Below are 141,099 nucleotides of genomic sequence, written 5' to 3'. Positions count from 1 at the left end.
ACGTACAGACAAGTGCGTGGTCTCGTTGGAAAGCCCCAATTCTGCTCTGTCATGCAACTAAGGTCTCATCTCGCTGCGATGAACAGTTGCGGAGCAATGTAACAGAAAAGAAAGGGTGTGTTTTTTGACGCACTTTGCTGCAATCGGGTTCTAAGGGTTAAAATCTCACGTACCCTCTGGAGTGCCTTCACGTACCCCCATTTGAGAACCACTGCTTTAAAAACAGCAGGCCGAGATTAATTTAGTCATTCAAGCTGTATTAGTGACCTATAACGGACATATGTACTCAGAAATAGAGGTCAGTGGATGACCTCCTTCCTCACCATCTTTGCTTCGGTGTTGCTCTGGCACCTCTGCTATTATTCCATGGAAAAATGGATTTTTGGAGAACCCATCTTGCTCCAGGTCTGGTACAGAAGGGAAAAAAACATAGTATATATAAGTATATATACTCTTTTGATCCCGTGAGGGAAATTTAGTCTCTGCATTTATCCCAATCCGTGAATTAGTGATACACACACAGCACACAGGGTGAAGCACACACTAATCCCGGCGCAGTGAGCTGCCTGCATCAACAGCGGCGCTCGGGGAGCAGTGAGGGGTTAGGTGCCTTGCTCAAGGGCACTTCAGCCGTGCCTATTGGTCGGGGTTCGAACCGGCAACCCTCCGGTTACAGGTCTGAAGTGCTAACCAGTAGGCCACGGCTGCCCCCATATACATTTCAGACATATTGCATACATATACATATACCCCCATACATATAAATTTCAAACATATTGCATGTATCAGACAGCTCTCTATACTGTTTGACATGAGTGGAATGAATACTTATAGCAGAAATGAACCCCAATTAATACACAGTTTACCTCTCTGTGTAATTTTCACGTGATCTGAGACCTTCTCATATTCGGCCAATTCCTGTGGATGCACACAACAACAAAATACACCGATAATTGTAATAGCACGTGGCTTATCTAAGAAGACACGTCACTCTTTCTCTTCCTCTGATAACATTACGTGCTAACGTCTTTGAGGGTTACATCCAGGTTACATCTCAATTACACTTTAACTATAGCCTGGCCCTGACGAGCCAGACCCACATTAAAATGTAGGGTCTGGGCACTCACCGTTCGCAGTGCTCAGTCCGAGGGGCGGGATAATCAGTTGTCTTTCAAATTCCCTCTGCACGCAATAGAGCATCACAGTCCCGCCCCTCCTCTTAGTTTCCGGAAGTAAATTTCCCATTCATTTCTCCCATTGACGTTTTGGAAAAATCCGTATCAAAAGAGTTTTAGAGCATGTCTTAGGCTAATCAGCTACGGCGTAACTCATAAGCATACAACATATCATTTCGAGTGAAAAAACGAAGAGAAAGTCCAAAAAAAGTCTGTGTACATATTTTCATTTCCGAGCGAAGGAACTACTCATCCCATAAACCACCGCGACTCACTGAATAATATATAAGCGATGCACGAACCAGCGCGAAATCATTTCCAGCCGGCGACAGCACGTGAACCCTTTTCTCCAAACAGTGATTTTTATATTGCGAATGTGCAGTTAATAGCAGTTATCTCAAGAGTAATCGTGTAAATAATAGTGTTTTGGTATTCAATGTTATATTTACCATCGTGTATTTTATATCGTGTGTGTGAAAGCGGTTAACGTTAACGTTAGCAACATTGTGCAGTGCTTCGTATCTGACTGCCATCCTGATGCATGGACCGGTGCATGGTCTGCACTTGGACCACTATATTCAGTTTATTAACTTGCAGTGAATTATTACACAAAATGTTCATTAAATGTACAAAGAAGTATTTCTAGGTTAATGACTGATGATATGACTCGTACAGTATGAAGGCTACAGCAGCCTAGCTAATGTTAACTAGCATTGCCAACCTCCCTGGCCCTTACAAAACGCACAAGCTAACCCTCGGACACACAACAGTCAATAATGTGACCCGATTTAAAGTGGTTTTCACCCCTTTCGGCACTCTTGATTTCGTCCTTGAAACAGTGAAATATTCACGGGGGCATGGACGGTTTGCTAACCATTTTACTGCAGTGTCTAGCAGCTACCTGCTAGCCGGTGGTAGCATCCAGCTTGTAGTAGCTAGCTAGTTCAAAAGTTTAAGTACTTAATGAGGATATACAGGGCTTTTTGTGCCTCGACTAAGTTGATGTTTCCTATAAACAACAATTCATGTTCATAGAAACAACAAGGTCACTAAAACATAATATATTTCATAAAAAAATGTCTGTCTAGGAGCGCTTCCTGGACTCAAATTTGTTTGTTTGAGGTGCTCTTTGGATGGGAAAATGTAGATGAGAGAAAAACAGGGGATTCCAAGGCACTCTCAATTGTCAAAGGTTAAAAAGCCTTTATTTTGTTGGCTTGGTTACATTTAAACCTTTAAAAAACTCTGACGTGTTTCGGCAAACAAGCCTTCATCAGGGAGTCAAACAGTGACAATAATATATTTCATACCTGTGTTGCAGCATGTAGGCTAATGTTAGCAGCATTATGTAAGGGATAATGTATTGTCCGCCGGTAATTATCAGAAAATTAAGTCCTGACAGGGAGAACAGAACCCCGACGCGCAGCGGCACACCACCTACTTACAATGGCCCTGTTGCCACATACTTTGACTTATAATCAAGTGCCTGACCTCTTTAGAAAGCTAAGGCCTTGTAGAATTTTTTGGTACCAATAGATTGACTGTGTGATGAACTATCAGAGAGTGGCAAAGGGTAGAATGATTTTTCATTTTTCTTATAGGCGGTTATGTACATCTCTAGAAATTACCACATTCTGCCCTCTTGGTCACTTGTATTGTCTTGAAAACACCACTGAGGCCAACTATCAGGTCTTGTGAATCTGTATCTCAAAGTAGATCCCCATAGGATGAAGTATGACTGTGTGGGACCCTTATTTGTGTGGGCATACACATGCGTTTTGAGACTCCAAAAGGACCTTTGGTTACCCAAAACACATACTGACAAAAAAACTTCCTATACAAGAACCCCTTTATGTAGAACCATGATCTTGGTGTCAAATGAAAGGTTACACTCTGTCATGTTGCTTGTACCTGGAGTGCTTTGCAGTGGCTGTGCCATGAATCCAGAGAAGCATTATCTGACCTGAAACTCTTACTTTTGCTCCTACGGCTTTGAGATTTCCATGAAAAAAGGACAAACAAGGTAATGCAGTGAACATTTGTATTATAAAATGAAACAAAGGTAAAAAAAATAGTAAATATTATAAATATAAAAAGGTAAAAAATGAAATGCAGTGCAAAAATTCAAAAAATAACAAATACCCTGGCAAACGAAACATCAAATGATTCACATTCAATACAATACAAATTTATTTGTGTTGGCAACCACGGTCAACCAAATGGAGCGTGTTATGAACAACTGAAATAGTTCTAATATTGTGTACTGTGCAGAGATACGCTGGGAGCCAGGAGTCCTCATAGGGCGAAACGTGGGCTGTGGTGGTATGGTGTCCTGGATGTCCGTCCTAAGCCATGGTTCTGCATCTCCGCTCTCCTGTCTGCTGCGGGAGCACCCTCTTCCCCTGCCTTGGCCTCTCCCTCTTCCTCTGCCTCTCCCCCTGCTTCTTGCAGCACCCTTTCCTCTTCTTGTCCCACTGGTCTCGGCCACCGGCTCCTCTTCCTCAGACACAGGATCCTCAGCTCTTGTTTTTTTGCTTGGCGGGGCCCAGTCTTAATCGGTGTCACTGAAACAATTGTACAGGTGGAAGTTAGACTCAGACCCACTAAAGTATATGAAAACCCTTCCCAACAACTTATAAAAATGATATAAATGTGTGTACTCAGGTCACACCTCCCGCTGCACTCTCTTTTACACACACACACACACAAACACACACTGCATTCTCACCTAACTCCCCTCCCCCCAAGGTACCAGAACACTGTTCACACCTCCCCCAGGTCACACTATCTAAGGGCCTGTCCACACAGAGACGCTTTTTAGGTTAAACGCAGAGGTTTTGCTTCGTCTTGGCCGAGCGTCCAAACGAATCCTGTAAACGCACTGCCCGAAACCGCACTTTTCTGAAACCTGGTCCCAGAGTGGAGAAATCTGAAACCGTAGCCCGTTTGAGTTCGTTTAGACAGCGAAACCGCACATCCTGCTTGCGTATCGATAATGTCATCGCCACACCTCAGCTGCCCTGGACTTGCACTTATAGTATTGCGCCGATAGCTTATGACTTGGTGGACTGAACACTGTTTTTCCCGGTGTTTTTTATGCATTCTAGCTACTGTCAGTGACGCGAGAGAACTTAAGTTATTAGGAAAGTGCGGTGTAAGTTTAGGCTACATTAATTTGTGCGTAGTGGCAGTGTTATTCATTTATTTTACATGTCTTACAACATATATACATGCATTCACAGTCGAGTGAAATCAGATATAAGCATACAAAGACGCTTAGAACTCACGTTAAGCCGATGGTAGCACACTGAATGCGAATGCACGATTTGATGCAGGCAAAAGTATTGACTGTTACTAACGAAGGTTTTATAGCAATATTATAAATGTGGCGACAGAATAGCCTAGAACTTGGGTAAGCCTTGCGTTTAGTAGCCTAATTGCGGTGATAGCCAAAACTAATGTGAATCACGGACTATCCTACAACCAAAGAAAGTAAAGGGGATTAGTAGGCCTACCTGCGTTAGCCAAATAAAGGACGGGACTGCACCCTTCACAAACCGTAAAATAAAGTTTATTAGTTTTACAGTTGGCTACAGTTGACAGTTCACCATCAGTCCACACAAACAATTCTAGTTTCCTTGCACTAGCCATTTCGCCGTAGCCTATTCTGTCTGTTTTTAAAGCGCAAGTTTTGCAAGTTTTGGTGAATTTCTGTAAAGACACAGTGCCACCTATAGGCCTGGGGTATGAAATAACGTGTTGAGTCGTGTTGAGATGGATCCGTTTGGACGCAAATATTCTTGATACGGTTCCAGGGAAGACGGAGGAAAAAAAGATCGGTTTGGTACGTGTGGACTAGGCCTAAGGGTGTCACCCTCCCCTATGCACACTGAAGATCCACAGACATGTTTATGCACACACTAGAACTGCCTAAGAAATAACTGAACAAAATTGTTTAGGACAAAAAACAGAACCCATGTCCATGTAGTGTTACAGGAGAAAAACGAAATCTCTCTCTCTCTCTCTCTCTCTCTCTCTCACACACACACACATGGCACATTATGTTCAGCTAAATGAAAAACTATGCACTAAACATTACAAAAGCAAACTAAACTGTATCTGTAACTGTATATGGATATAAGTAGTCTACTCACAGCTCAAAATCAGGGTCCTTCCCAGCTAAAAAGTTCTGCTCTTCCTCAGAGTCGCATTCCGAGAAATTGCTTTCTTCTCCTTCATCGATGTCCTCCAGATCATCAATGTCCTCGGGTTCTTCGACATGTGTCGTCTTTTTTGTCTCTTTGGCATGTTACGAACAAAAACCTTAAAAAAAATGTCTCTTGCTTGTTTAGTAACAAACTTCCAAACCACTGCTTCGGCGACAGGTTACGCATGACCATTGCGCATTGAGTTTAGCCGGCAAGGAAGTAGAATGTGACGATGTGTCACGTGTCTAAAGAAAGCTCCTTGGCTACACGGACATCTAGGTCCCATCTCATTGGCTCGTTCAGACGCAGCGCTATGGCCATTCAAAGACTGGTTGTCAGATTCATCGCTTACGTGACTCATTGGCTTTGATGGCATCTATCTCGACTCTCATTGGTCCTACAGACATGTAATTGGTATTGATGGAATCAGAAGAGCCTCGTGAATCCAGCGACAATAATGGAAGTCAAACCGAAATACCTGGATTTCCGCGGAAAATAAGTTTTCACTTCGCTTCTTTCCTTATGTATCTGTTTTGTTTGCGCTGGCGTGTACAACTACTCAATATATTGGCAATAAAACAATGTAAATATTTCACATCTATGGATTCCTACGAAAAATTCAAGACCAAGCATGCTGGGCTAACTTATTGGTACGGCCATACAGACAAGTGACAAAGTATCAACGCAGCAACTTTGGGGGTGGTGGAGGGGGGCATTTGATATGTTATATATCGGGATAAACTTATATTTTACACACAAAATATATGTTAATTCATGGAAAGCTTTACATATATCGATTCTTGAGATTCTCAGCTTAAAAATGGTATATAGCATGACTATGGTAGTTCACGATAAGGTGCAAAAAAATGCATGGGGGTTGTTGGGGGGAGGTGGGGGGCACTGTATTTGCCCGAACTCGGGTCACCCTTAGTGTACTGGGCTAGCATTTACAGTGTTCTATTTGATGGTGTATTGGCCCTGACTAAGTTCGTGTGATATATAAGCCACAATCCTTCCTTGTTGATACAAGTACCAATGTTCGTCTAGAACATTTTTATTCACATTAAGATCTTTGTCAATAATTTTCGCAGAGAAAGTTTCAAACTATGATCATAACGGCCTTTCCACCAATCAGAGGCATCACTGTGGGATTGTTCAGGATTGTGGGTAATGAAGTACTTATCCAAGACATCGCGATTAAAAGGCATTTATCTCAAAACAAGGTTAGTGCCCCTTGAATTTTCGCCCTCTATATGAGCATATACAATCGCTTAGTACAGCCGTAGCTGGTTTTAAGTCTACCATGTATGGTTACGTTTTTATGGCTTATACCCCAATTGTTAATGGAGAAATTGCATTGAATTCTTACTTCCGGAAACTTCTGTGGGCGGGACTGTGATGCTCTTGAGTCCCATGCGTTTCCCACCAGCGGAGTTAGTTGGCTAGTTCAAATGTTTCCCAACTTAATAAAAGCTTAACTCGTGTCACACTGTTCGCCAACAGCAACATACATGTTATTTGTTTTCAAGTAGCAGGGAATTCATAACCTGACTCTCGCCAGATGAATTTCGTTCTTCACTCACATGCTAGGCGGAACGAAATTCATCTGGCAAGAGTCAGGTACGCCTCCTGTCATGACTACATTCTACAGAGGGACCATCGAGAGCATCGTCTCCAGCAGCATCACAGTGTGGGGCGGAAGCTGCACAGATCAGAACAGGAAGACCCTCCAGCGCACTGTTAACACAGCTAAGAGGATCATTGGAGCACCACTCCCCTCCCTGCAGGACATTTACACCACCCGCCTCACCCGCAAAGCACTAATGATTGTCAAGGATACAACCCACCCTGCACACGAACTGTTCAGCCTCCTGCCCTCTGGAAAGCGGTACAGGAGCCTCCGCTCCCGCACCACCAGACTGGCAAGTAGCTTCATCCACCAAGCAATCAGGATGCTGAACACTCTACCCACTCTCCCATCACTGACAGCCCCCCCCCCCACCCACCACTAGGATCCTGTCTACCCTAACCCCCCCCCCCCCCAACACCGCCCTGTGGAACTGCACTGTGACTGCGCAGCCTAACGTGTTGCTGCTTCACATCAAGCCTGATATACTTGAAATTACTGCATACTGCATATCAATGTAAATATACAGGTCACACAAGCACAAGTTTAAACTTCATGTAACTGTTAAGACTATATAAATATACAACACAACTACCTCTATTTTTTTTATACATATGTCCTATATTTCTATTTTGATACATACATGTTCTATATTTCAGTCTTGCACTTTAATTTAATGTTTATTGTCTATGGCTATGTCTATAGTATGTCTATGTCTGTATTTAAAGCATGTCTATGTCTGCATGGGAAAGTAAGAAACGAAATTTCAATTCTTTGTATGACCAGTGCATGTAAAGAAATTGACAATAAAAAGCCGACTTGACTTGACTTGTTAGGGAATTCAAGCCAAACCGTTGCAACTCTGACATCAATCATTATGTTAAGCCCACCTAACGACTCTATACACGATTTCATTGGCCTGATTGAGTTTCGATTTCTGGAGCTCACAAGCCAACGGAGAGTTGCTAGCCCAGGGGCGCGTCTAGATTTCTAGTCTACTTTAACTAACCAACATGATACAAAGTTGCAGTGTTCCCAGAGCTTAGGCATAGATGACCCAGCCTATGTCCTGTAGTTGTCTCAAATTTTGACAGCGAGGATGCGACCAAAGTATACAATTCGGGAGACAGAAATAACACATAGTTGAAAACGGACATGTATTTCAGCATAATCACTGTCTGGCTGTAATACCGACGATTTTAGCGCGCGGGTGTCGGTGACGCAGCCTCCCTATGCAATTACAAAATCGGTGCTGTGTCATTCATGCCTCTGGTTCTCAACACGTGCACGAACGAGGGCCGCGTGCTTTTGCCAGCAAGCTGAATCTTACCAAGATCATCCGTGAGATGTCTTTGCAGTCCTCGAGAGTAGCCGCGCGAATGGTGAAGTCCATGATTCCGCCAAACCTTCGCTGCGGTAGGGGAAGAGTAGCCTACAAGCCTCTATTAGCAGGTTATTGTGCTTAGCTATACAGGGCGGATGAGCGAACGAATGAACTCCGGCGTTTACATCACAACGTTAGCTGCACAAGCGATTGTACTCATCCAAATAGCGCCAACCCCGTGTGTTGTGGCAGCCATTGGAAACGCTCAATTCTCCACTCATTATGAACTACGAAATAGGCTACTTTCAAATTCAGAAGGCATAATGAGCCAGGTATTGAGTCTACAAATATATTAGAGGACTAAACAATAGGTGACCAAATGTGGCGACTGAGTGCAGGATTAGGCCTACACTGCTATTTTTTGTCAGCAACACAAGTTTTCTTCTCACGTTGAATTAACTTGGGGTTTTGACTCACAGTGAGCCCACTTTCTGTTTCTCTTGCTTTCTGACACACCACAGACGCCCGGAGGTAGCCTATTCTTCAACGTGTTTCCATGTTCCAACTACAATGACGCACGTCGGCCCACTGCTTGGTGGGCTACCAACTGAGTTGGCGCCAGTAATAACTCGTATACAACCTTGTAAATCATAAAATAATCTTTTAAATCATACCCTCATCGACTTTGTGAAACGTATACAATTTCTTCTGAGTCCTTTATTGTTCAGGTTTGACGATTTATGGGATCATTTGGAATTTGGTTTACACTGTCAGTGTCAATATTCATGTTAGATGTATGTGACACACATCGAGAACCATGGTCTCTGGCACGAATCCAGTCCTGATTCAGCTGATGTAAGAACAGAGTTTGTTGTTGAAACACAAGATGCCTGAGTGGAATTACCCTGTTTTTACACCATGATTAATACAGAAATAGAATGTCGCAGGTCTATATTTAGAATCCTCAATATGCGAGCTTGACTAATACTGGGTGGGGAGGAAGTTGGAGAGAAAATAGTGGAGGGGTGTTCTGCCCCCAAAAATCGTGTTTAAAAATAGCCACTGTTCAGCCAAGGAGACGTCTGACTAACGGACCCTTTCTTTCACACAAGCAAGTAAATGTTGATGCGTTTCCCATCAGCATCCCAAGTCAAGCTGATGACGTTGGTAGGCTAGGTTAACGAATGGGGTTTTATAGCCCTGGGTTTGACTGGCATTTTTGGAAAGATTTTAGTGCACAAACTGAGATCAATATGTTAAGCCCACCAAACGACTCTATACACGATTTCAATGCCAGATTAAGTTTCGATTTCTGGAGCTCACAAGCCAACGGAGAGTTGCTAGACCTGGCAGCAAATGTAATTTGCTGCCGCTAGGGGCGCGTCTAGATTTCTAGGCTAGATATAAACACTATAAGTGCTTACATATAGAGCCCTAAGACTCCATATATTCCATAACCATACTTTTTGCATAATTCAAATGGAAGTAATCAGCATGTGTGAGTTTGTTGTATCATCAGTGACCACCTCCTCTGCTCTCACACCACGTGAGTAGCCCCACTACACTGATAAGGAACCACCCCCGCCCGAAAGCAGTTTTACTGAATAACTCACCAGCCATCATTTAGCCCCAGATTATATAATTTTTGTGGTAGGCTTTGTTGGTTCCAAGCAAGGAGGCGCATCAACCTAGCCCATAACCACTCATTTGTGGTATAGCGCCACCTAGTGAATTACATAAATGCAAAACACTTCAATCACTAAATCAAAGACAAGAAGGTGTGTACTGCACATCATTTGTCATGTAGGGCATACCTCTGGATGCCAGATGCCAAGTTTCATGAAATTCTGCTCATAAGGAGATCTGCAATTGATGAATTTCTTTATCTCAAGAACAAAAGCTAGGGTACGCTATGCTAAGTGATTTCTAACATTTTTAGTAACATTCAACTAATATAATCTGCCAGCTCTTCATTCTCTGACAATACTGTAGAAAGGTCTTCTTACACAGCCCTGGCTCCATGGACTGGAAACTAATAAAGTTGGGGCAGCCTGTCCCCCAAACAATAATAAAACACAGTGTAGAGTTTCTTGGAAAGCACTGAGGGGAGCTGTGAGCTATAGGCTACCACTCTGGTCTTATATGTTTGGTCTTTGGTTCAAATATAATGTAAGTTGCTTTTATGTAACTTTTAAGCTACAGTTTGGAAATTTGGCATGTTTACACTTAACCAAATTTGCTCACATCTCTAAGGGCGTACTCACACTATGCTATCTGTATCGTACCTGAGTACGTTTGACCCCAAAGTCCAGTTCGTTTGACCAGTGTGATCACTCCATACCATACCCAGGCACGGTATGCTTATCCGTGACCGGGTCCACTTGAGGAGGTGGACTCCTGTACTCGGTACGGTTGGACTTATGATTGCGCCTATATAAACATTCTAGAGCACAGCAGCTTAACATAGGTACAGTTTGATAGTATGCAGTGTGAATGCGGACCAAGAACGGGAGAGAACCGTACTCCAGCACGGTACAAGTGAATCGTGCCCAGTGTGAGTACGCCCTAAAGGTTTCCTTTGGCTCATTCAACCACATGGCCACCAATGGCCTATCAGAATTCAGCAGCCAAAACAGATTTTTACCAATGTCTTGTGATTTGAAGGTTCAAGGTTAATGAAATTTAAATACTGCATCGCTACAAAAATATATAGATACACACCACATTTCATGAAACTGCGTCTATAAGGGTTGTTGCAATTGACATATTTCTCTATCTCAAGATTTGCCATGCTGAAACACTGACACAATCTTTGCATGCACACTTAATTTTGTACAATTCTATCCATGGGGAGCACTGCAACTGACACATTTTAACAAACACAGACACACACACACACACAGTCACAATGTCCACACACAGATACACTGACACACACACGCCACACACATACAGGCGCACATGCACACACAGACATACACACATAAACACATGCACATACACTCACACACACATGTTCACACACACACATGCACACTCACACAGGTACACTGACAGGGTACACATGTTTGCACAGACACACATGCATATGTGTATGCACACAGACATGTACACACACACACACACACACATGTGCACACACAAACATACACGGACGGGCACACATGCGCACAAACACGCACACACACACTCACATGCATATTCACACACAGGTACACTGACATGGCACATATATTTGTACAGATACACATGCACATGTGTATGCACACAGACGTGTACACTCACACAAACACACACTAGATGTAGGCCTATAGCATAAAAAAAAAAATCTAGATGTACAGCACGGCGATGCATAATATGACTGCTGCGCAATGGCAGCAGTCTACAGTGTGCAAAGTAGATACAGACAAATATTTGGGAGTTGCTAAAGAATACTTTGTTTGTTGTTGCAGACTAGTCTTAGTTAAGTACTGCATACAAGTCTGTACACAGACATACACCCAGGCACACAAGTCTATACACACACACACACATACACAAAGGCACACACACACACACAGGCATATACATGCTGACACTCTAAGGTAAGAATCTAGACATAGGAGTGTGTAATAATAGCAAATAGCAGAAGTATACTTGTGCAGTGTGGATACAGAAATACATTTGGTGCATGTGGCAAAAGAATACTTTGTCTGTTGTTGCCGATTTGAGTTCTGTTGTTGCCGATTTGAGTGTCTGACCTTGTAGAGAATATGAGGATGATTGTAGCTTCAGAACACATAGTTTGGTACAAATACAACATTTGAACATTTTGTGAAATGTACATGCCAGCACATATTTGAGTGTCAACCATCACTGAGCAGCCAAGGGGACAGCATGTTAGACTCGCTGTTTACAAGGAGTTGTGGAATTATTTTATTAAATTAGTACATGCAGTACCATGTGGCAGTTATATTATGTACCACTATGCGGGACATCTAGTCAACCTCATTATTTCAAATAGTTTTCTTTGATTGGTTATATGTAAGGAGTGCATTAAACAATAAAATAGTCCACAAAAATGCTGAGTGTAAAGGATTTGTAAAACTGTAGAACTGAAGTCACTTCTTCTTCCAACACCACAACCACTGCTGTCGCCATCAACCTCATTGTCACAATCATCATCATCACCATCATAAAAAGCAGACTGTACTTGGTGGCATGGCTAAAGGGACATCATAAAACTCAAGAACCGTTATGTAACTGACCTTATTAACACTTCTCCATAAAACATTTAGGAAAAGCTGTAACAAGCAGTTCGTGGAAAATGTGACGTCGTGAAATGTCAAGAGCTATTTTCAGGCAGGCTTTCATCAAAAGGCAGATCTGGGCCGTCATCCCCCAAACCTATTGCACCAGCTTAGTGGTCCCTGCTGTTATACTGCTTTTATATGTTATATAGAGGCAGTCATACTCCATCAGGTAGGGGTCCAGGGCCTCCATAATCCTGTTAAGAGTATGTTGCCTAGGTATTGGAATCTGTCACTGCTATTTTTAAATGCTTCAAAAGTGAGAGGATGTAAGCTTGAGAGAACAAATGGCCGATGGGAGGTCTACAAGAAAAGAGATTGGGTGTCATTTATATGTGTAGAAAAGTATGTTTCCTGTGGAATTGTTGTGATGATACTCAAATGTATTTTTCTCTTAATTCTGGTCAACATGATTTACAACCTCTCATTGACTGCTTTATAGACAAAGGCAATATAGCTTCCTCGAGCTAAATGAAATGAAAACAAAGGTTATTCATGGAGAATAAAGGCATTTTGTGGATTCAATCTCCAGTTCAAAGACACGTCTTGGATCTAATCATGAGTTTTTTGTTGCTTTTGATATAGCCTCAATAATTCAAGATTCAAGAAGCTTTATTGTCATTCCTATATGTTCATGTAGAAGCGACATTTAGTACTCAGGTGGCATAGGCCTAATCCCCCCTTTAATCATTTCCTAAAGTGCATAATGTGACAGGCATTTAACCAAGATTAAGACATTTGAGCACATTACACACCAGCTTTAGCAGAAACACATTAGCTCCTAGTAAGGTTCAGGGTTGATCTTTAACATGTTGTTTTGTTTAACATTGTTTGTTTTGAAGGCAGTGAATGGATCAGCGCAGGCTACTTGTTCTAGTCTGTTCTAGTCTGACCATTCATTAGTAATTGTAATAGGTTAGTAATGACTTTAAGGTCCTCCAGAGAGCTATAACAGGTTTTTATCTTGGACTAATAATTAACTCAAATGATAGTCAAGGTTTTTTTACTGTCATTGGTCCGAAATTATCTAATAGTCTCCCATTTTGTGCTAGTTATATTCCCTGCTTGGACAGTTTTTTACACTGGCCTTTGCTGAATTTTAACTGGATTTAGCTGAATAGTTTGACCAGGCATTAATTTATGCTTGCAGTCAGTCGCAGGTTTACTCTATGTTTTTTTGTCAAATTCATTTTGTAATTTATTGACCTTAACATCAACTCAGCTGTTTCTTAACTCATTCTGTAACCCAGACTTAGAAGGCTATTGATTTTTGAACTGAACAGCAGTGTCACACAATGATTAAACCTGTGTGGGCGTGAGAAGACCTGGTGAGCAGTGCGGCGCAGGCTCCACGAGTTCCCTCTCTTAAGCTCACCAGAATGACGTGATGTGTTAAAAAAGATATCTGCACTCAGACCCCACAGGAAACATCCTCTTTTTCCTGTTTAGACTGTGACATAATGCTCACCAATGCAAGATGTCTGCACTAACTGATTTCACCCACTAGCACAGAGTAACATCATACATCTCACAGGCTATTCACACCAGAACTTAAACTTACAAAATGGGCATACCGAACTTATTCTTAAAATGTTTAATTTCAGTGGGATATGGCACTATCAATTGTAAGGAAAACAAGGACAATTCCTATATCCGTTTAAATATCAAAGCATTGTCAGATTTACTCTTCTAAAGCAAATTGATGTGAATATTCTGTTCCTCACTGAACAGAGATTGCACGTGTTCAAAGTTAAGTCAAGTTTTCCGTTTCTCCCCTCGGTGTGCTCTCTTCCCAGTTCTTGCTCAGTGTGCTGACTTAGCACTTAGCTCTTGGCTGCCATGCAGTGCAGACATGACTTCCATGTGTGAAGTAAGTCTAGGGCTATACCTCAGCATACAAACATGAAAACTTGCGATTCCAAGTTGCTTCCAAGACTTGGATGACTGCCATATCATCAACATTTAGCGCAAAGAATCTAAGGGGGGGGCTATTTATAGAAGAACTACAGGTCACATGATCATAACTATATGAAAGAGTAGTCTAACCTCTGCTGCTGTATCTGTTAAATGAATCAGGATGGCATTAGTTCATCTTTATAGCTGACGCAATCCGGCCGCAAGACTCTCTTCCCCTCCCTCTTACTGTCTCACTCATTCTCTCTGTCTGTGTTTCCATATTAGGAAGTGAGCGGCCATATGTGACTGTCCTATCAGTGCAAGGAAATCGGCAGCATTTATTTTCACAGTCTTGTCCCAGACACAGAAGGGGCTTAGTCACGTGAACCAGGCTGTGTCTAGGGTCACTCCTCAGTAACTCACTAAGCCAAACTTGTTAAACTTTGACTGGAAAGTGATGTGTTGTGTGGTCCACTGGTTATTTCCCAGAACACAATGAAATATGTCATGTTTTAAAATGTCTTTGGGTGAAAGAAAAGACTTTTCTCGCTACTTGGTAACACGACCTGTTGCGGATGTATTGACTTGACCTACAAAAGCTTGGGCCCTGCAGACGTTTTTTCAGCCCCACTATTTAAGATGACGAGCAACCCACTTATTTACAACAAATAGAGATAAACATTTCTGTTAGTATTGAAAACAAACAAAGTAGTTTGCTAATTCAATATTGAATATATGTGAAACAGAACATGCATAGGCAACCACACAGACTAATTGGCATCCACAAAGTTGTACAGTAGAGGCAGTTTAAATGTTTGTGTTTGTGTGTGTGTGTGTGTGTGTGAGAGAGAGAGAGAGAGTGATATGTGCATGCAGGTAAACATGTATCTAGCACACATTTTTGTTGTATTCATTTGACTTACAAAAAGGTGAATTTAGGTACAAAAGGTGGATCATTCTAGTAAAAAATGAATCAGAAAACCTGGAGGAGGTTATATGATGGGGGTGGGGTCTAGGTGTGAAACACCAATTCATCCCGTTGTTGCCATCAAACCCATCACACACCAATAGCATTCAAAGTGATGGATGCCCATAGAAACTAACTCCGATGACAGTCAGCATTCACACATATTGTATTTGTTATAGTGGTGGTGTAAATGTTTGTTTTGTACTAAATTAACTAGAATCCTAAAATATAAGAAAGTGAATATGACATTATCAATCTGAGTGGTTTTCTTTTAGCACATGATCATTTGTTTCCTTGTTCTCCTCATTTACAGTAATGAGAGGTTGTGATGAGCTACATGTACTCATGACAAAACCTGTTGTTCCAGAACCAAACTTCTGGGATGCTTATGTGTGGGGGGTTTAAGCCTTTGTAATCCTATGAGAGAGAGAGAGAGAGAGAGAGAGAGAGAGAGAGAGAGAGAGAGAGAGAAAGAGAGAGAGACAGAGAGAAAAAGGGAGAGTGAGAGAGAGAGAAAGAGAGAGAGTGAGTGAGAGAGAGAGAGAGAGAGAGAGAGAGAGATTACATGCAGGCCTGCCTATGTATTTAACCTAGTAATGGCAAGACCGGATGATCGTGAGTAGTATTATCTGGGATGCCCGGACAAACTAAATGTCGATATCAGGAAAAAAACCTGCCACTGGTGAACTCTGGGACAAATGGGAAAAGATCTATATCCAGCCCCAGGCTACTCCGGTTTAATACAACTCAACAGGCATATTTTAGGAAGTCATCAATGATCATCACTGAATTATAAATAGCTTGGATAGGTGTCTGTGTTCACTAGGTCAACTTTACTGAAAACAAAATTCTCACGGCATCAGGAAGGGAGAGAAGAATGTGAGAGGGTGACATCAAGAAAGCAGAAAATGAATATATTAATATATTTTCAGACATCACCTGTCTGACATGTATAAAGGGAAACTCCAGTCTTCACAATTTAGGGTCTATTTTTTGGATGAGTGTATTTTCGTTTGGGACCCAAATGACGTTTTTATGTAGTCTTGACCAGAATATGCATTTACTGAATAGCATAGCATAACCTTTGGAGGCAACTTCACAAAGTAAATCATTCTTTAAGCCATTAATTAAGCTCAAAAAATCTATACATGTTTATACTATGAAGAGGGTCTGAATTATATTCAGTGTTGGTTGGTTGAACATGGCTTACCTGACACAAGTGTGTTAGTTGTTGGCTGTTGTACATGGGTTACACATTTAAGTGTGTTAGTTATTGGTTATTCTACATGGGTTAGCTGACACATTTAAGTGTGTTAGTTGTTGGTTGGTTGGTTTTGTTCCCCAACAACCTCTTAGACATGGAAGTCATCATTGCTATTGCTTTTTGTCATCAGCCTACATAACTAGCTTCCTGTTAACAAACATATGCACCAGAGAGTGCACATGGCAGAGACAGCGTGCGTGCGTGCGCATGAGTGAGAGAGAGAGGTTGGTTGAAAGAGAGAGAGAGAGAGAGAGAGAGAGAGAGGTTGGTTGAAAGAGAGAGAGAGAGAGCATTATGTAAGCTTGCAAGCTGCTTGCCCTTTTTGGTGCAGTACAGCCCAGCTGGCATGGTGAATCGATGCCCTTTTAATGAATCCCTCGCACAATATTCAATTTGGTATGAGTGGGGAGGTTGTTGTCCTCTTGTCTTTCAATGTGTTAGGTGATGCATTAATGTTGACAATTACTCATTTTTATCCAAAGCAGTACTTTTTTATCCAAAGCTTACCTTTTATTGGTTTGCTTGGTGAAAATCAACCTCATGCCACTGTGGTGACACTGCCAAGAGAAAAACACTTACATACATGACAAATACAAAGACTAAATTTAACCTCTCATTCCATTAACCGGTTCTTCTTATCTCAAAATCAAGAACACTGATTGAGAACCAATGAACACCGAATACACTAGCATACTGACAACCAGAGGTTAAACTGCTATTTCTTATATGTGTGTGTGTGTGTGTGTGTGTAGGGGGGGGGGGGGGGGGGGTCGAAACAGAGAATGAGACAGGGGTGAAAGTGATTTCAAGATGTCCGAACTTGTCGTGTCACTAAGATTTTGTTCTTGTATTTAGTCCAATGTTGCAAACTATGTTTAGACACTCAATGTTCAAAACAATGCAAAGCCAATGAAAATCTGATGAAGCTGATGAGATGATAAACATCAGGTATGTTGATTGATTCTGTGTCAGTACACCTTGTTCTGATGTGTTTATCTGATGGGACATACAAGGCGGAACAACAAGAACACCCCAGGTGAATGCTATGTTACCTGCTTGGTTTCTTCAAACGTAGGGGTAGAAAAACAAAGCCGTGGAGACGGAAAAACACAAGAACTCATCCTTGTCAAGCACTTTTTTTCTGTAGAGGACACCAGTATACCGTCAAGTCAAAACCACCCCTAACATTTCGATTGCGAGCTTAAACTGCCTATGTGGGTCAGAGAGTCTTTTTTAGAGAGTCTTTTTTACCCCAGCTGGATCTCTTGTCGAGCAAACACCCATGGGTTTTGAAAACTCTGCGATTGCAACAGTCTCTATTTCTCAATGAGGATCCTTGTTGTCCTCTGTTAAGGCCCTCTCTTTGAGCAACGCTGGGTGTGTGTTGTTGCGCACTTAAAGGGTCTGCGCTCACACATCAGTGCTGAGGCCCCCATCCTTCCTTCATGTGGTGAAGTGAAAGGTGGTGTTTGAGGGGTGGAGGATTGCGTCACTGGCGGCTCCATAATGGGGCTACTGTGTGCTCCCCGGTGTTCAGCTGCTCATAGGGTGTGCCTCAATCCCCAGTTACACAGGGGCCCACTGTTTCCAGTGCACACGGCCAGTACTCTTTTACTCACTCAAACACACATGTGTTACTGTTTAGACAGCTACACCAGTCCACTTGCAACCGTCAACGCAGCAGCCCCAGTGTAAAAGCTATTACAGCTAACTAACACAGACAGGAAAGTGCAATGGTGGTGAATCGTGCAGAACTGTCAGGAGAACCTCAGCAACTGCCCGTATTCTCTAGTGGTCTCCATCTTAAATTTTCTTACAAAGACTTGATCTTATCCCAGGTAAGATATGTGTTTACTCAGCAGTCAGGTACACTCTGTACCCTAGCTGGGTTGAGTGACAATGCAAATCCCCAAAAGTAAACTAAATCCTGTCCCAGTAAAGTTCCATTTCAGACTGTGGTGTTTCCTTGAGTCCCTTTCACAAACCGATCTAACCTGATGCTATCTGAAGTTCTGGAGTAGGCTACTTGTATTGCAGACAGTTCGCTGCCGTTGATAGATAGATAGATAGATAGATATAGGCTACTTATTGATCCCCAGGGATCAATCGTCGCTGGGGACACTTTCACCTCCCCTCCCTCTCTGCCTCCGGGCACACTTTGTCCCCTATGATCTCTTTTGAAAACAGATGTGAGGGTTGGATAGCCTGGAGCAACACACGTAGCGTTCACCTCTGCCAGCCCCTGTTCCCATCACAGCACGCTTCTCACAAAGGAGGCGTGCCCCTGGCTGCTAAAAGCGGCGGTTCAGACGCAAGTTTGACTCACACTCAACCAGACCAGTCAGACCATTTGCAAGTCCTATGATAGGAGCCCACGCTATTTCATTGAGCACTTCGCATAGCTCTCTTGATGAACGCAAGATTTGGAAGACCAATGCGCCGTGTGTGGAATCAGTAGAGTGTATAGAGCTGGGGATAATCGAGGCGATTAGCGTGTTCTCTGTTGGGACTTTAACGCTTGATTTGCAAAAGAGAAAGGGGTTCGGTTAACCAAACGGGAGTGAATTGGAACAGCTGAAACTCCATCGATCGAGGCGAACACAGCCAGATAGTCAACCCAGCAGGGTGGACACACATTGGCTTTCGTTTGATTGTAAGGTAAGATCATTTCGAAATATTTGTAAATTCTACAATAACATATGGGTATTACGATATGTTAGGCTTCTTTTAAATCTTTAAATTAGCCTAGATTAGAACATCCAAAAGTATCGAAACAACTTGAACTTTGAACGGTCTTCACCGAAATCGCAGCCTGCTTGAATCCGCTATGCACTGTCTAAAACATGAAATTTTATTTTTCTCCTTCCTCACTGGATCATAATGATGATGAGTAGGAAGCAGCAGTAGGCTAGTAGGAATCTACGTTTTAGATAATTAAGAGCACTTACATTTTTCCAATGAACGTCCCACATCACTTAATTTGGGTAAGCTAGCCTGTGCCTTGAGCGTCACTTCAACAACTCATGCCGACTGGAGCAGATGCTGTGACTTCTCAGTAGAGACAATTATTTTTCACTGCTCAGTGAATCATGACACAGGATAAAATTTGGCCTAGCTAGCATTCATTCATTATGGTTATCAGTCTGGCAGGTCTTGTGCAGCCACCTAACTTGCCACTCTTGTAAACATCCTCATAGGTGTGTAAATGTTGTGCAAGATGTGTAAATGTTGATGTGTAACAGAATGCCAAACAAAATCCACTCCCACAGGTTTTCACCTACAGCTGTAGAGGGCAGTTGTGGTTGTGAATTGTGTCATTGAAAGAAGTCATTCAGGTGTGTGTAACCAATAGAGTGAAAGAAAAGAGAGAGATATGTGTGTGTGGGTGACAGACAGACACTGGATTAAGGAATAGATGGGTCTGGTCAATTGGCTTGAACCTGTGTTATTATGTAGCACAAGAGCACATGCATCATAAACAAAAGCCATTGTGCTCTGCATCTGAAAACTTTGGGGTCGTGGAATGTGTGTGTGTGTGTGTGTGTGTGTGTGTGTGTTGACTAGGCAGAAGGTTGAGGAATGTTTTTGAGCAGGAGGTGGTGGGCCGCAGCGATCCAAAGCTGTTTCCTGCGAATAGAACTCCCTGAACAATGGCAGCTGCTGCAGGGTGCTGGTATCTCCCGTTCGTGGGCAAACTTCTGAAGCTGCGCAGGGGAGGGGGATGTTGAAATAATCGCCAAGAAAGGAGAAAAGAGGAAAAAATAAAATGTAATACAATGGCCACCACTGCTGGGCCCACACAATGCGGGAGAATTTGGTCGGGAAGCTCGAAAGACAAAAGAGAGTGCAGCTGTGCTAGTTGCATAACGCCTTTTTTGGACGCATAGCCCACTTTTACTTCAAGGTGTCTCACATGGACCTACAAACTGACCCTGTCCTGACTCCACTGGGTGTTAAAACCGCAGCATCAGTTTCCTTAATGAGGGCGTAGGGTTGTTGCATAAAGACTCTGCTGGTCTACATGTGCCCTTAAGGCGTTATGGTTACACAGGCACACGTCATGCTGTGTTCCAGACTCATTTGTATTCTGTCACCAAGAACCGACACATTATGTTTAATGTACCTTCCACTCATTTGCATTTTCCCCTCTGTCAGTGGTTGACCATTGGTATCAAATACTTTTTTTTTTAGTTTTTTTTTTATAGTCTTCCCAATGTGGGATTGCAGACAGTTCCCTCTTGGGGTTGGAAAGTTCCACACGACTTGATTCCTCATGTCACATTGGTTCTAGTCATCTCATGGGTTCCTGTTTTTTTTTCCTGTACAGCCAATACAGTTCAGCTCACTTTACAGTCAGTCACTGGAGGTTAGTGTCAGTGAGACCAAAGCACAGGTCTGTCCTGTTAATATTTGATGCACTGTGTGTCACACTGTGCGCAGTGGCAGGCCCTGTGAATGAGTCATGTCTGGATCTCTGCGTCATGAGTGAAACTGATCCTGTCGTGATGTTCCGATTTTCCGCGTCGTCTGGCAGGCCATCAGTGTCCTCCAACAGTGTTTACTGGAATTCATTGGCTCCTTTCTGCTTCTGAATGTTTCTTTTCTGTGTCCTGTGTCTTCTCCAGATTTCAGTGGAGGGAGGTATTGCTGTACTTCAGGAGACAAGAGTGAAAAGGTGGCCCAGGAGTAGGAGAGGGGCAGAAGAGCTCGGCCAACCAAAGAAGTGACCAGCACCGCGACCGAGTTTGGGTCTTCTCTGCCAGTCGAGCCGCCATGTCGTTGACCTCGTTCCACATCATGCAGACGCTGAAGAACTCGCCGGCGGCCATCCGACGCAAGTTCCGGCGTGACCGCATCGAGAGCCTCTCGCATGGTGACCCCATCTTCAAGGCTCACTACCTGGGCACCAAGAAGATCTTCTCGCTGGACCTGGAGCAGGCCGAAGACGCCATCGAGCGCCTTCTGGGCGATGCGCCGGCCCCGGGCAAGCTGGGCAAGGACCACGCCCTGGTGGTGCGCCCGCGCTACGTGGAGGTGAAGGAGCTCAGCACGGGCCGGCAGCTGACCAAGACCTACCTGCAGGACATCGCCTACTGTGCCTCGCACACCACCCGGCCCAACGTCTTCCTCTACATCTGCCGGCAGCCCGGTCAGCAGCTGCAGTGCCGCGTCTTCTGGTGTAGCCGGGCCGAGAGGGCCAAGGACATGACGGCCTGCCTGGCGCGCTCCTTCCAGAGGGCCCTCAACGACTGGCAGGACGGGGGTAGTGCCACACTTCCGCAGCCCGAGACGCGGGCAAAAGAGGACGAGGTGCCGTCGTCACCCAATTCAACCAAAGGCTCGACTCTACCAGCCAGTCTTGGGAAAGGTGAGGGGAATATCCATCCACTGTTAACAATGTCGGTCTGCCTATACATTTGCATGTGGCACATCCGCTTGAAGTAGCATGAATGAAACACAAAGCCAAATCACTACTTCTTAGTTCTGACCTTGATAAGGGTCGGATCAGTTACAGACTGAGCTTCTTTTGAGACACTGTACTGTTGGTATTAGATTAGATCAGTGTGTGTGTGTGCGTGCGGGTTTAGGACTTTTGCTGTGTACCTACTTCTCCTACCACCTTTCAGCATTCCAACATTCTCATTTTCATCTCTCTCTCTCTCTCTCTCTCTCTGTGTTGTGTAACAGTTCGCTGGAAGAGGAGAGGATCAGTGTCGCGCAGCCCCCTCAGAGCCATCACCCGGAGAGGCTCCGCTAGCGACAGCTGGCACTGAGACGTCCAGAAGGCCCAGGGGCAAACTTCCATGACAGACTGCCGACTGGTTCATTTTTCGTCCCCCTCTTTTGTAGGTGGCAGTGTTTTAGGGGGAGGTTGGGGGAGGTGGGGGGGGGATTGGAATGAAGGGTGGAAGGCCACACAGCTGGTCCTGTAAGGACTTTCACTTCCTCCCCTTACATGGTCTTCAAAAGACTGGCTATCAGTATTTCCGGGTACACGCCGTTTCATCTGCGTTGACAGTTGAGGGAAGCACAAAGGCCCTCGTGGCGTCAGTCAGGGAGCTTTGGTTTTATTCCCTTTCAACAGCGAACGGAGGCCCAAATCAGTCGGTTTCCGTGGCAACTGTAGAGGACTTTTATCATTTCTTTTTTCCGAGAGTCAGGAGTGATGTCAGATTCATCTCAAGGACTGTGCAGGCATCCGCACACAACTGAACTGAACTGGACTAAGGATAACGCTTGATGTCACCATCTCCTCAGACTACTCTACTGAACTGACAAATCTACGCACAGAGTATTCCCATTAACAATACTGCTGTTGATGTTAACGCTATTTATTTATATAAATCGTTTTTTTTTTTTATTTAAAAATTGTGCACCTAGGATTATTGGCTTTCTCCTCAATTTGATGGGGATCGAGTTGACTGGAGGGTGAGGGTTTGGGTTTGGGTTTGGGTTTGGGTTTTCAGGGATTTGGGTAAGAACAGGGAAGTGCTGCAGACGCTGAGGTCAAATTTTAAGTTAAGCTTTCAACCACAGTTTGTGAAGGCTGCAATGTGTTGTTTTCCTTGTAGCAGTTTGGCAGTTGGGACATGAGGTCACCATAGAACAATCATTGGGCACTTTTCCAACACTTGGTGCATGTCTCACGTATACAAAATGTGGACGCACAAACAAACATGCATTAATTCGTTATCATACACTCTAACAAATCTGCAGATTATGATAATGGCCAGATTTAAGGATAATAATGAAACGGATTGTAATATTTTGGTGTATGCTTTGTATTATACATCTGTTTGTATTTTAGTCGTTTCCTTGCCATGAAGAGGATTTAGTCTAGCCCAGAACACAGTGTCTGAGCAAATATTAGAAGTGGCCCGTCCTGTCTCTCTCTCTCCCATACCCCGTTGGAACCCAACACCTCCGCGTTGACCAGTTTTAAGTTATTTGCATTTGGGGTGGGAGGCGTTAGGCAGGCAGGATGCCAGATCATGATATTCCCACAGGGCTGGGAGCAATTTATTCCTGTGCGTGTGTGTCTGTGCTGTCCTGGGGAACGCGGTGTACTTACTGCAGCCTGGTAGGGGTACCGTACACTCACCGTGCACCTGCATTTTAATGCACCTACTCTAGTTCAACTGCCCCCCCCCACCCCCTTCCCATCATGCATCATGATTCTGCACGGCGTCCCTGGAACATCAGTACTTCCAAATTGTTACCGACTCTCTCACACATGCTGTGTGGGCTGCTACCGTACCCTGGTGCCAGCGACACCTGGTAATGAAGGGGAAGCATGACTCAGTCCCACGGAGACGGGTACAGTGGCGGGAGCCTCGCACGCTAGCTGCTGCCTAAGTGGCGTTTTGGATTCTCGCCCCCGGGCACTAGCGCGGACTCAGATGGACAAGTTGGGAGGAGAATGGGCAATGCGCCCAGCTGTTCCAGTCGAGATTTATGTCTGTGATCCATAAAAGTCCCCCCCCCCCACCTTCGCAGTTACTCAAGCAACGTGGCATGTTGTTACATAAGCTGACAGAGAAGATGATTGCATGGCTTAAGCTACCTAGAGGTGCCTCATTTTTGTTTGTTTTTTGTGTTATTTTATTTTTGGCCTTTGACTGACATGTGGAGTCAATAAAGTTTCATTTAACTAACGTTACAAAGGCATGGTGCCTATTCAAAGTGAAAAGGAAGTGCCTGCTTTTCATTTTTTTTAAATTGTCTCCATTTCCATGGTCTGTATGTTGTTTTATACTGTGTTGTTTGTGTACAAATTTAAATATATATATGTATATTATGGATTAAAGCTTTTATAATTAAACATTCCTTTGTGGTATGTTATTCTGTTCAGTTCATTTCAGTTTATTGAAGTTGCATCTTATATTTACATACAATGCAAGAGCAAAAATCTTAGGTCTCCCCCCCCTCCTGACCAGCAGCAGCCTAAAGTGCATACATCCACATGTTAAAAAAAACACACACACACACTCACTCCAGCAGCAACCAATATTCCAATAAACATGGGCTTGTATATATGCAACACAAGCTATGTGGTTATTCCTTCTATGCCACAAAGAGAAAACACAATATGGTAAAAATGTCTAGGAATGTATTGCAAACCCCTCTCTGCGTCAGAGGTTGAATATTGAACCTAAAGTAGAGGGAAAACAAAATTCCAATCACCGACTTGACGACAGAGAGAGCCCCCACTGGGCCGCGGCTAACCCTGGACTTACGGGACCCTTTTCTCCCACAGGCCTTTGAGTGTGGTTAGGGTTTGGAGCACAGGGTGCACTGCCACATTCCGACAGGGTTGCGGAGCTCTGCCCTCTGTGCTCAGACTTCAGATCTGGCCCTTTCTCATCGAGTTAGCGTCTAGTGATTTGATGAGTTATATAATTCCACTGTAAGTCATGTGTGCACACACATGGGTATGTCTACATGTGTGGCCCTAGCTCGTCATATAAAGAGAGATATCCATCACCAAAACGAATCACTGATGGGGATCAAGGTTCATGGGCAAGCTGGGTCCTGTACAGTGCCTTGAGGCATATTCTTATTATGGGACTATTTTAATACAACTGAACTGAACTGTATGAAACATTAATGACAACTTGCTGTTCAGTTTTTACACTCCTGTATGGAATGAAAGCTTTATTGCACTGAGACAAAATACTTTTAAATGATGAATACACACAAGTATATAGTAATAATTAGCACCATTTCACCAACACTATCCAACATTTAGAGAGTACAGTACAGAATTGTTTCCTACATTTTCCAGGAAATCATACATATGTAAAGCACACCGACATGCTCAGTCAGGGTGCTGTGTAGTGCCACCCTACAAGACATATTTATGTTTGTAAGAGGCGAAAGAAAGGCAGGGAAGCCTCAGGGTGTCACCGTTACATCTCCTCAGCAGAGTCCTCTGGTGCATGAGGGCTGCGCTTGACATTTCCCCGAAGTTGGAGCACGTCAGACAGGCTGTTTACGTGAAGATGTCTCAGCCACTTCATTTCCTGCACAACTGCAAGGACAAGAGAGACAAATGGGCCTTTGAAGCGCAGTGTATGAAATCTTCAGTCTATCAGAGATTAGGTTTCCTGTCTTTCAATTTTGGCCTACTAAACCCTATCAAACCCTTCTGTGAGTTATTTCCCAGAATTAATAGTGTTAATGCCAAGAGGAAACGGCTGAAGTAGCTCGGGAATCCTCACTCCTCTACAGGGACAAATATAATCTTCCAGAGAACTGGTCTGATTGTTTTGAGAGAGAAGAGCCCCCAACGCACCCATGTCATAGTACACTTCCTCCTGGTTGCCCTGTACCACCAGGCTTTCCAGAAAGCTGATCAGGGCCCCAGTTACGAAGAGGCGGTCAGGAAGGGGGAGGGTTTGGAGGTAGCGTGTGTCCAGGGAGAAAGGATTGTCGGGTGGCGGCATGGTGCACAGGCCCACCAGCTCACTCACCACGTCCCAAACATGGATATCTGAGAAGACAAAACATGTCCGTGGCAGAGATTTCCCAATCTGTTTTGCTCTCTCTTGTTCATGATCTCATAGGATTCTCGACATTGCGACCACCTTCCAGTTTGGGACAAGTAGGTGAAAACAAACGCATGGACAAATGACGTGAATTGAAAACACAAAATATTTAGCCATTTAGTCGGGTCATTTTTCTATGAGCCAGCTCGTAGTTTGTAGGGGCACTCACTGAATCGAGCTGTTGTCAACTTCAGATTGTAATGCTTTTGCCGTTCTATCTAGATCAGAATAGTTCTATACATTTTTAATGAACAAATACAACCATGTGATTTTGTTTTCACTAAGTGCAGCCCATAGACTGCGCTTTATGTCAAGAGGAAATGACGTGGCCGCAATGTCAAGAATTTTGAACAGCATTGCCTAAAGCCTCACACTACAACATGTGCATGCCTTTTGTAAGTGAGTTTGTTTGTCATTGTGTATGAAGAAGTTATCTACACTCAAAGCCTGTGTCAGATGATACTATCCCCATAAAAGGGGGGTGTGGAGCATAGTCAAAACATCTTAACTTGCTGCCTGACTAGTGGCAGCCAACGGTGGCCTCATAAGAAGCAGATGTGGGAGCGATCGATCAAACCTTGTGATGACCAGTCTGTGACTGATTTCAGTTTCATGGGTGTGTCTTTGACCAGCGAGTCGGTTCCCCCGATGTTGACCAGCCGTTCGTGATTAGACCGAATCCAGGCGTATGGACGGCCGTATTTGGCGTAACCAGCCAACAGAAACAGAGTGCAGTTCATTTCCTGCGATAAGTAAGCAGCCAAAGAAACATTTGATGTTTTTTTTTCCCCCCCAAAAAAGTCTATTTTCATATACTTCTCTGATGTCCCTCATGGATGAGTACCAATAAAAACACCCCATATTAGTTTTCCTTTCTTGTCCAGGGCCATTTAAGGTCAGTGCCTAAGAACGGTTATCGAGCCACAAATCAGGAGAAGCAGTGAAGCATTGACTGGGTGCTGAGATATACTCACAGGCACAGCGATCTCTCTCTCACTGGGCGAGGCAGGAAGGAGATGGGACTCGCTGCTCCTATGAAATACCCCCGAAAAAGGTCATTTGGAGCAGGGTCAGAACATCGGCGCTCACTGCCTGACTGGTCCTCCATATGATCCTGATCCAAATGCATGGTGCCCAACACTGCCTACCAATGGTGTGATTTGTAACTGAAGCTTCGACACACAGGCTTGTTTGTATGACACAACTCCAAAGAAAGAATAGAGTGACTGAAGGCCTGAGGTGGATATATGTCAGGGTGACAAATAGTCAGACGTAGACATGTTCATAAAGAGTGTCAATGAGTATAAACCACCTATCAAAAGTTTTGGAAAATGTACCGCATTGATCCTGGGTTTCGGCAGCTCTTTATTCTTAGGGGCAGCCGTGGCCTACTGGTTAGCATTTCGGACTTATAACCGGAGGGTTGCCGGTTCGAACCCCGACCAGTAGGCACGGCTGAAGTGCCCTTGCCCCTCACTGCTCCCCGAGCGCTGCTGTTGATGCAGGCAGCTCACTGCACCGGGATTAGTATGTGCTTCACCTCACTGTGTACACTGTGTGCTGTGTGAGTTTCACTAATTCACGGATTGGGATAAATGCAGACTGAATTTCCCTCACGGTATCAAAAGAGTATATATACTTATACTGATGTTTACATTTGGACTTCTCTTGGAAGAAGAATCAGAATGCTTTGCCCTATCAATCCTCAGGTCAGTCACATATATTTTCTTTTTTTATCTCATGTAGTCTTCTCATACTGACTCAAATCTTGTTTGATGGCAATTGACAAGCCTAACTGTTTGGTTAATGATTCTGGGTGTGAGATCATTGACTTGGATTATGTTTAATACTACTGAAATCTGTCACACGTTATAGAGTTTAAAAACACAGTTAAAAAATATCACTATTTGCTTTGTAACAACATGGATGCTTGTATAGACTATAGACAATTTCAACCAGGTGTCCCCATGCTTTTCACACACATGTAGCTTATACATTATATTTTCAACATTGAGCATGATGTGAACGTGCAAGCCATGTGTGTGCACTGTGCATTATGTGTTAGTGAGCAGCCCTCTCCACCTGCTAGCCTGCTGTAGCTCCTCCTGCAGCTGTGGCTGGTGCTGCGGCTGGTGTTGCTGCTGATGGAGCTGGTGGTGGGGTCTGGCGGCCAGGGGAGGCTTCTCTCCAGGCAGGGGCGAGCTGTCGTAGCCGCTGCCAAAGCTGTAGCTGCTGGAGCTGCAGCTGCTGAGGGAGGAGGAGGCCGCTGACACCAGGAAGCCAGGAGACTGCCAGCCCTGTCAAAGAGCAATGCATCAAATATAACCAGCGTGCTTTGTGCGGGAAAGATTAAAGACAACGGCAGGTCTGAGCTGGATAAAAGGACTGGTTTTGATCCAAATCCTTGGGCTTGGATTTTTGCGATAGGCCCCAGGCCTAGTTGTGCATCAAGCCTGTACATCAAGAACCACCTCTCCCAGAACATATGACACACACACACACACACACACACACACACATGCGCTGCAACCCCAAAATGTTTGAAGCATTTTGTATTCTGTAAGAAGCATTTTGTATTCTGTAAGAAGCATGAGCAGGTTTACTAGTTTACTAGTTCACCAAAAATTCAAGAGTGTTCTAGCAACTCCTCACCTGATCCTCATTAACTATTGTCAGCAGCAGCTCCTCTCTCCCTCTCAGCCAAGGCTGGAAATACCGAAAGCCCTGGTGGAGAAAAAGTGAGACTATGGAAAATATAACAAGCCCATGTTTTCCATATCAGTTTACACTCTTTTAATCACTAATGAATTCAACTTTCCATTGAAATCTTAGACCAACCTGTAAAGATCCCAGAATTGCGAGGTCAGATTGAAAGTGCTGTAATCTCTTCCTCTGTTCGTTGTCTCGTTTCTGCGGAAAAAAGAGAAACGCTATTTAAACCAGGAGCTATTCACTTTGGTCTAGACGCAAAAATGTAATATTACTGCCCATTCTTCCACAGAGACAGATAGCACAGCACACGCCCTTGACTCCTTGTATCCTAGCAACGCCTGTAACACTGATGCTTGCAAACGATGTAGCCTAGGTTATTGGAGTAGCCTACAGAGAAACAGATAAATATTTGTTTGTTTGACCTATAAAGGTTTGATATAATGCATCACATTTGCACGCATTTGTAATAAATGATCAGCGAATATTGCAATCCACAATTTGCAATACGGTATCTGCAATTTCATGTGCGCGTAATTTTGTCATAATAAATGCTTAATCACAGTTACGCACAATATTTGCCTACTTACACAAGAGCTGCTCATTGTGGTCCCTTCGTGGTTAGATTATTTAGTAACAAACCCTCTTCTTCCTTTATTTTGGATCATCATTACTCCCTCGCAGACACACCTCATGTCAAAAGGGGATGCGACTGGGACCGCATCGCACGGCTCGAGGGGATATCCACATCTATTTGGTCTATGCGTCTGGTGGTTGCTCGGCTTTTTTCACATCTCCTTTAACATACACTCATTTTCTGAAATATCCTCATGAGTTTGTGACTGTTCATGATTCACGCCTTAAAGAGCCGCTGTTCATCCTTCAACAGCTCTACCACGCAAGGGGTTATCTGAGTGTTGCATATTATGAGAAAAACGTAGGCTGCAAGGGTAGGCTGTGTTTTTGTATCACCTGTAGCCTACTCTCTGTTTCATTAAACAATGTCCTCTAAATGAACATTTTAAAACACTAATATAGTCTATTCTTAGATTAGACTAGGTATACCATTTTTTGTCTTCAGTAAGGTTGACCACATACCATTTTTTTTAGTAGGCCTAAGGTTGACCAGCGACTGTGGCGACTAAACTACATTACACACCAGGTGCGACGGTCACGTGTATTCAAAACGGAAACATACGAACAGGAAGATAGGGAAGAAAAGTCTGACTTTCTGTCAAAACGATAGAAAAAATAACTCATGATACAAAATACACGTCTACAAAAAATACTGACATTTTGGATTTGTTTAGCGTTAAACATGTGCCCCAATCAATCGATGAGGTAAGTTAGGGGATATGTGTATGTGTGCCTGTTTGGACTTGGTATGGCGTTTGACAATGTAAGGTTATTTAGGATATTCAGTGATTCAATCAATCAAGATCAAGATTTCAAATACCAAATTCAGTTGATTATTTTCATCAACTGTACAATAGTAGTACTAGAATGGGCCTAGGTTTATGATAATGGAATTAGCCAGAATGGGCATTTCTGAGTTGTAGGCGTAGTTCAATTAGAGATTCATTTTATTCTGATTATGAAATGTTTCCCTTTTCATTCCCCAAAACAGGGTTCGTATACTCCTTGGTCTTATGCTGTATGTGAATCATACCCTCTGTTCAGTCATCACCCCTCCTCCATTGGGTAAGCTCGTGAAAGCATACCAGCCCACATTCACAGTGGACTCAAAAACATCCAGTAAAGCCCTGGGGGGTATTCCAAGTATGTGGTTTAGTGATAAACCTGGGTAAGTTAACTCAGAGTAGTAAACTAAGTGGTAAACCTCCTACAACAAGAGCCCTATGACATTGTTTTGTTAGGCGAATGAAGCCATACAGCACTTCTATAAGGGGGTTTACAACTTACTTACCGAATACTTGGAATACCCCCCCTGATGTCTATATTCAGAGACAGGATATTTGTCAGAAAAAAAGAAAAAAGTTGATATGTACTCAAGTCATTATCAAAGATATCTTTACAGAGAAGTTCTTCATAATGTACTGTAAGTAGCCTTCAATACACTGGCGTGTTTACAGGAAGTAAACAAATGAGTTGGCGGTAATTTGGCAGCAGCACCATATTGTTCAAGAGGGGAGAAAAAACAGTAGTTAAAAAACAGTAGAATTGTTCCTCGTGTCTGAGACAGAGTCCTGCTGGATGCATCACTGGGGAATAATCTGGTCTTTTCTGTCGTGGTCAGTGATTCAGCAGAACTCATGATCCTCCCACCTGTTGAGATTTTATAGGTTACTCTTAGCCAGCCAGCCGGTCTTCCACTGAGCGTGAAGGCACTTTGAGGGTCTTGGATGACTCATCGGGTCATGACCAAGTGGACGCATTGTTAATTTGTTATGTTGTGTGTCCTCATTTCATCCTTGTTTGATTCCAAGTTTTTATCAATAAGGGACCTTCGTGATCTCATGCCATGAACGCAATTTTTGGGTGTCTGTGAAGTCCAGCTTTTTGGGTCACAAGGTGCGCTTTGATATTGAAGGTAAAAATTGATAAACTTCCACTTTGCTGTTAACTAAATCTGCCAGGTTTGATGGAATGAGTTGTAGCGATTCAGAGTCATTTGAAGATGATGATGTCAGGAAATGATTTCAGATGGAACTGGCATACACCTCCTATCTAGTCAGAGAGCTGCCGAATGTGGGTACACCATTCTGTTCGATCACCATGGAAACCTGGTTTTCCGTGTGTCATACCTGGCCTGCTATGTGGACAGTAAGGTAACACTGTCTCAATCTCCCTTTCAACTGAAGTGGAGTATAATGTGCGGTATGAAATTAACCCAGTCACCTCAGATATGAATACATTTCTCCTTGTTTTTCATTCTTGGTTGACGTCTGTGCCTCGCGCTGTTTTGTAGGCAGACTCTGAGTTCTGGCTGCAGCTATGGTTTGTGAACTGGCAAGCAGGTGGGCGTGTGAGGGCCTATCCCCTACACCTGCACTGCTTCCTACCCCAGCCTTGGAGCCCCCGTGATGTCATCTGTGAGGAGAACTACATGGAGGTCAGGCAAAGGGAGGAATGGCTATTTCTGTCAGTCTAAAGTACAACGTATATTATTCCCTATACACGTAAAACATGAACTTTGTTCCTTGGTTTATCTTGGTAACACTGAACAGTGTTATGGAGTGCTATTAGAGCTCATTCAAGTGCTACTGTCCTATTGGTCTTCCTTGTGCTTATATAGGCTTGTGTTTGTTGCATCAGGAGTGATATTGCAGATAAAGACTGGTTAGGCAAATTGCTAATTACAATTTTGTTCAGGTAGCTGTTCTGTTTGTATTAAACATAACATATATCTGTATACCATACAAAGGTCAATTTATTTATTATGTGTGTGTAAAGAACTGCAAAGTTTAAGCAATTTGACATTTACATCACCATGTGCTCCTGGACAGAAATAAAACTTTTATCATTGTATTCCAAGGTTTCTATTAAGCCTCAGATCCCAGCTCCTCACAACCATAGCGAGAAGTGGATGGATGCTCCGCCCATGGTTTGTATTAGTAATAATGTTACCATTTGGATTCATTTCAAAATCAAAATGAGTAAATTGAACACACACGAGGCATGGGACATGCTGTTGCAACCCAAGATCTGGTATTTGTTGATGGAACTGAAAACGGTCGTCCTCTGTGAATTTCACTTTCATTTCCGTCTTTGTGTACCTTGACATTTGTCTGATTTCCCTGTTGTCATGATCCTTGGGACATCCACTTCCTCCCCTGCCCCTTGTTGCACTCTTCCCCACTTCTTGTCATTTAACTCTCCATCTCTCATTCAGCGTTGTTATCTGTCTGTCTGTCTGTCTGTTTGTCAGTCATCTGAGGCGAAAGAGCAGCTGAAACAGGATGGCCTGGTAGTGTTCTACATGCCAGGAGTGGTCAAGGAGCCCCCCCGGGCTATGAGGGAGATCCTGTCGTTAGGATACGTCATTAACGTCACAGAAACCCGCATTGTATTCCGCTGCGCTTACTCCTCTCCCCGGTCTCACACACTCACGGTCAGAGTAGTATATGCAGTATAACAACACATACATTAATTACGGTGTTCATCATCTGTGTAATAATATCTGCCATATGTGTCTTGTACTTAGGACAAAGGAGTGTTGGTGGAGGTAGTCAGTGCTTTCATTCAGATCCAGACTCAAGGGCTTGTGACAGTGATGGATGTCTCAGTGGCATGCATAAAGAGTAATGACTTTTGTTTATTTTTTTCCATCTTCAGCCTTTTCATTATTGTAACCCCCAACTATCCCATTCTGTTTGCAACATTCAACATCTTTGAAACCTTTGGATCTATTGTGGTGTTGGTTGCCACCTTGTGGCAGTACATGTAAATGGAAGTATCTCTCTCTCTCTCTGTCTATCTATGTCTCTCTCTCTCTCTCTCTCTGTCTATCTATCTATCTGTCTCTCTCACTTTCTTTCTTTCTTTCTCTCTCTCTCTCAGGTGATGCTGTGGTGGAAGGGGAACAACTGGTGTGGTTGTCTCCCCTAATCCTCAGTCCACTGGTTCACGGGGTGTTCAAAGAGAGGAGTGTGAGGCTCGGGGTTGGTAGACAAGCCCTAAGCGAGTGCACAGTCCGTGACCGTGGCTACAAGATCACGTCAAATGACGGAGTGCTGCAGGTCAGGATCCCATTTGGTGCAGAGGGAACACACACTCGGGTAAGAAGGCCATTACACATTAAACGACATTTATGTTCTTGTGTATTTCCCAAAACTTGCTCCTGAAGTGCCAAAATGTTTAGGTCGTTCACGGTTCCCTGTTGTGTACACTAGAGTGCAAGGCTTTACTACCTTCATATAGTAAAAATAAAGTCTAAAGATGATTTATTTTGGTGCTAAAGGAGCAAATGAACCCATATACCTCTGCGGCTCTTCCATAAAAACACCTTTAAGACGACTTTTTTAACATTTGCCTTTGCACACAATACCTTAAAGAAATAATGAATTTGTGTAAATAATGAATTCGATTTCATAAAACACTGTTGTTGTTGTTGTGCTTCGCTCTGTTAGAGTGCTGGAGTAAAGGGGCAGCTCTCCAAGGTCATTTCTCTCGACCTTTTCTTCATGCATGAGTGGAAGGATGACCTTTGGCCTCTAACCCAACACCGCACCTTCAGATCTCTCCACTCCCTCTACCTCCCCCACACACCAGTACTCATCAACAGTTAGTGCTCATATCTCCCATTATTTACTGTTACAGTATATTTGCCATTGACAGATTCCTCTGTGGTAAGTAACTGAACTAACCTGAGTATGTTTGTTTACTATGTAGATGATGCATGCATTAAACTTTGCTGGTTATGCCTTACTTGTTGCTTATGCCAAACTCACAGACACTGTGTGTTCTGAGAAGACCTTCTCCGTCACGGTGGGGGTGTTCCCATGGGAGATGTCCCTTAAGGATTTATCCATAGGAGGGGAAGCTGTGGCATGGCCAGAAGCCCAAAAACAGGCTCTCCATTTCTCCCAGGTCCACTTCAGGAATGGGAGCTTCATTTATCAACTGAGAGTACCTTTCTCGTATCCAACTATATCCCAGAAGGTGAGATAGGGAGGGAGGGATGTTTGAGGTATAGAAATAGAAATGTATAGAGAAAAAAAATCACAAAGATCTTCATTCATTCATTCATTCATTCTGTGAGACATCCTATAATCACCACTAGTCTACTAACATGTCTAGTAAAATGTAAAATGTAAATCAGGTTTCTAGGCCAATTATACTTGCGTATACAAGGAATTTGGACACACACACACTACACACACACAGTCACTGCTCCACTCCCCTCCCGCCCACACACACATCTTCACTGTTATCACTCACATACATCATACATACAGTACTCTGCTTGCAATAGTAAGTCTTACTTACAGCACACTGCCCCCCCCCCCCCCAATACACAGCACACATATTGCACACTGCCCTCTCCCCACATACACAGCACACTATCCCATCTCCCCTGTCATACCCCCAACACACACACCAAGACCCCTGGCAGTTGGGTTAGCCCCTTGAACCGTGGATCTGCCCAAGGTTTCTTCCCCCCCCCCCCCCCCCATAAATGCACAAATAGGCTGACACCAGACATAATTTCACTGCATTTCTTACTTCCAGTAACTATATGCATGTGACGATAAACTTCCTTGTATCCGGTCTCTGCATGTATCCCATCCATGAATTGGTGAACACACAGAGCACAAAGTGAACACACAGTGAGGTGAAGCACACACTAACGCGAAGCTGTGAGCTGCCTTGCTACAGCGGCGCTCGGGGAGCAGTGAGAGGTTAGGTGCCTTGCTCAAGGGCACTTCAGCCGTTCCTTCTGGTCGGGGATCGAACCGTAAACCCTCCAGTTACAATCCCGAAGCCCTAACCAGTAGGCCACGACTGCCCTTAGTAAAGGTCTCTGCTGGTAAGGGATGTTAACTCACCAATGCTCTTCTGTACCAGCGCATGAGAGGAGGCTATAGGAGGCTGAGCCTGGCTTTCACTCTAACCTTCAGTCTGAATGCTGAACAGTTCGACTACAGCGCCACCGTAGTCTGTGATGAGAAGGAGACAGGTAATTCAGCCATTCTTCTTCATTGTTATCTCTGTACACATGTACCACTTACTTACTTGTTTGTTTGTTTGTCTGTGTTTGCATATGTGTGCGCACACATGATGAACTTTTTTTTTTTTTTACTTTTCTCTCACTGTCAATAATACTTCAATAACTAATAACTATCCCACAGACACTGGTCCATGGCTGGAGGGAAGCTGTAAAGAGAGCAGCGTGCAGGTCCAGCTCCACTACGGCTCCAGAGAGCGGCCGTGGGAGCTGCGTCTGGGTGGCTGGCCGCTGGACTGGGAGCTGATGGAGCTGGGGGACTACCAGGTGGAGCTGGAGGAAGATTACCTCATTGTGGAGCTCCCGCTCTCCGCACCTGGCGTGACCTATGAGGTAGGCCTACGACAGACTCGGATGCTTGAACTTATGTTGATGTTATAGGTGGCTGTCAAAAGCTTCAGTGACTTGAGTGACAAGTGACACAGTCACTTTTTTATTATTATCATTGAGCACTTGTTGTTGGATTTGTGATGACTTCAAAAGGTCTCTTTTCAGAGCCTGACACTCCAGAGTGTAGTAGCGAAGGTAGAGGCGAGCGTAGTTGAGCTGGACTCCATCCATGAGCAGCACACCCTAACGCAGCGCTGCAGCTTCCCTGTCCGAGATCTTCTGGGTAACCCTTGTTTTCGCTCATTCGCTCACATGTGCACACACACACACACACACACATCCTTAAATTGCTTAGAAGACTCTAAAGTGTTAAAGTATTACCTAAAGAACGTCTGTCTATATAGCATGTCTTCCCGAGGGGAGAATGGTGGTTGTTGTAGATACATCTCGGACCCTCCCCCCTACCCCACCGAACAGCACCACCCTAATGGATCCATCCTGTGGCCCCAAGCAAACAGACAGCACCAGAGCTCTGTTCAACTTCACCCTTGACTCATGTGGTACAACTCAGACTGTAAGCTCATCCCACTCACACACACACACACTCTAAATATCTGATTGTTTATTTTATTGAATTCAACCATGCACTCTACAAGACTTTTCAGACATAATGCTGAATAATCACAAATGACATATAAACATATGGTACCCACATGAGTCTAAAAATTACTTGCCCCTAAATTACATCTAGCTCCTGTCCATTGTTCCTGCTACTTGTCCTCAGGTGGATGGAGATTACCTGGTATATGAGAACCAAGTCATTTACACCTATGATCTACAACCAACAGATGAGCCGGTCATCCACAGACACTCCCCTTACAGGTGAGCTCCCCCTGCAGGCCAGTTCTCCTCCAGAAGATTTATTATGGGATATTAATAATATTGATTGAGGAAGGCTGTGTTTTAATCACTTTATACTGAACTTTATACTAAATACTATGTGCACTCCACTGGTCAAGTCAAGTTTATTTATATAGCACATTTCATACACAAGGGTAATTCAATGTGCTTTACACATAAACAAGCAAGAAATAATAGTAAATAAAAGCATTCAAGTGCAATACTTAAAAAGGAAAGTACATAAGAGAAAATAATAAAATTAATAAATAAATTTAAAAAAAAAACATAATTGCGCTGATAGTTACCTTCATCTCTCTTTTTTTATTCCGCATTTTCTTAAGGCTGACCATTCAGTGCCGGTTTCCAGCCAATCACACCAGCATGGTCTCTCTCCGCCATCTGATGAACTCCTCTGCTTCCATGCCACTGCCACCCAAAAATGGCCACAGATCTAAGCGCAGGCTTCAGTGGCATTCCTTTGTTAGAGGTCAGTGTATGCTTCCTTAGAATCATTTTAACCCAGTTTAATTCAATTTAAGAGAAATCATTTTTCACTCAAATTTGCTTCTCGCGCCGGTTAGGTTTAAGAACACCAAGAAGCTTGTTTGGTTGGAAGGACTGACAGAAGCCTAACTGACCACTGCATAAGGTGCTAATTAATCATTGTACATCGATTCTGGAATGGATGATGGGCGTTGTGCTGACCATCCTTTGAGAGAAGATGAAGGTTACAACTACTTGTCACTTATAATCAACACAACAAGGACAAGAAATGACAGAAGAAGAAATGTAACATGATATATGGTGCCATGATATTTTCTGTGCCATATTTTCTGGGTTTTTTGTTTCGTGTTCGAGTTCCTGAGAATGCTAAACACATATTGCTCCTTGAGTCAGTGATGTGATGTGCTTGGAAGGCCTGTCGAATAGGCTGCAACAGAGGCCCAGTTCCTGGTGGTCAATGCCATTTCTGCCACCCAGCATTTCATTTGTGTTTGATAAAATTAACACCAGTAATATAATTGCTATGTTTTCTTATAATTATATTTCTCAACTTTTATGTTAATATGGCTTATCTAATAAATGCCTCACTAAGATACAGTGTCTGAGACATCATTGGTCACTTCATTTTCGAAGTGACACCGTTGAAGTATACAGGTGCATTTCAATCGAGTTGAAGATTTATCTTTTCTCAACAGTGTTACAACATGCCAAACGCGTATTCATAGTAGTTTTCAATGTCGTGGGACGTGGGTATCATGGCATAATTTTCCTGTTCACGCCAATAGGAACATCGCTCAACTAATTTCACTAATGGAACGCCATAGCTGTAAGCCTATGCTAGATGTTTCTACACTCTGGTTCACACGAGGAATGCGTATATCAAGTCTTAATGATCTGCAAGGGCTTGCTCTTACCTGTTATTGGTCTTCAAGGACGCGTAAGCATCGTTTATTTCAGTCATACAGATGTTAATTTCAGTCTTATTTAACCAAGTGTTACAACACGACACGAGTCGTTCGTTTCTGTTGAAGCGATTTAAGACGCATTAGACGAAAACACACGTTGGATTATAAATACACATCGGATACAATGACGATTGGCAGATTGCTAAAGTGAGTTTGTGATTTTGAAAATAACTAAGATAACTTAAAAAAAAAAAAAAAACAAGAATGATAGGTCTATGCAGCTCTATTAACCTTTGTGGAATGCTGTTGTTTTTCCGACAGATATTTTGCCATATTTATATTCCTGAACAAGTCTGATACGAATCAGAGTAAGTAAGCAAGTTTTAGACACTGTTGATATAAGAAATCACATTTGGTAGCTATCATACTTTGTTGCAAACGGTGAAAGTCTACTAATTTTCATTCAAGTTCACTAATCATTTTAATTAGTCCCTCTTAAGGTGACTGCAAGGTGCAAAGAGCCAAGTATATTGTTTTCCATGGAACATTCGGTAATGGACGTTCAGTGGGAAATTGGCAACCTTGCTCTGACTCATCGACTGGCCATGATTCGCGGCTACATCATCCAAAACAACACGCGGCACATGAACCTGGAGGTCCCATTATTTTCTGTTGGTTACAAATACGAGGTAGGCTATTGTGAGTGCCTGTAGTGTACATAATGGAAACTGCTGTAAGTAAATTGGTTATGATTTCCGATATTGTTGACTTCTGCGCCAGGACATCAACCTCAAGCACTTCTATGGGAGTTTTGAAGTGATCTTCAGAGACACAGACACCTGGAATGTGACGGAGACTAAAGTTCAGCGATGCCTCTTCAAAACCCGTGAACTCATAGGTTAGCCTCTATTTAACCTCTCTAATCAGGGTTGATTGAAAAAAATGCATCCAGTTATTGTTTGCCAAATATGTATTGTTGTTTTTTTTCTGCAGAGATGCATAAGATATCTTTTAAAGTTATCAACCAAGCTCAGCCTTTTCTATTGTCCCTACAGTGTGTGACCCTAAGGGAGTGGTCAGTGTAGTGACCACCACAGCCATGGTTTTACCGCCGTTGGACCCAAACAGAACATCCCTCCTGGATAGCAGGTGCCGTCCAGTGGAGACGGACAACAGTCGGATGCTCTTCGTCTTCACGGTGGACACCTGTGGGACAAAGAGTTGGGTGTGTTGCCTATACTTAAATGTGCTAAATAATGACTTACACTGGCATTTACCCCAACTTACATGTCCAGGCTCTAATAGATAACTCACCTCTACAAAGTCTTTTTATTAATAGTATTATTTTCATTTTGGTTTTAATTGATTCTTTCTCTGGTGTTCAGATGGATGCAAACTATTTGACCTATGAAAATGAGATTGTCTTGATAAGAGACATTTTGCCACCGAAACCCACCATAACTAGAGACTCTGACTTCAGGTAAAAAAAAAATCAACAGATGTTACTCAGTTTGGCTGTTCTGGGGAAAAAAACACGAAGAACTTATGTGGCGTTTGTGGTTTTTATCTTCCCTTTGTTCCACAGGTTGACTGTTCGTTGCTATTACCACAGTACTGGCATCTCTGTTCTCTCTGTGGACAGCACACCTCGCAAAAGCTTTCTGACTCCTGGAACAGGCTCCATCCTTGAGCTGAGACAAGACAAGACTCGAAAACGTAAGCTGTGGTATGAGACTATGAGGGACAACATGTTCTGTTGGAAGATGTCCTGTGTGTCAAAACATTGGCTGCCTATTTGTCCCGTCACTTCATGGATCTTTTTTCCCCCCCCATCTCTCTCTCTCTCTCTCTCTCTCTCTCTCTCTCTCTCTCTCTCTCTCTCTCTCTCTCTCTCTCTCTCTCTCTCTCTCTCTCTCTCTCTCTCTCTCTCTCTCTCTCTCTCTCTCACCTGCTCACACATGCACACTCACACTCATGTGAAAATAGGAAGCAGGTTTAAGGCTGTTGGCAGTGATTTCCTTGGCATTGTGCGGGCCAAGGCTGTAGTCCCTCAGGCACAGAGGCTCACGGAAGAAGTCGCCCCAGAGCCAAAAGGTGAGGAGGAAACGGCAAGTTGTGCCAATGAAGTTTGGGCTTGGTCAGGGACTTGGTAAGCTGTTAATCATAACAGGAATATAATCTCACTAAATCATTTGTTGTTTTACTTTTCAGGGGCTTCTGTCTATGTGCCAGTTCTTCTTGTGGTAATTGCTGTTCTGTGCATATTGTTTGTTGCCATAATGATTTTTTTCTTGAAATAAACAAATTCACACAACAATGTCCTTGATTATTTGAAAATAAACTACAATGGATTGGAAATCCATATGAACTTAAATTAGTTCATTCACTACACACCTCTATGGCATTAACCAGAGCAATAGAAAGAGACAATTGCGACGGTCTTTAATGTTGCTGCCACACGATCAATAGTTATTAAAAACCTGAGTCTCTTATGAGAGTGTCACCACTCTGTTTTCTCTACTAAGTATTTGCAGACATAGTACTGTATGCATAGTATAGTTTTAAAGTCACTACATGATCTACTAATTATAACCCTGCAGTATTGGCATCAGATATCTAAAATATTGTGTCGATGATTAAGTGGCTCATTAACATTTCTACAATAATACATGATATCCACTTGAAGAGCATAATCTTTGCTTTAAGATAGAAAGACTTTTGGGGGCAGTTGTGGCCTACTGGTTAGTGCTTCGGACTTGTAACCGGAGGGTTGCCGGTTCAAACCCTGACCAGTAGGAACGGCTGAAGTGCCCTTGAGCAAGGCACCTAACCCCTCACTGCTCCCCAAGCGCCGCTGTAGCAGGCAGCTCACTGCGTCGGGATTAGGGTGTGCTTCACCTCACTGTGTGCTAAGTGTGTTTCACAAATTCACGGATTGGAATAAATGCAGAGACCAAATTTCCCTCACGGGATCAAAAGAGTATATATACTTATACTTTTAGGACTTGTGACACCCAAGCCTTCACCGCCATTATTTCTTTTGTTTTAGGTTCCAGCACACCTGATTTGATTACTCTACATCCATTAGGGTGGTCATCTAATCAGAACCCAAATTAGATAATTACTGACTACCTAATTTAGCTAATCATGGGCATTGGTAGATGATTATACAATGAGACGTCTGAGAACAGGGTTAGACAGATGATTACAAAGAGGATATTGTGAGACAATCATAAAGTAGAACAGTATACGTACAGAGCTATGGTTTATGTATATAATATAAATGGAATATATTTATAACATTACAACATGAGTGCTATCTAGTATTTTAATATGAACTGTAATGATACTTCACAGCTGATTGCAATCAGTTACTCTCAGTTCAGCACAAATGCATTTGTGTTATTTTCATTAATGACAGGTGAAGTAAATCCAACTCATCAAACAGAAGGAAGATAAAAGCAAGGAGAGGGGAAATGTCAGCATGTTCACAGCAGTCAGGATTTCAACTAGAAGCTGTAGTTAGGTATTAGGTGGTTACACTTATGTTAGATACTTCTGATCAGTGACTATGGCTGTTGGACAATATTTGGGGTTAGTGACTGCTTGAATTGTGGAAAAAAATATTTTTAATATCAGTAGTTCACTTGGGTAGTTGACTTGAAATGTTTCTATTTTTAGAGTGGGTATACTCCTTACGGGAATCCTGACCAAATTTGGTTGTTTCTGTGATCAAGATGGTAGGTTCTTTTGTTCTTTTGTCCTCTGTGACATGTTTTAATTAGTGAAAGTTCCATACTCACCTGTTGGATTTGTTTCAGTGCCGTTTTCTGCTCAATGCCTGGACCATCAACTTATGATTGTTGTGTTCCTGCCTGATGAAACAGAACCTCGCATTGAAGCAATAGGTATGTTTTTGTGACTTCGGTTTGCCCAAATAAAAATTACATGCTTCTCGCATGAATTATTTTTGTTCTAGTAGATTCTCGGGGAACGTTTCCAATCCCTGAGGGTGGTTGGGCCAAGTGTGGATACACCTATCATGCCTCGCCAACACTAGGAATTGCTGTTCTCCGAGCTTCTTACTTCTCTTGCTATACTGGCAATGAGGTGGGTTATCCTTTTAAAAGTGTTATCCTCTTTTAAAGATTGGCTTGAATGTGGCGGTCTTATTTTTATTTCTGAAAGTATAGCAGTTGAATGAACCAATCGTCCTTTCACTACTCTAGGGTGATGAGACCTTTACCTTCAACTTCCAACTGCTCATGACCAATCATGATGAGGAGATTGTTCATAGAATCACAAAGACCTGTGTTCCTCATCCGTGGTCTTACCGAGAGGTTTCTTGTGAGGAAAACTATATGGAGGTATGACTTGGCTGACTATCCAGACACTCAATTTAATATGCTTCTTTAGAATCTATTAAGATGGAGGCCTTCTGTTGCAGGTATCTGTGCAGACTTCTTTGCCGTGTCCCTTGATGCAGTCCTACAAAGATGTTGAGCTGGCCTCTGCCCTTTCAATGGTAAACGCATCAATAATCTGTCTATTTGTGTATACCTCTTTAAAATCTCAATGCATGGATCTTTTTATTATTGGCTTCTCAGGCCCAAGAAGCAGCTACGTCCGTCTGGCAGATCATGTTCCTGAGGCAGGGGAAAGGGCCTGTTGTCCTGTCGGTGCATGAGGCCCAGGATCTGGGGTACTTTTTTGATGTTACCGTGGGCCGTATAGTGTTCCGCACTGCATATGGGCAGGAGTACTCTGTAACTGACATGGTAAGATACTCTGTGTTGGGAGTGCATCGTGTAAACCCTGAATGTGTTGGAGGTATATTAACTGACGTTGACCTCAAATCTGTCCAGGTAAGGGGGCTTTGGGTTGAAGAGATCCGTCCAGCTGTGTTTCTGCGACACGGGCTTGCTACCATGGTCGTGGACCTGGCTGCTTCATGCTCAATGGGTGAGCAGGCTATTGGTGGTTGAGTTAATGTTGCATATTTCCCCCAGGTGTTTCCTGAATTGTTTTTTTTTTTTTTTTTTTTTTTAAACTCCCTATCTTAAGATGATGGTTTGTATGACAATGGTGCCCTCATATGGAAGACTCTCACTGTGATGGCTCCCATGGTGTCTGCCCACTCTGGATTTAAAAGCAAAGACATTGGCATTGGTGTGAAGGGTAGGCGCCTTGACCCCGACGTTGCGGCAGAAAGAGGGTTCAAGCTTGATGTTGGCCCAGAAACTGTAGAGATATCCATCCCATATGCTGCTGAGGGTGGCTTCAGAAAGGTAGGCATTTGGCTACATCTAAAAAGGGTGGATATGTACATGACTGCTTTTTTTGTAATCGTTAATTATCTGTACTGTCGCCTGTCCAGAGTTTTGTGATTGATAACACGTATCATGAATTCTATGGTGTATGCCTCTACTATGAGCATATCTTCACGACGGATAATGATACCCTTGAAAGCAGACTCCACTACATCAAACCCATGACTACTCCAGTCATATCCCATACTCCTTACACAACTAATTGTGAGTATAGTTAGGATTTAGTTGTGTTGTATTAGATTTGTCCCTCATTCTCACCTTGCCAGGCTCCTAATTGTTTTTGTTGTCTCCTGCAGTAACTGTTCTTAAGGAGCGTGTCTTCACTGTCTATGTGGGTGACTTTCCCTTTGATGTGGAACTGGTTTCCGTGAGTCTGAATGGGAAGGACATGACCGTATCGGAGGCTACACAGAGTGGTTATCAGATTTCCAAGATTCTACATGATCATGCCCATGCTTATACCATTCGTGTTCCATTTGAAGACCCTGTAGTCTCCAAAGTGGTTAGTTTGTTTTTTCACTGGAAGGCAACAGATTCCGAGTAACAGTTGCAAGATTTGGACTGAATGTTTTTTGTTTTTCAGTATTTCGTGGAAGGAGTCCTAGAATGTACTCTTGACATACACTACGTTCTTCGCATCTTGCTTCAGGAGGATGAGTACTTCCATTTTACCACTGTGGTTGCTCATGTCATGGATGTCTGTAAGTGATCAAACTTTTGATTATTTTTGATAACTTTTGATATGCTCTTAACTTTTTTTTTTTTTTTTTTTTTTTCCCCCCCCCTCTTCAAATAGACCCACCATATTTCAATGGTCTCTGCATGGATAATGGCATCAAGTTCAGGACTGACCACCAGGAGTTTGACCACATATGGGAACCTGGTGTCGGTCCATATCCCCTCACACAGGAGCTGGCTGACACTCGGGGATATATAATGACTAACAACAGTCAGAGTCTGACATTGGAGGTTCCCCTCTTCACAATTGGTTACAAATATGAAGTGAGCTTTCTTTATTCTTTTTTTTTTTTTGTTCGTACTTTGCTTTACCAGGGATCTTGGTGGTGCAATCAATCCTTTCTGTCCTTTCCTGTTTAGAATGTCTCGCTTGAGCAGTTTTTTGCCACGTTTGAAATCCTCATCAGGGATGCCACATCTGTGGAAGTTGTTCAGTCTTCAGGCAAGACCTGTCGCTTCCCCACCACTGAGATGCTAGGTAAATTTACAGACCAAACTTGGGTTTTTTCTTAATAGAATTGTTTGTATTTTTTTTTTTTAAATGTTTTTGTTCCCACCAGTGTGCTCCCCTGAGGGTGTTGTAACCGTGGTGACTGACCTCACTAAAGCCAAGCCTGATGCATTACCTTCCAAAACTACTCTGCTGGACAAGTCCTGCAAGCCCAATGAAGCTGATGAGACGAGAGTTCTGTTTAAATTTATACTCAACAGCTGTGGAACAAGAGTCCAGGTATATTGCAATTTTATAATTTGCATTTTGTGATTATGACTGTCTTGCTCTGGGATTCTTATCAGTAAAATGTACCTACAGATCTCTAATGACTTTGTGACTTATGAGAATGAGATCCTATTTGAAGAGACATTCATGCCTGAGGATCAACCAGTGATTACCAGAGACTCTCCATACAGGTAATGCCTTAATTTATATTGTGCAGATGCAGCACTACTAAATGTGGTAAACTAATGTCTTCCCACCCCTAACAGAGTAATACTGAGGTGTGTCTATCCAGTGCATGGGGTTAACAGACTGTTGATTGATCGGAGGTTTCAACCTGCCACCCCTGGCAAGGGAGCAATGACTATCCAGAAGCCGCTGAAAAGTCTGGTCACTGGTAAAGGGCATATTGCCTAATCAATATTGACATTGTATTCATGCTGATTTGTTTCTCACTATAGCCTTGTTTTACAGTGCCACCTAAAGTGAAGACCACTAAAGCGCCCACAATAGTCACAATGGCTCTAACGGTCTCCACTCTGACCAGAAAGACCCCCAGCACCAAGAGGCCACTGAAAAGTCCAGTCACTGGTAAAGTATAAGTATATACACTCTTCTGGTACCCTGGAAATCCAGAGTTCTCACGAGAGCACAATGGAATTGTCTCTGCGACACACTCTGGCAAAGAGCAATGACTCGCGTTACTTTTTCCCCTTGCATTCCGGGGAACTAGCTAAACTGATAGACAGCGCTGCAATGTTGGAGGACGGTACACATTGGTAGTGGTGTTATCCGATTGCATCAAATTCCGAAATCATTCAGAGTAAACATGGTCTAGTGTTACCAATTGCGTGCAGTGAGATTTTTAAATGCATGCTTGTTGCTGCCCCTCGTTGGGCCATTACATTGCTCTTTGCCAGACCCTTATCTTTCTAGATTATCAGGGTCTGGATTTTCCAGGCTACTCTTTTGAACCAGTGAGGGGAAATTTGGTCTCTGCATTTATCCCAATCTGTGAATTAGTGGAACACACACTGCACACAGTGAAGTGAACTAATCCCTCAAGCCTTGTTTTACCACTACAGCAGTTACAACAGCTCCAATGGCCACTTTGACCAGCACCCAGAAGCCAGCCAAATTTGTACTAGTCAAATGGAATAGAACATGATGCTGCCATCTTGACGTGGGTGGGAGATTCTTGTGTACTAACATGATTACATAGTAAGTATATCTACTCTTTTGATCCTATGAGGGGAAATTTGGTCTCTGCATTTATCCCAATTAGTGAAACAGACACAGCACAGTGTACACACAGTGAGGTGAAGCGCACACTAATCCTGGCACAGTGAGCTGCCTGCATCAACAGTGGCACTTGGGGAGCAGTGAGGGGTTACTCTCAGCCGTGCCTACTGGTCAGGGTTTCGAACCGGCAACCCTCCGGTTACAGGTCCGAAGTGCTAACCAGTAGGCCATGGCTGCTGTCCCCAAATGTGATGTCATTTGTGTGTACTAACGAGTTATATTTCTTTTTACAGGGGTTGAAAGGATTACAAATGTAAAGAAGTGACTGGATGAATAAATATGGATTTTTATAATATTTCAGCGTATTTCTTTTGGAGTTCAAATAATTGTTAACAGAAGACTTAAGATGGGATTATTTTAATTTGGATGTCAATTCAACTGGCAAAAACCTTGGGCCACCATGAATGTCAGAGCAATTTTCTTTAAATATTTTAACTTTTGAAATGGTGACACTTAAGTCTTGGTGTCCAAAAAATTGTTTTCTTTGTATTTTTTGCACCTGACCATCTTTAAGCTTATGGGTGTAGTGCTCATGTTCTTTGGAGACTGAGGCCAAGGCCACTTTGGGCCTTCAGTTGCTTTCCACCTCTGATCAACTGCATGTGGACAGCCATCAGTTAATGACTTGCCAGAGACTTTCTAATTAGATGCAGTAGGGGAGACCGGGTATGGTTGTAACATGGGGAGAGTTGTAACATCACCAATTCCACCAATCAGGGATAAGATATGAGCCATGTGACAGTTTCTGACTGCTCAGACTTCCTTAACGATCACACATGGACATTTTCAAGTTGTTGGTGCCATTTATCCCGGAGTAAGGAGAATAATTCAACATCTGAGGTAAGAAAGTAACTTTTTTTTTTTTTTTTTTTTAATTTTTTCTAGTGCTTTTACCATTGTAGATACAGTTGTATGAGTTACATCAGGTCAAACTATAGTTTCTCTAGTAAAGAATGGTGTAGCTCTCTCTTGCTAATGTCAAAGCACCATGCTAATACAGCTAGCTAAACAATGGATGACAGTGGTTGGGTAGGTTGTAACACAATTTTTAATATGTTACAACCTGTGGAATGGGGCTAGTAGACCCATTTAATGTCTGTTTAATTTCATCTTTGTGTGTGAGACTGTTCAGCCCTCTCTCTCTTTCCATGAGAGACACAAATACATACACACACAAAAGTATAAACGCTGTGGTTTTTATATTTAGTTTAAAACGTTAATATGATCATTCTCTATGTGAAGAATGGATTGTATGGTATACAATATGTTGGTGAATCTATTTTCACACCTTGTGTACCCTGTTTATGCAATAAATCAGTATATCAAATGGAATTCCATTATTTTTCTGCATTTTTTGTACCTGTTACAATCTACCCCAATAGGTGTTACAATCTACCCCAGTAGTGGGGTAGGTTGTAACAAAGGTACACACTGTATTTGTCATAATCTCACAAATTCTGTAATATAGTTGAAGAGATTTAAATGGTTGCCACTTGTAGTAGACAAATGTGGTTACTTTGCCAAAAAGTTCCAGAACTGTAGCTTTAAAAGAAATGGTAGTTTTAGGTGCTGAAGAAAAATGTGTTACAACCATACCCGGTCTCCCCTACTCAGAATCCTCCATAGAAATGCAGCAGGCAAGGATTAAAGTTCTCCGTCGTAGGACGGATTTCCGTCAATTTGATTTTAGAAATGTCATATTTGAGATCGATGCAGATCCGATGAGAAGGAAAAAATAGTCTCTCCCCTCTCCCCCCCCCCCCCCCCCCCCCCCCCATCACCTTTGCTTTTCCTTTTTTAAGGCAACTACAAATATTAGGTCCGACGAATTAATGTGTGTGATGGTAAATGTTTAAAGACCTAATAGTGTTCTTGAGAACTTTCTGTGTCTCAATCAGTGAAGAAGAGAGCCATGAGTTTCGCTTTGTTTATGTTGTAGCTACACACTTGTCTCGGGCGTTTGCTTAAAAAAAAAAGAACACGTATGGAGGACTATAGCGGTCTAAAAGTTGGATTATAGTGACACATTAGAGACAGCTGATAAGGTTGGCCAATCCGTTTAACTTTTTTGGATATGATATTGTGAGCTCTATGTGCGAATTCGGAGAAGAAACGTAGGCTGTGTTCTTTCCGTGCATCAATGTAGACAATTTCTTATTATCGCGAACTCTCGTCAAGGGAGGTCATTCATTTTGGGTGTCACCTATGACTTGAACAGAGAGCCTACATCGGGTGGCATTGCAGGCTACTATTATTGTTACAGTTTTTAATCAATGCAACTAACATTATGTGTAAAGCGACACAATATAAACCGTAGCTTATGCAATTTATTATCCCGTCTGTTATGACAATGTTTTTCACAATTTGCGACGGAAGGTTTTGACTGAGCGTGTTAGCATTTAAAAAAACTAGGTGTACCGCATAGCGGTACAAAATATGACCGCCGCTCAGTCCTGTACATCCGTTCCGCGAAAATAAATCACACTTCAATTTGTCTCCATATTTTACTCCATCCCCCACTCAACTTTTGTGTATGCTTGTTTGGCATGCCTGAGTGTGTGCAGCTGCAGAGAAAGTAGCCTACTGGTGCTGAAAAGGTGAATAGATTGTAGAATAGCCAAAGATGTAGTAGCATTGTTAGAAAACCTTTAAAATCTCTAAACAATCACAAGTAGGGCAGTTCATCACAGTTCATCCATTGCAACTAGATTGATAAAAGGTCACTTACACCTGTAGGCTACATTGTATTTGGGAAAAGCAAAAGGTATCAGCATAATGTTTTATTTTATTTTTTTTATGTATTTATAAACAAAAACGTCTCTGTCAGTTCCATGCCGTTTTCAACAGCTATCAAAAACAAAGGTCATTTTTGGATGGATGGATTTTTTTGTGAATGCTTCTTCTACATAAGATTTTAGTCATCTTTACTTCATGTAATACTTTATTGTCAATGCACAAATTAAGTAGTCTGAAACGTTATTGTTAATGCACACATTAAGTAACAGTAGCCTAGTCTGAAACGAAATGCTGTTTTACATCTAACCAGTGGTGCAAATAACTGACATGTCCAAATAGGCCTTGATGAAATGCGTCGCTAGACTGTTCATACACATTTTAACGGGCCAAAGTTGAAGAGCTTTTGTCCGTTATTGTTAGTGCAAATATAGGCTGATTCATGTTCCCTTGCGTTGTTTAACTGAGGTCCATGGCTAGTCTGGCTTTCATCAGACCAAGCTCAATCTTTTAAGAAATCAAAAAATCTCCTTTGGAAACCAATGGCTTACGCCTTACAGTATCAAGCGGACTTAAACTGTCATATCGTGGCGAATAGTTGTAATAACATTCACGCAGCTCCATGAGTCAAGGAAAGCGCGAATGAAGTAGCCACTTCTAAATGGTACCCACTACACAGTAGCTTAAGGTGTTTTGCTAAAGCAGCCATAATGAAATGAAGGTGTCATTGTTTGGATACTTCACACACACGTGCTTTTTAATTTCACAGACTACAACTACCAAGCTGGAATCAAAGCACATCGATTCCCCTCTCACACCCTGCACGCACTTAAAACAAAATAAACAGGCGTCTCAGTCTCACGCATGTATAGGCAAAACTGTATCAGACCGGTGTAACGTTGGTAAATCTTCCATTGCACAGAATGATTTTGTAGCACGTGCAATAAATGACAGTCGAAAGATACAAACAGTGCTGCTATACATTTGTTCGGTATAACCGCATTTATAGTTTTCTACAAATGCAATAAATCAAATGCCTCCATCACTCAACCAACGGTAACATTACCTAGGTCCTTATTGATATTACAAGATTAAAGTACCTGCAGTAAAAACCAAGCATGTCCGATAAACATCCTCAGATTTATTTCGGCTTCAAGAAGAAATGGGAATTACACTTCATGTGAACATCGTCCTATCCTTATTAGATGTTCGCTGCGGTAAATTACAGTCCTTGTATGAAGCGTCCATTGTTTTTTCCTACCCACTTTTAACTTCCAACAAAATTACGTCTCACTGCAACGATGCGCCATCTAGTGGACAAACGACTGCTTCTCGCCAATACTGAAAATGCAGCCATGATGATGATGATGAATATTTATTTTGGCTTTCTTTTAATCCTACTGAATTTGTAATTATGTATCGGCCGTTCTAATGCCGATAGTATGTGGGTGCCTGTGTGTGTGCATGTGTATATGTGTGCACCGCCATTTACAGGCTAATGAGTGTACAGTCACTAAATGTACACAACCTAATTTTTTTAGACCCCCCCCCATGGATAAAATTCTACGAAACTTGGCATACCCCCGGAGAATGCCAGGTCAATCATACACATACAATTTTTCCGTAAAAGTCTAGTGGGGCTACATACCCACCAAATTTCATGTACCCCGGTGGTTCGGTGTCCCGGGTATCAATGACCAAAAATTCAGGGAGTAGATGACGGGAAAAATTCTTGAATTGTGTGCGTGTACAAATTTATGTTTATGTGTGTGTGTGTGTATGTGCATGCTTGTGTGTTTGCCTGCGTATGTGTGTTTGTGCATGTGCATGCATGCGTACATATGTCTACTGTGTGAGTGTGTCAAAAGTATGATTACTGTAAATGTATGTGTGTGCGTGTGTATCTGTTTATGCACATGTGTGCACCTGGAATGGGTTAACATGACCCCTGGAGGCAAACATACGGAAAAAATTGGTCATCCTAGGCCCTACAGTTCTCAAGATATTCACAGAGAACTGTGTCTGCCCTACCCTCCTTTCGGGGGGTCCAGTCCAGCGGGGGGGGGGGCTACAGATCAAAACGAAGAATGACGGTTCCATGCTATCCATGTGGGGGTACATGCCCACCAAGTTTTGTGTACCCCGGTCTTTCAGTGTCCCAGGAATCCTTGTTGGTGTACGTCACTAAATGTACACATAAATTATTTTATTGTAAGGCACCGCATGAACGAAAGTACACAAAACGTGGCATGCATTCGGAGGGTGTCATAATGATCCTACACTTTTAATTTTGTGCAGTTTTGACCTTGTCAGCCAGAGATATTGTGATGAAAACACCTAATTTTTTGCTTTTTAATTTTTAACTAGGTGGCGCTATACATGAAATAAGTGGTAATGGGATGGGTTGACATGCCCCCTTAAGACCAACATACATAAAAAAGGTGGACCTCCTAGGCCCTACGGTTCTCGAGATATTCACAGAAAACTGTCTCCGGCCACCTACAGGCCAGTTGGTGTATAGTAACATAAATTAATTTATTGTGTGGCCCCCCCATGAACGGAATTCCACAAAACTTGGCGTGCATACAGAGGGTGTCATAATGATCCTACACTTCCAATTTCGTGCAGTTTTGACTATGTTAGGTCACAGATACCTTCAATTACAACACATCATTTTTACTTTTTTGTGTTTAACTAGGTGGCGCTATACATGAAATGAGTGGTTATGGAATGGGTTGACATGGCCCCTTGAGATCAACATACAAAAAAAAAATGATCCTCCTAAACCCTACGGTTTTCGAGATATTCACAGAAAACTGTGTCTGCCCTACCCTCCTTTCGGGGGTCCAGTCCAGCGGGGGGGCTACAGATCAAAACGAAAAACGATGGTTCCATGCTATCCATGTGGGGTTAAATGCCCACCAAGTTTCGTGTACCCCGGTCTTTCAGTGTCCCGGGAATCATTGACGGAAATTTGATTCGCTGCGCGGCGGTCATAATAATGTCATCATCGCGAACTGTTGAGGTGGTTGTTGATTGACGCACAGACAGCCTTGTAGCCTATTTTGCTTAGGCCTCACTTTTAACGACAGTAGGTTGTGAGTGTATGTTGACAAAAAATAAAAAATGACGTTAGTCCGCACACTGAAAACTCCTTATAAAAAAGATTTTAATCACCACATGTGACGTTTCGGGCTGAATGCCCTTCTTCAGACATGAAGACAGCAAGGAGACAAGGCACATACACACACCAATCAAACAGTCACCTGACAAATCACCTGTTACAGGTTATTATCTTAAAGTGCAAAGTGGTTTTGTTTTGTTTTTTGTTGACAAAAAATAACCATACAATTAAATAGTCAACTTTAATAAAATAATAATAAAATATTATTAATTTATAGCACAAAATCATAACCAGTAGGCCTACCAGAACCTCGCATATTAGCGTCATGATTTGTGTGCGTCTATTTGGCAAGGCCACTAGCTGTCATGGATGCGTTGTTGCTAAAGGAAGGCAAGGCAGGTGTCAAAAGTTAAAAAATAAATGGAGATGGGCAGCTGTTGGAAACGGGGGAGAACTAACAAGCCATGGTGTAAAGAAATTAAAGTGCCAGGGGTTTGCTTTTGCGCGGTTCGCTGCAAGAAAATTATTTATGGATGCAATAGGAAAACGTTTTAGCACGCCACCAACCAGAAGACCTCCATAAGGTTAACGTTCGTGCACTTCAGGACATCTTCCTTACCTGGTGCAACTAGCCACCACGACAGAGGTAGGCTACGTTTATCTATGGCTGACCGTTTTTACGTTTAGAAAGTAGGCTACTGTACGGATGTTCTTTCATAGCGCAACACGACCTGTCCCTCACCATATCGCAACCTCTTGTCAACCTTATACAATCTGTTGCTGAGGACAAAAGCACCGTCTCCAGCATGAGCTCCTGCATGAGCACACACAGACTGAGAGACTGCTCATAGGAAAACTGAGTTGTCTGTAAAACTCAAAATTACCATGTTTTTATTAAATGCGGATGAGGCAACAAATGGAAATATGAACAATATCTAGAATGTTCTGATTCGTTACTTTGATGAGGAAATGTGAAGTCTTGCAAACTTAATTTTATAGATTTTACTTGGTGTTGAATTGCATATTAACAAGAAAAAATTCTCCCCTTTAAACACTTTTGGCCTGAAGTAATTAAATAAGAGTGTGTTAAAGCCTTTCTACAATATTGCTGCAGTAGAAAAGAACAGCAATGGCTAATCAGCAATGGTCAGGGATGGTACTAAAATATATTTTTGTTCATCAGGAAAACTCAATCTCAATCAAGAACACTCAATTCGCCTTATTCACATGGCGGCCATTGGCGGCTAAAACGAGGCTACAGGGTACACAAACCATAGGATTGTTATGTTCTATGCATTCACCTGTAGGTGGCATTAATTATAGTAAGTGTACCCTGTAGCCTCGTTTTGGTTTAAACAATGGGCACCGTGTGAATAAGGCGAATACTCCCTTTACTTCGCTGTTTGCATCTTTTTGTACATTAAAAACCAATAGGTCGCGACCGCAAAAGGGGTGCTATATCTATAGGTAGATATGAAAAACGTGGCCACAACATGACTTATGGCCTGAAAAAAGTTCAGTCAAACGATTTTTTTTTCACTTTAATCCCTGGCAGCAGGGTCAGTATTTTGTTTCTGGTTTTGCGTTCAACCTTAGTGTTCCTGAGCCAGTTAAAGGGGGGGGGGAAACAGTTAACGTTCCATGTTAACTTTCTTTTTTCTTTTTTTTTTTTTAAATGTTATGTATTTGTATGCCATAGGGTGGGTTGCCACATTTGATTTGTGAAAATCCAGGACACCCAACCCCCCCCTCCCAAATTTTTTTTTATTATAAATTATACACAATCCAAATTTTTAAAGTTATAAATATAAAAGAAATGCTGTTAATTGTATGCAGTTGAACTTAGGCTATATAATAAGATGTAGGATATTTAATCAAACTCTATCCTTGTTTGTGCCACATTAATAACACAATATTAACAATACTATACATAATGTTAAGTTGTTACAAGCAGTTATAAGTTTCATATATCAAAAGGGGATATCGATGACACCTGGAACCTGCCCGTCTATCTCTCTCTGGTGCGCACTCGAGATGCGTTTCCCAATTAATTACAGTAAGTAACGTTCAAGTTGGATGCTGCTGCATGATCACACTTTGGATTTTCTTGATGCCTTCCCACCTGCACAAATGTTTAAAATAAACTCCATTTTAATGCTGCAGCTATTTGCTATTTAGCTTTACAGGTCTAGCATGGAGCTAGCTAGCAATTTTCAACATTAGTTCTAGTTTAGATGATGGACTTAACTTAAGACAAACTACATTAAATTCAAATTAAGACCAACATGGTACACAGCACAATATTTACCTCCTGGTTGCAAATATGGGAGACACTAACTTTATAGAGACGGTTCACTGCCTGCACTCAGCAACTCCATCCAGACATGTGCAAACTCTGCACCAGTTATCAAGCAGAAAATATTTTAAATTGGGGTGTGTGTGTGTGTGTGTGAGAGATTAACAGATTACCTTTATTTCAAATACAAATTTCTGTTCCAGAACATTGAAAAAAAGTTTTTTGTTGGCAACATATCAATAGTTTCTGTTTTTTGTTTTAGTTCCATGAACCGGTTGAAAGCCTTGGTCTCACATCCTGCCCCATCCTGTATGCCTCCCACTTCAATAGGGGAAATGGCTGCCTGATAACTACACAAAGTGTGTTGCAAGATGGCCGCCAAATGCCTTGCCTAGGACTGTCTATGCTCTCATTCTAAGGCAGTTTGGTTATTTTTTTAACAAGGATGACATACAAAAGGCATCAATCACATGATGCTTTGTATCATATTTGGATACTAATCTCCATCTGCAGTGGCTATAGGCAGGTCAAGAGTTGGATGCAATTGACATCATGCGTGTGCGCACACAGAAAAATAGTAACATAAATATCAAAGGGTTGCATACATGTGTGCAGAATTATATTAAAACAAGAGGAAGACTTCAGCTCAGCCTTTAATTTCTGTGTCTGTCCAAGTTTAAGTGTAAAGCAAGAGAATGACTGTGGCTTAGAACACTATACAAAATGTGAATATTTTGTGAAATTTACATGTGTAAGCAAGCATTTGAGTTTCAACAGTCATTGAGCAACCACATCAGATCAGAATTGCCGGTACAATCCCTGACCAGTGGGGCAAGGCACCTTACCCCTCACTGCTCCCTGAGCAGCTCACTGCTCCGGTTAGTGTCCTGTTCACCTCACTGTGTGCTACGTGTGTTCACTAATTCATGGATGGGATAAATGTTCCAAATTCCTTGTATCCTTGTATAAGTACTTGGCCTAGAAACCTGATTTGGGGCAGCCGTGGCATACTGGTTAGCACTTCGGACTTGTAACCGTTGCCAGTTCGAACCCCGACCAGTAGGCACGGCTGAAGTGCCCTTGAGCAAGGCACCTAACCCCTCACTGCTCCCCGAGCGCCGCTGTTGTTGCAGCAACTTGGTCTGTGTTGCAGGCAGCTCACTGCGCCGGGATTAGTGTGTGCTTCACTTCACTGTGTGCTGAGTGTGTTTCACTAATTCACAGATTGGGATAAATGCAGAGACCAAATTTCCCTCACGGGATCAAAAGAGTAGCCTATATATCCTACTAGGCCTATATATATTTACATTTACATTTGATTTACATTTACATCAGTTAGGTGAATTAGTAGGCTACCATAATAAAAATAGCCTAGGCTAGTGTTGAACTATATTTTGTACATTTACATATTTAGCTACTTAAAGTGACTTATATGTCAATTCTATTAAGGGATTACAGTGCCCTGCCTTGCTTTTGGGCAGAACAGTAGAAGCTGGGAATTGAACCCACAACTTTTAAAGCTAGCCCCCAGCTCCTTGCACCATCACCGTCCACGGTGTTACTGTGAAGGCTAGCCTACCATATAATTTAATGTCTTTCCAACTTATTTTACCTTCAAACGGGAACTGTCTATTGTTTGTCACTACAACTCTGAAAGCCTGCGAGAAAAGATTGTATGCGCTGAAAGCGAAAGGCTAGGCGGGAGATGAGTGACTTGTGAACTACATTTCCCATGAAGCTTTGAGTTACAGGAAGCCCGACTCCATAAACGACCTAATGAACTGTGACCTCGGAAACGTATGTAGTTGTACAAACAATCACGGAGGCTAATGTATTGGCTACCTCAAGATAACTTATAACGTTAGCGTTGCGAGAAATAACCAAGAGACAAACACAAACACACAACACACAAGCGTGTTCTCCTTTGGAAAGATTCAGAAGAATACAAAAGTATGTGAACCGTTTTTGAACCCTCTGCATTCTCTAGCTAACTAAGCCTGCTAGACAGTTGGCTAATGTAAGGACGTTAATAGCAGTAATGTTAAATCTTAGCCAAATAAATCGCGTATGCCTAAGGTAGATACTTAAAATAATAAGTATAGGCTAATAACAAATAATCTGCATCTTTTCTTAGCTGGCACCCCCACTACCTGTCACGATGCCCGCTCTATTGGAGAGACCAAAGCTGTCCAATGCGATGGCCAGAGCGCTCCACAAACACATTATGAGGGAAAGGGAACGAAAGAGACAAGGTATGCCATTTAGGGATCTTTGGCAGTGTACCATGTTTTTTTTTTTTTTTTTTTTAAATTACATTTGGTGTTATTTTTAGGGCAGTGGTTGGTGGTGGGTTGAACTCCACTGTAGGACGTCGAGGTAACTAGGTAGCCTACATCACCCCCTAACAAAATAATATGGCAATTTTTAGAGGAGGAAGAGGTGGACAAGATGATGGAACAGAAAATGAAGGAGGAGGAAGAAAGGAAGAGAACTAAAGAGATGGAGGAGCGAATGTCATTGGAGGAAACAAAAGAACAGGTTGGTGGGTCGTCATTGGTCGGATATGATTTATAATTACATATTTTGTCTAGCTTATGTGGCGGTTGAGATCTGAACCTACATCAACAGATTGAATAGGGTCAAAACTGTTGATGTGCATCTTCATAATATTTTCAAGTTGATGACTGTAAAATTGTCAATTACCATTTCTGTTGGCCATTCCTAAGTTTCTCGGTGCTTATTCCAGTTGCCCCCTCATCTTAACTTTACTGGCTCCTTGTCCCCATTAGGTTCAAAAGATGGGGGAAAAGTTGCAGGGGCTTCAGGAGGAAAAGCATCAACTCTTTCTACAGCTGAAAAAGGTCCTGCATGAGGAGGAGAAGAGGCGTAGGAAAGAGCAGAGGTACAATGCCTGGCGGGTTACATTTACTTCTGTTTCATTGCATTTATCACCTGTTCAATTGTCGCTTTAATGTTTGCGAACTCCAGATATGGTTGTTATTTTTGTAAAATAAGATCAACATAACTTTATATGATATAATTTCTTTCTATGTATTTAACAGAAGTGGTTGATCGCACCAAATATGTGAACCATTTCTGTCAATGGCCTGTGGCACCTGCTACAATAACAATTTCTTCAAGCAAACATATTTTATAGCAACTAATAGAGAGCATAGAGACTAATCAGTCTCATATCTGCTGTGTGCATTTTTGCCCACTCCTCCATGCAGAATCAGTTTTAGGTCTGGACCCTTTGTCAGCCCAGGTTCAACTTCTCGACTGATGACACGATGTTACACGAATGAATTTCTTGACGGAAATTCTCAAATGTCATGGTATTTTTTTTAATAAAAATAATGACCATATCAGTATGGTTCTCAAAATTTCAAGCGACACTGTATGCCACTAATCAGTTTAAGATTGCTAGCAGTGTTTATAAAAAGGAGAACTCTAGCAAGTCAAGTTAAATCAGTCTGTTAACACAGCTTTCACTTTCTTCTGTAGTGACATTACAACATTGACCTCGGCCAGCTACCAGTCAAGCATACCGATGCATGGGCAGCATCTGCTCAGCATGCAAGGTGAAATACGAGTGGAACTCTTTTTTTGTTTTAATCATCCCTTTTTCACCGCATGCGTCTGCTTATTCATCGTCTTATCTCTTTTTCTGCGCTTGCAGGCAGTCCTGTCGGTCACAGTCGGTCTGGAGGGCTCCTTGCTGACCGAAGCAAGCAGCTGTTTCAGACTCCTGTCATTCCTGTGAGTCTGCTTTAGACTTTGTTTAGTTTAGTATGTCAATTATTATATGTTTTGATTTATGTAAATGACTGTAAAGATGTAAATTCAGTTTGACTGTTTCAAGAATCATGCAGTGATCTCTATAAGGTAGAACACAAATTTTGCATTGTCTGTCCACACCACTGTGTTAGGCTTATATATAAAGTCTTCTCAAGATTGAACAGCTTGCAAATGTCAGACTCCTGCAGCATCACACATCTGAATCTGTCGACTTGGTGCTCTTCTCGTACAGGGTCGTCCTTTCCCTGGCCAGGCTGGCTTCAGCACGGGCTCCAGTGAACATGGTCAGTTCACGGCGGGACAGTCGGTGCACGAGCCGTACGTGGTGACCACTGCCCAGCACCCCTCCAGCTACGCCGCCAGCTCCTCCGTGCCCATTAGCTTTGCCAGCAGTTCCCAGATCCGAGGTGAGGCCCCCGTCAGGATTAAACCTGACATCCCCTTTCGTGCCTGTGTGGAAAAAAAAAAAAAAACAGTGTAGTAGTGTTACAGTCAATTTATTGTCAATTTACTTTATTTTAGTTCTATCCCATAGTGTGACTATGCAAGTACAGAAGATAACAGCTAACCAGGAGCAAATTAACATGTTTTGTTCCTCCCCTCCTCTCCTGCCTCTTAGGGGCCTCAGCGTTCCAGGCCATGCAGTATCTGCCTCACCAACCACAAGGCTTTGCCGTTCACGCTGGTCACTTTTCTTCTCAACCAGGTCTGCTGCCACTTATCATCATAGTAATAATCATATATGGGTGTTTTAAATTGGATAGCGTCTATAATACTGTGGAAATTGTTCTGTACTGTGGTAATTTTTTTCAAGTTAATACTTTTGAATTGCAACATCACAACAACTCCCATTGTTTACAACAATGTAAACTCTTCTGTGTTTTGTATAAAGGCTTCATACCCAGTGCTGGAATCCCCCTTCAAAAACAGCTGGAACATGCCAATCAGCAGTCTGGCTTTACTGACTCGGTAAGTCCATTTTGCCAAAATAGTGAAATATGATGGCAACCTGTTTGTTCAAAATATTGTGTGCACACAAATCATATGATAAACGATGTCTCATGTTTAATGACCTAGCAAGGTATGCAGAGTTTTTTCCTAGGTGAAAATTAGACTGAGGTGGTGATGAGCTGTGTGGCGATGGTGGAGTCTGGGATGATCTGGGACAGTGTTGATAAACTGATGGTCAATTATGGTCTAATCCTTTCAACCTATGCTTTGAGAACATTAAGATTAATAAAAGATAAAAAGACGTTAAAATTGTGTAAATGTCGGCTTGGATGCACTCGTTAGGCCTATGCTACGTAAAGACTTTAGACTTGACTGTACTCTTGATTTGACTCCTCTCGCACTCTTATCCTCAGTCGTGCTCCGATTCTCTCCTCCACAGGCACCGTTCACTTGTGTCTGTTAACGATTCTCTGCCCCGCGAACATTTTTTTTATGGTATTTATAGGTGGTGTGATTGCCTGCAGTCTCCGCTTGTCGCACCTCCGCCGGCCTGGATAATAGCTACAGGGTCTTCAGCTGGGAGCCACCCTTCACTGATGTCTTGCCCCTTTAATCCCAGTACATCTCTGTACATGTCCCTGACCCTTCCTGTTGCCCACTGCAGCTGGATCTTGATGCTCAGGATCCACTATGTTGCTCTTCGGGTCCCCCAGCTCTTATCTCTCCTGCGTAGCCAGATTCAGAAGCTCCTCTTCTCCGCTTCTTCTGAAAGATCTTTGATGGCTTTCCTGGCTTTGGCCTCTGTGTACCCAACGTTTCTCAGGAAGCGCTTGGTTGAAAGCCCTACAAAACCATGACCGCCAACTTCCACTGGGTAAGTTGTTGCTCTCCAGCCTATCTGTTGACATTCCGCCACAAGCTCGGCATACCGTGACGACAATGCGATTGTCAGCTCGATGATCATGACTCTCTTCTTCGCTACTGACCACAGGACAATGTCTGGTCTCAGAGAGGTGGTGGTGATGTCCGTGGGAAACTTCAGCTGTGTGTCGAGGTCAGCTCTCATTTCCCTGTCGCTTCCTGGGACCAGGACTGTTGTTCTACTCTGAGTGGGTTATCTCTGTGCAAACTGTCCACCTGTCGGACTAGCTGCTTCTGCTGGTGTTGGGCTTGGCTGTTTGCTACGAATCATGTTCTCGACGAGTTCCGCCAACTTCCTTTGCATCAAGTCATGCCGCCACCTGAAACGGTCCTGTGCCAAGACGATTTCCATAGAGCGTGTGGTCCGGGCCGTTCCAAACGGGCCACAGCTCTCTTCTGAGCCAAACCATCGGTCCAGGGTTGGCTGGACTTGGGAGAGTGTCATATGTGGCTCTGATGAAAAGCTCATCCTTGCTTGGGGGATCATCCACAGATCACTCCATCCCATTGATCTGGGGAGAATACCCTTCCACGTTGGCCACTGACCTTGCTGGGCGATATGGCTGGAAACTGTATCACGATATAAGTATTTCATATCAGTCGATATCGATAATTATTGATTTTTTTTAAAAAAAAATCTATTTCAGATAAGGACCAGAAGAAAAAAAGTTTAAACAATTTAAACACTTTTATTTTAAACTTAACCTTCCTCTGATTTTAATCACCTCAGTTATCAATCAAAGCAAACAGGGAAAAGAAATAGCAACACAATCATTAAAAACACTCAAATAAATAAGTCTGAATGAAAAGCTGGAAATATTGTAAACAATCTCCTTGGGACAGGCCCGTTTGAGTCTTGAAAAATACTTTTCCCATTTGCATCGGGATTGACATGATTAGAACTTAGCAGTCAATTTGAATGCAACAGTTTTGAATGCTAACCGTATTTAATAGCAATTTAGCCAGTCATCTTGCACGATTGTGAATCTTTGGATGTGCATGCTGAGGAGGGATGCGCCTGTTGAGAGAGAGAGAGAGAGTGCACGGGGCAAGGTCTGTTCTATCGCCTACTCTGATAAGAGTTGCACATACTAGCTACAATGCAAGATATATTTAGCCTATTTATTTATGGACAACGTAAGGCGGGAGGTGTGTGTTGTTTTTAATTATCGAATGTTCTATCGAACATATTTTTTATTGATATCGATTACATGTCTATTGCAATACATATCGCTATCGTTTTATCGCCCAGCCCTAGCCTGTACCCTAGGAAGATGCTCTTTAATGGTCGCTGTAGTGCATTCTCTCCGAACAAAGCAGCGTCTGAGAGGCACTCGGAAGTCCAAGCCACTTTCTGATGTAGTTGTTGGCTGTAGCATCCAATTTTGTGACTTGTTGATGTTATCTCGCTCATCTTCGATGGCCACATTGCACGGTGGTAGAGTGTAACCTGGTAACACCAGACTTTGTATTTGCCAGTAGGGTAGCTCTGGTCAATCCTCCTCAGGCCCTCTTTCAGTTGGTCTTTGACAACAGCTGCCATTTGTCTGTCTGTGAGCTCCGCTGTATACTCTCTGCCCAGGCTTCTAATTGGTTGTTCTGCGAGCACTGGGATTCTCTCTTCTGACACTTGAAAGTAGATTGAGTCCACTTGGTTACCCTTACGAATTGAGAGGCTGCGTGACTTGGCCGGCTTTATTTTTCTCCTAGCTCAGGACAGCAGTTCTTCAACCCTCTTTAGAAGCCTTACTGTGCATGCTGTGGTCTGCAGTAGGCTGGTGGTGACATCATCCATAAAACACCGCAGAGGTGGTTAACGTTGGCCTGCCTTGTTGCGCACTCCTCTGCTGGCCATAGTTCAGGATAGTCCAGGATGATCTCGAACACGGCTATGAATAGGATGGGCGAGATGGAGCATCGCATTACTATTCCCCTGCCTAGTTGCTGCCACCCAGTTGTGTAGGATTGCAGCGCGTGGCAGATTATCAAATCCTCATAGTAGCTCACAGTGATATTATAATAATAATAATAATAATAATACGTTTATTTTATATAGCGCCTTTCTCAAACACAAGGTCGCTTTACATAGTAGGAAGGCAGGGAAACACAATAACAAACAAACAAACAATACAACAGAGACAAAGGCAGTGAAACACAATAACAAACAAACAAAACAATACAACATAAACTTGTCTATCTGTATGGAACTATGTGTTGGGTGTGGAGGAGAAGTGATCATTAAACAGAAAGGTCTTGAGATGTGCTTTGAAGAAAGGAAGAGAAGGACGAGCACGAAGGGGTTGGGGGAGGGAGTTCCAGAGTTTGGGGGCCAAGGCACTGAAGGACCTGCCACCCAGGGTGGAGAGTCTGGAGCGGGGGATAGCCAAGAGGTTTTGGTCAGAGGATCTGAGTGAGCGGGAAGGAGTGTAAGGGGTCAGGAGGTCGCAGATGTAGGGGGGAGCAAGGTTGTGGAGGGCTTTGAAGGTGAGTAGTAGTACTTTGTATTTGATCCGGGACGGAACTGGTAGCCAATGGAGTTGATGGAGAATGGGGGTGATGTGTGCTGATCGTCTGGTATGGGTGAGGAGCCTGGCTGCAGAGTTTTGAATATATTGTAGTCTTTGAAGGGTTTTAGTGGCGAGACCAAGGAAAAGTGAGTTGCAGTAATCTAAACGGGACATAGTGAAAGAGTGAACCAAAGTCTGTGCATCACTAGCAGAGAGGAAGGGTCGGAGGCGTGCAATGTTACGGAGGTGAAAAAAAGCAATCTTAGTGAGTGATTTGATATGAGGATCAAAGCTAAGGGTGGAGTCAAGCTGAATGCCAAGGTTTTTAACAACAGGGGTGGAGTGGACAGATGAGCCATCAATGTTGAGAGTGAGATGGGGAGATTTGGTGAGGATGCTTTTAGGGCCAATCAGCAGAATTTCGGTTTTGTCTGTGTTGAGCTTGAGAAAATTGTTTTGCATCCATAATTTTAAGTCAGAGAGGCATTCAGTGAGGGAGCGTGGTGGGGGGTCAGAGGGAGAGGGAGTGGTAAGATAGAGTTGGATGTCATCTGCGTAGCAGTGGAAGTTGAGACCGTGGCTGCGAATAATCTGGCCAAGAGGATGGATGTATATGAGAAAGAGGAGAGGCCCAAGTACAGAACCCTGGGGGACACCACGAGTGACAGGGGACTTGGGGGACTGATGTGGACCAAGTTTTACAAACTGCTTTCTGTTGGTGAGGTATGACTGAAACCAATTGAGGGCTGTGCCAGAAACACCAATAGCAGACAGACGGGAGATTAGAACATTGTGGTTGATGGTATCGAAAGCAGCACTAAGGTCAAGGAGAATGAGAATGTTAAGTGAATTAGAGTCAGCAGACAGGAGGAGGTCGTTAACTATGCGTAGATTGATTTTTGATTGGAGAATAAAGAAAAAAATATTACAAAAATCTTTGTATATTCCCACAAGGTGTTTAGGTGCTCTGAAAATGAGAACCAAAATGACTTCTAAGGTCTGCTGTTCAGACCCTGAAGGAATGTCCACAGTCCTGAATAGGGTTTTTGGCCTGGACACGGAGGAGGTTATGAGTGATGAGTAGTAGTTTGAGCGGGCAGCATTAAGTGCATCCCTATATGTCTGAATATGTTCGGTGTAGAGCATGGAGTGAATTGTAAGGCCAGTTTTCATGTATAGCCGTTCAAGACGGCGGCCAGCGGTCTTTAGTTGCCTCAGCTCAGGGGTGAACCAGGGGCATGTATGGTTTGCTGGAACAAGCCTAGTCCTGACAGGGGCTAAGCTATCAAGAAGGCTGGTCAGGGTGTCATTGTACATAGCGACCAGGTTATCCGCGGACGAGAGCTCGTCCAGGTCAGACAGCGGCGAGGCCTGTATAGAGGCAGCAAGCATGCTGTGGTCAATTGACCTGATGTTACGACCTGTGATAGTTGTTTTCTCTGAGGAGGGAGGAGAGATCATATGAAAACTGCATTCAATGAGCTTATGGTCAGAGACATGGACCAGAGACAGAGATGTCATGTGATGTGCATGCAATGCGATGCTTTGTTTGACGCATTGTTTAAAATAATGTGTGATTTGAAACATGTCTCCAAAAAGAACATAGGCTACATTTATGGGATGCTATAGAGCCATGGTTTTTGGAGCTCCTTTTGCGGGAACGCAAAACCATTGCGAGGGAACTCAATTGGAGCTAAAAAAAAAAAAGAAATCCCAACTCAATAGCAATAAATTCTCACTGTGTCCCATTGGGGGCTCCATAGGATGTAACATAAGGAGCTGGGTGTGCTTGGTTGTAAAAGAGATCATATTCACACCTGTTTCAAGAGATGCAAAATCAGAGTGCCACTGGACTCGTTCTGCAGAGTTAAAAGAAGAAAATCAAGCGCATTCGCCCTCCTCTTCAATTTCAGATGGCCTTGCCTAATGCACGAATTACGATGCAGGGCCATTGCATTGCTGAAGTGGAATGGAGCAGCAATTACAGTTACAACTGTCAAGCAATTACAGTTACAACTGTCAAATCAATGAGTTCAATGCTTGTTGTAGGAAATTATGTTTTTCGTGAAAACAAGTACTAGAAATTTGTCTGGAGACGGCACAAAATTTGATCAAGGTGGTTGCATCTCAATTCTCTATGCACAAAAAGCCCTGGTATGGTGTTGAGTCTATTGGTTTTGATGAGTTTTCAAGATTATGTACCTCTCATATGGTAATCCATACACTTCAGACAGGAATCCAAGATGAGGATGGTTGAGCTTTTTTCTGTTTTAAATTTGATTTTTATCTCTGATAGACCAGGAATAATAAAATGGGTAAAAGTGATATACTTTTGTTGTTGCTGTTGTTTATGATAATTTATGACTCATTTCTTAATTTATTTTTTTCCCCATGACCACATGTATGGAGCCCCCCGAAGGAACATGGTGGGAATCATTTTTTTAGAGATGGAAATGTATTTTTAGAGCTTCTCATACATTTCCCTCACAATTGCTATGCAATCCTTCACAAAAATTTTAAAAGGGAACGTAAACTTATTATGTGGGAATGCAAAAACATTATGGGAGAACCCAATAGGAGCTAAAAAAAAATGTCTCACCGTGTCCCTTCGTGTTTGTATGCTCAGAAATATTCCATTCTCAGTTTGTAACATGTTCTAATTTAGCTCTGCTCAACTTGTAGCTGACTGGATTCAATAGGTTTTGACGTCATCGCCATGTCTGCCATTACTGACCAGCTCATTCCCCCAATACCATTCAATTTCTGAGTGAAGAATTTAGTTAATACTGGCCTTAATCCTGGCCTATTTCCCAAACCTGGATGGTTCCCACTCTGGCTAGTGCAACGCTCCCCCCTCCCCCTGTTGTAGATGTGCGACCCAGGCCTTGTGTGTTGTTGCAGGGAACCCTGAGATCCATTCCCCCCCAGGCCCTCCATGTCAGTGCTGCTGGCCTCCTGCCCACTCCCTCCATGGCTGTCCAGATCCCCAGTGCCAAGGTGATCCCTGACCCCCCCACCCACCCATCCACGAACCCCTCCTCTCCCTGGTCCTGTCTGCCCCCACACCCTTCTTTTCCCCTTTCTTCCTCTCTCTCTTCGTGTGCAACACCGAATCTCTCCATTTCCTTTTCAACCACACCCCCCTGCCTTTTATAATTTGCAAATGTGCAAATATCAAACACAATAAGGAGGTAAGAGGTTTTATATAGCCAGGTAAAATTGTGAAGGATTTTTACAAATACATCCTTTCCTATGGTTTACTATCATTGGTGTTTTTGTTTTGTTGTTGCTGTTTGTTTGTTTTTCAGGGATGCACGATTGTGGATTTGTGTTGATATTCAATATTTTTGAGCTCATTTTGGTGAACTGCAAATGTTCATTGAGATCTAGATGTTTTGTTCCCTTTAAGAGACCAAGTCTCTTGTACATCTACCCAAAATGTAGACATTAACTCCTTTAAAAATAAGGAAATCTTCTGAACTTCATGTAGATGTACAATGTGGTACATTTACATCAACATTTACAACTGAAATTTAAATCTCATCTCATATTTCAACCGATTTGTAATATGCTTCCCCTGAAACCTTAATAAGTCGCACCGGCATATATTCATGCCAATTTATCGTCCAAGCATACTGGCAGAAATGCTCATACATGCTGATAATGCACCTCTTAAGATGCTGCTTTCTGATACTGGTGTCATACCAATATTATCGTGCATCCCATCCCCTTATGTATCACTGTGAACGATGAGTTCTGTTTCTGTGATGTACGCAGAGTTAAATGTGTAATAATGTTCTGTTTGTATGTGTAATAGTGTTCTATTTGTATGTGAAATAATGTTCTATTTGTACGTGTATTAATGTCAGTCCTTTATTGTTTCATCAGGCTTCCTTCCCAGCCTCGGCCCAGCCGGCCCCTCGCCATGCTCTCTTCTCTCACACCCAGCCTGGCCAGAGATTCTATCACCACAGCAAGTGACCAGGCCTCTCTTCCTACCAAACAGTCTTTTTCTGTTGAGGATACATGGTCATGGTCTAACTCCAAAGAGACTCTCCCATTATGGTTCAACTGGACAAATTATCATACCTTGGGGCGGTTGTGGTGACCACCAAATTACAAAATGTACAGCAATGTCTGCAGCATCTATTTTAGTAAATAAGTGACAAGTTCTTTGTGCTCTGAAATGTAAAGAATAAAGATGAAAACCTAAGACATTGAGTTTTGACTGTAATTGGTGTTCATATCAGCTTTACAGCTTAGTTGCTTTTAGTTTCTTTTAACTCCCATGCTAGTCCTTGTCAGAGGGGAGTTTGCCATGTTTTAGTTTTTAAATGTTTTAAAGAGACAGATAGCTTCAGTCTATGCCCTGTCTGATGGTGAATGTGAGCAGTTCCTACTACCTCTTAGTAGTATCCCCTGCTGCAAATGTCCTGGACTGTTTGTGTGTCTGGTTTTATCTCTGGTGGCATAGCTATGTCAGTAAGCTGTTGAGGCATGCAATGCATAGAGAGCCTGGCCCACGCCTGAATTCAGGCACAGTGCCTAAGAACTTTTAAGCCCTAGGTAAAGGAGAATTTTAGTAGTTTAACTCAGAATGTGCCGATCTACCAGCCATGCATGCACTGCCTTGTGAACCCTGGAGAAATGAGAAGTATTGTTCTGGGACCTGTTCAAAGCTTTATCGCTTGCAGCTATTAACATGATAAAGTCACTGACCATCAATTCTGCCCTCGCCAGCTTGACCGCGATGTTGCTCTGTGTGAGTGACACATTTGGTTGTTTCTGTGTGCTGTGTTTTGCTGAAGCATTAAGTCTTGTTCAACATTTTATTTTTTATTTCAGTTGTTACAACAGCAGAACAGAAAAATATCTCAAGATGTTAAACCAAAAATATGTTGTAGTTCCCAATGTCAAACACGCTGTGACCTTTTACACTACAACAAATAAAAATCAATTTTTGAAATCAAACATCTGTTCTTTTTTTCCTTCAACACCAACAGCTCATCTTTGCCATGTGGTGTGTTAGTTTACCTTTAGACAGTCTCCGAAGGTAGTAAATGAACTAAATAAATAATGTGTGACAATATGGGGGAATATAACATGTAGTACATATACCTATTTAAATACCAATTGTATTTCATGTGTTTATTCATAATGTAACATCTATGTTTTCTTTTGGCTTCAGCTAAAACAGAAGGGCCGTGGCATGTCTCTTAAGTCAGTGGCACATGGTGCTATGCTATCTTGGTGTGAGCCTGCTGTGTCAGGTCGGCAGCGCCTGTCTAAGGGTCTCCGGTGTATCAAGGACAGCTTAAGATAACTGCACTGCACTTGAGGACTTTGTTCCTGATCAAAAAGGTGAGATGCCGTCCTCAAGTACATGGTCTCCCCATGCAGGTTAAAGACTAGTCAACCTTCTACCCTCACCCCTGTCATGTGAACAGTTGCGTTTGCGTATACCTTAACATCAGACAAAACAACCCTAAGAAGGCTTGTAGTCATGGTGGCGGAGTCAAACAGTCGTGGTATGTACATCTCCAAGAGGAACAAGAAATTATCAAACCAGACAAAAAGATCAGAACAGAATGAAGTGTTTATAGAATACATACTTGTGATTCTTTGTTGCCTTTACTAAAAAAAAACATTCCGTGGTTACCCATGTCGCCTACCCCGCCAGCCTGTACCTTGACTTCTCCCGTGTTTGCCAAGATAGCATCTACACACAGCAGGTTGGACTGTACAGAACAGAGAAACACCCCCCCCCCCTCCCCCTCCCCCCCACACACACACACAACTCTCTTCGTTCTCCATGAAGATGTACATGTGTGTGTTTTGCCATTTTCTAACATTCACTGGGTTCTATAAGTAACTATCTTGTGAATATTTTTATATATTATTTAGCAGTTTCCAATTATCAAACCCATTTTTTTTTTTTTAAAAGGGCTATCATAGAACGTGAAAGGGAAAGAGGCTGCAAAGAACAAAAGAAAAAGAGGAAAGAGGCAAGAAAAAAAGAAAGAAAGAAAGAAAGAGGTAAAAAGTGGGAGAAGAGCATTGCTGAGGTCTTTTTCTCTCTGTTTTTTCCGGGTCCAGTGCATCTCCTCAAGGCCCTGAGGCGTCGGGCAGAACACGCGGAGGAGGAGGCAGGTGGAGGGGTGGGGTGCAGGATGAAGAAAGGAGTAGAGAAGAAAAATGGAGGGATATAAAGCATGAAACAGAAAGAGAGAAGGAAACAGATGATAGAAGATGAGCCGAAATATAGAAGATAAGTGAATTACATGACTAGTTAGCAGTGATCCCTGGCACTATTACAATACCTGGAGTAGAGCATGTTACCTCATGCTATTCCAATGCTACTGGTTTATACTGAACACGAATAGCCAGTAAACACCATTAACATCAGATAACAGCTGCTTCTCACAAAATGGATGCAAAAAAGGCACAACTTTTTTGCACATAACATTTGCAATAAACTCTACAATATAAATGTTGTGTTGCTTTCTGAATTCCCTTGCAGTAAACATGCATAACATGAAATAGAACATACAGAAACAATAGCAACTTACACATACAGAAACAATAGCAACTTAAAACAGCTTCTCTAATTCTCACCGATCCCATGGCCAACTCCACACACAGGTACACACACACAACACACACACACTTCACAGACTGAAAACTGTTGGACAGATGCGAGCATTCATACTGGTGTCTGATTAACAAAGTATTTGCCGTTACCTGTAGCTGGTTATTTGGCCATGGCCTTGATGGCTACTGCAGACTCCTCATTCATGGCAGACAGGACTGTGATCTAAAAGACACACAAACACACATCTTCACATCTCTGCACTTTTCCAGAGGGTTAATTGGATTCAGTGGATTCTCGAAAATATGCTACTTCAAATAGAACTTTTTTGACATGAAGTGGGTAAGCGCAAACATTCGTTGCAACTTGCTATTACAACCATAATAGGTCACTCAAGCTCAAACTATAGGCTATATTAGGCATATGGCAAGCTTTGCTCATTAGTTTTTATTTGTTTTAGTTTTTTATTTCTTTGACATACATACGACAAAACACAATCTATAGTATATTTGGCAAAGTCAAGGCTCTCCCATCCTCCAGAAGTAACAGCTTTAAAGCAACACAGTGTAGTTCTTTTACTTTAAAAAGATCGTCTCCAAACTCATGTTGATGCTTAAAATGTGGAGAATGGAGTCTCTGACAGTGGTAGTGCACGCTCCGAACATCTAATATCACACTGTATCGAATGTTGTCTTGGGTATGTGTATAACCCTTTTTATTGTTCTCTGATTAAATGGGTACCCCTTAGTACTAAATGTGTACCCAGTATGTCTGTTAAGGGGAATTCTTACATTGTGTTACTTTAACTGATATCAGATGTTCAGAAATGTGTGAATATTTTAGTCTGATTGAATTGATAGCAACTTAATACCACAATACAAAACAAAAACACATGTTTTTTAAAAGCCTAACCAGAATTTCCTCTCCAGCATCAAACTTGTTCTCAATCTCCTTTCCCAGGTCTCCCTCGGGCATCTTCAGGTCTTCCCGCACATCTCCGCTGTCCTGGAGCAGAGACAGGTACCCATCCTGGATGCCAATCAACTGGTACGGGCATTCAAGGGGCAGAAGAGGGGGGAGAGGAGAAAACAGGTACCAAAGTGAGTGGTCTACCCTCATTTCTCTCAGTTTTGTTTCTAATAGTTGATAGAAAGAAAAAAGGAGCTTATCTCAAACTATTTCAGTTACGATTTTTCAGAAATTGTATTAAACATGCACTTGGAACACATAGAAATGTGCTGATCAGGGGATACTGGCCATAATGAATCTAGTGGTCTAAAGTGTAAAACGGTATGGCTGCGATGCTGCAAACCTGGTAGTCCATTCGCTTGATGTTTGGGACGTCCATGTTGTGCGTGGAAGGACAGATATCTTCATACTTCTTCCCACTGAAGATGTCGATACCCACCATGTGGACCTGTGGACATAAATCAACAACAATCACGTGACCCACTCACACCAGTAGTTCAGGCCCAATGGATGTTTCTGCCCATCTCAGCCTTTCTTCTCATTGTTTCCACCCTTTGTGTTGCATTGTATTGACATGAATGTGGTTCCGCGAGACCCATTCACGCACATGCATGGCTCACTGTTTACGTTCCAGACACTTCTGCCATTCTTATCCAGCCGCACAACACCAAATAAACAACCATTACACAATCACACTATGGAGGAGGGGGTACCTTGGCGTGGCCATGTTTGCCTGTCTTGGAGGTGGACATCTCCACAATTTTGCAGGGTCTCCCCTTCAGCACCACAAAGCCATTTTTGCGTAGGGCCGAACATTGCATGGGGAAGGTGGCAGAGGCCCCAGCATCGCCTGTTGTAAAATCCAAATCAGCATCTGCCATGTTGATTCTGTAACATGGGGGACAAGAGGGGGCAAAGTGTTATCAAATCTCTTACAAGCAGCATAAGCAAGGAATCAGGGTAGAACGTGTCACTTGAACTTTATTTTAGTGTTAATGTAGGGGCATTCTGTATCAGTCAGGCAGTAGGTGATGTTAGATGCTGTTTTGTATTATTATTAGAGACAGCTCCATGGGACTTCATTCATTCTAAGCAGTCTGCTGGTCTTCTGACGTCCACTAGTGCTAAATAAGGCAACAGATATATGGCCCCTGTTAACAGGACTAGACACGTTGCCAGCGTCAAATATCTGTAATGCACCTTAAAACGCAACTTCGGACGATACTGAAGCAACAAAGATGCAGAATACAGATCTCAATGATATTCAAAATAATAACATTTGGTCTCCGTGGGTTTAAAGGTCTGTGTAGTGGCCAAACGTCGAGTCATGCTGCTGGCTCCACACGCGCATGGGGAACCATGACTTGAGTTTAAAATAGATCGGAACAAATAAACTGATCGTCCCATGAATTAAGACACAAAACAAGTCTTGCACGTATTTAACAGAACAAATGATCGTCGCAAATGAAGAACCGCAAAAGACCTAGATCACGTTATATGCGTTCTAAGATAACTAGTAAAAAACACATCAAGAGCGACAGACTCCGATTCACACCAAGAGGGGCTAATCCGCCGTACTTGACACGCAAACACACGCCGCCATTGGAACAGGCTTGCACATAAACACGAACATCAGTTGTTACAGAGCACAGTTGCAAATTATTGCGGTTGCAATTATTAGCTAATGACTGTTTTTTAATAGGCGGCCAAAACGTTTAATTTCTGCACAAATCCGTTCGGCCACACCAAGCCCCCGGTTAGCACATACGGCCTGCTGCGTGCATACAGGCCGCCAGTGACGGCAGCACTGATAACATGCGCACTCCACAAGCGCTGAGGCCCACTGACATGGGAGCTACCATTACTATGCAGGTGCGACAGATGTAGTTTTGTCAATGTGAAAGCATGGCGCATATACGTCAGATGGCGTTAATTAAGTTTAGAAATAGTCTACAGTGTCTATTAATTTGACAATTCAGAGGCGAAGTCGACTACGATGTCGCCTGTAATGCACTACCCCGGTGCGCAAGGCAGCCCACTGCGTGCCTAGACCCTGGTGCCATGAGTTACATCTTAAGTTAATTTATCTTTTAATAAATCATGTTTGATCTTCTTACAACGTGAACTATCTTATGCATATGACTTTCTGATATAAGATAAGATATAAGGTAATCGAATATAAGTGGCCTAAGAATCGAGTTCCCTGACCACGCCGAAAAAGAAGTCAGAGGCTATGGCATGGCCAGACTAGAAACCCAATTTACATCCTTCTGAAATTGGTTTATTTATATCGACTAAGTTTTGCAATAGTGCGTCCAGTGTGACTACATAAAATTATAGATTAGTGCTAGCATGGGGCAGAAGGGGGCTATCCTTACGCGTGATCACGCCCGGTATTTCAGAGGTCTTATGAGTCACTTACCCTGTCCACGGTCTTTCCTTCTGTAGACTCTAAAAGGGCTACCCGACAACTGTCAACTGGCCCCTCCGATTTCTTCTTTATGTGTGCGTCTCTCTCCCTCAGTCCACTTGGTGTCTGTCTGCTGTCTGCTGCCGCGGTGCCTCTGTCGTGGCCGTTCTCTAAATTCAGCTCGCTCTACGCTTCTTTCATTCCACTCGGTACGTTTACCCCGTCGTTCCCCCCCTTTGAATGCACCTTCAAGCCACTGACGAGGATACACGCGCAGGCACAGCCACTACAGCCTACAGTGCAAAGCCGAAACTCGCAAAAAAACCTCGCTCACGCTCTCTCACTTTACTTACTCACTCACTCACTCACACCCGCACCCAGTCATCCAAATGCCCATCACATGAGCCTCGACCGTTTTCTCCTCACTGCGCAAGCGCATTCACTCTCAACTATTCAATGGAGACTACTGGCGCGCGTAGGGCGCAGCTCCGACCGTCGGGAGCGCGCCAAGCTTCAGTGCCTCATGCTAGACAGAATGATTTCATAACAATTGTGCTATGTCTGAAAGCGATTGCTGGTCGAGACGTAAAACTAATACGAATGTATAAGCCTATTTGGTTTAGGTTTCTCAGACCAATCACATTTCAAGCCATAGGTCTACTTGATTGCTTGACCGAAGAACCTCTCAGTCAATCAGTCAATACTCACGTCTTTTTACGCACGTGGTTGAGCCGAATTCTCGAAACCTCCGCGTAAATTACGCAATGATATTAGGTCAGAATTCTCACTGTGATATTGAATGGAAGTAAATAATTGTGCTGCGGCATGTTGCCTATTTGTCAAAAAAAAGTCTAAATAGATTTGTTTATAAAATGATGTAAAGACATACATATTGTTCATTCTTCTTTTTTTCTAGGTTACATTATGAATATGGGCATGGTGTGGCCTGGTGGTTGGCCCCGAAGAACTCAGTTTGTGGGACGGTCTGTTAAATTTAGACGCATGAAACTTGAATCCGGTGACCTATGAGTGGAGGGCTAGGGCGAGGCTGGGAGGCATATCGGGGGCCCGAGACAGAGGGGATGGCCTTCTTCACCCCACTGTGCAGGGTCCAGTACATGGTGAGGTTGTTGGTGCTGACTGATTTGGCAACGGACCAGCGGTGTGCGTCTAATTTATCACTGATGGCTGCACGAGCCGAAATATCGCCAACTGAGTGACAGGTGCGGTCATACGAAGTGCATGAGACAAAAACGTTGACTCCTTAACGTAGGCTCCGTTAAAGATGTTGGACTTTTTGTAGCTTTATTTAAATTCAATAAAAATATCCAATTCAATCATTTTAATTACATTGATGAGATCTATGGTTTCCAATGAAGATTACAAGCGTCCAGTCATTGCCTTCTATAAAACTGCTTTAAAAGTAGCCTACATTTCGCTATTCTGATCCCATACACTTTTGTCAGATACACTCACTTTCTCCTTACATAGGATACACAAACCTTCAGGAGCTAAGGCTCTTTAAATAAAAAAAGATAATGGCACGGGCCGAGCCATGAACAATGCAGCCAATCCACATGGTGCTTCAGCAGCACCGAAGGTAGCGGTGTAATTTGATTGGCTGTTGTGCTCAAATATCAACAAACCTTCGAGAAAGTGAAGCTGAGTCGCAGACAGTAGGCTATTTTCAATGGAAACAAGTTGATCGCCGTTATTCCGTACCGCTTCCACTCATTTTTCGCGCGAGACTGGCATGCACCTGTTGAACCAATGGGACTATCGGATTGGTCACTCCGAAGCCAATGAGAATGAGTCTGGTGTAGTCATTCCCGTGGGTGAATTGAGATAAAAAGTTTGAGGTGGCGGCCGGCCAGGGTGAAGTTGGAAGAGTTGTAGGCAGGGGGAGGCATCTTGAAAGAGTCAAACCCTTAGAGAAAATGACCGACGCAGAAGCGCAAGGCGCCCTACCGCCGGCACCGGTGGCGGTGGAGGTGGAGGAAGAGCCACAACCTGAGAGAAAAGTGATAGGTAGGGGAATAGCCTACCGACTTAAGCTGTGATTGATATTAAGACTATTGAAAAGTGTGAAAGAGTACGTGGGTATGTAGCCATTCATGTATGTTCTGAAGGATGACTTGGATAAAATTGGAACCTGGACAGCACAAGAGTGGCCTAGAGTAGGCCTATGACTCAGTAAATATTTAGATTAAATTGTCTTATAGTTCATAAAAGCATTATTCCTCAATCCGTGGCTTATTTTTTAAATTCAAAATGGCTATCGGATTGCATGTGGGAGTTAGCGTTGACATTTTAATGAGTAAATACTTTGTTTAAAGAACCGCTTAGGAGGACAAACGTCAAAACCGTAATTTAACTTGTTCCATGCTCGATTTGAAGTGCAACAGCAGAGGACTAATTAGGAAGAATTGTTCGGGTTCATTTCCACTTTGGCTAATCAGATGGGGCTAATCAGATTGATCAAACATGGGCTTTTTGAAGCAGGACTGCGGCGGTTCAACATGTTGCTTTGTATGGGGCATTACTTTTATGTTCATATCTGACTGATGTTCAGAAAATGTTAATGTGACACTTAACCGTGTGCACATGAGCCACATGTAGGTTTATTTGGTTGCCTTACTGAAATGACACATTTCGTGGTATTGGAAGTAATCGTGTATTAAAAGCAATAGGTCCACATGTCTAGTATGCCCTACATATAGCATCAGTTTCCTGTTTGCTCATCATGTGTTCGAAGTGGGAGGGCTTTGAAGAGTCCTACAGGTGAAGGTTATTTAGTCAGGACGTAGCGCAATAATCAAAGTCCTAACTTAATCGAAATGTGTGCTAACTTAATCGAAATGTCTTATTTGTCATTTGGCCTGATGCGTAATATCCCTTCTCATATGACCTGGTGTTCAGAAATCGTTTTGTATTTATGTTTTTTGTTTTTTTGTTTTTGTTTTTGTTTTGTTTGGTTTTTTAGGAGTAAAAAATCTTTCTTGCTGTGTGTATGTGGTCAAATGTTACGTTGACCAATGACCGTTTCTACACTACCTAGTTTAGGCATTTTAATCCAACAACGCTGGTGTACAAATGTGTCCTACATGACCTAGGTTAGAGGGGCAGTCTCAAAGTGTATGGTTAATTATTTACGTATGGGCCTGTCGTTGTTCAAATAACTCCGTGTCGTTGTAATGCATTCAATAAAAGTCGCATTGATAAGCTACAGCCCGTTGCTCATCTGATGAACCTTATACGAGCTTTACTTTTCCTTCGTCTGTCTTTCAGCCACACTCGTGCAAGGCACAGTTAAGTGGTTCAACGTACGCAATGGATATGGCTTCATCAACAGGTAAAGTGAAGGCTGCAAGTGCGAGGTTGTCGAAATTGTTCTTCTACTGTCTGTTCTGCCACTACCTTCAACACTCTCTATGTACTTTGTTAGAACCTCTGTGCACTTAACATTAACAAACCCGCTTGGCGAAAAGTGTGTCAGTTGAGCAACCAGAGCCGGACAGTAACGGAGTACATTTACTTGCGTACAGTACTTGAGTACAATTTTGAGGGATCTGTACTTTACTCGGATATCATTTTTGGGGAGTACTCATGACTTTACTCAAGTACATTTGAGAGGCAAATATTGTACTCTTTACTCCACTACATTTCTATCCATAACCGTGAGTACCCATTACTACTTCTAAAAAAAAAAAAAAAAATCTCGGAAACCCTCAATTTGTTGTTTCCCTCTCAAACGTGATTGGATTGTGCAGGCGCCACTGATTGGGACAGCCAATCAGCAATCACCTTCATCTTTCCGCCAAAGTCAACTCCATGGTCAGATTTAGATAAGAGACGAAACTATGGACGAAACAATGGATGAAGACTCAGCAGGTCCATCCCGGGAATGTGCCAACCTATGGCCCCACCTCGCCAGACTATTTCAATTTTCTGAACAAGTTAATGATAATTTTCGCTTCAAGTGTTTTAATTACAAAATGGTATTTTGTATTTGAAATACGTTTTTTAAATACTTGTATTAGAAATACAAGGCAACATGGTAAAAATATGAAAATTACTTTCATAACTCCATGTAGGACGTTTCTGTACATAAATGTAAGCACTGTGGCAGTAGTAATGCAATATTTAGAAAATGTGGCCTACTCTTGATACTCAAGTACTTTTAAAAACAAGTACTTCAGTACTTTTACTTAAGTAGACAAATGACTGTTGTACTTTTACTTGTACTTGAGTAAAATTTAGCAAAGGGTATCTGTACTTTTACTCAAGTAACAAAGCTGTGTACTCTGTCCGCCTCTGTGAGCAACAGATTTGTAGCATTTCCTGAAATCATCTAATGGCTAAATGTCAATTTTGTTCAGCTGCTTGCTCAGGCATACTCTCAGATACTTGCGTGCCCCTTTGCTTTTTCCTTGCAAAACCAGTCACACATGGCTTTGAATGTCCTCCTTTTTCAGAAATGACACCAAAGAAGATGTATTTGTCCATCAGGTAAAACTAACAGAATTACGGCCATTTTTGTACATTTGATTGTTTTGTTTTGTTTTTGTCAGTGGTCATGGCATGAATCATTAAAATGTGTGCATGTCCCTTTTTTTTTTTTTTTTTCAGACGGCGATCAAGAAAAACAACCCAAGGAAATTCCTACGTAGTGTGGGAGACGGCGAGATTGTGGAGTTTGACGTTGTTGAGGCAGCCAAAGTAATGTCCTCCCCTACATTTTGTCTCTTCAGGCTCATCTGCCTAGCACAAACCAAAGTTTCCTCTTCAGCTGTAACATTTGTGCTCCTGTCCTTTAACCCAGGGCTCCGAGGCAGCTAACGTGACTGGCCCTGGGGGAGTACCAGTCAAAGGCAGTCGCTATGCCCCAAACAAACGCCGCTTCCGTAGGCGCTTCTACCCCCGCGGAACACGCCCCGGCGGAGACAAGTCTGGAGAGAGCTCTGCCGGTCCCGCGTCCGAGGGTGAGGGGACCACTGACAACGGGGCACCTCAGGGTGTCCCTCGACGCAGGCGACCTCGCAGGCGTACGGTCAGCCAGACGGCAGAAGTGAGGAATTCATTTTTTTGAGGAAAGATTTAAATGTTAAAATTTTCCTGTATGTAATTTTATCTTTAAAGTTCTTATATCTGTAATTTTATCTAATGTTGCAACCTAAAATAGACCCCAAAAATTGAGCCATTGTGAAACTGTGTATTGAAATGATGCTGTTGTGGTGTGCCTCGTCCTGTTCTGAAGTGGTGATTTCTCTGGCAGGGAGATGGAGTGGAGCAGAAGAATGGGACAGTGGAGGGTGGAGAGCCGAGGCCGCGACCTCGACGGTTCAGGCCACCATACCGCAGGTTTGTACACAAGTGGTCGTGATTCAGTATTCAGACTGGACAGAATACCAAGACTGCAGATAAAGATGGGAAGGCCTGCTCTATGGACCACTACTGATCTCCATTCTGCCTCTGGTTAAGATTATTTACAGTGGCTTGTAGAGTAGTTTTATAAGCCTGGCATGTACTCTAGCGTAACAATTAATGGGTATAGAGTAGAAGTTCCTCCATGGAACACATTCTTGTGCTCCTATTCATTTGTGCTACTTGTCTACCAGAAGGTTTCGGTAAGGCTGTTTTTGATATGTAGTGTGATTTGAATCATAATGGTGGCTTATATATATATATATATATATATATATATATATATATATATATATATATATATTACACTACACACACACGAATGTATAAATGCATTAGCTTGCTTCATGATTCTTAACCTTTCCTCTCTAGACCATTCCGGCCTCGCCCACCCCAGGGTGAGCAGCAGCCCCAGGCCCCAGCGGACGGCCAATCGGAGGCCCCGAAGGAGACCCCAAAAGAGCCTCAAGCCAATGGGGAGCAAGGACAGGTTCAAGGCCAGAGACCCCGCAAACAGTTCAGCCGCCGCAGACAAAGGAATTCAGAATCCACCACTTCCAAAGTAGGCTCTGAAAATTTGTTATTTATTTTTAATTGAATATTAAAATAGGAAGCGCTAAGAATGCCAGTCTCCTCTGCTGATTGTGGTCTAGATGTGTGTTCATAGTGTGATTCTCAGTCCGTATGGACACCGTATCACTGAGAATTTCCCTCTGACATCTGAACTAGCTGTTGTAATCCAAACCCCCACCCCCCATGAGATTACTTTGGCAAAATTGCAATATTCACTTACAAACTCATGTTGTACACATAAAGGTAAACTATATTGGATCATTATGGAAAATGGTGAACCTGATGACTGTTTTGCCTCCATGCAGGATGACTCTGATAAGCCCAAGGAAGAGCCAGGGTCGCCTGTTCCAGCGTTCAAGGCACCTGAGGTCAAGACCTCCCCCAAAACCTCGTCAAAGACCTCCCCCAAATCAGGAGAGGTGAGGTGGCATCTGTCTTACTTGGCCTCCATGAGACCAGTGAAGCTCGATTTATAATCTATTACACTTTTGGTCACATCTTCACATAGTTTTGTGTGCTCAAGAGCATTTATTTGCATGTAATTGTTGTGGCAATAATTTGTTAAGTTGTAAGCAGGACCTTTGGCACACAATAAGTAAAATAACATTCCCAACAAAATGTTATAATTTTGCTTGATCTAGGATTGGGATGTAGGTTTTCTAGCTTAGGATGCAAACCCTGTCTCCCCCGCACTTGTTTCCTACAAAATTCAAAGCACCATCATGTCTGACTGTCCAGTATTAACTATTGGGACTAGTTTTAGATGTGAAGGACTTGCCACTACATAACCTAGTAGCCCGCCAACACTGTGCAGTAATGGTCACTCATGACTGATGCTTCTCCACAGACACCTGCCACCACAGTTGCTGCTGCACCCTCGGAGTGACGCTCGTGAGTGGACCGCATCACGTGACCCCGGAAAGAGGTGGGGCCCTGGTGTTCAAACGGCGTAACTATTTGAGGGCCGAAGGGTGGAGCACTGTTTTTGCACCCTTTCTGTTCTTTAGCAGCTGCAAGTGCCTGTGCGCCAAATTAAGGAGTTATACTGTGGCCAGCTTTGAGTGATTTGGCCACTTGTGATATGGTAAGAGTAGAGTATCGCTCGGCACACGTGAGCGTTGTATAATGGTGCCTCGACAATTTCCAGCGGTTCAAAAATTCAAATGAGTGTTGCAAGTGAGATTCAATTTGACTAAATCACAGCGTCCGTTTTAAGACTCACCTGTGATTGCAGGTGTGTAATTTGCTTGCCAAATTGAATGTCCAAACGCTGTGAGGTCCCCTGATTTTTGGAATTTGGCCCTTGTTGTGGCAGGTTGGGAGATTTCATTTAATTACTTTTAGTCTATCGGGTATCCTGCTCTTATTGGCCTCTAATGTGAAAACCTTCCCCTCTCCCAACATTTCCTCTTTTTGTGTGTTTGTCTGTGTACATCTCTGTTTACCTCTTGTCTCTTAGGTTCCATGGTGCGTGAACTGAGAGTTGAACCTCACCTTTACTGTCATAACCCCCTACACGCCCACCCACACACCTACACCTACATCTACATCTGTCACTGCACACGCTATGCTCCCCTCCTGCTCACATCTTCATGTTCTCTCCAAACCTTGTTCCCCCCCCCCCCCCCCCCCCCCCATTGCTCCCTCCCTCTCCTGGTGCCCTGGGAAGAACACAGAGGGGGGGGGGGGGCGACTCATTTGGAGTGTAAAAGTGTGATTTAGAAAGCAAAAAGAAAAGGAAGAAATTAAAATAAAAATAGAAACTGCACCAAGTTGAGCCCTGCTCGGATGACCCGTGAATTATAACGCCCCCACACATTTAACCAACTCGTTTAATCTAATCATTTGGGGGTATGCAGGCTTTTGAGAAGACAACCAGCCCTGTTTTTGCTGTTTAAGTTCATCAACAAGGGGGTGGAAAATTGACATGAGTGTGTTTCAGGTGCTGATTTGCTCACTGAGTTGGCAGTCACCTTTTCCCCTGTTAGGAGAAGCTAATGTATTCTGCCCTTGTCCCTTTGTTGGAATCATACGCCAGCTGGTTGATTGTTTTATGTTTTCTCTTTCTTTCCTTATTTTCGGTCCTCCGATGCCTTATTTTTCTAGGCCCTTTTCTTTGGAGGGGATTATGTGCAATTGTCAGTTTACTAAAATGTCTAGTAAATAATAAATACTTGTGCAAAACCAACAACCCAGAGGATGCGGTCTTATTTGTAAGATTATATATATTATATTATGGAGGAGCAGAGATGTTTAATGAGAATTGCATTAACAGTTGGTAGAGCCGATGTGTTCTCTGATGGTTCACTGACTATGCTTTATTGTACTAGCCTGACGAGCCAGACCCACATTAAAATGTAGGGTCTGGGCACTCACCGTTCGCAGTGCTCAGTCCCCCTAGGCGGGATAATCGGTTGTCTTTCAAATTCCCTCTGCACGCAATAGGACAGCGGCAGCGCTATGAGGCCCATGCGTTTCCCACGAGGGGAGCTAGTTGGCTAGTTCAAACGTTTGCCAACTTAATAAAAGCTTAACTCGTGTCACACTGTTCGCCAGCAGCAACATCCATCTTATTTGTTTTCAAGTAGCAGGGAATTCAAGCCAAACCGTTGCAACTCTGCCATCAATCATTATGTTAAGCCCACCTAACGACTCTATACACTATTTCATTGGCCTGATTTAAGTTTCGATTTCTGGAGCTCACAAGCCAACAGAGTTGCTAGACTAGCCCTGGCAGCAAATGTAATTTGCTGCAGCTAGGGGTGCATCTAGATTTCTAGGCTATTATTGTACAGTAGTACTGTAAAACCAACCATTTTACCAATTTAATTTTGTACCATGACCCAATGATTTTTCTGTATGGTCTTTGTTATATTGGGTATATAATGGGACAAAAGTTTCTTCACATCAACTTTATGAAACACGCACACAGAGGTAACACAGCAGAAATGGTCAAACATAAATAGAAATAGTTTTTCATCCTTTACAGTTGACTAAGTTAAAAAAAAAATATTCACTCAAACCTGCATCACAAACATCCTGTTGATTAAAAGCACTCCATATTGTTCCATATTGCTCCTCTGTAACAAATAAACCAAAAGTTTATGGTGACTTCTTTCTATTGTCTTATTGAAACAGAAACTCTAAGACACTTAAATGTACAAATATAATGGAGTGGGGGAAGTCTGTGGAAATTTGAAGACCCTTGTTCATGACTCATTGAATTATCAAGCTATGTACACTTAAGCACTGTAAAAATGCATTTTCTATACAGAAAAAAATGTCAGCTGTGCAAAACCAGGAAACCCCCCAAAATGTTGGAGCGTCTCATGCCTTGGTCTTAATTGACTAAGCTAACATTTCAGTTTCCAGTCTTACCTCTTTTTAGATATGTACATCAATTGTGCTAGTAAAAAAATCACAACATGCATAAACCATTTTGAGCTGTATGGAAGCTTGAGACCATGTGAATGCTTGACCACTGTGAATTTGGGATAATCCTATGTGTGATCTTTCTGTAAGAGATGCAGTGGTACGCTCTCTTGCTCGTAGTATAAAAACTCACTAGATCATTAAAAAGGCACATTTGGACTTAGTTGCAAGTTGTCAGTGTTCCAAGCCCAGTTTGACTTGATACACCACAACTGTTCCTAGAAACTGGAACCACATATCCCTATAATAACGCAAGTTGATTTAAACTGTTAACACATCACTATAGTAATGCTCCACAGTAGTTTAGTGTTGATTTGTTCAGTCATTATTGTCCTCTGCAGAGGCCTCAGAAGTCTGTCAATAAAGTGCAAGAATCCTCATCACCCTATCTGTATAATTTCCACTCATACTTAAAATACATATGAACACACTCACTCAGTATCCACAACTGCATCCATAACCATTGGTTAAAGCCTTGTATGTCTATGGGTATATGTTTGCTATAACTGTACAAGTCCGGCTTCATGCCTCCAAAGTATACCAGATGTTTTTCTCCAACCACGATCCTCTCCTCCAGTCTTTCTGTCAGGCATCAGTTGCCGTTGTCGTCCACATCCCCTCCCAGGTAGTCCAGCTCTGTGCTCGGTTTGCCCATGTCCATATCCATGTCCATGTCCATCATAGTGGGAGCGTGGCCGTGGAAGCAGGCTGAGATCTGGTCGAACGTCTTCCCCCGCGTCTCCGGCACTCGGAAGAAAGTGAAGCAAAGGAAGAAGAGGAGGAGCACCGCGAAGAGGAGGAACACATACGGACCGAGGATGTGCTGCAGAGAGAGAGAGACGAAGGGTAAGAACAGAAGGATGAGAAGAAAGGAAGAGGAGGGCAAACCAATCAATCAATATCGTTGTTATTAATAGCCTTAATGTGGTGATTAAACAAAGCTTTTTATCTAGCTAAAACAACCAAAAATAATGTAAGACGTTTTCATCTTTCTCATAATCCACATCTTAATAAAATAGGCACTAAAATGCAAGAGCCCAAAATAATAGCCCTCTCCCAGGTGTCAATTCACTTACAGCAACAGATGGGAAGAACATGCCAATGATGAAGTTGGCCGTCCAGTTGGAAAAGCCGGCCACGGCCATGGCTGCTGGTCGTGGGCCCTGCGAGAACAGCTCGGCCACGAAGAACCAGGGGATGGGGCCGGGGCCCACTTCAAAGAACGCCACAAAGCCAAAGATGGCCAGCATGCAGAAGTAGCTCATCGACGGTACACTGTCCTGCCAGGCAGGAAAGAGAAAAGTCAAGAGATGGCGAAGTGAAGAAAGGCAAAAAGGACAATTTTAAAACAGAAACTGGAAACAGTGTTGAATAAAGAATGACTTTATGTGTTGAATTTGTAAAAAGACACAGGCATAAACTGAGGTGGAAAGAGAAAAAAAAGTTATGGGGATCTGGGACATTAGGTGAAGTCTTGAAGAATTACAGTACTGAAGTCAGTACAGCAAATACTAAAAACTGAGAACAGAAACCTCCAGCTCATCTGAGCAACCAACTGAACTCTTGGGAAAGGAGAACCAGGAGATAATTGATAGGAGAGACATGCAGGGACTCAGATAGGAGCTATGGGTGGGATGTCATCTAAAACTAACATCCTCAGGGACTGTGGGGGGACTGACCAATAGGGCGAGGGCTATCGTCATAACAACCGCACACAGGCACATTCCACAAAGTCCGAGCATGTGCAACGTTCGCCGGCCCATCCTCTCCACTAAGAAGAGCTGTTGATTGGATGAGAGCAGAGTGATGAACAAGTCAGATAATATCATACAAACCAATTAATATCAAGAGTTGATCTGCTCTCCTACAGTTATCGAGGCCCAACCATTTCATCAAGCCCCTCAGAAGAATGAAAACAGTAAAGTCATATAGATTATGGTTATCATTGTGGTCTTGGCATCTGGGTGATCAGAATAACCCTTGTATGTTACATGGAATTGTACTTCTGTGTAACACCTATTCCCACTACCTTTGCTCAGATACATATTAGGTGCAACCTCTATAGATATGCTATCTTTAAATGCAAGGGTTGTATAATCATACATAATAATGTATAGTAATGTATAATAATGAATTAATCACACTGCATATGTCCTGAAAAAACTTTCCTTGTTGAAATAGGAAGATAGTGTGAACTGCCATTCCAAAACTGAAACACCCCAACCCTCCCCACACCAATGTACAAACAAAACACCCAAACATTGACACAGAAACACAGTGACCTGCTAAACACATTTGCGACAGCTTGGAGTAGAAGTTATCGGGCAAGGAGAAAAAGGACAGGACACAGCACTCTGTGCTATCTAATCTTATTTGCTCTCAGATAAATATGTTATAAAGTAATGGGGCTTTTTTTTGTTTGCACCCAGGACTTACCGACACCACGGTGAAGGCGCAGTTCACAACTCCAGCCCCTATGGTGGCGTACACGGGGCTCTCGACACCTGCCTTCTGGAAGATGTTGGTTGAGTAGTAAAAGATCTAGAGAAGGTTCATCACGGAAATTACTTAGACGTAACAACAACAACAATAATAATACATTTTATTTATTCATTTCAGAAATGCACTCCAACAGATTTGTGCTTTTTAGCACTGATGAGAAGTGAGTAGATTAGAGTAGTAACATACAGTACCCTCACAAAGCCACACAACGTAAGTGTAAGGTTGTACTACATAAGTTCATCTGTGCTTTTTCACATTTTGACTTTCCATCAATAGTATATGTGTTGTAGGGGTTTGATCAGTTAGTTATTATTATTATTATTATTATTATTATTATTATTTGTTATTATTCCAAGTCATTGCATTCTCTCTGTGATTCTCTTACATGAATTGCAAATAAAAGTGTCATAGGTTTATTTTATCTCTAGAATTTACTTTACGTATTTAGCATAGACCTTTATCCAGAGGAACTTACATAACAGGGAAGGCAAATATTTTTTATCAGCATTTGCAAGTCATAGGTAACTAAGTCATGATCTTGTTGTGTTAGAGGTCTTTAAACCCTTAAAGGAGTACCGTCACACCGGTGTGACGGGAATGTTGGGAAATTAACATTCTAAAGAATATCTGGGTTCATTGAATTCAACATAGAATTTTAAAACCTTCAATTGTTGCGGAACTTAGAATGTTCAAAAACCTACACCTTTAAGGGTTAAGAGTGCATTCTCTCATGTCTACACATTTCCTATTATTTGCTTATGGGCCTTTGCACTGTAAAATGGCCCACTCTTTCATAGTTTCTTTCTCTGGCATTCTCTTTCATAGACAAAACTTCATTTTGTCTCCTCCTCTACTGTACATTCCTCAAGGGAAAATTGCTGACAAACTAGAAATTCGGCCGCGTTCACAATATTTAGAGGCTCTTGACATGAGTGCTTCACCTTGCAAGGTGTAGACCCCCAAAACACCTGCACATTCAATGTTTCAATGTCAGTTCAGAATTATTATTCACCACATATATATAAAAAATGTAATATCAAGTATCCGTATATTTCCCAATCACCCCAACAGCAGCCATAAATCTGCAGTCTCATGTTTAAAAAAAGGCATTTTATCTGACATCACCAATATAATTCCTTACGGGATGCACTACTCACCACAAGTGAGCTAATAAGCAGCATACAATGCTGTAGCATGGCTGACCCTTTATGGCATGAAGCGTGTAAGTGTAAATCATGAGATGAGCCCTATGTCATCCACTGTGACCCAGGGTGATCTTTAGTGACCCTTGAACTCACAGCGTTGACGCCAGAGAGCTGCTGAGACAGCTGGAGCATGATGGCGATGATGATTGGCTGGCGGTAGAGCGGCGAACGGAACAGCTCCAGGATGGACACCTTCCTCTCCATGTCCATCCTCCTCTTCTCCTCCTTCATCTCCGCCAGGTCCTCGCCCACATCCAACTGGCCTGTAAGCCTCCGCAGACCTGCACGAGCAAGGGAGGTGGTGTGAGTCGATCAGGTGTGGAAATCTTTATATGTCTGTCTGTGTGTGTGTGTGTGTGTGTGTGTGTGTGTGTGTGTGTGTGTGTGTGTGTGTGTGTGTGTGTGTGTGTGTGTGTCTATGTGTGCTGTCTGCCAGGTGCTACTCTCCCACTCCCAGGTCCTACTTCAGAAATGCAGAGTTGCCTGACATGCATACAGCACATAGACAGACAAACCTGGTTAATCTCATTTAAAAAACAAGGCTGTGGGAAATGTTGTGGTCCACAATGTTCCACTAGTGATCTGGTTTTTGCTGAAGTGAAGGGGCTTAATTACTAAAGACAAACATCAATAATGCGCAAATGTTTAATTTGACTGACTGCTCTTTAAATGCTCTGCATTTAGAATATGAATATTATTAACTATCTGACTGAATACAGTGTAAAATTCAATACACATGCATACATAAATTCATAGAAATATGTAAAAGGATAAAAGCAATCATATCATAGCTTTCTAATAGCCCACATGTACTTCACTCTCTGACGAAGTAGAATGAAACCTGAACAGAACGATCTATTCAACTGAAAGATTTTATTACATTGCATGAAAATGCTAGCCTAGAAATCTAGACGCACCCTAACGGCAGCAAATGTAATTTGCAGTCAGGGTAGTCTAGCAACTCTCCGTTGGCTTGCGAACTGGAAAAATCAAACTTCGGTCAGGCCAATCACATCGTGTATACCAGGGGTGGGCAAACTTTTTGGCTCAAGGGCCACATTGGATTTTGAAAACCCCCCGACACACGCATAAAAAAATACATTTTTTATAGCCTATAATTTAGTATGAAAAGTATTTGTTTTAAAATACTGCTAATTTGTTTTAAAAATACTGCTAATTTTATGCTGTTTAACAAATGTATAAATTGTGCACTGTCGCTTTACGTTTATTTCTCAATGATCTTCTGCCTGCTACGCTTTGGCTAGTGCTGTACCTACGGCTGGGCCCTCTCACAGTTTTTAAATGGTCTGTAGTGGGAACTACTGTTGCCTTCATGATTTCCTTTTAAAACTTTCTTATAAGAAGGAGATATCAATTATCAACAATCACAAGCCAGCTGGAACCTGCGGCTCTCTCTCCCTCTCGTGAGTGCAGACGCGTTCCCAATTAAATGGATTGCATAATGTTCACGTTAGATCTGCTGCAAAGGAGATAACTAAGAGTTAACTTAGAGATAACATCATGTTAAACTATTTAACATGATGTTTTGACATTGACATTGTAAACGTTATCTAAGGAGAGTGAAAAGCAGTTTGCAGTAAAGCTAACCAACGTCGTCTCTATCGCAGGAAAAAAATAGCGAGCAGCCTGATAACTAAATGAAATGCTCGGCGGGCCGGATGAAAGTGCTTGGCGGGCCGGATCCGGCCCGCGGGCCGCAGTTTGCCCACCCCTGGTGTATACTGTATGTCTATCAACATCCTTTAAACTATCTATCAACCTTCAAAACCTCCATTGCTATCCTTGTCCAATTCCTACCTAGCAACCTCCATAGCAACCAATATAATTACCCTAGTAACCAGCATAGCAACCACTTATTTAGCATAGCAACCACCATATCTACCCTAGCAACACCCTAGCAACCACCGCAATTGTCCTAGTAACAGCCTAGCAACCATTTCCATAATGTCAACCTAGCAACCACCATAGTAACCAACATGATTACCACTAGCAACCAGCATAGCAACCACTTATTTAGCATAGTAACCACCATATCTACTCTAGCAACACCCTAACAAACATCTCAATTACCCTAGCAACAACCTAGCAACCATGACCATAATGTCAACCTAGGAACCACCATAGCAACCAACATGATTTCCCTAGCAAGCAGCATAGCAACCACTTTATTTAGCATGGCAACCACAATATCTAATCTACCAACACCCTAGCAACCATCTCAATTACCCTAGCAACAATCTAGCAACTACTAATATAATGTCAACCTAGCACCCAACATGATTACCCTAGCAACAAGCATAGCAACCACTTTATTTAGCATAGCAACCATCATATCTACCCTACCAAATCTTAAGAGCAACCATCTCAATTAACCTAGTAATACTGATACAAGATATCTTCCATCCAACTTTCTCTCTATCCATATACTTCAAAACGATCATCCATCCATTAAACTACCTATCTATAAACATTCATTAAACTATCTCTTTATCAAAATCCATTAAACTATCTGCCTATGAACATCCATTAACCTGTCTGTCAACCTTTATGTGTAATTCAATTACTACCTAGCAACAACCTAACAGCCATCTCAATTACCCTACTTACACCATAGTAGCTATCTCTGCATAGTCTGTTTTAACTACATATGATATTCAACATTGCATATTTTGCATTTGCATGCACTGGTAATTATTTAGAATTGCATTTCTAGTTTTTATTTTTCAGATTACTTTTTATTCTTGGTCTCATACACAGGGTTTCCAAACAGGGATAGGAAACTTGTGTCTGAAATGTCTTCTGCACCAGTGCTAAAACTCGTAATAAAGGCAGTTGCTGACGGAAATGTCTGCAGTTAAGGTGTCAAGCTGTCCAGTGCTTGGCGGAACACTCACTGCTTTTGGCATGGTGCTCCTGGCTGCGCACAATGTAGAGAAAGCGTGGACTCTCTGGGCAGAATGGCAACAGCGCCATCTGTAGGACCGTCGGCAGTACTGTCGCACCCACCAGCACGGGCCAGAGCTCCTGTGTACCCAATAGAGACTCCAACCCTAGTATCTACAGAGAGAGAGAGAGAGAAAGTGATTTCAGGATGAATGCTGTATACAATACCATAAATACCAATAATGATGACAATATAAGGATACTCTAAAGCAGTGTTTCTCAAAGTGTGGTCCGGGGACTACTGGTGGTCCGCAAGCAGACGTGGTAAGGCTAGATGAGTTGTTTGCAATATTGAACCAACTTGAAATCAACTTGTATCCAAACAGTTCTGCAACACTGTGTAAGCTATGCCAGTTTAAATCATATGAATTTAAACTGGCATATGAATGAACACAATAAGCAAGGTGCAAAGACACCAGTGCAAATAAGCAAGGTTGTTCAGTGAGTAGGTCTATTGTGTAATATACTGTTGTATGTCTACTTTTTTTAAGCTAGGTGGTCCTTGAGGCTTTTTTTTATTTGTTAAGTGGTCCTTGTTCTGAAAAAGTTTTAGAAACACTGCTCTAAAGTACTCATCATGTTTGTATTAGCATACACAGAGAGAGAGAGAGAGAGAGAGAGAGAGAGAGAGTGAGTAAGAGAGAGATTTGTACCTGGGCAATAAGAATCCCAGTTACAATAGCCAGCTGATGCAGCGTGCCCAAGGCCCCTCTTAGAGTAGTTGGCGCTATCTCTCCCACATACATAGGCACCAACCCAGATGCCAGTCCTGACAGACAAGATCAATTTGAAGACATTCAAACAGCATACATTTGAATTAATTTGAACTATTATTAAGTGTCAAGCACAAAGGACTTGAAACCACAATGGACTATAAAACAAGCTCCAATGAGCCCCTCTACAGTCAAGATGATAATAATAATAATAATAATAATAATAATACATTTCATTTAATAAAGCACCTTTCAAGACACCCGAGGTTATTTCACAAATGGTAATGCAGACAGTAACGAAACAATTCACAAAACACATTACAATATATATCTTTTTTACAAAAGTAATTAAGTAACATGAAACCAGAAGCCAAGTCATCTCTCACCACAGTATGCCCCGATGATGAATCTGCCCAAAATCATCATCTCAAATGACCGGCTGATTTTGGACATCCCCATCAAGCCTCCACCAATGAATGCAAAGAGATTGTTGATGAGCATTGCTTTCCTCCTGTAAAAAACAAAACATGATGGTTTTGAAGAACACAAAATAAATAAATAACAGATCTGTAGTGAAATATTTCCATATTTTGGATGAAAATAGATCCTGAAATCCTGATCATTGATTAGGCATGAGAACAGAGCCAAATTATTGGATAATCAGATATATTATTCAACCGCTAGATGGCATGCATGCACCATCATAAGAAGGATTCAGTGAGTCATTTTAGGTTCAGGTTATGAAGTTTACATTGCAGCCACCGCTAGAGGCAAGGCATTTGAAACAGGCGCTCACTGTACGGACTGCCAAAAGCTTTCATCAGTGGCTCTATAAATATCTTTATACTTAGGTGACAAGGATGTATTTATAGAATATGAGAGAACCTTTATTTGGAAAACCATGGCATAATGACTAGTCTGGACAATGATTTTTACAACTGACAACCAAAAAACCAAACGCTTCCCCAACAAAACACAGTTTCAGGGGGTTCTTAGCGGATTTTTATAGTAGTTACTTAGAAAAGTAATTAGCTTTACTTTACTAGTTACTTCTTTAAATTGTAAAGAGATTACTTTACTTTTGACTGTGACTATTTTTGAAAAGTGACTTCAGAACTCATTACTTTATTTAGTCTCTTGATCTATAATCCCCAAATTTACGACATAAAAACACAAGATCAAACATAATAGTCCTTTCATTATACATTTCTGATCAGTGACAAAAAAATAAACATACAAGCTTAGCCAATCACCAGAAATATATTAGGAATGAATCATATTTCATTAAATTAATTCAATTATTAATATTTAATTAATATACAGTATAACTAATTCTAAATATTAGTTCAATTTAAATATATAAGTTAAATTCCAATATTGAACAGCACAAAAGATGTATTCACAAGCAGTGGATATAGTACAGGAAAGGATGCTCCAATAATACATTAACTGTAGTTACTGAAAATTGAAGTGTCATGTGTTAATTGTCTTGACAGAAAAGTAGTGAAATTATTAACACATTGTAACTAGTTATCCCAAACACTGGTCCCTACTGGTTGTCCTCGATCACATCCAATGATTTAAGGGGTTCATTAGTCTAATTCACCTAATTACTATACGCCACCATATTTTATAATGGGGAGGATTACATCATATGACAATTTGATTGGCAGCTTAGGAGGACCACACAGTGAGGAATGAGTGACAGGTAGCTGCACACCTACAGTTATGCAACATCCCAGAATCCCAGTGTAATTTGAGTGCTATGTGAGCACACCACATAACAGGGAAGTTTAAGCTCACACTAATACCAACACAGCTGCTGTGACCTTGATCTTGTCCTAACAGTACCCTGCACATTCACAGTTAGATGACTCTGCTCTTTCTCCCTCCCTCCTCTCCCTCACTTTCTTTCTCTCTATCTATCTATCCATCTCTATCCGTTCATCGCCAGCGGGATCTCCTTTCAATCATTCAGTGTTCTGGGACGGGGTCCAGTCTGTTACACATGCAAGTTCGGGTTACAGCAGGAAGAAGAAAGTGGGGCGCGATGTGGCACGCACTGGCATGTACTTCAGACTAGCCCCTATGGGACTGCATTACAGGGACCCCCCTAAAGGAAAGGCGTACGTGCCGGTCAGGTCAGGAGCCATGAAGTGTTCTGTGTGAACCAATCAGGCACCCTTAGGAGGTACCATGCATGCTACCTTTCACCTTCAAATGCACATGATATCAACCAGAACGGTCTTCTGAATGTTCCTATAAATGCATGCTTACCCAAATAAGTGCACACACACACACACACAGACACACACTAATATATACACACACACACACACACACACACACACACACACACACACACACACACACACACTAACACACTAACATATACATACACACATGCACACACACACGCACACACACACACACACACGCACACACACACACACACACGCACACACACACACACCCACAGTATGGGCAGTAAGTTGTGTACCTTCCGAGCCACTCGGAGATGACTCCCACACAGAAGGAGGAGATCATGCCTCCGATGGAGAAGATGGCCACGGAAAGAGACCAGAGGGACGTGAGGGTGCCATGGGGAATGGGCTCAGAGTACCTGTGCATCCAGGTGGCATTGTAGTCTTGTTCAATGATCTGAGAGAAGAGAGAGAGAGAGAGAGAGAGAGAGAGAGAGAGAGAGAGAGAGAGAGAGTAGGGGTGCAGAGAAAGAGAGGAGAAAGAGAGACAGTGAAAGGGGAATGGTGGAATGTTGAGAGTGGAGAAAGAGAGAGAGAGAGAGAGAGAGAGAGAGAGAGAGAGAGAGAGAGAGAGAATGAAGAGAGTAGGGGTGCAGAGAAAGCAAGGAGGAAGAGAAACAGGGACAGGGGAATAGTAGAACGTTTAGAGTGGAGGAGGAGATGGACAGAGCAACTCAATAATTCTTGTTAACTGCATGTTTAGGTTTCAAAGTCATGACTTCTAATACTTCTTCAGAGAAGAATTTCATTAAAGGACTATGACATTTGAGAGTAGTGCAACTATAATCCACTGGTATTTATACTATAAACCAGTGATGAAAGAAGTAACAGATCTGTTGCTTGAGTGAAAGTAGTAAATTAAAACTTTTCCATTACCTCCATTAAGTCATGCATGGACATTTTTACTTTTGTCTTCAAAAGTGGCAGCAAAATGTAGTCAAAATGTACTTGTAGTATTAAAGTAAGAGTATTGGTTTTTGGCACATCTGATGGATAGATCATTGAATGACATTATCAATATCAATGCATCACTATGGAAACAGCATGTAAATATTGTAGCTGCTGGAGGTGAAGCTAGTTTGAACTACTTTACGTAGCCTACAGTTTTATATACTACTGTAGATACATCTCAGGGGTCATGACATTATTAATAAGAAAGGAAATAATAAATGTACAGTACACATCTGTTTTTTGACATTGGGTCTATAGTATAGGATATTTGATCACTTATTAAACATTTATTGAAATTAAATCATGTGACATGTTTAGAGGGGGAAATCACCATTTGTTGAAGTTGTTAAATAGATCTGATAGCTTTTTTTGTAAATCATCATAAGAAAAAAAAGATCATTTAAAAATATTATTACATTATCTATTGTGCCCAAATCTTCATCTTAATCTTAAAAGTAATTAGAAACTCCAGCGGTCAAATAAATGTTGTGAATGTAGTGTAGTAACATGTCCCACTGAAGTTTACTGGGGTCAACGTAGCATAACAAAGGAATTCATGGAGAGCGAGCCCCAACTTGAGTAAGTGCTTGCACGATACAACAAACATACCTTCCAGATGCAAGTGATGCAAGTATGAAAGTGGTATTATATCTGTCTATATTCTTAGGTATTTAAAAGGCACATCATGTCATGTACAGCTGTCCCAGATCTGGGACCTCCCATAGAAACCATGTGCATCTCAATGACAATTCTGTGTGTATACATATATTTAATCGAAGTGTGCAAGTGAGTGTGTGCATGTATGAACACTGTATATATATATATACACAACTAGTGAGACTATATGAGTGAGTATATTTATGTCTCCAGTTTATGTGCCACCCCATGTGTCACCATATTTATGTGAGTGCATGTATGTCTATGTGTCTTTTTGTGTGTGCTTTGTGTACCACTCTCTGTTGCGGATCATGCTTTGTATGTGTGGCATTCTGAAACGTCCTTACATTGGGGACCATTATCGCTCGTTTCAATCGCTCGTTTCAAACCTTGCAGTCGGAATTGTCGTTTGTTTATTCAAAGTCTAAAGTCAGTCTCCAAAGTACCCTGGGCTATTCAAGTGTCAGTTTAGGCCTACTGCACATTTTGGTTTTTACCTCGTCTTGAATAGCCACTGCATACCCGTGTTTGTTGGCATGTTATTGCAAAATCCGCAGAATCATTTTATGCAAGCTAACCGCATACAGGGAGCCTTTATTGTTGACGTCAGATATTAACTTTTTACCAGTTCTGCCAAAGCTCCGCTTCTACCCCCTGTCTGGTAACATACAGTACTTGTCACAGCAGCCGCACCTCGTTCCTCTGTTCCGGCTTCAGTCCCTGGATCTACTCCAGTCCGGGTTCCAGCTCCAGCTCCAAATGCAGGCCTAGTCCGTTCAGCCTCACCTGAGTTTTAGTAGCACTCCCCTGTTTCTAGTTTGCTCGTTATGTTTGTATTTAAGTCCTTCTCCTCTCAGTTGTCTTTGTGTGATATTCTCTGTGCTAAGGAAGACGCTGTTTGAGTTCTAGTCAAGTCTCGGTTTTCATCACCGTGTCAATCCTTTGTTTGCCCATTGTGGCCTTTTGTTTTGGAAATTAAAGAAGCCTTGAGCTATTGCACCTTCATCTTCGTGTTCCTGGTTTCCTTGTGTGACAGAATATCACACCACAACATGGATGCAGCCGAGGCAACAAAGGTTCATCAAGCCATCACCCAGCATGGTCAGATGCTTGGGCAACAGCGAGAGCAACTCAACCGTATGTCAACAGCCGTCCAGGAGTTGTCTACTCAACCTCCACCACCACCTCCTCAGCCCATGCCTCCACGAGATGGTCCCATGGTGAAGCCAGAGCGTTTTGATGGAAGCCCTGATTCATGTAGAGGTTTCATGCTCCAATGCTCGCTGTACATGACTCAGAATCCAAAAAATGTTCATGCTGAGACCTCCAAGGTAGCCTTCATTATTTCTCTTCTCACTGGGAAAGCGCTAGAATGGGCTACAGCTGTATGGGAACAAGGGGGAGAAAACATTCAAGACTTTTCCCGATTCGAGACACTCTTCAAAGCTGTGTTCGAACATCCAGCGAAGGGACTGGAAGTCGGAGAGCTGTTACTGAAGCTTAACCAGGGTGATCGTTCTGTAGCTGACTGCTCTCTGTCTTTTCGGACCCTTGCAGCCAGAAGTGGTTGGAATGAGAGATCACTTCTCACTGTCTACCGACGTGGCTTGAGACCTGAGATCCAGTCTGAATTAGCCTGTCGAGATGACAACCTGAATCTGGACCAGCTGGTTGCGTTAGCCATTCGCCTAGATAATCTCCTCAGAACAAGAGGCCTCCCAAGGATCCACTCGTCCTACAGTAGTGAATCTCTACAGGTCTCTCTAGCCAATGAGCCGATGGAGATAGGTCAGACACGTCTTACTCCTGAGGAGAAGCAGCGTCAGTGGCGCAACGGCCTATGTCTGTACTGCGGGGAGTCCGGCCACCTTAGGGCAGCATGCACCCGCCGTCCTCAACCCAGAGAGCCACACTGTTCAGCTGTGGTGAGTAAGAACCCTTTTAATGTAATACCTGAACTATTCAGTATCACAGTAACTTTGAAATGGGGAGGGAATCACTACTCTGGCCTTGCCATGATCGATTCGGGTGCTGCTGGCAATTTCATTGTGGAACATTTGGTACACAGCTTGAAGATTCCAAGCACTCCATGTGTCCCTCCTTTGCGGGTGAACGCCATTGATGGTCGACCACTGGGTTCAGGAAGGGTCGCTCGGAGAACGCAGGTCCTTCAACTCACTATTGACCATGTTCACAAGGAGAAACTGAGTTTGTTTGTTATTAATTCACCTATCCATCCCATTGTCCTAGGATTACCTTGGCTCCGTCAACATGACCCTCATATTTGTTGGTCTAGCAGTAGGGTGCTGGCCTGGTCTCCAACCTGTCAGGACCAGTGTATACAAGTGCAGTGTTCCGGATGTCGGCGACGTCAACACCCCGTCTGAATACTATGATCTAGCTGAAGCTTTCAGTAAGGGCCACGCAACTACCACCTCATCGCCCATGGGACTGCGCCATTGACCTGTTGCCAGGAGCACCACTACCACGTTCCAGAGTTTATCCCCTGTCCTCCAAGGAGACTATTACCATGCAGGAGTATGTAAACGAAGCTCTAAGACAAGGCTTCATTAGACCATCCACATCGCCGGTATCTGCTGGTTTCTTTTTTATCGAGAAGAAGGATGGTGGATTACGCCCTTGTATCGATTACAGAGCTCTCCATGCCATCACCATCAAATACCGTTACCCACTTCCATTAGTCCCTTCTGCATTGGAACAACTTCGGGGTGCCCGATACTTCACCAAGCTGGACTTGCGAAGCGCATACAACCTGGTGAGGATACGAGAAGGAGATGAATGGAAGACGGCATTCTCTACCACCACAGGTCACTATGAGTACCTAGTACTTCCATATGGATTAGCTAATGCTCCATCCGTATTCCAGTCATTCGTAAATGAGGTTCTCCGGGACATGCTTCACAGGTTTGTTGTTGTTTTTATTGATGACCTCCTCGTATACTCTGATAATATGCAGGATCATGTGGAACATGTGAGGGCAGTACTCACCAGACTGCTAGAGCATAATCTCTTTGTCAAGGCTGAGAAATGTCTCTTCCATCAAACCTCAATTTCATTCTTAGGCTATGTGTTGAGTTCACAGGGGGTACAGATGGATGAGGAGAAGGTGTGTGCAGTTCTGAATTGGCCAAGGCCCAAGACTACCAAGGAGCTCCAAAGATTCCTTGGCTTTTCCAACTTTTATCGCCGGTTTATACGGAATTTCAGCTCTGTTGCAGCTTCTCTGACCACACTCCTGAAAGGATCCCCTCGTCAGTTCTCCTGGACACCTGAGGCCGAGGAGGCCTTCAAAACCCTGATGTTGAAATTCACGTCAGCCCCTTTACTGAAGCATCCAGACCCAGTGCTACCTTTTGTGGTAGAAGTAGATGCCTCAGAGGTCGGGGTAGGAGCCATACTGTCCCAGCGTCAAGGTAATCCTGCCAAACTTTTTCCATGTGCCTATTTCTCTAGGAAACTGTCTCAAGCCGAGAGAAATTATGATGTGGGGAATAGGGAGTTACTGGCTATCAAGTTAGCTCTGGAGGAGTGGCGTCACTGGCTAGAGGGTGCACAACATCCCTTTGTGATATACACTGATCACAAAAATATAGAATATATACGCACTGCCAAACGCCTTAACCCTCGACAGGCCAGATGGGCCTTATTCTTTACTCGGTTTCAATTTACAATCTCATATCGCCCTGGCTCAAAGAATGTCAAAGCTGACTCTCTTTCTCGCATGTTTGAAACTGAACCCACTTCTACTGCCCCAGAACCAATCATTCCACCAACTTGCATTGTGTCTCCCATTCGGTGGGATCTAGAAAGAGAGGTTCTAGAGGCCTCAGCCCAGGATCCTCAACCACCAGAATGCCCTCCAGATAGAGTCTATGTGCCAAGGTCTCTGCGCAGCCGTCTCATTACATGGGCGCACACATCCCTTGGCACAGGTCACCCTGGCACCACACGCACACAACAACTGGTGTCGTCCCAGTATTGGTGGCCGACTCTAAACAAGGATGTCCAGTCTCATGTTCTGTCCTGCAGTGTATGTGCTCAATCAAAGGTTCCCCGACATCTACCTGTAGGCACTCTAGAGCCACTGCCTGTTCCTCAGCGTCCATGGACCCACCTCTCCATAGACTTTGTCACCGACCTGCCACCATCAGAAGGTAATACCACAATCTTTGTTATAGTGGACAGATTTTCGAAAGGTTGTTGTCTTGTTCCTCTGCCTGGTATCCCCACAGCTCTCCAGACTGCGGAGGCCCTGTTTCACAATGTTTTCCGACGTTTTGGCTTGCCTGAGCACATCGTGTCCGATCGGGGTACACAGTTCACCTCACCAGGTTTGGCAGGTCTTCATGGAAAGGCTGGGGGTCACGGTGAGTCTGACCTCGGGTCATCATCCACAATCCAATGGCCAGGTGGAGAGGCTCAACCAGGAACTCGGGCGGTACCTCAGAAGCTACTGTGGGGACAGACAGAGTGAATGGTGCCGATTTCTCCCCTGGGCTGAATATGCTCAAAACTCACTGAAACACTCTGGATTGAAACCATTTCAGTGCTTTTTGGGTTTCCAACCACCGCTTTTCCCTTGGAATCCAAGTAGTATAGAGGTTCCATCAGTGGAGGAGTGGTACACTCGTCGCAAGGAAGTCTGGGCCTCAGCAAACGTACACCTCCAGAGGGCGATCAAGAGACAGAAGAGGGCTGCCGATCGCCACCGCCGGGAAGCTCCAACCTACTATCCAGGCCAGAGGGTATGGTTGTCTACAAAGGACATTAATCTCCACCAACCAAGTAGAAAACTTGGACCACGCTTCATTGGACCATTCAAGATCCTAAAACGGATCAACAGGGTAACTTACCGCCTACAGCTGCCACCACAATTCAGAGTCTCACCTTCCTTTCATGTCTCCCTCCTTAGGCCAGTAGTTCCAGGTCCACTGCAGGAGGCAGAGCCCCTGGATACTCCACCTCCAGCCCTTGAAGTAGATGGAGAACCTGCATATGCTGTAAGAGCACTGCTGAACTCGAGACGGAGAGCCGGGAGACTTCAATACCTCGTCGATTGGGAGGGCTACGGTCCAGAGGAGCGATCGTGGGTGGCATCTGATGACGTCCTGGATCCTATGCTCAAAGCTGAATTTCATCGAAGACGCCCAGACCGTCCCGCTCCACGGCCCCGGGGTCGTCCCGCTGGTCGACGATCTGGAGCATCGGGAGATGCTCCTCAGAGGGGGGGTACTGTCACAGCAGCCGCACCTCGTTCCTCTGTTCCGGCTTCAGTCCCAGGATCTACTCCAGTCCGGGTTCCAGCTCCAGCTCCAAATGCAGGCCTAGTCCGTTCAGCCTCACCTGAGTTTTAGTAGCACTCCCCTGTTTCTAGTTTGCTCGTTATGTTTGTATTTAAGTCCTTCTCCTCTCAGTTGTCTTTGTGTGATATTCTCTGTGCTAAGGAAGACGCTGTTTGAGTTCCAGTCAAGTCTCGGTTTTCATCACCGTGTCAATCCTTTGTTTGCCCATTGTGGCCTTTTGTTTTGGAAATTAAAGAAGCCTTGAGCTATTGCACCTTCATCTTCGTGTTCCTGGTTTCCTTGTGTGACAGTACTGTGTGAGAGGGGGAGTGGATACAGTAGAGAGGCAAAGGCCAATGTGTGCTTCTTTTATCGATTTACCAATATTTAACGATATCTTTTGCATTTCTTATCCAAATAGCGTCAAACTGGCACTGCACTGACACCTGCCAAGTTTGAAATTAATTCGGACGAACGGTTCAACAGATATGCGGATAACACACAGACAGACAGACAGACGTTTCTGTAATTTATAGATATACAGTATGTTTGTATATCAATGCACATTAATGTATCTGTGATACTATATGTGAGTGACAGTGACTGTGTGCCTACATGCATTTCTGCCACACACTATGAGTGTAAATTCATGCTTGCTGCTGTGGATTTGTCTGTGTAACACTACATGTGCGACACCACGTGTGTGTGTGTGTGTGTGTGTGTATGTGTCCATCCATTTCCATGTGAGTCCCAAGCCTGCTCCGTTCTGAGGGTCCCCTGATATAGCCCATTTTCCCATGACACCAGGGGGGTGGCCTCCAACCGGCCTCCTATTACAACCCTCAGCTGTGACAGACACCTGAGCTTCTTCTTGTCTGTGTGTGTGTGTGTGTGAATGTATGTGTGTGTGTGTGAGTGACGGGAGAGGAATGGGGGGTCAAAAGCGTGAGGCGGAGTATTTTTGGCCACCATGAGTTTCCGAATATCCAACGTTACATCCCCACGTCGTCATGTTGATATTAATCATGTTCTTCCACTCCCTTTCAACAGCCTCCATCCTTTTCTTTACAAACTGTTTTTTTGCCATTGTACAGAATCACTCTGCTTCACCCCTAATAATCACCTCAAAGATTAATTTAGAATACAACTGCCATGTGGATAGTGAGGTTACTGTTGTTCATTGGCTGATTTCTTCTATTTATGAATACAAAAGACCCTATACTGCAGTGAGAGTGTCGGTAACATTCCAACATAAACTAACATCCAACTAACCTTGAACTTTGAAATTTTCTTCCATTACTTTCAACTTCATGTTTTTAAGTAATCATTCTACTTTGGGTGTGAAAGTATATAGGTACTGCTTCCTGTACCCTTGAAAGTCAATGTCAGTGGTTTGACTAATTAAGGACCTACCTAAGCTGAATATTTTACTAGTTTACCAGCTTACTTAGGAGAAACGTCTTGGGTAACTCAGGGTTTCACCTCACAGTATTTCTACAACTCTTCCTTTGGCGGCCACAATAATAACTCTACATTAACAGTCACAATAAGGGATCTGGCGAAGATGTATATTCTGCTCCTCCAAAATCTGGTTTTGGTGAAATGAAGACACTGTGCTTTGTTAAGGCAACCAATTTGCCATGAATCTTGGAACAGTCAAACCAGTCTGAATCTGGACAGCTGCAATTCTAAAATTAGATCTTAGTTTGTGCTTCAGTCACACCTTGGCAATGTTCACCAAATGAACCACAAGAGCACTATGAGAGTCTTCCAAGTAATGCACTGTTACTACTAACAGGCTGAAGTATAAGCCTGAGGTTAACTTCTCTACTTGGTCATAGGAAAAAAGTAATTGGCACAACTCCGATTGTAAACCAACAATTGCCACTTAAGATCAAAAAGGCAACCATGCATAAAAGGCCGTTTGCAGAGTTGCAATACTGTATTCAGAGTCACACTTAAGACTCAACATAATGCACTAACTTAAATTGTTGATGTAAATCTCTCCAAGCATATTTAATTTATAAGGGCAATGTAAATTACATTTACATAACATTTATCAGACGTTTTTATTCAAAGCGTTCATACACATTTAAATTTACATGATGTCGCAAATGGAACATTGAAGCAACATACAAAAGATAATTTGATGATGTTGCCTACCTGTTGAGGAGCATTGATGACCCCTATGTTGTACCCGAATTCAAAAGACCCTAATACAGCCGTGAACACAGAGAGGGCGAGGGTTCCAGTAATTCTCTTTGGAGAAAACGGACACACACATACACACACACACACACACACACACCATGGTTATTATCAAGCTCAATAGGCACATCAATAGGCATGTTAGTCTTTCAGGGGGTGCTGAATATGTCTCACTGACCCTTGATCTATAACATATAGTCCTTGAAGACAATCTGACACTTGAAAACCAATGCCATTCATACTGGTCTGTTATTTAGGATCACATGAGTACAGTGCGCAGTGACTATAGGATTACTCACACATACCCTTTCAAATACAAAATGTTGGCACTTCAGTCCAATGTTGTGGTCTAGACAGACAAAGACCATGCATGCATGATACACATTACAATACAAACAAGCACACACACTCACACACACACTCACACACACACTCACACACACACACACACACACACACACACACACACACACACACACACACACACACACACTAAATATATCTCTGAGGCTAATGAGTAAAAATCCATTTGACATACGTAGGACTTAGCAATTCATCATATGCCTAGTGAATGAACTTTTGAGCTAGTCATTACGCACACACACACCTGTCTTTTCTCTGAGTGATAGTTGCTTGGAGAAAGACCCTGAGTCTTTACTGTTTATATCCACTGCATGCTGTGTTGGGGAAACAGTTCTGAGCTGCTATTCAGTGCCTCTGGGCCTGCAGCTAACTGACCTATGTCTACAGATCACTACCACGTACAGACAGCACTCCCTCTGAATATGTGTTGCTGCAACAAGGACAAGTAGAGTAAAACGTGTTTATGCAGTTAGTCTAAAAAGTATAGGAAAATGGAGGACAATTAAAATATACGTGCTTGTATATAGCCAATAGTTGATCAGTTGTAGGTCAATATGGAAGTGTCTTTGATTCTGGTAATTGTGCCAATGTATTAGGTACATGTGTTACATGCAATTAGTTAGCACCTGTGAGATACAGTAAGGTGTTTTCTTAACGCATCCATGTATTTGCACTAAACACTACTTTCAACATTGTACATTATTTTAAGGGGTATATGATGCACAGCAAATCCAATGTTTACAATATGGTGAAAGATTCATGAGGTGCACTTAATGTTAATAAGGTCCTCTACAGGCAAATATTTTCTGAAATTAATTGGGTCTGTTTTATGACAGAAATGGCATTTGTGCACAATAGAGCCCTGCGTTTTGGTGACCTTGCAGTGGAACCTTGCCAGATCGGCTATGTTTTGTAATCATAAGGCAAAACACAACCAGACAAAAGAGAGAAGACGAAAGAAAGAAAGAAAGAAAGAAAGAAAGAAAGAAAGAAAGAATATTCATACCATTAGTGGTGAGATAAATACAGATTTAACATATATGGTTCAAACAGGACCCTTTTATCATATAAGGCTTAAACATAGGCCTACCTTTTGGTACTACAGTCCATGGCCTAGTGTTTAATGTGAGTGACAAGAATTCAAAGTTCCCTGACCCAGCAACCCACATTCAGCCTTGATCTGCCCTGCTGACTACTACCCTCTGTCAAGGTCATCCATGACAACAAATAAGGGTCCTCCTTTCTTAAATATGGGATGACAATTCCTGGTGTTGTCATGTGACCTTGCTTTGATATTTACTAAATACAATTTTATTCGTGTTTTATTTTATTCACTGACTGTTAGGTTACCAATGTGGACAGGGGGCACTGAATAGATATTTGTAATTTATTCGTCTTTGCGTTTCTAAACTGACAGTAAAGTCTGTAGCATCTTTCATCCCCCTGTGTCGAGGGCCTGCGTTTGTCCATAGAGCTGGTGAGGTGCCAAATACCCACCCAAATACTGATATCGCTGATGAAACGTCGTCACGAGTGGCATCAGTTCTCATCTTGAGATGAGAAACACATAAAGTACCGTATAGGCCTATAACTTCTGCTATACGACCTCACAATGCAACTAGCACCTCTATTCGAAAGTTAGCTAATTTAACATTTAGAGGGGCCAATATATGTATGGAAAGTTTAATCGACATCTTACCTCCCGAGCTCCCAGCTGCTGAAATCCAGCCGGCATGACTTTGACAGCGCGCGACGCGGATTCACTCCAGTGCCTGCGTCTCGCCCTGTCGGATAGTCGCTCCCCCTTCAGATCACTTGCGAACAGACTTCAGAGAAATTAAATGGCTAAAGAAAGAACAGGCCCTACTGAAATAACTTTGCAGAAATACCGATGTCCAGTGAAGGTTAAACTCCAAGATACAAGAAGAGGGATTGTCAAATCCAATTAGAGCGTGTGCGCGTTTTCTCGTCTTCTCTCCCCCTGTCCACTCACTACTTTGAAGCAGCAGCGTCTGTTCTGGTCAGAATGACATTGGCACACACGCTCACACACCTCCTGAGGGTGTTTTTTTTTAAAGCAGGAAGAGAGAAGGGAGGGGTGAGAGACTGGACTGGGGAGTTGGTCATACTCTAAAGCTTGAGGTCCTGTCCCAGAGGTCGTCCAACACGAAGTTCTTCACCTTATCTGTCATTGGTGGAAGGACGAGTGTGTGTTATCTCAATACAGTGCTGCCAACTTAATGTGTTAGGCTACTTTACCTATGTTCTTTTCCATTTGCCCATGGCCCACCATGAATTGGTTGGCCTCATACCAGCTGACTCTGGAATGGCATGCCAGATCATTCACAGGATCGGTTTTGCATGAACCAAAATGCAACAGATCTACACCACAGTAATTCTTTACTTTTAGTCCATCAGTAGTTAATTTCCTAAATTTGCGCAAGATAATCCAGCGCAGTATGAGTGTGTTGTGTCTTGTGCATGCATTGAGGAATATCTAGAAGAGATTATGCATGCTTGTAGGTCTGATTTTATATAATTGGAGTGGTGTGGATAAACCATACTATTATCCTAAAACTGAATGAGCGTTGTCTGAACGTGGTGCCAATGGTCTCTCCCATGAGGCGGTGACTCGAAACTTGTGGCCCACCTCCGGGCTTATCTGGGCCACCACGGCGGCTTTTGTCTGTCTTCTCATCAGTGGTAAATCACTGCTATTTTAGAACACATGCCAAACGGGTCATGCATCCAGCCAGTAACACCCCTTTCTCGAGCGCCAACCTCCCCCCACCCACCGCAGACCACATGGCAACAGGTGCGTCTGGACTGTTCCAATGTAGCATTAGAGGGGTGGTTAAAGATCCACAGCACCAGATGGTTATTAATAAAAGGGGTGTGTGGCGGTCCCCAGACTGCGCTCACACACCCCCAATGAAACACGCCTCCATCTCACGCCACTGTACCTCCCTCTAGTTCAGATCAGCTGCTTCATTGCACACAGCCAAGTTTCTCTTTCATCGCCCCCTTCTCTATCTGTCCATTCAATGAAAAGGTGCATTTGCTTTTCCATTGTATAACAATCTTCCCCTTCTGCCTCACTCACTTACTTTTACTATTCCTCCCTCTCATTTTCTGGACTGCATCCATAACAGTGCTGTGGGATGATTGAGAAAGACCGCATGAACTTGGTCTCAGTTTCTCTATCAGTCTGGCCACCCGGTTGGGTAATGTGTACAGGGATCAACAGAGTTCTCCACAGGAAAAATGCAATCCACTGTATCAGACTATATAAAAAAAAAAATTCATTTCTTCAAAACTTCAAAACTTCATTTCCACATTCTTTCTTTTCTTTTTGCTTTGAAGATTGTTTTACAGTTGGTGAACATGATTGCATTTCCAGGTGGAAGGTGTTCTTCCTGTCACTTGAATTGACCAAAAGAAAATGATCTCTTGCACTGATCCGAGAATATTCGGAAAGGTCATGGGGTTCAAAATGAAAAGCTCAGCTGCTATACATGCTCTGTAGCTCCCTAGTGAATGAGTGTGCAACCCGAGTGCTCTTTGACATTTCAATTGATGATCGCACACACAAATATAACAGTTTCCATATCCTCCTCAAGCATTAATGCCATGCTTATGAAAGCGTAATTTACAACTATTATCATGGGTGATAGCCACACACACACACACACACAGAGACATACACACACACACACACACATACGCACAGTGCATGTGACTGCCCATCACAAAGGTGACCTAACAAGTCAGGTGACAGAAAGACTCCCTTCTGCATGGCATCTGACTTTGTGACGCACTTACATCGCACCAGCTGTACAACAAATCACAGGGGACTTGTGAGCCGTGAACACATTATCAACATCACCTAATTGAGATGTAAATAAACACTATGCATGTGTTTCTTGGCCACTGACTTGCCTTGACTGCATTGCAATGTGGTTGGAGCATTGTTCAAATTATCATGAAGCCAAAGGTACCAGTATTTTGTTTTTAATTTTGCCGTTTTTTGTCCCACCCAAACCATGGTTATCTTTGAACATAAAGACATTATTTTCTTACAAATTGCTATAGAAATAATCTTTGAAAGCAACACCTGCTAATGGACCCCATAAGATAATATTTACATTCTTTACAATACTCAGATTGAAACCTGTATCTGAGTATTTACACTAGGCATTTATACCAGCCATTATTCAATGGTGAAGGACTACAATTTCTAAATGGATACCTTACCTGCCTGAAAGGGGCGCCTCGGGGGGGGGCAGACCAATGATAAGATGCATCTTATTATTTAAATAGAGATGGTTCTTTGGTGTACAGCCTACCTTGATACAACCTATGAGGACTTGTTTTTCTTGAATGAGAGTAACCTGTTCAGCAAACAGAGGATGGTGGCATAATGGAAACATAACCTATTAAACTAGGTTGCTAGTTCATTGTTTAGCTTGCCACTTCTTGACATGTAACTACAACCCAGATGAGTGGATTACAACCATATTGGTTACTAAATCATGCAGTATAGGTTTGGCTAGGATTAGCCTATAGGCTACTTCAACACTACAGTGCAAAGTATTCATAGCGTTTCACTAGGAATGAGATCTAGTCCTTTGAGAATATGAGAGAAGCATAAAGAAGGACAAACATCAGTGCAGCTCAGTGCTTGGTTTCTTTCACACATGCCGTTGGGAATTGTGGCCAAATAGTTCAGTCTTTGTTTCATCATTTTTACTTCTCATGGTCTGAGAGTCGTTCAGGTGCTTTTTGGCAAACTCCTGGCAAATAATCGCTTCAATCTGTACACTCTACCATAAAGGCCTGATTGGTGGAGTGCTGCACTAATGTTTGTCCTTCTCTCATGACCAAGCCCCTTCATCCCGGATTACTCAGTTAGGATGAGCGGCCAGATCTAGGAAGACTGTTGGTTGTTCCAAACTTTTCCATTTGAGAATGATGGAGGCTACCATGCTCTTGCACTTCCAATGCTGCAGAAATTTTCTTATACCCTTCCCCAGATCTGTCTTCACACAACCCTGTCTCGCAGGTGAGACCGAGTAGGCCTAGTTCACATAGCCTAATGCCAGATAGCCCAAAAATATTTGGTCAGACAGACCATGCATTCGAAATGAGGTGGATGAATGGCCATATCAGCTGGGTTTGCAGCAAGCTTATGGCCCTATGTGCATTGTGTTTGCGTGTGTACGTACGTGCGTGTGTGCGTGCGTGTGTGTGTGCGTGTGTGTGTGTTTGTGTGTGGGGGGTGCTTGGTCACACACGCACATTCTAAAACATCGCTTGTCATTTCTCAGTCCTTCTCTCTTGAACTTCCATTATTTATAATCTAGTAGTACCGAAATGTCGATGCCCATAATCTTGTATTAGTATTTTTACTATACTATTTTCCCGGTGTCTCATTTAAAAACATACACATTCATACAACCTACCCTCTGGTTGGCTGGGCTTTAATCTGGCGACTAGGCCACGCCCACTCAGAGTCGAATTTTTTTGGGAAATCCCCGTTCTCAGCGTGGTGCATTGTAACATTACAACAACAACACTGCGAAGACAGAAACCTAGATTGCAAGTGTTTGGTAGTTAAACGTGTGCATGCAGACGATCAGCGTGGAATAAAGAACAAAGCGTCCTTCATATAACGGGAGGCGAGGTATGGTGTTGATTGAATTTGTTGCTTCTTTTGAATTCTTTATAGCTAATTTGGTAGCAAGTCATTCAAACTGATGTCAGATTTAACGTTGGGTTTGCGTTTGCTAATTTGCACCGCCAACTTGAAAGAAGTTAACTACACAGTAGTGGTTGTTTTGTGTGCAGCTGTATTATGGTGTGTGGATTGCAAGTCATAGGACTGGTAACGTTACTAATATTTTATTTTTTTGCAACTGATTAAATGTTTTGATTGCAACTGAAGCTCGAATCGCTTGAAAGAGATGAATAAGCATACGCTACCTTGTTTTGGACCATGCTAGCGTGCTAATTTTGCTTTTAGGTGAATGAGCTAATTTAGCCAAGTTGAACCATTTCCTGTGGCAAATCAAACTGTGAAAGATTGATTCATTGAATTTAACATCAGTTGAGGGATAACTCGGTTACTTTTTCAGTTCATTGTTTTTTAATGTAGGCAAATGCGTGTTGTATGATATTAGTCGCTTGTAACTTAATAACGATTTATTTATTTTGTATCAACATTGGCTAACTGAAGTTGGTAGCGTTAATAAGCTAATGTTAGCTTTTATCTTGTGTTATTCGAACTTTTGAAAAACCCTCGGTACCGTAAAGAAATGTTTCAAAGCGGTGACTGAGGAACATAGAAAGACAAAAGTAACGTGAAAATGTTTATGTTGTGGTGTAAACTCTATGGCTAATGTGACTTAGCTTACAGCTAGCAAAAGTATCAAGGATGTTGTGGTCATTTGTCCTGAAGTTGACAATACTTGATATATGCCAACCATATTGAGGTGACTCATTGAAATTTAAGTATTTACGTTACTCTCAGAGTGACTATGGTCAGACTGCCGACTAGCTGACTTGTTACCTTTCTTCGGGAACACATGTTAAGGCCGTGTTGTGGATTTGTTAATCCACAGGCCGTGAATCGTATGACGCCAGCAGGGAGCACCACACACATTCACGGAGTTCTAGCTAGTCCTAGTAGTCAGTAAAGTTACCGTAGGAAGAGGGGATCAGTCAGATTATGTGGATTAACGTCAACTAAATTTCTCACACTCTACTACTACTAATGCAATATTGGATCAGAGATTGTGTGATTAATTGAAATAATTTGGCATTAACGATGTAGCCTGTTTTGATACGCTGTATCAATGCGACTTTGTTGTCATGCCCCATGCCTCCAATTTAGCTGTTTATTTGTTTATTAATTCTCAACTAATCGTAAATAAAACATTTATTATGTCAGAGGTAAGAATTATGAGGTGTACAATTCTAACCGTCAACATCAAGCACAAGGGAGTTTGCACAAGCACAATCAGTGTTGGGGTGGGATTTTATGCTGTGTCTGTCTTGTTGTCTCACCATTCTTCCACCATGCTAATCCCTTCAGTGTGTTTTTGATAGTCTTCTCTGTCCTCCCGTTGTCATCTCTGGTACCAAAGCCTTGCTTCTGTGGGGAATGAAGAAAGTCAAAATGAATCAAGAAGACATGCCAGAGTTGCCCATGAGTCAGGGGACATTTGATGAGTTCTGGTCCTCAAACTTCGTGGAGAATTTGGACAACACGTAAGGCCAATTTTGACAAATTTTTTTACAAGTAACACCTAAAGTCTAGCAGTGGAAGTATCCTGGCTTGGGTTGATTACTGAAGGTAGAATAGACACAAAGGGTTTAACTCATTAAACAGTGTACGCTTATTGGTCCACTTTTGTTTAACAACCAGCAAGGACATTTATTTAGAAGATGTCAGGGGTTTTAGTGAATACGCTAAATCCTAAAATATCCTTAGAGTATACTAAAAATCTAATGTCAAGGTTATCTGCAGAAAGTCTGCAAAAAAATGTTTTTTGCTAATGTTATCTCATACAGTTACCACCTGTAACTTTGCTACTTGTTTCTAAGATTGCTGGAGAACAAAGGCAGTTACCTTTTTATCAGAGCCTCTGGCATTAGTCATTTGTGTGCATTTTCTGCTTTACAGCATCCTTGATGTTTTGCCGCCTGCCTTCGACAATTCAGCGATGGCGTCCCTGATCGATTTGGTAAGAAGCCATTTTTTAACAGATTATATTTCTATATCTTTCGTTGTTTACAACACACTGTTACATATAATTACTTGCTGATTCTCAGTTATAGTTTGCATATTCCTCCTGTTAAGTTAAGTTAGAGTGTATGGTATGAAGTTCCTACTAGAAATTTGTTGTCTGCATTTTACCCATCTGGGGGCACATGCACTCAGAGCAGTGAGCTCACTACTAGCACACCCACACTAGAAGCAAGCATACACACCCAGAGCAGTGGGCAGCCCTTGATCCAGCACCCGGGGAGCAGTTGGGAGTTTGGTGCCTTGCTCAAGTGTGGTAATGTGGATGTGGGAAAGTGCTGTTCAGTCTGATTCATGTTTATTTGATCCATTCTCTTAGAATATTGGCATTTTGGATGATGCCCAAATGGTATCACTGCAATCTGACATGATTTGGGCTATGTCCACACTAATATGTACAATCCCAGTCCAGACTAGCATTTCAGATCATCAAATCATTGTCAGAGATGATCTCTGCCCATACAGCACTCCTAAAAATGAATATCACATGACTACACACACACACATGCGCGTGCGAGTGGAAACCATGAAGCAAATAGTCTACTCTGGAGTTGTTACCTAGTTACAGAAAGTACTCTGAATTAGGAACAGCAATGGCAGAAAGTAAAACCAGAGATTTCTTTGCCTGGACCAAAGGTGAGGTAGAACTAGCATTAAAGTCAACAGCATGCAATACTTTTAATAGTCACTGGTTGTTGAGGCTGATGTGATGGGTATGTTGAGACTAAGACCAAATCAGGAAGTGAATGTGGTTGTCTATCATTTTCCAAAAGTTTCTGTTTTACATGTCCATATGGGTACACACATCAGAACATTCAGATCTTTTCTTGTTTTTGTTTCACTTCAGGAAGTGTTTTCCAAAAAAAAAAAAGTTTGTATCAGCGATGGGGGAGTAACATCACTCCTGTTGATGTCCAAACAAAACAGAGAGCGAGCATGCTACTCCCTCCCGTGCTATTGAAACTCTCCTAAACTCGCATCTCGCCAATTATTGGTTGGAACACTTTATTTTACCTTTGAGTGGTTGGCAACACTTGTTGGTAGTAATTGTTTTTGTGTACAGATCTCGGAGCCTGCTTATGGGGCAGGCAGCTAGCAGATTGTTAGGAAAGATTAGATGAATATGATCATTTATATTTGGGCCTGAAATAGCTGATACAACCTTTAAGATCTCGGTTTGCATATGGATGAGCAGCCCAAATGAATATGAAAATGTGCAGTTTACAAAATATCTGCGTGGATGAGACCTGAGAAGTACTTGTTGCCTTGAATATTGGTCTGCCATGTTGTTTACGCTGCTGTTCTTGACCATGCCTCCCTCCTCAGGGCCAGGCTGGCGTGGACGGCTTTGTGGGGCTGGAACTCCCGCTGGACGGGTCCATCCCCACCCCATCTGGCTCCCCCGTGGCGGACTGCCTGCCCCCCACCGCCACCACAGTGCCCTCCACCACCGACTACCCCGGCGACCTGGGCTTCCGTGTCCGTTTCACCCAGTTCAGCACTGCTAAGTCTGCCACTTCCACAGTAAGGGACACTCTTGTCTTATAATCATGCTGCACATTTATTCCTCTCTGTTCAGTTTTCTTTGCAGATGCTCACACCTGTTGAAGGCTTGGCTAAGTAATCTGTGAATCTTGTGAATACATACATGACAAAGAACGTATAGGGGTTGCATCAGTGGAAAGTATGGTCAGCAATGTATTGAGGCAAAAATGGCAGATGATTAGAAAGTGTGTGGCATCAAATGTCATTGTTATTTGCTTACATTGCTATAAGTTATAAATGAACATACAGGATGACTGTAAGCTGTAACCTTTATTCTGAATTCTGAAATGTCCTAATTTTTGGGGATTCAGAAGAGGAGCATGTATTTCCAGATAGATAGATGGCTATTAAATCAATTAAACAGACCTACACAAACAAATATAGCTAATGAAGGAGGAGGATGAATAAAGGATAAAATAAATATATATTTTTTCAAAAGTTGTGCTTGGTCAATGTAGTTGATAAAATGTATGAAGAAGCGGAAAGATATTCAACACAGCATTTCCGTCAGCGCAAAATAATTTGGTGTAAGATTTAATGTAGACCTAGATCTCAAACATTTGGCAATAACATAATTTTGTCAAAAACTAAGGATCAGTCTTCCTGATTAGCAGTGATGTAATAATACTGTCTCTGAAGGAGAAAGTTATCACAGAGCATAAACCATACTCCATCAAACAAATGTCCAAACATGGCTGACAGTCGTCAGTTACAAAGAAAGAAGGTGCAGGTTATGCTTCACTTGTTGCTCTCTGTTCCTTCATATATATTTGTTAAGTGAAATAGTTGATGGTTGTGTTTTTTTTTTTTTTTTCTGTTTCTCTTTTTTTTATTTATTTATTTATTTATTTTTTCAGATTTAGTTTATTTTATACCAGCACACTGAAATTCCATACATTGTTTTTTAAAAGCACCTTTGGGTGAAGGGTTCAGCCATATCCCGCCATGTGCGACCTTCCTTGTTTTAACACTTTAAGCCATGTGTCTGGTAAATCTGTGTAGGTTTTGCCGCCAGTCCAAGTCTCCTCTGAATAAGGTAATGAATTGAGTATTGCAATGAGTAGCCAAATTTCATCAGTAGTGATTAAAAGTTCAACGTTTACCTGCTAGCAATCGCATGGGCAAATATGGCACCCTTCCATTCTGATTCTCCATGTGCAATCGTCTTCAGTGAGTAGCACAGCTGCATGGTCGGGTCCATTGTCCTCAGCTCAGCACAGGCTAAGATTGAAGTGAGTGATCTGGTACGTCAGGACCACCCAACAAAGAAATGGGTAGATGCCTTCTCAGTAATGGAGTGAATGAATGGCATTTTTGGGAAGTGGTGTTTGGAGTTGTTGGAGGGTTAGATTTTTTTTTTTTTCCTTTTTGGGGGGGGGGGGGGGGTGTATTCTGTAACGTCACTGTGGGTTCTGAATCCGCACCTCCCTCTTACCAACGTTGTTGGTTTGAATTTGGCGAATGGAGACCCGCGATTCTGACATGACCAGGCATGTCCCACCCCAAGTGCCAGCCTTATCTCTGTAGGGGAAAGGGTTAAAACCTCATCAAAAAGGGCTGCCTCCTGTAAAGGCTTCAAGTTTAGTTTGCAGAATATTTCATCAGCATTTTCCTTTTGAGATGGTTCATCATTTGGTTAGTAAAAATTCAGGGTTTTATTAAAGGGAGGCAGTCATACATTTTCCTGCTGATAATAGAAAATGTCTCTCGTTATGTTATCTTATGTGTCTTGTTATCTTTCCCGTTTATTTTTTTCCTTTCGCCTCATCCTGTTTTGACACTTACAGAACTTTCTTTTTGTATTGGCAACAAAACTTGAAGAGTTAACAGTGAAGAATACCTATTGATCAATCTCTCTCTATATCTATATCTATCTATCTATCTTTATCTCTATCTCTATCTCTAGTTCTCGCAGAAGCTGAACAAGCTCTTCTGCCAGCTGGCTAAGACCTGCCCGGTGGAGGTGTTGCTGGACGCGGGCGACCCTCCTGTGGGCTCCTACCTGCGGGCCACTGCCATCTACAAGAAGTCCGACCATGTGGCCGACGTGGTGCTACGCTGCCCGCACCACCAGAACATCGCTGAGAATAACGAAGGTGTGTGTGGTGTGCGCGTGCATGTGTGTGGTGTGTGCGTGCGTGCGTGCGCGTGCGCTTGCAAGAGGGGGAGTAAGGTTTGACTGATATGTATGTTGGGCAAATAGGTTTGTGCCATTATCAAGTCATCATGTGTGGTGTCTTATTAGACCCAGATATCTTTTTATCTTAGCTGGTATCTGATTCCCTGGAGATGCGGTATAATCCTGAAGACACTCGGAAGTGAGACGCCTCTCTTCGGAGATCATACCGTGTCCATTGTCCACTTGATGCCCTGTGGAATGCAATGCCCTGAATTTGAGAGCCACGTGTTTTTTGCTCTGTAGGTGTGGCCCACCGCAGTCACCTGATCCGCATAGAGGGCATGCAGAGGGCCCAGTATCTGGAGGACGCCGTTACCAAGCGACAGAGCGTCATCGTGCCCTACGAACGCCCACAGGTACACAAGCAAGCTATTGCATGATTTCTGCACACAAGAAATACTACAGTTCGTTGTGTATGATTTCAAGAGGATCTGTGTAGCTTACTCATCTTCTCACTTTTCAATTTTACTTTTGTGTCGTATAAAAAAAGTGCAGACTACAAAATATGTCTTTGTCCCGTCGTACAACAATTTGACATTCGCATGTGTATGATTAAAATGATATTAACAGTTCAGTTGTGGGAATGAATCAAAGTGAGTTTAAATACATGATGTGTATATGTTTAAAGATGTCTATGCTAGACCCCTCCCTTATGTGACATTGAAATGCTGTATCGAAATGTTCCTTTGGGGAAATGTTGGTTTGGGGATTTCTGTTCCACAGCACTGTATATTCATCTTCAGGATTTACATACCACAGCATTACAAGTAACAGAGCATCACATAACAGACAGACAGGTAGACGTCCAGAAACCGCCGTCACATGTGAGACTGACCAAAGTACAAAACCACGTGAACGTCAAACAGAGAGCACATAGTTTATGCTGCTAAAGGAATTTTTCTGGAAGGGAACTTAATAAAGGAGCAGAGTGACTCGGACTGGGCGATATGGAGAAATGGCGACATCCGATACGATGCACTATGATAAAATCTTATCTAATATTATTTTTTATATTTTTATTATCACCATACTGTAAAACATCTCAATAGATGCAGCCAGTAAAGAAAAATATTGCCCACTGATCGGGAAATGATGTGCATGGGCATCAGTTTGCACATGGAAAACTTTTTTTTTATTTTGCGCACAACTTTATGCAAAAACATCACCCAATTAAATTGTTTATTGGACCCGTGTGTGTGTGTGTGTGTGTGTGTGTGTGTGTTTCTACACTCTTCTGACAGTGTGTTTGTGTCCACAGCTGGGCTCTGAGGCCACCACCATTCTTCTGAATTTCATGTGCAATAGCAGCTGCATGGGTGGCATGAACCGGCGCCCCATCCTCACCATCCTGACCCTGGAGAGCCCAGAGTGAGTCATCCATCCTCCTGTCTGTATCACTCTGTGTGCGTTCGCTTGTGTACATAGGAACAATATTTGCATCTCCAGTCAATGTACAGTCTCTGTCTCCAGCCAGAGCTGTATTGTGACTTGAGAGAGATATTGTACAAACGTTCTGCACATGCCATTCCTGTCCCTACACTATGCATGCATGTCTCTCTGTCTCTCTTATGTCATACCCTTCACTTTGATCTCTCAAATATCTCAAGTGATCGCAATTTTCGCTGATTTTTGTAACTGAACAAGTGCTTACATAAACATTTTCACTGATAACAGATAAAAACTCTACAGTTACAATTAAAGAAGGAGCAAGTTATGCTTCACTTTTTGCACTCTGTTTATTTGTTTCAAATAATTGAAATAATAAATAATTCTAAATGGTGAATGAATAAAAGTGAAATAATTCCCTTCCCAAAACCAGGGGTCAGGTCCTCGGGCGTCGGTGCTTTGAGGTGCGCGTGTGTGCCTGCCCGGGGCGCGACCGCAAGTCGGAAGAGGAAAACAACGGCAAGAAGAACGGAGAGAAGATTCTCTCAGGGACCAAAAGAAGTAAGGAACAAGGGAATGAGAAAGGGAAAAGGGTGGGAGCAGACGTGGGAGATGTCGGAAGGTCTTGAAAGAGGAGTGAGGTCTTACTCTAAATAATACTTTTGTACAGTTGCATTAGTGAGGGGGACAAGTAGTATAAAAGTTACTTCTCTTTGAGGGGAAAACTTTTTTTTTTTTTTTTTTTTTTTATATATATAAATCTGAGGCTCTCAGAATCTACACTAATGCCTGAGTACATCATCTGAAGGTAAAATGTAAAAAGTGATTGGAATTGTTTACGGTGTTGGGAAGTAATGGAATACATGTATTCTGGATTACGTATTTTAAATATAAAATATGAGTAACTGTATTTAAATACAGTTACAATTTAAGTGGGTAGTATTCAGAATACAGTTACACTGATCAATTTAAGGGATTACATTTGTAATCATTATAACACGGAGGCCATGACTTTTCAAACTCAAATATTTTTTTAACCACACCATTTACTCTGTGCATCTCTCAGGTAGCTCCTTTCTCTCTCCCTCTCTTGTTTATGTTGATGACTTACGGTAAATGAAAAACCTCATAGGGAATGTAGAATGTAAAATTAGCTGGGTTAGCAGTATATCCAGCCAGCATGTTTTTTTATCTATGTATACTTTGTTTGAGATTTGGTAGCCTTTTAGCCTATGTGCAGACCAAAAATGTCTGTTGTAGGTACTTTGACACAATGACGTTAACAGTGTTTCTTAGCATATAGGCTTATATCAATTCATCCTTATTGTAAAGCAGGTTATGGGTTGTTTTTGACACTATATTGACAACTTCACATAACCTCACATCACAATTTCATTCACTGCTAATAAAATATAATGCCATGCTTATGTAATCCAAAGTATTCAAAATATGTTACTCACTTTGAGTTATCTATCGGGAAATGTTATAAAATACTTTTTAGAGCATGTATTCAGTAATCTGTAGTGTAGTACATTTTAAAAGTAACCTTCCCAACACTGATTGTTTATGAATAACTGCCGTGGACCCATAGTTAACCCTTTGTTAACCCGTAGAAGTGCAGGTGTCTGAGCCAGAGAGGGAGGGGCAGGCCGTGCCCAAAGCTAGCTCCAGCAAGAAGCCCAAGACTGAAACCAACCCTGATGACGAGATCTTCACTCTTCAGGTGAGAAGGGTGCGGAGTGCTGCAGTGCTGAAACCTGCTTTTTGTCTCACAGCTGAAAGCACCAAAGCACCCTTTACCCCTCTTTAGCATCCAGAAACCTGCTGTCAGCCATTCTGCATGTATCGTCCCCTTCTTCTGTCCTCCCCTGTTGTTTCTGTCCTCCTCATGTCCTCGTCTATTCGATCATCACAGATTCGGGGGCGGAAGCGCTTTGAGATGCTGAAAAGCATCAACGATGGCCTGGAGCTCAGTGATGCGGTTCCCCAGGCAGACCAGGAGAAATACAGGCAGAAAGGGTAAGGCCTAGAGGGCTCTATGGGCTGTCCATGAACGGTCTCATAGCATGAAATGGTCACTTTCAGTGCTTTTATGCATACTTTTAGCATGTAGTTATAGCAGACCTAGGCAACCCAAACAAATGGATTTTGTTATTTTTGTGTTTTTGTATCGGTAACCATCCCAGTATTGTGGACCCTAGTCTTTGTATGAGCAAAATTTTTGCTCTTAATTCAATTTATTCATGGAATGATCGACTAACAGACCACATTCACATAAGTTTCATGTGGTATATTTAATCAATGTACAGCCATCTCCATTCTATTCTAATACCAATGGTTTGACATTGGTTCGCAAGACACTTACAGTCACCTTTCTCAAAACTCTGTTTTGAGAATGGCCCACATACAGAGGGTCAGGTCAGAGGTTCAGTGGGTAGCACCCTTTCTTTTAGTTGAGTGCCCTGAAGAGCATCATATAAATGCAAAGTATCGTTGTTAAGTCTCCTTTTTGAAAGGTTATGGGTAGAGCATGCCTGTCATCAATGTCATGCAAAGCAGGAAGTCTGTTGGCAAAGTTTTGCATATACAAATATTTGAGCTTATCTGGTGTTTTGTTTTTTATACACAGAAAACACACACGAGTCTGTGCATGCTGCTGTGCGCAATTACACTGCAATCCACATTTTGTTAAATTTTCAGTTTGACAACTGTGAAACAAAAAACTGCATGGAGGTAGAGGTGAAAGGTAGTGATTGATTATCTGGAAAACAAGGATGGTTAGCTGAATAAATACATGTTTATTCAATTTGACACATTCAAATACAATATGATGTATTTGTATCGGTTTGCTGCCACACACAAACTGTCTGGTGTGTGATCTCCTAAATGTGCTCATCTATGCTATAAGTGGTAAAGGAAGTGGCTTGGACCTTACACTGAATGGAGGAATAATCAAATGAATAATTTCTTCACTTGTTTAGCTCAAATGTTTAAAACGGCACTAAAGAAGATCTGGGTAGTTCCTACCAGGCTTGGAATTTCACCATTCTGGGGGCAAGGCCACTTGGCCTTCAGTTGGGCATATTTGGTGGGGGGCACAAAGGCCAAAGTAAACTATACAGTAGTAGGCTATAAAAATGATCAAAGTTTTTTATTTAGCCTATTCACTGCAGTAGACCTGCATCACTGTATGAAACATTACAAAAACATGAAACATGACATATTACATAGAACTGTAAATCATCTGATCATCTAATATTTACAGGTATCTAGGCTATATATAACATTTATTTTATATTTGGCCTGTTATAAAATCATGTATTGAACAATTTAACCACAGCTCAGCTTTAAGAAACTCAAATAGCCTAGATGCATGCTTAGCATTTTGTGCTCATTAGGCTAAGGCTACTTTCACAAACTCGGTCAGCTGTCCTCTGATTTACCAATATCTAGGCGATATTTGTAACATTTGTTTTGTATTTGGTTATGAAATCATGTGGAACAGTTTCAACACATAGTAAAACTTAAAGCCCAAATTTGGAGACATCCATGCATGTCAATTTACTGCAAATTCAAAACTGGATTACTCTGGAACGGCTAACTGTACAGGGGACTGCTTACACCTTTGTGTTCAGTAAGGTATGCTGTTTATTCTGATATTGGTTTGTTGTGTGTTAAAAGAAGGGTTCGTGAAGTATTCCACCGAGATATTGAATGGGTTGGGAGATCATGGGACGCAAAACCTTCAGTAGAATGTATGATTAAATTGAATTATATTATTTACTTTTCTCGCGAACCGTTCAACTCCGCAGTTATCGGGTAACATTGTTTAAAAGCTGAGAAAAAGCTCTTTCATGTGATACTTGTGATGTCTGTGTGATGAATAGGCTACTTCGCGAGTAGTTCAACTGAGATGAATGGGTGAATTTGGACGCACTTTCTTTCTTGCGCTGTCACTGTCTCCACTGCGTAAAAGACTAAATTAATTTGCGCTGTGAATGCTAAGATTATTTTGACAGGCCACAGGCTAAATAAAAATCGCTATTGGTAGGATGCAAAGCAGAATATTGAAAGAAGGGGGCACCAAGGCCACCGTGGCCTGTAAACCTCTGATTTTCAAAGGGGCCTCACGGCCAACGCAAGAGGCAACGACGGCCATGGCCGTCGTGGCCGCCGGGAAATTCCTACCCTGGTTCCTACCCAAACAGAAATTGTCTAGGTCGGTAATGGCCTATAGAAGGCTACTCAGACAATGGCAGAAGTGCTGTTTGTCATGTTATGAGGTTATGTGCCATCAAAATGATTTTGGCAATGTTATGTTAAGGTAAACAAACTCTTAAGGGTGCTTTTAAGACTTTGCCTGATATTCCTCAGACAAACAGACAAAAAACCTGCAGTCTATTCTCTAACCGGAAATCTTGAACTATTCATGGGACTTATACTTATGTTAGATGTTAATGTTTGATACTATAATGCCAACGGAAATTATTTAATCTGTGATTTAGGGCCTGTCTTGTCATATCATATTGTGTGCCCTCATATACCTAAACTGCCTCAGCTAACCGTCCCTGTCTCCCCCCACAGTGTGCCCAGAGCCAAACATGGCGACGCAGCGGTGGCCCCGAAGAGTGGCAAACGACTGCTCGTCAAGGAGGAAAAAAGCGACTCGGACTGAATCTGCGCACAGTGGTGTACCTCCAACCCTGCAGGGAACACACACACAATATCACGCACACACACACAATATTACACACACACACACACAATATCACACACTCTCACACACACACACACACACACACACACACACACACACACACACACACACACACACACACACACAATATCTCACACACACAATATCTCACACACACAATATCTCACACACACACACACACACACACACACAATATCACACAATATCACACACACAATATTACACACACACTATCACACACTATCACACACACTATCACGCACACACACACACACAATATCACACACTCTCACACACACACACACACACACACACAATATCTCACACACACAATATCTCACACACACAATATCTCACACACACACACACACACACACACACAATATCACACAATATCACACACACAATATTACACACACACTATCACACACTATCACACACACTATCACACACACACACACAACATCACATATCACACACACACCACACACAAATATAGGTCTTCCCTGCCAGGTTTTCACTTGAAAACACCAGTGTTAGCGTAGGCATTACAGGACCACTAGTGACCCATTCCCAACCCATCAGTGCTGTCCATTTGTGGGTTTGCACTTTTTGTTCAACTAGTTATCGGCTATCATGAAATTACTTTTAGTTTTCCAACTCTAACAAAACTTTTTATATATTTGATAATTATAGTCTAAAGGTTAGAGGTGAAGTTAAATGTATTTTTGAATGTCTTTTTTATGTTTTGTATTGAAAATGTTTGCAGATTCTTTGTATTTTCTTCTTTTGTTATATTTTCTCAGGCTTATTTTTGTTAAGAATTGTCATTTGTTTCTTTTGCATGTATACACACACATACATACTCGTACACTCGAATACTTTATCAGCGTTTTTTGTTTTTGTTTCACTGCCAATTTCAAAACTGCCCTTGTTTTTTGGAAAATGAGTTCAATACTTTTAGAAAAAAAAAGAAATTAAGGGAGATTGGATAAACAAAAGCAAATAAACATTCCTTAAACAATGGCTTTTTCCTTTCTTTAATAACACCAATTTCTATATGTATATGTGAGTGCCTGTAAAATCCCAGCGATCAAATCTTAGAAATTAGTTGTTCAAAATCAAAAAAAAAAGAAAGCATCATGAACTAATCTTTAAATTAATAACAACTTAAATTATTTAGGGAAGCTAAGTGGATCCCAAATAACAACTTGTTTTGCTTTATATAGCTCTTTATCAAGGTACCCAAAGCACTTTTCAGTGAATGGGGGATACTTCACTAACCACCACCAGTATGTAGCACCCACCTGAGTGAGGCACGGCAGCCATTATGCACCTGAATGCTCAACACACACACCATCTTGAAAGAACCAGCTAATAACACTGGTGATTAGCATGACTGGGGAAGCAGGTCAAATGATACATATACTGCAATATAGGCTGCCGACAAACCCTTCGGACGCACTTCTTTAGTGCTCATTTATCTCTACACCAATGAGGTCCTCGAATTGGCTGTTAGATGTGCTCTATGCAAATGCAGACCACTGATAACATGACCCAAACCAAACAGTATAAGTAGTTGTTCCAGACCATTGGTTATACACTCTTCTGCATCTTAGTAACCGGATAGGAGAGACAGAATGTGGATTGTTTTTTTGGTGTTTCTACTGGGTGAGTGAATTTTCCCTGTTCAACATTTTATCTCACTATTTGGAATACTGAAAGTGGGATGCTGGTTTTCTTTTCTTCTCTTTTTGTATGTTGTGCTGTATCTGATGTTGGGAAGCTTCACTTTAACATTTAGTCACTGCAATCATTGCATTGAAGCATTTGATTTTGGTATACAAATGCATTATAGTTTACAACCCCAAAACAGAATAAGCTGGGACGTTGTGTAAAATGTAAATAAAAACAGAATGTAATATACAAATCTTGTAAACCCATATTTAGCATCAAAAAAGACAGACAACATGAAATGTTGAAAATGAAAATGTGGTCTGGTTTGGAACTGAGGAGACCATTTGCTAGAGTTTTGAGAATGAATTACTCCCCAATATAGATTTCAATCGCTCAACAGTATGGGGTATTCTTAGTCATGTTTTTCATTCCATTATGCACCTAATTTGACAAATCTGGACTCTTCCTCTGTGGAGAAATACTATTTAAATATGTGCAGAATTCAATTTGGAATTGTTTTCTTGAAATATTCAAGGTCTTTCCCAGAAAAGATGTTGCCTGGATGGCAGTATATGTTGCTCAAAATCTACATAATTCAGAATTGATTGTGCTTTGCCAAATGTGCAAGATGCCCATGCTGTAGGCACTAATGCTCCTCCACACCGTCATAGATGTTGGGTTTCGCACTGAGCACTAAAACAAGTTGGCTACTTGGATAAGCCCTCTACTCTTTAGCCCTGATGAGTCCATGTTTTACAAAAAAATTGGCAAATTTTGATTGGTCTAACCACAGGACCTTTTTCCATGTTGCTTCAGTCCATTTGAAACAAGCTCAGGCCCAGATAAGACAGTGGTATTTTGTGTATCATGCCTCAATACAAATTTGGCTGTTACAATTTTGGCTGCAGTTTTTTAATTAAGTATCAAACTGTGCACATGGATAATAAGCGCTTTCAGATATAACCTCCGGAGTATATGCGGAGGTTTGTCAAGCGGAGGTTTGTCAAACGGAGGTCCTACCCTTCGGATGATTCAGATATGATGCTAACCTGCGGACCTTATACTGACCTTATACGGACCTATGTGTGAACGACATACACGCACATTACAGAATCTCCGTGTGGTTGTCGAGTAGGGGTGGGGGCTTGTAGAGTTCACAAGATGCGAGATATGACGCAGAATATATGCGGCCGCTGCCTGTCACAGCTGCTGTTTGTGTGCATTATGTAGGCTAAAGAAGAAAAATCTATTGTTCGTAGGCTAATACTTGAAGTAGCTAGTCACGTAATTGTGCACTTGAAATTGACCTACAGGGGAGCGTACCTACTGTATGTTCCCCGCCTTGTATCTGACCACGGAAATTGCATGGGATATGCTTGCGAGTGCACATTTCGTGCACAAACGGTAGCAAAGTGTATTTTTCTGTCAATGTTGCTTGCCGTAGCACACCAGGTAGACCTACACATACGCGCACGGTGCAATATTGACACAAGCCAGAAGGTCGATTTTCCTAACTTCCACGTTGAGTATAGCGGAGTAAAAGAATAGATGAAGAACATTTTTATAACATAGGCCTACAATGGTTTTACTTGTGTAGTGCTTCTTTACTGAATATAACGAGTTCAAAGTTAACATTCTAGGTAACTTCGCATTGTCCGCTTCAGCACTAAATTGAGGACAGCAACACACACGAGCTGCACCTCTCACAGAAGAAACGCGCTACAACTACATGCCTTTTTAAGTTGATATTTAATTGGTTTGTTTTGTTCTGTTCATTTTTCCGTTCGCTGGCACGCTGCAGGGGGGACTGCGCGTTGCTCCGAAGCCCCTTTGGTCTGACTCGCCAATAATCCAAAAATGTCCCTTTGTGTCTACAGCCCATTATTGTTTGATATCTCTTTGTTCCATTAAAGTTAATCCCATTCTTCCGACAGCTCAACCAAAGGCTATTTTAGATCACCTCCTTCACCTCTTTTTACAGTAAGAATCAACAATGACATGCCAAGTGCAAAGACAATGACAAGCTTGGGACTGAAGCCATGCAGACTCGGCTAGATTTGAACACAGCAGGCCGTTGCAGCAAGACAGTGAGCCAATCCTAATATCATAGGAAAACAGGTGGGGCTGTGTCATTAGGCTGATTGCCACTGATACCAGCTACTGTTACATACAAGACTTAAGTGTCTCAATTAAATAAATTAAACGTGACTATATAGCACTGGCTCCGCACTGCGCCTCTGTGCAAAGAACTTCAGTTCGCAGCGCCCCCTCTTCCTTCCCTCCTTCCCTCATCACAAACAAAGTGTTTTCCACCAAAAGCTGTCACCGGTCTGCACGTCTGTTGTAGCCTAACTGTGTTGACTGAAGGGATTGTGTGTTTCTGGTTAAATAAAACGGATATATACGGAGCCCCCCGGGTGACATGGGGGAAAAAAAACATGTTGGGAAAAAACACGAAGAAGGGGAAAAAAACGATGTAGCCTACTTTTGCGGGATCTCGTCAGAGGCGTATCAAGCTTTTTAAAAGTGTGGGGGTTGTGGGATAGGACAATGAAACACTCTGGCCAAATTATAAATAACTCCCTACAGGGACGTTGTAAGTATTTTCTAAGAGGGGTGCGGACTATATTGGTGTCCGGGAGTTTCTCCCCCGAAAAAAAATGGAAATTCTGATTGCTAAAAACACCATTTTAATGCAATTTGGGAGGGACAGAAGAAGCAGCGCCCGTCATATGTGTGGCTCATGTGACATGTAGGCCTACATGCTACCTGCTATGGAGACATATCTCATGTTATAAATCAAGAAATCATTTCAGAAATTATGTTTTGTGCATATGGGTTACAATAAATACCCATATTAATAAATTGCCTAACAGACAGCAGCCTAATTTCGAGGTATCACTAATACCTATTAAATAAATGTAAAGGACACAGAACTGTAAGCTCAAATTCAAAAACGTTTGAAGTCTACCCAAACATATGCAAATGTGTGTGTGTGCGTGTGCGTGTGTGTGTGTGTCTGCACGCAGGTGTCTCCCTCGCCCTCCCGTGTCATAGGCCTATGTAATGTGTCCAGAAAACCCACAAAACGCAACAGCGATAGAGCAATCATAGTATCATGATATGATTGCCATCTGGCGGTAGTGGTTTGTGGGCCTATTGGGGTCAAGTAGGAAGCCCAGCAAGTTCCAAAAGTAGAAAAAAAGTTTTGCGAGATCCCGCAAAAGTACATCGGGTTTTTTTTTCTTCTTCATGTTTTTTTTCCCATGACTTTTTTTTTTTGTTTTTTTTTTGTTTTTTTTTTAACCCATGTTTTTTCCCCCATGTCACCCGGAGGGCTCCGTAGATATATGTGAGTGTGTATGTGAATATTTTCCTTATTTACTGATGTCATAAGCGTAATTACAACATTTCAAAGTTTTACATGTTTTTAATATAGAGTAGAGAATATGACTTTAAACAGAGATGAATTTTAATACTTATATGTTTGCTTTTCTTAAGAGTATTAACAATCCTGTCCCCATTGACCATCATGCAAATAGCGTGACTCATTTTGAGTACACAGTGTTAAATAATAATGTTTTTTTTTTGTTAAATTAATCGAATATGCCCCCTTTTTCATGCATAGGGCATTTTCTCAGGAAAAGGCATTTTATTTTCAGAGAAATTTAGGCTTTTAACCCTGTCCTTGTATTTCTTTCAACCCCGTAACGCAACAATTCAAAGTCAAAGTCAAAGTCAAAAGTCAAAGTCAGCTTTATTGTCAATTTCTTCACATGTTCCAGACATACAAAGAGATCGAAATTACGTTTCTCACTATCCCACGGTGAAGACAAGACATATTTTACCAATTTAAGTCCACAGACAAACATAACATTCAAGTAAACAAAAAAGTAAGTAAATAAGAGGGCACATATAATAATGAAAAAAAATAAGAGCAGCAAAATTTGGTTGAAATTGTGCATAGACAGTCAATAAAATACTAGTGCAAAGTCAGGCCAATAAAAGGCTTGGGTAGTTCTGTTTGACCTAAGAAAGAAAGTGACATAGTGGTGCAAGTTGTGTAAGAGCAGCAGAAGTGTTGTGTTTTCAGGACAACAACAACAAGTTGTAAAGTGTACAAGTGTGCAAGTGTGCAAGTGGAGTAGTGCACGCGGCCATTGTGGGTCCAATGTCCAGGATGTTATGTAGCTGAGGGTGGAGGGGGGAGAGGAGGGAGAGAGTTCAGCATCCTTACAGCTTGGTGTATGAAGCTGTTGGTGAGTCTGGTAGTGCGGGAGCGCAGGCTTCTGTACCTCTTCCCAGAGGGCAGTAGATCGAACAGATTGTGAGCGGGGTGACTTGCATCACTCACAATTTTGGTCGCCTTGCGGGTGAGGTGGGTGGTGTAAATGTCCCCCCCTCACAATAACATAATGGTTTGATCCTTTGCACATAATTTATGAGAAAGTGACATCATAAAAGTCTTCAGAGAAGCCTGGTGTGACAACTGCTAAGCTGCTCTCTCACTTTTTATAAATATTTCATGTTTTTTAAGCACATATGGGCTTCGTCAATCTCAGGTATTCAACTCTGTTGGGGGGGGAATTCATAGTTAAGAAGATTTTACCAAAAATTGTTTTTTTATCTATGAAGTATAACAATGTTTCAATTGAATAAGGCCATGTGGCACACTGGTAACTGCTAGCATCCCGAATTAGCAACAGATTAGCACAAAATCTTCAACCCTATCACATTCAACCCCATCACATTTTTCAATGTTACGGGGTTGAATGGCTGTTACAGGGTTGAGTAGCTATTCAAACTTAGCCATATTTAATGTATATTGCTTAATACCAATCATATTTTATTGTAGATGTGAATGTTTGTTGTTCACTGCTTTACAGTATCAACTTAAAGTACAAGGAATTTTCGAATGAATGAGTTAAAAAAAGTGACCATGATCTTGTTTTCTCTCCTGTGCCCATTGACAAATTTTGGAGTAGTATCTGCAAGTTCATGTTCATTTTACTACATAGTGATTAAAAGGATACAGTAATTAGTCTTGGAAAGTAAGCAGGTCATTGACTTGACCTTGGCCTACAATTTCAGATTCAACAATGGCAACACTGCAGCAGAAAGACAAATAGAGTAGCCTGACGAGCCTGACCCGCATTAAAATGTAGGGTCTGGGCACTCACCATTCGCAGAGCTCAGTCCGAGGGGTGGGATAATCGGTTGTCTTTTAAATTCCCTCTGCACGCAATAGGACAGCCTATGAGTCCCATGCGTTTTCCCACCAGCGGAGCTAGTTGGCTAGTTCAAACTTTTGCCAACTTAAAAAAAGCTTAACTCGTGTCACGCTGTTCGCCAACAGCAACATCCATCTTCTTTGTTTTCAAGTAGCAGGGAATTCAAGCCAAACCGTTGCAACTCTGCCATCAATCATTATGTTAAGTCCGCCTAATGTCTCTATGCACGATTTGATTGGCCTGATAGAAGTTTCATTTTTCCAGCTCACAAGCCAACGGAGAGTTGCTAGACTAGCCCTAGCAGCAAATGTAATTTGCTGCTGCTAGGGTGCGTCTAGATTTCTAGGCTACAAAGAGAGTATAGGGCAAGAAGAAATGCTGATCCAGAACGAAGGGAAAGATACCTCAAGAGTGAACGCAAGAGATGGGGAAAATATGTTTTAGCAGGGAAGAAGAAAGGAATTAGATCTAGACAAGAGAGGTCAAAAGATGAGGAGAAAGGGATAGAGAAAAGCGAAGGAGCGGCAACAGCAAAGGAAAATGGTGTCCATTTGAGGGACATCTTGGAGCGCATTGATCCCCCTTATCCGGTGACTTCTAGTCTGGGACGTACTGGGACCAAAAATCGGGCCGGCACACTTAATTAAATACAAAATCCTTAAATTACCCTTTAGTATGTGTATCTTTTGAACTAATTGTTGTGGGGCACTGAAAGTGGACAAATGTAGGCCTCACTTGCTATGTCTCTGACTCACTGGTGATCAGAGGTAGCCATGAAGCACATGATCTCCAAGTATAAATAGGCCTACAAGCAATTCTGAAAGGTCAACGTATCATTTCAAATTATTCAATACATTTAAACTAGGTACAATGCTCAATTGATAGCAGCATCAAACAATTACTGAATTTGTAAAGAAATTACCCACAGGTTGTGGTAGGCCTTACTGTAATTTATACGATATCCAGTTACCATTATAGGACAACAGAAACAATACAACATAAACAAGGCCTATTGCTAGAAATAATGTTATCCCTGTATGCTATACTACCTAAATTGCTGGTATATTTTGGAAGAGTAGCGCTACATGAACTCATTCGCTTTAATGTCAGTAGGCCTAGTTGCTGTGTGCATGATGAATATGACCTGAGGTTTTGTAGCCTAATCTACATTTCCGTCAGTCTTTAGTCTTTTAGACCATTATTAACGGAACCCTTCCGAGATATAACCCTTTCAACGCTCTATTACCACTCATGCCGTTGATTCACTATTGAATGTTGACGCCTGAAGGAAACTGATTAATCTGACCAATTAACATCAACAGGAGCTGTCATTGGATCAGTCCAGTGTCAATATGGGAAATTAACCTACAGTATGGGCCGCTGACTGGCCTGGCTGATAGTTGGCCGAACAAATTAAATTAGACTATACATGTACATTCTATCAGCCCAAAAGGTGCATCGGCCCACTGGAAAAATGGCCCACCGGGGTTATGCCAGATGGCCACCCCTGGGCACATGGAAATACAGAAGGAAGTGTGGGCTAGGCTCTCTCAGTTAAAATTGTGAACAAATTGTAGGCTTACCTATAGGTTATCAATGTTTAGATGTTTGCTCAATGTTCAAACAGACATTCCTGCCATTATCAGATGGATATTTTTATGAATTATTGTTATCAGAAATACTGTTGTTAGTTCATTAATGTGTTTTAATCTGTCTAGATTTCATCTAGATTGTTTACATTTTAAAAGCTATGTTGACAGTAGGAATCTAAAAATGTTTAACATTTTTTAAAAAGGGCAACATGTGAGTGATCTCACCAAAAAAAAAAGATAAAACATATGACGTGATGCCTTTCACTCAACCCTGTTACATGATTTTCAACCCTGTTACGATGCATTCACTCCTGTTATGAGATTATTTTTTGACATTTTTGTATTAAATACATAAAATTTAACACCAATACTTTATTTATTGTGTGTATTAAATCAGGGTGAAAAAGTCTATTTAAATTTTGTCAGGAATTACGCAGCATTCTTAACATTTCTAGCGAAAATGTGGAGTTAGATCAGAAATTTCTTCATCATAAGCTGGAAAGGATGGTGCTTTTCAGTTTTTCTTGATTTTGTCTTTAATTACAATATGCCATTATTTACAAGGGACACCTAAACTGTGAGATAATGCCAGAAGCTGATCTCAAGCTTATTGGAAAAATGAATAGTTGAATATCAAAATGACTGTGACGGGGTTGAATTAAATTGGGACTTGTTGGAGAAAATAATGCAGAATAATAACTTAATACTCTACATTAAGATGGAAAATGTATTTTCTATCAAGTACATACATTACTTTGTCACATCAGTTAAAAAAGCTTAACATTTTAATGTTCATTATTTCATCCTCCTCAATCACAAATGGCACCGAATCTGTAGAATGACCCAAATACTCCTGTTATTGTCGTCAACGACGTCGCTGTAGGCTACTGCCTTTTCAGCGCCTTCTGCTTATGATTCAGTCTTTTGAATTCGTTTGGCCTTGACATGTCTCTTGTCGTTCCCTTCATGTGTTCTATCAAAATGTTGTAAGGCCTCATGGACAGTAGCTCCGTGATGTCTGCATCTTTCCAGGTCGGAGATTTTCTGGACAGCACTATGCAGCTCCATCATAGCACTGGCACATGGACGCACGAAAGAAACGTCACCGACACGCCCTCTCACTAGGTGTGAATTTTAACCGCATGCTCTACGCTTCGTTCAGACACAGCACATTTACATAATGTCCGGAGGGAATACTAGGGGGGGGAGTAGTAGAACAACCGGCTAAATTCGGACTTCCATATGACCGGTTATGTCGTTCAGATATACGGCCCCACCGTTTAACATCCGCAGAACCTCCGGTCTTACGCGTATGTCTGAAAGCGCTTAATAATGCGCACTTGGTGATATAGCCCAGTGGTGCATAGTGATCATATTATTCTCTGATTCCTGCCCCTATTTTATACAGTCTATGTTTCAGCCTTGCCCTTTACTTCAGATATGCCAGTGTGGAAAAACCGCTCTCACAGAGGTATAGTTGGAAAGGATAAAAGACACCTCACAGCACTCTTTCTCATGAGTGGCGGTCCTTTACCAAGGTGAAGTTAGTTTGATATTTGATATTCGGATATTCGACAGATATTCAATTTTTTTTTATGCAGCCGGTTTCACCCGGTGTTTGCAGACAATGTACAAACAGATGACCTGTCTACTTGCTCCCAGCCGACCTACTTAGGGACCGTCTATAAAGTACCTTCTGAATTACCTTCATAGTCTTTTTTGTCAATAGCTTTGCATCATGTGACCTAGTGACTCCAAACCAATGCAGAATAGTTATCCTATATGGGACTCATCAGACACACCTCTTTTTATAGTCACTGTATGCACACTGTATTTTATATGAATATTTTAAAGAAAATACATTATTTCTCATAAGGAATGGTCTCCTTTTTTTCAATACCTCCCAAGTCATGTGACCTAGGGACTCCAAACCAATGCAGAACAGTTATCCTATATGGGACTCATCAGACACACCTCTTTTTATAGCGACTGTATGCACGCTGTATTTTATATGAATTTTTTTAAGGAAATACATTATTTCATATAAGAAACAGTCTCCTTTTTTTCAATACCTCCCAAGCCATATGACCTAGTGACTCCAAACCATTGCAGAATAGTTATCCTATATGAGACTAATCTCTAAGACACACCTCTTCTAATAGTCGCTGTATGCACACTGTATTTTATATGAATATTTGTAAGAAAATACATTATTTGCCATCATGAATGGTCTCCTTTTTTTCAATACCTCGCAAGCTTTTTTCTCGCTAGACATCACAGATCAACATAGAACTGTTCTGCTATGTGATACTAATCAGACACATGTCAATGTGAAATAATATTTTCCATGAACTATTATATTTAATTTTTTTAAAAGAATCATATTTATTTCCTATGGAAAACGGCTTTTTACTCAATAGCTGCCATATAAGGGATCCTAGACAACACAGATCAATACAGAACTGTTCTGCTATGGGGTACTTATCAGACACACCTCAATATGAAAAATTATTTGGCATCTACTATTATATGAAAGGTATTGAGAAAAAACAGTTTCCATAGGAAACAAATGGGTACTATAAAATAGTATGTGCAAAAATTATATTAATTTGAGGTGTGTCTGATTAGTCCCATAAAGGATATTCTGCATTGGTTTGGTGTCCCTACGTCACTTCCCTTGGGGGGGAGGGGGGGTATTGAAAAAGGAGACCATTCCTTATAGGAAACGATGTATTTTCTTTAAAATATTAATATATTGTGTGCTTTCAATGGTTATAGGAAGAGGTGTGTCTGATGAGTCCCATATAGGATAACTATTCTGCATTGGTTTGGAGTCACTAGGTCACATGGCTTGGGAGGTATTGAAAAGAAGGAGACCATTCCTTATGGGAAATAATGTATTTTCTTTAAAATATTCATATAAAATACAGCGTACATACAGTGATCATGAAAAGAGGTGTGTCTGATGAGTCCCATATAGGATAACTATTCTGCATTGGTTTGGAGTCACTAGGTCATATGGCTTGGGAGGTATTGAAAAAAGGAGTCTGTTTCTTTCTATGAAATAATGTATTTTCTTTAAAAAATTCATATAAAATACAGCGTGCATACAGTCGCCATAAAAAGAGGTGTGTCTGATGAGTCCCATATAGGATAACTATTCTGCATTGATTTGGAGTCCCCAGGTCACGTGACTTGGGAGGTATTGAAAAAAAGGAGACCATATGGGAAATAATGTATTTTCTTTAAAATATTCATATAAAATACAGCGTGCAAACAGTGACTATAAAAAGAGGTGTGTCTGATGAGTCCCATATAGGATAACTATTCTGCATTGGTTTGGAGTCACTAGGTCACATGATGTCAAAGCTATTGACAAAAAAGACTATGAAGGTAATTCAGAAGGTACTTGACGGTCCCTAAGTAGGTCGGCTGGGAGCAAGTAGACAGGTCATCTGTTTGTACATTGTCTGCAAACACGGGGTGAAACCGGCTGCATTAAAAAAAATTGAATATCTGTCCTTTGACATCACGCAAAATCTGTTGCATATATCCCAATTATCACCACACATTTGTTCAGAAATTCTAAAACAACGATGTTAAAAATAACATTTGCTAAATGAACCTTACATTTTTCAGTAGCCATAGGTGTGTAGATTTGAACAAAATCTGGTTTGGTTCTTAACGGGAGCATTTACTGCCTGAAATATCCTATTTTGTTTACCACGCTCGGAGTTATAGTGCTGGCCTTATGGGTCGCCTATTTACGCCGTTTCAACGGCACATGAACGGTTAGACCGTCATGAAATTAAAATTCCACTGGAGCTCCAAGCGGTTGTGTAGGCAGCCTTACAACACAGTTACAACACACTACTCATCTCTACTCCTAGAGACCCTGCCTCTCTGGGATGCTCTTTTTCATACCCAATTGTGTTGCCAGTTATCCTAATTAGTCGTGAAACATTCATCCTTTTGTTTTCTTTATCATTACAGGACTTTTCCAGCATTTTGTCACCCCCGTCCCAACTTTTTTTGAAATGTTGCTGGTATCAAATTCAAAATTAACATATATTTTTTCCATGAAATAGTCAAATTTGTCATTTTTAACATTTGATATGTTGTCTGTATCCTTTATGCAACTAAATATGAGTTTAAAAGATTGGCAGATTATTACATTCTGTATTTATTCACATTTTACACAACGTCCCAACTTTTTCTGTTTTGGGGTTGTATATTTACAATAATTAATTATCCTGGAGTTTTCCCTAAAATTAGAAAGTACAAAAGAAACAGCCAATCTTTGCCAAGTCAGATAGCATCTCTAGACTTTCAGAGTAGAGCTAAACATTGCTTGGTGACCAACACCCTTTACCAATCGTACCCACCTGTACGTCTAGATAAAAAGCTGCGGTGACATGTTTGTTGAGTAGGCCTAATCTTGTTGTCATGGTTGTGCCATAGCCACAGCTAAACATCCGAAATTAAAGGATTTGCCATTTTGAATGTTCAACTGATGGATTTACTACTGTCACTGTGAGGGCGAAAAGTTCCTCTTAGGCAGCACAGTGTAAATAATTTTCCTGGAATTTCTTCCTGGAAACACACATGCAAAATGTGCAATGCCTGAAGGTCCTATTTGCATTTGACCATTTCCTCAAAGAACAGCACATTTGAAAGGATGGTTTATAGATACTTTTATGTCATGCCAGGTTGTCAGTTTTCTTTGGAAAAACGTTTTTAAAACTAACTTCAGTTAACTATACATGAGAACGCCATGAAGCTCATTGCTTATCAACCAGAATGGTGTTGTCAGTTTTACATTAGCCTACAGTGCCCGTTCAAACATGCCATTCCTGTAGAAAACCCATAGCCCAATTACATGCCCGCAGGTATGCCTGCTTTAAAAATAGAATAATTGGGAAAAAACATAATTCCAGTTAAGCATTCAATAATGAATACTGAATATTATATTATAATATTAGCCTAATGTGCAGTATGCAAAATTTAGGCATGGCTGCATGTGACATTTTTACAGATCAAAATGACATAAACCTAACAGCTGTTTTCAGTTAAGGCTATGTTTATTGTTAAGCTTATTGAATAACTTCCTGATAGAGAAGACAAACCATTTTGTGGAATGATGCATCACCTCTTGAAATTTGCAACAATATGACTCAACAATCTCTGGTAGCCTTTAAGTGACATCACACTCTGTTGTCCGTAGCTGATCGAAATGACATGAGCCTAAAGCTGTGATGTAAGGCATATGTTTAGCCTATTGAATAACTTAATGATATAGAAGACAAACCATTTTGTAGAAAGATGCATCGATCATCATCATCGATCAGATCATGATAGGCCTACATAGGCTACCCTTTTTGTCTAAGTGCAATAACTCTGTCTGAAGCACCCATCGTTAGCAAAGCTTAGCATCTCTGGTGGGCAGTCCAATCTCCCAAAAGTGACAAAAGAACTCAAGCATTGTTCATTTTAGCCTACATGTTGTGACTAGTAGAATCACAATGTGTACCAATTATATTGTAAAATGCAACACAGCGATTTTCTACACCCTTGGAACTATCTCATTCAGGGGAAGCACTGCTATGGCAGCTTTTCAGGTGCAAATCACACAATTAGTGCTACGCCTGAATGAGAACATAGAGCACGCACAGAGAAAAGAAGGCTATTCATAATCTTATCTAACTCTGGGGGAGACAGTGAATGAACCAATTTCCCAAAATGTTGGCGTGTTCCTTTAAATACGGGACCACTAGCCTATCACTCGTTTCAATTTGGGACTTTGCAGTTGGAATTGTCGTTTGTTTATTCAAAGTCTCAAGTCCAAAGTAGCCTGGTCTATTTGAAGTGTCAGATTTTTGCACATAATTTTTAATCATTTTGAACAGCCACTGCATATGTTTGTTGGTATGTTGTTGCAAAAATCTGCAGAATCATTTTATGTAAGCAAACTGCATACAGAGAACCTTTATTGTTGTTGTCAGACATGATCATCATCCAAACATCTTGCATCTTGACCCGTACTGTGCCCTGATTCAGTGCTGGCAAAACTCCACTTACCATCTCTGTCTCTGGTCCTGTGGCAACAGTAGAGCAGAGAAACCAAATGTGTGCTTCTTTTACCGATATATTTAACAATATATTTTACATTACTTATTCAAATGACTCAAACTTGGCACTGCAATTACTCCTGTCCGTAGCAAGACACATAACACGTTTGAAATCAATCGGACACGGTTTGAGAGATGCGAATAACAGACAAACAGACAGACGTATCATTTATAGATAGATGGTGTCCAATGGTGCTTCACAATTTCTTACCAGGCTACACCTAATAAAGTTAATAATTGTTATTTGTTTTAATATAATTTTAATTTGTTTTAATTAATAATTCAATAATTTCATGGAGGTAAATAAGTTATTAGCAATTAACGCTCTGAAAAGATGCAGTGTTGCATGTCTATCAGAACATGGACACATAACTGAGTTGTCCTACCTTGCTTTTCATCCCTAGTAGTGTCTCTGGGCAGGGCAGAGCGTGAGTATTTCTTACAGCCCAATGCCTCCAGCTGGGAATCCGCTCGGCAGCACTGCCAGGTGTGCTACAGGGAGCTGGCCACCATCACGGCCGAAGACGCACACCTCCTGCTGGAACAAATGGACAACCGCAGCAGAGCTGCCTGGGTGGGTTTGCGGAGGCTGCTCAACGAAACAGTGGCGCCGTTGTCCAACACCACAAACAGCACGGAGTCCCAGCGCCCCGAGTCCCAGTGGTTCAGTGGCACACCTCCGTGGGTCCAGTTCTCCAATGGCACCAATGACACCGATGGCACCATTGACGTCAACTCCACGTGGTTCAGCTTCTTTGAGGGAAAACTTCCGTGGTCCCGCTGGTCCAATGGTGATCCTGTGACCATCCAGAACTGGTATCCAGGTCGTCCTGTTCCAAAGCCCAAGCCGGAACCAATCAAGTGTGAGCTTAACACCTATTTCATTTCAACGACTTCTACACCCAGCTATTCCACATATTCCACAGCAGATGGGTATTCCACAGTGAATGGGAATTCTACAGTGGATGGGAATTCCACAGTGAATGGGAATTCTACAGTGGATGGGAATTCCACAGTGGACAGCAATTCCACGTTCGGAATGACAAATCAGACATCCACGTGTCCCCAGCTGGAGAAACTCCTTAAATGTATAGATGATCCAGAAGCAAAGGATGCTCTGTCCAGATCTCTCACAACACCAAGTTTATATCAGACCTCCTGGAATGCCACCATTTCTCCAAACACCACCATGTCAGACACCAACACTACCACCACGACCCCCAATCCAAATGTGACAAACTCAAACACTAACGACACAACTTTTACTGATAGCATCACAAACACCACCATGTCAGACATCAACACTACCACCACGACCCCCAATCCAAATGTGACAAACTCAAACACTAACGACACAACTTTTACAACTTTCACAAACAGTACTTTGGCTCTAAGTACTAGTGCCGCAACCAGTACATCGGCTCCAAGTACTATCTCAACTAGCGTCGCTCCCCCTAGTACTATTCCACCTCCTACCATTGCCCCATGTCCCGATCTCACTGACAGCCGTGAGGAAGACCTTAATAAGTTTATTGAGGATGCTTGCTTGGTATTGCTGAGCTTTGGGTTGTGGTGGGAAAGGGCTTGTTCTGAAGTCTTACCTTACATCTGTTATGATGGTAAGTACATTTATGTTTATCTTATATAAATGTCCAGCCCCATTCTCCTCAATGTAATGTTTTGGAAACATACAGCGTGTAGTTTTGTAGTTATATTTATTGTGACATGAGTGTCAAATGCATGAACTGCTGATTGGCTCTCTGCGTTTAGCCGTGCCACAGAATTTTCCACTAATCTCTCTTGCTCATCTCTCTCTGTATGCAGATCGTTTCTATGGGAAAGTAATGGTGCATAACATCACATACGTCAGTGCGGCAGTGCAATGGTTGGAGGCACCTGGAGAAATCTCTGGCTACAGGGTGGAGGTGAAAAGTCCAGAGCATAATTGGACTCAAGACGCGCTAACCTCAACCCTGACCACAGAGTTGACTAACTTGACTTCTGGTACAAAGTACACGGTCTACGTCTTTCCAATCAAGTGTGGTAGGGATCTTAATCCTCAAACAGACTACTTCTACAGCCGTAAGTGAAAGTTCTTATTTGATTGACACTGATAGCTGTTCAATTGTGAGTAACATGAGACCTGTTGACACCATTTTGGGTTGAGGGGTTAGAGAGAGGTCAAACTGTGATTAAATTGTAACCTGTACCAAAAAATATTTTCATCAACACACAGTATATCTTGCCTAAATGAATTTTCTACAACGTGTGGCCTTATACCCTTTGTGATACTACACACATAGTTATTTATTGTGTTTTATTATGTGTTTCTCTCAGAGCCAGACCAGATTCAGAACCTCAGTCTTTCAGACATTCAAGAGACCTCAGTCAACTTAACTTGGAGTCCACCCCCAGGTGGAATTGACTTCTACCGGCTGTGTGTGTATGACACATCCAACTTTGTTAACTGTACAAATGTCACCATAAGCCAGCACACTGTTAAGCACCTGATAGCAGGTGGAGAATATACCGTCGAGGTCAGCGCAGAGGTGGCCGACGAGTCCATACCAGGTCGACGCTTTAATAAAAGTTTCTTCACTAGTAAGTGCAGCTCTCCGATCATCTCCTATCATCTGCTTCTCTGAAAGTGACAAAGACTCTGTCCAGGAAACAAGGCTAGACCTCCCTTTTAGAAGGGCAGAATAAATCCGCAAATAAAAGGGCATGAGCATAGAGAACCAGGATTTATGTGACCTTGTGTTTTGTTTGCTAATATTACTGGTCACTCACCTCAGAGGATACCACATGGAAATGAGCAGTCAGGATGGTGCTGGCTATCTTTCAGAGCTATTGTGGACACTAATGATAGTCACTGTCTTTGAGTGATATAAATGTTTTTTACAACATGACAATACAATGTCTTGCAAATTGTTTTTTTGTTTGTTTGTTTTTCCTGCATAGGACCAAACAAAGTGAAGAATCTGCAAGTTAAGGATCCTTCAACCAATACCTTCAAGGTGGTTTGGGAAAAACCAGAGGGAAATGCCAATAGTTACCGTGTCCTTGTGCAGAATGGATCTGTCCTCTTTAACAACAACACCAACCAGTTCACATTTACTGCCACAGGACTTGTGCCTGGCAGTGAGTTCGATATTACTGTGTGGGCACAAGTCAATGAATCCTGGGAGGGAAAACCTGTAACCATTCAAGGCTTCACGAGTAAGTCCCTTTTCAGTGAATGAAAAGTCAAAAGATAAAGAAATAATGAAATCTTCACAGTCAATCTTTATTTTTGTGTAACTAATGATGCCCTTAGTCAACCTCTCTAAACCTCTTCAAGGCTGATATGATAGCCAATGCTGGATTGGATGCTAGGGCTGCACAATTATTGCAATCGCAATATGAACCAACTCAATTACCTAATCACAAACGCTATACAAATATAATCGTGCACATTTCATTTTGTCACATTTATGACTATATCAATGTCATCCTCCTTGACTGTGCCACTTCACTTCTAAATCTAAACCTCTTCAAGGCTGATAGCCAACGCTGGATTGGATGCACTGATGATCTGGGCCAGATCAGAGCCACATCAGGGCCAAAATGAGCTGCTATCAGAGTTACCCAGTCAAACTTACCCTGTGAAGCTGGTCGTGTAAGCTTAAGTGAAGCAAGCAACCATATAAAAAATGGAGAAGATTTAACCAAATACAGACTCTTGGCAGATTTGTCCAATATTCTGTCTACTGTGCTCTGCACCTAATACGCTCTTAGTGTGCACAAATTGGCTCTAATTTGGACATCCTACATCTGTCATTTTAATTTTGGCCCCATTTCTTTGTAGCGGAACGGAGTAAAGCCATGCCTGTGCTTTCGCAGTCATTGAATTTGCCCTGCTGATTGATGCATGAAATTATGGTAACCCTTTTAAAAATGTATGTCTCTCTCCATATATTTGTAGAGCCAGGCCCTGTCCGTGACCTGGAAATGGATGCAAACGCAAATGAAATTACCGTTACATGGAGAAACCCAATAGGGGGCCATACGAATTTTAGCGTGTTACTATTGAACCCTGATGGCACGGACGTTGAAGAACAATTAACACCTAATACTACTGTGAAATTCAGTAAATTGAAAGCGGGTGCAAAATACACGGTAGAAGTCAAAGTGATTGGACCTGGAAAACTACAAAGTGATATTAAAAATAACAGCGATTATACCTGTAAGTGTAATACCAAAAGCAGTGCATATCTGCATATGTTTGAAGAGTTTGGTTCCAAAACACGATATCCACCATTTTAATGAATTTTCATAAATATCTTTTTACATTTAGTTTTCCAAGTAATTTCAGTAGAACTGTAATTGGGTATTGTTATTTGATTCATCTTTACTCAATCAAAACACCACCTCTGTGATTTAATTGATGGGAACTGAAATACATAAATAAATACCCTGACTTGTTAATGTTTTTAAAAACGGAGATATAGCGTTTTGGAACCGAACTCTTCATTTACTGACATATACAGAGCTTTCTTGCACATTTTCAGTGCAAGATTCAGTGATAGATGTTCCAACAGCAAGTTTTTGCTTGTTTTTTCTAAATAATGTATATGTTTTTTACTAAATAGTTTCTTCATTTCATAACCAATACCAAAATGTTTAGATTGAACAGATTATTTTGCAATTTGGTCATGCTGTGACCAGCCTGTTGTCTTCTCTATTGCAGTGCCCAATGAACCAAAGAATCTCAAAATGTACCCAAATGGTACTACTCAAATCAATCTGATATGGGATGTACCAGACGATTCTCATGGTGTGACAATAGAGTACGATGTGGTCTGCAAAACCAAGTTTTGGGGCTACTCTGAGATAAAGCGAATCAAAGACACCACTTTCACTCTGACAGACTTAAGGCCTGGAACAACATATGGGTGTAATGTTAGTGTTTTTGCTGGAGAACAGAGCAGTAAACCGATATACAATCAAGCCAAGACAGGTAATTGGTTTTGTAGTTATTTGCACAACAATCACTAAGAAATAGGCTACACAATTATTTAAATTTTATATTTTATTATTTAACACAATATTTGAATATCTTTTGATTTTGCTCACTTTACCTTTTACTGTATTTGGCTTTATATACCCGATACTTGTTTACTTTCTTTTTGCTGAATAGAATTTTGTATCTCTCTCTCTCTCTCCCCCTTGTCTTCCTTCTCCTGATGTGACTATTTGTGGTTCACAGTTGCAAATAAGAGGAACATCACTCTCACAATGCTGTGCAAATCCAGTGAGCCGCTGGGCTGTACCATGCAAAATGCCCAGGCCAACCTTTTAATGGCGGTGAGTGGCATGGGTGGCATTGACGAACAGCTTGTTGCTTTTCTAGTTTTAGACATGCAAAAACACTACCAACAGATATGAACAGGCACAAGAGACGACTCTATTGAACTGCTGGGGTGAAGCAACACCAAACTGATCAATACTGTGTGTTTTTGTTCTTACAGTTGAAGGATAATTTCGGTTCGAAGCTGGACGGAATTTTCTGGGATCTTAATTGGAAAAATTGAACTTAAATGTAATGGACTTCTACAATATGATTGGATATTACACAAATTATGCACATACTTACAACGAAAGATTTATGATCTCTTGAATTCTTGCCTTCATACACACATTAATTCAGCGACTTTATGACATTGACTGTCCTGGATCTCACTTTTGCATTACTAACCTTCATGGATGTAAATAGCCTACTATGGCCATGTTGTGTTTTTCTATATTACTATTTAATATATTACTTTTAACTCTCCTTCAGTGGCAGACAGACATTCATGGGTTTTTGCATTTTATGTTTTTGCATGTGCAGTAGGCCTATCTTTGAAGTATAGATATTTTATATTTGTTAAGGGTGTATTGTCTGGAATCTTCAGATTAATTCATACGTTTCTGTAGCCTATTGTAAACTCTTTATTATTTTGAGATAGGCCCTAGGCTACTGATTTTTTTATTTCCATGAGCTGTGAGATGTAATCATCAAGATTAAAAAAAAAAAAAAAAAAAAAAGTATTTCACTTTATGTGTAGCCTAAAGAATCTAAAATATTAAAGTTTCACTATTTGAAATAAATTTTAACTTTTCCACAATGTTTTTTTAGATGCACCTGTACTGTAGGTCTGTTGGGGCTAATTATAGACATAAGTATGGTCACCAGAATCAATTGAAATTATCCCAAAGCCATTCCACTAACTTTTCCATGTGGACCCGGGATATATTTTTGTCTTAAAAACTTCTTTATAATGAAACAATATGGTAAGCCTAAATAATACAATGGATAAATGTTAACGTATAGAATACAATAAAATAGAATACAATATCTTTATTTGTCATTGTAACAGATACAATGAAATTAAGTGCATTCCTTGTCAAGTGCAACAAGACATCTATTGAGGTAGTATATTCATAAATAAATACATAAAAAAGAGAATGGTACTGCTACATATGTACACTGCTCAAAAAATTAAAGGAACACATCAGATCTCAATGGGGAAAAAACTCATGCTGGATATCTATACTGATATACACTGGGTAATGTGTACTGGGTAAAGGATGCCACATTGGGGCAGCCGTGGCCTACTGGTTAGCACTTCGGACCTGTAACCGGAGGGTTGCCGGTTCGAACCCCGACCAGTAGGCACGGCTGAAGTGCCCTTGAGCAAGGCACCTAACCCCTCACTGCTCCCCGAGCGCCGCTGTTGATGCAGGCAGCTCACTGCGCCGGGATTAGTGTGTGCTTCACCTCACTGTGTGTACACTGTACACTGTGTGCTGTGTGTGTTTCACTAATTCACGGATTGGGATAAATGCAGACTGAATTTCCCTCACGGGATCAAAAGAGTATATATACTACATATACCATTATTTTTTGGTAATGAAAATGATCAACCTACAGAGGGCTGAATTCAAAGACCCCCATGAAAATTAATGAAAAAAGTGAAAAAATGATGCGACAAGCAAGTCCATTTTGCCTAAATTTCATTCAGCAACTCAAAATGGTACTCAGTAGTTCGTATGGACCCCACATGCTTGACAATGAGACGGCGGATGGTGTCCTGGGGGTCTGCTCTCAGGTGTGGACATGGCCACTCCTTGACAGTCTGTGGTGCAACCTGCCGGTGTTTGATGGACCAAAACACAATGTCCAAGAGGTTTTCTACTGGATTTAAGTCAGGGGAGTGTGGGGGACAGTGAATGGTGTTAATTCTCCAGGAACTGCCTGCACACTCTCACCACATGTGGCCGGCCATTGTTGTGCACCAGGGAGAAACCCAGGGGCCTCTGCACCAGTACAGGGTCAGACAATGTGTGTGAAGATTCATCCCGATACCTAAGAGCAGTGAGGGTGCCGTTGTTTTGCCCATAGAGGTCTGTGCGTCCCTCCAAGGGTATGCCTCCCCAGACCATCACTGACCCACCACCAAATCGGTCATGCTGAATGATGTTGCAGGCAGCATAACGTTCTCCACAACATGTCCAGACCCTTTCACGTCTGTCACAT

General features: G+C 42.1%; 11 protein-coding genes and 1 long non-coding RNA gene across 19 annotated transcripts in view; 7 read left to right on the top strand and 5 right to left on the bottom strand.

The window, feature by feature from the left end:
* LOC121690484 (thialysine N-epsilon-acetyltransferase-like) overlaps positions 1–8,631 on the bottom strand; it is a 13,278-nt gene extending 4,647 nt beyond the window's left edge. Inside the window, exons 1-3 of the mRNA XM_042071077.1 lie at positions 8,341–8,631; positions 867–918; positions 324–407 (exon numbers count right to left, since the gene is read on the bottom strand). Coding sequence (XP_041927011.1) covers positions 324–407; positions 867–918; positions 8,341–8,403 — 199 coding nt within the window. The 5' untranslated portion in view covers positions 8,404–8,631. The remainder of the gene's footprint in view (positions 1–323; positions 408–866; positions 919–8,340) is intronic.
* LOC121690485 lies at positions 3,710–6,407 on the bottom strand. Its single transcript, XR_006025085.1, has 2 exons — positions 5,330–6,407; positions 3,710–3,739 (listed from the first exon to the last, which is right to left on the bottom strand). It is a non-coding gene; the product is annotated as an uncharacterized LOC121690485 (long non-coding RNA).
* A 10,430-nt stretch (positions 8,632–19,061) lies between the features above and the next one.
* si:dkey-19b23.8 lies at positions 19,062–22,626 on the top strand. Its single transcript, XM_042071076.1, has 3 exons — positions 19,062–19,408; positions 21,376–22,118; positions 22,439–22,626. Exons 2-3 carry the CDS (start codon positions 21,524–21,526, stop codon positions 22,522–22,524), a joined length of 681 nt encoding a protein of 226 aa, XP_041927010.1. The 5' UTR covers positions 19,062–19,408; positions 21,376–21,523; the 3' UTR covers positions 22,525–22,626.
* A 2,745-nt stretch (positions 22,627–25,371) lies between these two features.
* si:dkey-19b23.7 lies at positions 25,372–29,893 on the bottom strand. The gene is made up of 8 exons (XM_042070806.1): positions 29,598–29,893; positions 29,137–29,208; positions 28,951–29,022; positions 28,381–28,595; positions 27,273–27,330; positions 26,876–27,041; positions 26,046–26,243; positions 25,372–25,781 (listed from the first exon to the last, which is right to left on the bottom strand). Exons 1-8 carry the CDS (start codon positions 29,610–29,612, stop codon positions 25,660–25,662), a joined length of 918 nt encoding a protein of 305 aa, XP_041926740.1. The 5' UTR covers positions 29,613–29,893; the 3' UTR covers positions 25,372–25,659.
* Positions 29,894–30,220: 327 nt separating this feature from the next.
* Positions 30,221–46,714, top strand: LOC121690212. The gene is made up of 40 exons (XM_042070641.1): positions 30,221–30,348; positions 30,635–30,708; positions 31,469–31,558; positions 31,672–31,796; positions 31,937–32,080; positions 32,504–32,572; positions 32,897–33,079; positions 33,173–33,269; positions 33,529–33,746; positions 34,098–34,251; positions 34,421–34,629; positions 35,536–35,647; positions 35,820–36,028; positions 36,191–36,308; positions 36,430–36,599; positions 36,810–36,907; positions 37,267–37,412; positions 39,390–39,559; positions 39,720–39,814; positions 39,920–40,050; positions 40,374–40,428; positions 42,016–42,074; positions 42,156–42,242; positions 42,314–42,444; positions 42,564–42,701; positions 42,782–42,859; positions 42,942–43,112; positions 43,200–43,296; positions 43,399–43,622; positions 43,712–43,868; positions 43,961–44,166; positions 44,248–44,365; positions 44,461–44,666; positions 44,763–44,880; positions 44,963–45,132; positions 45,214–45,311; positions 45,387–45,514; positions 45,592–45,708; positions 46,203–46,338; positions 46,653–46,714. The coding sequence occupies exons 1-39, from the start codon at positions 30,266–30,268 to the stop codon at positions 46,283–46,285; spliced, it is 5,136 nt and encodes a 1,711-aa protein (XP_041926575.1). The 5' UTR covers positions 30,221–30,265; the 3' UTR covers positions 46,286–46,338; positions 46,653–46,714.
* On the top strand, positions 38,143–40,675 carry LOC121690321. Its single transcript, XM_042070805.1, has 9 exons — positions 38,143–38,541; positions 38,656–38,702; positions 38,824–39,023; positions 39,115–39,232; positions 39,390–39,559; positions 39,720–39,814; positions 39,920–40,050; positions 40,321–40,428; positions 40,546–40,675. The coding sequence occupies exons 1-9, from the start codon at positions 38,519–38,521 to the stop codon at positions 40,632–40,634; spliced, it is 981 nt and encodes a 326-aa protein (XP_041926739.1). The 5' UTR covers positions 38,143–38,518; the 3' UTR covers positions 40,635–40,675.
* A 9,624-nt stretch (positions 46,715–56,338) lies between the features above and the next one.
* Positions 56,339–67,720, top strand: LOC121690447 (G protein pathway suppressor 2-like). 3 transcript variants are annotated; one of them, XM_042071012.1, is made up of 12 exons: positions 56,339–56,522; positions 56,707–56,824; positions 57,001–57,110; positions 57,362–57,474; positions 57,803–57,907; positions 58,077–58,153; positions 58,252–58,331; positions 58,603–58,777; positions 58,990–59,076; positions 59,263–59,339; positions 65,651–65,746; positions 66,638–67,720. In XM_042071012.1, exons 2-12 carry the CDS (start codon positions 56,731–56,733, stop codon positions 66,728–66,730), a joined length of 1,107 nt encoding a protein of 368 aa, XP_041926946.1. In that variant the 5' UTR covers positions 56,339–56,522; positions 56,707–56,730; the 3' UTR covers positions 66,731–67,720. The 3 variants fall into 3 exon arrangements, with proteins under 3 accessions (XP_041926946.1, XP_041926947.1, XP_041926948.1); XM_042071013.1 differs by lacking the exon at positions 65,651–65,746; XM_042071014.1 differs by lacking the exon at positions 57,803–57,907 and having other exon boundaries at positions 56,340–56,522.
* A 607-nt stretch (positions 67,721–68,327) lies between these two features.
* LOC121690449 (eukaryotic translation initiation factor 5A-1) lies at positions 68,328–73,064 on the bottom strand. The gene is made up of 6 exons (XM_042071019.1): positions 72,730–73,064; positions 71,021–71,195; positions 70,651–70,755; positions 70,251–70,382; positions 69,491–69,563; positions 68,328–68,862 (listed from the first exon to the last, which is right to left on the bottom strand). The coding sequence occupies exons 2-5, from the start codon at positions 71,186–71,188 to the stop codon at positions 69,501–69,503; spliced, it is 468 nt and encodes a 155-aa protein (XP_041926953.1). The 5' UTR covers positions 71,189–71,195; positions 72,730–73,064; the 3' UTR covers positions 68,328–68,862; positions 69,491–69,500.
* Positions 73,065–74,558: 1,494 nt separating this feature from the next.
* Positions 74,559–80,905, top strand: LOC121690448 (Y-box-binding protein 2-A-like). Of its 2 annotated transcripts, XM_042071017.1 has the most exons (10): positions 74,559–74,745; positions 76,006–76,069; positions 77,193–77,226; positions 77,347–77,436; positions 77,540–77,785; positions 77,993–78,078; positions 78,514–78,703; positions 79,020–79,133; positions 79,562–79,639; positions 80,174–80,905. In XM_042071017.1, the coding sequence occupies exons 1-9, from the start codon at positions 74,655–74,657 to the stop codon at positions 79,598–79,600; spliced, it is 954 nt and encodes a 317-aa protein (XP_041926951.1). In that variant the 5' UTR covers positions 74,559–74,654; the 3' UTR covers positions 79,601–79,639; positions 80,174–80,905. The 2 variants fall into 2 exon arrangements, with proteins under 2 accessions (XP_041926951.1, XP_041926950.1); XM_042071016.1 differs by having other exon boundaries at positions 74,560–74,745; positions 79,562–80,905.
* Positions 80,906–81,608: 703 nt separating this feature from the next.
* On the bottom strand, positions 81,609–103,329 carry LOC121690444 (solute carrier family 2, facilitated glucose transporter member 4-like). Of its 2 annotated transcripts, XR_006025067.1 has the most exons (12): positions 102,976–103,329; positions 100,869–100,964; positions 92,031–92,191; positions 89,917–90,041; positions 89,471–89,586; positions 88,769–88,931; positions 85,947–86,134; positions 84,583–84,687; positions 83,826–83,927; positions 83,223–83,426; positions 82,688–82,969; positions 81,609–81,794 (listed from the first exon to the last, which is right to left on the bottom strand). XR_006025067.1 is itself a non-coding variant. In XM_042071007.1 (11 exons), the coding sequence occupies exons 1-11, from the start codon at positions 103,009–103,011 to the stop codon at positions 82,739–82,741; spliced, it is 1,527 nt and encodes a 508-aa protein (XP_041926941.1). In that variant the 5' UTR covers positions 103,012–103,329; the 3' UTR covers positions 81,609–82,738. The 2 variants fall into 2 exon arrangements, 1 of the variants encoding a protein (XP_041926941.1); XM_042071007.1 differs by having other exon boundaries at positions 81,609–82,969.
* Positions 103,330–106,805: 3,476 nt separating this feature from the next.
* On the top strand, positions 106,806–119,202 carry LOC121690445 (cellular tumor antigen p53-like). Of its 4 annotated transcripts, XM_042071009.1 has the most exons (12): positions 106,807–106,959; positions 108,384–108,545; positions 108,961–109,021; positions 110,410–110,607; positions 112,535–112,724; positions 113,051–113,163; positions 114,066–114,175; positions 114,627–114,754; positions 115,807–115,916; positions 116,109–116,212; positions 118,778–118,916; positions 119,137–119,202. In XM_042071009.1, exons 2-11 carry the CDS (start codon positions 108,439–108,441, stop codon positions 118,866–118,868), a joined length of 1,212 nt encoding a protein of 403 aa, XP_041926943.1. In that variant the 5' UTR covers positions 106,807–106,959; positions 108,384–108,438; the 3' UTR covers positions 118,869–118,916; positions 119,137–119,202. The 4 variants fall into 4 exon arrangements, with proteins under 4 accessions (XP_041926944.1, XP_041926943.1, XP_041926945.1 ...); XM_042071010.1 differs by lacking the exon at positions 119,137–119,202 and having other exon boundaries at positions 106,806–106,959; positions 108,422–108,545; positions 118,778–118,954; XM_042071011.1 differs by lacking the exon at positions 119,137–119,202 and having other exon boundaries at positions 118,787–118,954.
* A 1,168-nt stretch (positions 119,203–120,370) lies between these two features.
* On the top strand, positions 120,371–139,672 carry LOC121690211. Its single transcript, XM_042070640.1, has 9 exons — positions 120,371–120,581; positions 133,946–135,157; positions 135,363–135,620; positions 135,876–136,139; positions 136,500–136,757; positions 137,503–137,763; positions 138,268–138,537; positions 138,787–138,884; positions 139,049–139,672. The coding sequence occupies exons 1-9, from the start codon at positions 120,551–120,553 to the stop codon at positions 139,109–139,111; spliced, it is 2,715 nt and encodes a 904-aa protein (XP_041926574.1). The 5' UTR covers positions 120,371–120,550; the 3' UTR covers positions 139,112–139,672.
* The last annotated feature ends 1,427 nt before the right edge of the window (positions 139,673–141,099 follow it).

The sequence above is a fragment of the Alosa sapidissima genome, chromosome 18 (genome assembly GCF_018492685.1).
Source record: "Alosa sapidissima isolate fAloSap1 chromosome 18, fAloSap1.pri, whole genome shotgun sequence".
Lineage (NCBI taxonomy): Eukaryota > Metazoa > Chordata > Actinopteri > Clupeiformes > Clupeidae > Alosa > Alosa sapidissima.
This window is presented reverse-complemented; position numbering and strand designations above follow the sequence as displayed.

What these genes read in the sequence shown, in the direction of transcription:
- si:dkey-19b23.8 (XM_042071076.1), top strand. Translation starts at nt 21,524, where the DNA reads ATGTCGTTGACCTCGTTCCACATCATGCAGACGCTGAAGAACTCGCCG. An exon ending in ACCAGCCAGTCTTGGGAAAG is followed by an intron (nt 22,119 to 22,438) that starts GTGAGGGGAATA and finishes GTTGTGTAACAG; the next exon opens with TTCGCTGGAAGAGGAGAGGA.
- si:dkey-19b23.7 (XM_042070806.1), bottom strand. An exon ending in CAATTCTGGGATCTTTACAG is followed by an intron (nt 29,023 to 29,136) that starts GTTGGTCTAAGA and finishes TTTCTCCACCAG; the next exon opens with GGCTTTCGGTATTTCCAGCC. An exon ending in CACAGACTGGTCATCACAAG is followed by an intron (nt 26,244 to 26,875) that starts GTTTGATCGATC and finishes TTGTCTTCTCAG; the next exon opens with ATATCCATGTTTGGGACGTG.
- LOC121690212 (XM_042070641.1), top strand. Translation starts at nt 30,266, where the DNA reads ATGATACAAAATACACGTCTACAAAAAATACTGACATTTTGGATTTGT. An exon ending in CATCACCCCTCCTCCATTGG is followed by an intron (nt 30,709 to 31,468) that starts GTAAGCTCGTGA and finishes TTTATCAATAAG; the next exon opens with GGACCTTCGTGATCTCATGC. An exon ending in GCTGAAAAGTCTGGTCACTG is followed by an intron (nt 45,515 to 45,591) that starts GTAAAGGGCATA and finishes CTTGTTTTACAG; the next exon opens with TGCCACCTAAAGTGAAGACC.
- LOC121690321 (XM_042070805.1), top strand. Translation starts at nt 38,519, where the DNA reads ATGACGATTGGCAGATTGCTAAA. An exon ending in CTGTTGGTTACAAATACGAG is followed by an intron (nt 39,024 to 39,114) that starts GTAGGCTATTGT and finishes CTTCTGCGCCAG; the next exon opens with GACATCAACCTCAAGCACTT. An exon ending in ACAAGACAAGACTCGAAAAC is followed by an intron (nt 40,051 to 40,320) that starts GTAAGCTGTGGT and finishes ATGTGAAAATAG; the next exon opens with GAAGCAGGTTTAAGGCTGTT.
- LOC121690447 (XM_042071012.1), top strand. Translation starts at nt 56,731, where the DNA reads ATGCCCGCTCTATTGGAGAGACCAAAGCTGTCCAATGCGATGGCCAGA. An exon ending in TGGAGGAAACAAAAGAACAG is followed by an intron (nt 57,111 to 57,361) that starts GTTGGTGGGTCG and finishes TGTCCCCATTAG; the next exon opens with GTTCAAAAGATGGGGGAAAA. An exon ending in GCATCTGCTCAGCATGCAAG is followed by an intron (nt 58,154 to 58,251) that starts GTGAAATACGAG and finishes CTGCGCTTGCAG; the next exon opens with GCAGTCCTGTCGGTCACAGT.
- LOC121690449 (XM_042071019.1), bottom strand. Translation starts at nt 71,188, where the DNA reads ATGGCAGATGCTGATTTGGATTTTACAACAGGCGATGCTGGGGCCTCT. An exon ending in TCAAGCGAATGGACTACCAG is followed by an intron (nt 70,383 to 70,650) that starts GTTTGCAGCATC and finishes TGCCCGTACCAG; the next exon opens with TTGATTGGCATCCAGGATGG. An exon ending in ATGCTGGAGAGGAAATTCTG is followed by an intron (nt 69,564 to 70,250) that starts GTTAGGCTTTTA and finishes TGTGTCTTTTAG; the next exon opens with ATCACAGTCCTGTCTGCCAT.
- LOC121690448 (XM_042071017.1), top strand. Translation starts at nt 74,655, where the DNA reads ATGACCGACGCAGAAGCGCAAGGCGCCCTACCGCCGGCACCGGTGGCG. An exon ending in GGATATGGCTTCATCAACAG is followed by an intron (nt 76,070 to 77,192) that starts GTAAAGTGAAGG and finishes CTCCTTTTTCAG; the next exon opens with AAATGACACCAAAGAAGATG. An exon ending in CAGAATCCACCACTTCCAAA is followed by an intron (nt 78,704 to 79,019) that starts GTAGGCTCTGAA and finishes GCCTCCATGCAG; the next exon opens with GATGACTCTGATAAGCCCAA.
- LOC121690444 (XM_042071007.1), bottom strand. Translation starts at nt 103,011, where the DNA reads ATGCCGGCTGGATTTCAGCAGCTGGGAGCTCGGGAG. An exon ending in AGCTCTCTGGCGTCAACGCT is followed by an intron (nt 84,688 to 85,946) that starts GTGAGTTCAAGG and finishes AACCTTCTCTAG; the next exon opens with ATCTTTTACTACTCAACCAA. An exon ending in CGATAGCCCTCGCCCTATTG is followed by an intron (nt 83,427 to 83,825) that starts GTCAGTCCCCCC and finishes CCTGCCTGGCAG; the next exon opens with GACAGTGTACCGTCGATGAG.
- LOC121690445 (XM_042071009.1), top strand. Translation starts at nt 108,439, where the DNA reads ATGAAGAAAGTCAAAATGAATCAAGAAGACATGCCAGAGTTGCCCATG. An exon ending in TGCCCTACGAACGCCCACAG is followed by an intron (nt 113,164 to 114,065) that starts GTACACAAGCAA and finishes TTGTGTCCACAG; the next exon opens with CTGGGCTCTGAGGCCACCAC. An exon ending in TCTCTCAGGGACCAAAAGAA is followed by an intron (nt 114,755 to 115,806) that starts GTAAGGAACAAG and finishes GTTAACCCGTAG; the next exon opens with AAGTGCAGGTGTCTGAGCCA.
- LOC121690211 (XM_042070640.1), top strand. Translation starts at nt 120,551, where the DNA reads ATGTGGATTGTTTTTTTGGTGTTTCTACTGG. An exon ending in TTTTTTGGTGTTTCTACTGG is followed by an intron (nt 120,582 to 133,945) that starts GTGAGTGAATTT and finishes CATCCCTAGTAG; the next exon opens with TGTCTCTGGGCAGGGCAGAG. An exon ending in ACCTTACATCTGTTATGATG is followed by an intron (nt 135,158 to 135,362) that starts GTAAGTACATTT and finishes CTCTGTATGCAG; the next exon opens with ATCGTTTCTATGGGAAAGTA.